This window comes from Canis lupus, chromosome 25 (assembly GCF_011100685.1).
Source record: "Canis lupus familiaris isolate Mischka breed German Shepherd chromosome 25, alternate assembly UU_Cfam_GSD_1.0, whole genome shotgun sequence".
In the NCBI taxonomy this organism is placed as follows: Eukaryota; Metazoa; Chordata; class Mammalia; order Carnivora; family Canidae; genus Canis; species Canis lupus.
This window is the reverse complement of record NC_049246.1, coordinates 37,446,518-37,589,981: the sequence shown is the minus strand read 5'-3', so window position 1 is coordinate 37,589,981 and position 143,464 is coordinate 37,446,518. Positions and strand designations below refer to the sequence as shown.

General features: G+C 46.9%; 1 protein-coding gene, 3 long non-coding RNA genes and 1 pseudogene across 21 annotated transcripts; 3 read left to right on the top strand and 2 right to left on the bottom strand.

Annotated features, from left to right (window-relative positions):
- The first annotated feature begins 41,295 nt into the window (after window positions 1–41,295).
- On the top strand, window positions 41,296–41,463 carry LOC119865999 (annotated as a pseudogene).
- A 15,375-nt stretch (window positions 41,464–56,838) lies between these two features.
- LOC111092380 lies at window positions 56,839–65,534 on the bottom strand. Of its 2 annotated transcripts, none has more exons than XR_005378716.1 (3): window positions 65,142–65,534; window positions 58,005–58,876; window positions 56,839–57,859 (listed from the first exon to the last, which is right to left on the bottom strand). It is a non-coding gene; the product is annotated as an uncharacterized LOC111092380 (long non-coding RNA). The 2 variants fall into 2 exon arrangements; XR_005378715.1 differs by having other exon boundaries at window positions 65,206–65,533.
- A 13,146-nt stretch (window positions 65,535–78,680) lies between these two features.
- On the top strand, window positions 78,681–83,288 carry LOC111092430. 5 transcript variants are annotated; one of them, XR_005378262.1, is made up of 4 exons: window positions 78,681–79,681; window positions 81,023–81,095; window positions 82,241–82,378; window positions 82,626–83,288. It is a non-coding gene; the product is annotated as an uncharacterized LOC111092430 (long non-coding RNA). The 5 variants fall into 5 exon arrangements; XR_005378265.1 differs by having other exon boundaries at window positions 81,017–81,095; XR_005378264.1 differs by having other exon boundaries at window positions 78,681–81,095; window positions 82,241–82,374.
- A 9,309-nt stretch (window positions 83,289–92,597) lies between these two features.
- On the top strand, window positions 92,598–116,964 carry LOC477391 (zinc finger protein 596-like). 6 transcript variants are annotated; one of them, XM_038573940.1, is made up of 7 exons: window positions 92,598–92,753; window positions 104,484–104,572; window positions 105,515–105,680; window positions 106,740–106,866; window positions 107,530–107,625; window positions 108,170–108,255; window positions 113,916–116,964. In XM_038573940.1, the coding sequence occupies exons 3-7, from the start codon at window positions 105,567–105,569 to the stop codon at window positions 115,248–115,250; spliced, it is 1,758 nt and encodes a 585-aa protein (XP_038429868.1). In that variant the 5' UTR covers window positions 92,598–92,753; window positions 104,484–104,572; window positions 105,515–105,566; the 3' UTR covers window positions 115,251–116,964. The 6 variants fall into 6 exon arrangements, with proteins under 6 accessions (XP_038429868.1, XP_038429867.1, XP_038429866.1 ...); XM_038573939.1 differs by having other exon boundaries at window positions 113,913–116,964; XM_038573938.1 differs by having other exon boundaries at window positions 108,161–108,255.
- Window positions 103,465–135,081, bottom strand: LOC106557784. 8 transcript variants are annotated; one of them, XR_005378712.1, is made up of 5 exons: window positions 134,812–135,081; window positions 133,420–133,543; window positions 130,699–130,753; window positions 109,663–109,912; window positions 103,465–105,000 (listed from the first exon to the last, which is right to left on the bottom strand). It is a non-coding gene; the product is annotated as an uncharacterized LOC106557784 (long non-coding RNA). The 8 variants fall into 8 exon arrangements; XR_005378708.1 differs by lacking the exon at window positions 103,465–105,000 and having other exon boundaries at window positions 109,416–109,912; window positions 134,812–135,072; XR_005378709.1 differs by lacking the exons at window positions 103,465–105,000; window positions 109,663–109,912; window positions 130,699–130,753 and adding exons at window positions 123,468–123,747; window positions 127,519–127,663 and having other exon boundaries at window positions 134,812–135,076.
- Window positions 135,082–143,464: the final 8,383 nt, after the last annotated feature.

The following is a 143,464-nucleotide window of genomic DNA, read 5'->3' as shown; positions in this document are numbered from 1 at the left end:
CTACTTCTTGTGACTTGATGGGTGATTACAAGTCACATAATTACACTTAGAAACTGGACATCATTACTTAATGTTTTCAAAACTTGATCCCTAATGATATTCCGGGTGTCAGAAGGCATGCTGGATACTTATTATGCTTACTTTCAAGCAAGATTAACCCTCAAAGTTGACCATCATACAGAGTAAACTGCTATCCTTGAAAGCAAGTTTTTTTTCTCTGAATGAGTGGTTTTGATTGTACATTTTTCCAATATATATTTTTTTCATGTCTGAGATGGTACATAAAGCATATAAGTCAGTAATGTACTTTTTGGATTGCCAATTCCCATTTACTGATGTGTAATAAATCACAATTACTATAATTAAGACAATGAAAAACAGCTTAGTTTGATCTAATTTTTGGTTGTAAAAATCTAATTTCATCAAATTTATGTGAATAAAGGTAACAAGGGAAATTTAGTTTGTTTTTTTTTTTTTTTTTTTAGTTTGTTTTTCAAGTTTTAATTGCTGGTGTGGCTGATGAATGATATTATATGAATCAAGTATGGCATGGTCTGCAAACGTTTTCCTTTGCAGGCCATATATTCTGTGTTCATGAATCAACGCTGTCATTGTAGCAGGAAAGCAGCCACATATAATCCGTGGATGATTGGGCATAATTGTTTTTCATTAAAGCTTTATTTACAAAAAGAGATATTGGCTGGATTTGGCTGGAGCATAATTTGTTGACTCTTGGTCTAAAGATCTGAAATATTTACTTAAATCTGTTCAACAGAATAGACACTATGCTAAATAATAGGAGAGAATAATAAAAAAGATGGAATTTAGAGTTTTTCAGGAGACAATAGTTTCTTTTTTTTTAAGATTTTATTTTTAAGTAATCTCTATGCTCAACATGGGGCTTAAACTCACAACCCTGAGATTAAGAGTCACATGGTCTATTGGCTGAGCCAGTCAGGTGCCTCTGGGGACAATAGTTTCAATTATTTACATTTTAATTAGGTTATTTGAAACAAAATATTTGACTACAAAATACACCTTCAGAAGTCAAAAATGAATCATACAATCAAAATATTTCTTTCACTGGTCTGGCATGGTACCTACATTTTCAGAAATATAGTTCCTATTCCTAGTGAGGTTCAATACACCTATAAAATCCAAGTATGTCTGGAGTTTGGGGCTACTATCTGTAGGTTTGTTACATTTTCATGAATTTACCTACAGTTAGAGGTTTGAACTACATTTGGGTAAAAATGGGTTGTCTGTTGGCTGCAAAAGTTCTATAGACACTTTTTTCCTAGCTGATTAATGTTGTAAGATTAGAATATTTTTGGATTTTAGTTAAAGATGACAACATAGGAAGATCTTGAACTCACCTCTTACCACAGACACAAAATCTACAACTACATATGGACAGTTTCCTCTGAAATAAACCTAAAACCTAGCAGATTGAACCTGCCCATTGGCCAAATGCTCACTGAACACGCCGAAGCAGGTTAGGGAGACTGAGTAAACCCAACCCTGGTACAGTGACCCACAATCAGAAAGGGACTCAAAACCTGGAGCTTCTTCTGAGGAGTGAAAGGTTTGAACCTCACATTGGGAACTCCAACTTTTAGGCCTTGCACCTAAGAGATGAGCACCCAAAACTTCTAGCTTTGAAACCCAATGGGACTCATTTCCGTAATAGCCATAAAGCTAGAGAGAACTAAGAAATAGCTCTTTTAAAAAAAATTTTTTAATTTATTTTTTGAGAGATAGAGAGAGAGAGAATGAGCAGGGGAAGGCAGAGGGAGAATAGGCTCCCCGCTGAGCAAGGAGCCAGATATGGGACTTGATCCTAGGACTCTGGGATCACAACACACAGAGTTCAGACTCACACAGTGCAGAGCAGCCAACTATACCTAGACTTTATGTGAAACATGATTTTTTTTTAAGATTTTATTAATTTATTCATGAAAGACACACAGAGATAGGCAGAGACATAGGCAGAGGGAGAAGCAGGCTTCCTATGAGGAGTCCAATGTGGGACTCAGTCCCAGGACCCGGGATGACAACCCAAGCCAAAGGCCAATGCTTAACCAACTGAGCACCAGGCGCCCAGAAATGGCTCTTAAAAGGTTTATATGCTTAGACCCACCCAGGGCAGAACAACCAACTGTGCCTAGACTTTATGTGAAGCATGAGTTTTGCTTATATTAAAGTGTAAGCCATTGGGCAGGTATCTAATATATATATATATACCTGCTGGGATAGTTTCCAGGGATAGAGATCAGTGAGCACCATCTTCATGCTCTCCCTCTGTCTTCTGTCTTGCTCCAGCTGGTGGGCACAATCCTTTCTCTCCCAGTGGGCACTATTTGCATGCTCCCACTATGCCTTGATGGAGCTGGCAGGTACCATTTTTGTGCCCCCAATCTACCTGCTGCATTTCAGAGTGCCAATATCTCCTGGATGGAAGTCTTTACATGCATCTGGTGCCCTGGTTTTTGTGGCTGCCTCTCAGGGCACTCCCCTTGATTGCCTAGTTCTGAAGACCAGGAGGCCATGCATTACTGGGTCCCATGGGACTGTAACAATCAGAGAGACAATTCTTGGCAGGCTACCACTCTCAGGTCACTAAACAGATAGTATAGTGCAACACATGCTGTCTTTCTGTGAAAGAGGCCTATTTGCTTGGCCTGGAACTTTAGCCTGAGACACAAGATTCAGGTCTGGCACACATCAAGGACCCTATACAGCTACTCTCAGGGAATGTAGGCTGGTGTTTACCATCTTTGCACTCTCCCTTTGCTTCGTGACAGCCCACTGGTATCTCCCAGAAAGGACTTAATACACTCATCTGGAACTCTGAGTTTTGCAGCTGCCACCTGGGAACACCTCCAGATAGCCTGGCTCTAGAGCTCCATGGGGCTCATGCTTTCACTCCCACATACCTGCATACTTTGAAAGCTGCTTCCTGAAGATTTGGCTTCCAGTCAACCTGCATTTAAGGGCTGACTGAGATCCTTCCCTTTGGGACATTAATAAGTCTTAGACATCCCCACATACTCAGAGTTGTTAAGAATTAAATAGGCTGCTTGGACAAAGATGAAGGTTTGAGAGACAACCAAGAGCAAAGATAGGGTTAAATGAAAAGGTTTCTTCCTGCAGGAGGCCACTCCAAGACTGAGAGAGCTGGCTATTTCATCTAACGCAGAGAAACCAACAGAGAGTCGATCAAAATGAATAAACAAAGGGATATATTCCAAATAAAAGAACAAGATAAAAATCTCAGAAAAAAAACCTTAATAAAATAGTAACAAATAATTTAGCTGATAAAGAGTCTAAAGTAATGGTCATAAAAAAAACTCACCAAACACAGGAGAAACATAGATGAACACAGTAAGAACTGCAACAAAGAGATACAAATATAAGGAAGTACCAAATAGATGTCAAAGAAGTGAAGAATTCCAATAACTGAACTGGAAAAATACAATATACAGGTTCAAGAGCAAACTGGATGAAGCAGAATAGATCAGTACCTTGAAGACAAGGAAGTGGAACTCATCCAATCACAAGAGCAAAAAGGAAAAAAAAGAATGAAAAATAAATGAAGATAGCCTAAGGGACTTATGAGACAACATCAAGTAAGTCAATATTTGCAGCATGGGGTCCCAGAAGGAGAAGAGAGAGAGAAGGGGCAACATACTCACTTGAAGAAATAATAGGTGAAAACATCCCTAACCTGGGGAAGAAAACAGAATCCAGATCCAAGAAGCCCAGGGTGTCCAACTAAGAGGGACACAAAGAACCCCACATCAACATACATCCCAAATAAAAGTATAGACTCTTGGTTTCAGCTCAGGTCATGATCTCATGGTCGTGGGATTGAGCCCCTTATTGGGTTCTGCACCTAGTGCAGAGTCTGCTTCAGATTCTCTCTCTCTCTTCCTCTGTCTTCCTGCTCACACTTTCTCTCAAATTAATTAATTAATTAAAATCTTTGAAAATACAAAATAAGAAGTATTCAAACTTAAGTTGTAATCAAATTAAATTAAAATACACTGTTATAAATATGTTGTTTTATATGAGCCTTGGGATAACCACAAAGCAAAAACCCACTGTGGAAACACAGAAGAGAAAGGAATCTAAGCACACCACTCAAGAAAATCTTCAAACCAGAAAGGAAGAGAGCAGAGAAGGAACAGAGAACAAATATGAAACAGCCAGAAAACAAGTAACAAGATGGCAATAAGCATAAGTCTATCAGTAGGTACTTCAAATGTAAATGACTACATTATCCTAACAAGAGATAGAGCTTCTGAATGGATGAAAAGAACAGGACCTATCTCCCTGCAGCCTGCAAGAGACTCACATCACATCTAAAGAAACACACAGAAACTCAAAGGACAGGAAAGATATTTCATGCAAAAGGTAACCAAAAGATGTTGGGAAAACTTGACAGTTACATGCAGAAGAATGAAACTGGACCACTTTCTTACATCATACACAAAAATTAGCTCCAAATGAATTTGAATGTAATATCTGAATCCATAAAATTGCTAGAAGAAACATAGGTGGTAAGCTCACTGACATTGGTCTTGGCCATGATTTCTTATTTTTATTTTTTTTTTATGATAGTCACAGAGAGAGAGGCAGAGACATAGGCAGAGGGAGAAGCAGGCTCCATGCACCGGGAGCCCGATGTGGGACTCGATCCCGGTCTCCAGGATCACGCCCTAGGCCAAAGGCAGGCGCGGAACCGCTGCGCTACCCAAGGATCCCAGCAATGATTTTTAATCTGGCACTGAAAACAACGGCAACAAAAGCATAAATAAACAAGTAGGTTTAAATCAAACTGAAAAGCTTCCACACAGCAGGGGAAACCATCAATAAAATAAGAGGGCAGCCTACTGAGTGGGAGAAAATATTTACAAATCATATACCTGGGCAGCCCCAGTGGCTCAGCAGTTTAGCGCCACCTTCAGCCCAGGGCGTGATCCTGGAGACCAGGAATCGAGTCCCATGTCAGGCTCCCTGACTGTTTCTCCCTCTGCCTCTGTCTCTGCCTCTTTCTCTGTGTCTCTCATGAATAAATAAATAAATCTTAAAAAAGAAAAGATTTTACAAATCATATCCCTGATATAGAGTTAATATCCCAAATATATGAAGAACTCCTGCAACCCAAGAGCAAAAAGCAAACAGTTTGATTAAAAAATGGGCAGAGAAAAAAAAAAAAAAAACGGGCAGAGGATCTGAAAAGATATTTTTCCAAAGAAGACATACAAATGGCTAATAGGTACATGAAATGATGCTCAAAATCACTTAACACCAAGAAAATCCAAATCAAAACCACTGTGAGAGATCACCTCACACCCATCACAATGGCTAAATCAAAAGACAACAAATAACAAATGTTGGCAAGGATATGGATAAAGAGGAACTCTCTTTCAGTGTTGGTGGGAATGCAAACTGGTACAGCCACTCTGGAAACAGTAGGGAGGTTCCTCAAGAAGTTAAAAATAGAGCTACCATGTGATCCAGAAATTCCACTAATGAGTATTGACTTGAAGAAATGAAAACACTAGCTCCAAAAGATGCTGCATCCTCAGTTCAATGCAATATTATTTATAACCCCAAGATATGGAAACAACCTAAGCATCCATCAGCAGATGGTTTTTAAAATGTGATTAGACACACACACACACACACACACACACAGTGAAATATACTTAGCCCCAGAAAGAATGAAATCTTGCCATTTGCAACCATATGGATGGACTCTGAGGGCCTCATGCTGAATGACATAAGTCAGTCATTATATAAAATATTTCAAATCTTCCAGAAGAATGACCTATTTTTCTTCATAATACAAGACAGAGGCTAAAGGTTTCTTTTTTTTTTTTTAAGATTTTATTTATTTATTTGAGAGAGAGAGCACAAACAGGGGGAATGGCAGAGGGAGAAGCAGACTCCCCGCTGAGCAGGGAGCCCCACTCAGGACTCAATTCCAGGACCCTGAGATCATGACCTGAGCTAAAGGCAGCTGCACAACTAACTGAGCCACCCAGGTACCCCTAAAGTTTTCTTTCAGCAAGTTAACAGATTCTTAATGTCAGATCTAAAGCATTCCTTTTTTTTTTTTTTTGCATTCCTATTTTTGAGCAAGTTATTTTCCATAGAAAATACATATTTACCTCTTATTGCCATTATTAAGCTTGAAATTTTGGTTTTCTGTGATGCGCTAAAAGCCTATGAGCAGACATCACCAACATTCTCTGTATTAAATATGACTCGAGACTATTTTGAAGTGTTATACTCTAAAGTGTACGTAACAGCTGTGCCCTCTCAATAGGCTTCATTTCCACCTGCTCTTCTGCTCGTGCTTTCCCAATTACAAACATACTAAGCTGTTTTCAGACACTCAGAATAGTGAAATCTTTACATGTTTTCAGGAGAACTCGAAGTAGAAAACTGTGCTTCATTTGCATGTTTGAAACAATCAGTTCTTACAATCTGTCTGAGGCTCTTTGACTCAAGATGCAAACTTACGTATAACGATATTTTAAGAATGACCAACCCATTGTGGTCCCCTTTGAAATCCAGGGACAACATGCACTTAGTGTTTTGGATGCTTTCCAGCTGTTGTACATTCTAGCACAATAAGATTTTCAGATGCTGTATTCATCAATGTGGCATGAATTTCAATGCTCGTGGAACCTGCTTAAATATGTGACAAACCCATAGTCGGTGTGACATGCAACACAAGTGCTCATGTGTAACAAGCCTGTAGGGCTGAGTAGATGAGAGCTCTGCATTTTGTAGGCTCTGTTAGAACCACCACTCGGGGCTCCTTCTAACGCTTTATTATATTGGAGGCCAGCTGGCAAGACCCTCAAGGAGGAACTGCATCTTATTCATTTCACCTCTTCAGTGCTTGGAACTTAGTACACACTTAAAATATTTCACGAGTGAAATTTAATATTGTATTTCCATAGAGACCAACACAATGCTTTTGCTCGCCCCTGACCTCTTCTTTATTTTTTTTTATATTTATTTGTGTACTTATTTATGAGAGACACAGAGAGAGGCAGAGACATAGGCAGAGGGAGAAGCAGGCCCCTTGCAGGGAGCCCGACTCAGGACTGGATCCCAGGACCCTGGGACCACGCCCTGAGCCGAACGCAGACGTGCTCAACCACTGAGCCACCTAGGTGTCCCTCTTACCTCTTCTTTAAGCCTATTTCTCTACTAGCTGATTCACTCACTGTTTACAAGACTTCAGCAGATGCTTACTTCTGACTACATGTGCAATTGAAGGACATTTCCTTTTTCAAATCAAAAATATATAAATAAAAAAAAAAAAAAATATATATATATATATATATATATATATATATATATATATATATATAAAATCGTGAAAACATTTTTGTGGTTAAATGCACATCAGATTTACCATCTTGGGCAGCCCGGGTGGCTTAGCGGTTTAGCGCCGCCTTCAGCCCAGGGCCTGATCCTAGGTCCCGGGATTGAGTCCCACTTCGGGCTCCCTGCATGGAGCCTGCTTCTCCCTCTGCCTGTGTCTTTGCCTCTCTCTCTCTCTGTGTTTCTCATGAATAAATAAATAAAATCTTTAAAAAAATTTTTAATTTAGAACGTTTCAGTAAAGAACCTCCACTTATACATAATGTCATCCAGTGTCTGAAGCCACAGTAGTGAGGATGCTAGCAATGTTCCCTCGCAGATCACCTTATCCTCTACAAAGTTCTATCAAATTACATCTCACCAAACAACCCTGCAAATGCCCTCAGCGGTGGACCTGACAGGTTCCTATTTCTCCCAGGAAACTGAGAGGACTGACTGACCCATGAGCATTGCATTAGGAAATGATGGGACGAGGATTTGCACCAGCATCTTCTGACTCTTGCCCTGTTGCCCCTTCTAGGAGTCCACCACTAAGGAGCAGGCCTGGAGGAGGGGCAGGATGGCGGAGGAGTAGGGACCCCAAGTCACCTGTCCCCACCAAGTTACCTAGATAACCTTCAAATTATCCTGAAAATCTACGAATTCGGCCTGAGATTTAAAGAGAGAACAGCTGGAACGCTACACTGAGAAGAGTTCCCGCTTCTATCAAGGTAGGAAGACGGGGAAAAAGAAATAAAGGAACAAAGGCCTCCAAGGGGGAGGGGCCCGCGAGGAGCCGGGCTGAGGACGGGGCGAGTGTCCCCGGGACAGGAGAGCCCCGTCCCGGAGACACAGGAGCTGGACCGACCTTCCCGGGCGGAAAGGGGCTCGCAGGGAGTTGGAGCAGGACCCAGGAGGGAGCGGATGCCCTCGGGCTCCCTGGGACAGTAACAGAGCAACTGCGCGCCCAGGAGAGTGCGCCGAGCTCCCTAAGGGCTGCAGCGCGCACGGCGGGACCGGCGGGACCCGGAGCAGCTCGGAGGGGCTCGGGGGCGGCTCCGCGGAGGGGGCTGCGGGGCGGGAGCAGCTCGGGGGGGCTCGGGCAGAGGAAGAGGCTCCGTGCGGAGGGGGCTGCGCGGTTCCAGGAGCAGCTCGGGGGGGCTCGGGGGCGGCTCCGCGGAGGGGGCTGCGGGGCGGGAGCGCGAATCCAACAGCGCAGGCCCCAGCCCAGGGCGCCGGGACACAGCCCAGGATCCCGCCTCCCCCGGGACAGGCAGAGGCCGGGAGGGCCCAGGACAGCCAGGACGCTCCTGCCCGGAGCTGAGCAGATCAGCGGCCCCGCCCCGGAGCCTCCAGGCCCTGCAGACCGAGAGCTCCGGAGTTCCTGCGGGGGCTGACTCCAGGGCTGCAGAGCTGGCCCCGCCACTGGGGCTGTTCCTCCTGCGGCCTCACGGGGTAAACAACCCCCACTGAGCCCTGCACCAGGCAGGGGCACAGCAGCTCCCCCAACTGCTAACACCTGAAAATCAGCACAGCAGGCCCCTCCCCCAGAAGACCAGCTAGACGGACAAGTTCCAGGGGAAGTCAAGGGACTTAAAGTACACAGAATCAGATACTCCCCCATGGTTTTCTTTTTCTTTTTTTCTTTTTTTTTTTTTTTTTGGTGGGTTTTTTTTTTTTTTTTTTTTTTTTTTTTGCTTTTTGATTTGTTTCCTTCCCCCACCCTTTCTTTTCCTTTCTTTCTTTTTTCTTCTATTTTTTCTGTTTTTCTTCCTTTTTTCTTTTTTCTTTTTCTCTTTTCTTTCCTTCTTTCTCTCCTCTCTTTTTCTCCTTTTCCCAATACAACTTGCTTTTGGCCACTCTGCACTGTGCAAAATGACTAGAAGGAAAACCTCACCTCAACAGAAAGAATCAGAAACAGTCCTCTCTCCCACAGAGTTACAAAATCTGGATTACAATTCAATGTCAGAAAGCCAATTCAGAAGCACTGTTATACAGCTACTGGTGGCTCTAGAAAAAAGCATAAAGGACTCAAGAGACTTCATGACTGCAGAATTTAGAGCTACTCAGGCAGAAATTAAAAATCAATTGAATGAGATGCAATCCAAACTAGAAGTCCTAACGACGAGGGTTAACGAGGTGGAAGAACGAGTGAGTGACATAGAAGACAAGTTGATAGCAGAGAGGGAAACTGAGGAAAAAAGAGACAAACAATTAAAAGACCATGAAGATAGATTAAGGGAAATAAATGACAGCCTGAGAAAGAAAAACCTACGTTTAATTGGGGTTCCCGAGGGCGCCGAAAGGGACAGAGGGCCAGAATATGTATTTGAACAAATTCTAGCTGAAAACTTTCCTAATCTGGGAAGGGAAACAGGCATTCAGGTCCAGGAAATAGAGAGATCCCCCCCTAAAATCAATAAAAACCGTTCAACACCTCGACATTTAATAGTGAAGCTTGCAAATTCCAAAGACAAGGAGAAGATCCTTAAAGCAGCAAGAGACAAGAAATCCCTGACTTTTATGGGGAGGAGAATTAGGGTAACAACAGACCTCTCCGCAGAGACCTGGCAGGCCAGAAAGGGCTGGCAGGATATATTCAGGGTCCTAAATGAGAAGAACATGCAACCAAGAATACTTTATCCAGCAAGGCTCTCATTCAAAATGGAAGGAGAGATAAAGAGCTTCCAAGACAGGCAGCAACTAAAAGAATATGTGACCTCCAAACCAGCTCTGCAAGAAATTTTAAGGGGGACTCTTAAAATTCCCCTTTAAGAAGAAGTTCAGTGGAACAGTCCACAAAAACAAAGACTGAATAGATATCATGATGACACTAAACTCATATCTCTCAATAGTAACTCTGAATGTGAACGGGCTTAATGACCCCATCAAAAGGCGCAGGGTTTCAGACTGGATAAAAAAGCAGGACCCATCTATTTGCTGTCTACAAGAGACTCATTTTAGACAGAAGGACACCTACAGCCTGAAAATAAAAGGTTGGAGAACCATTTACCATTCGAATGGTCCTCAAAAGAAAGCAGGGGTAGCCATCCTTATATCAGATAAACTAAAATTTACCCCAAAGAGTGTAGTGAGAGATGAAGAGGGACGCTATATCATACTTAAAGGATCTATTCAACAAGAGGACTTAACAATCCTCAATATATATGCTCCGAATGTGGGAGCTGCCAAATATATAAATCAATTATTAACCAAAGTGAAGAAATACTTAGATAATAATACACTTATACTTGGTGACTTCAACCTAGCTCTTTCTATACTCGATAGGTCTTCTAAGCACAACATCTCCAAAGAAACTAGAGCTTTAAATGATACACTGGACCAGATGGATTTCACAGATATCTACAGAACTTTACATCCAAACTCAACTGAATACACATTCTTCTCAAGCGCACATGGAACTTTCTCCAGAATAGACCACATATTGGGTCACAAATCGGGTCTGAACCGATACCAAAAGATTGGGATTGTCCCCTGCATATTCTCAGACCATAATGCCTTGAAATTAGAACTAAATCACAACAAGAAGTTTGGAAGGACCTCAAACACGTGGAGGTTAAGGACCATCCTGCTAAAAGATAAAAGGGTCAACCAGGAAATTAAGGAAGAATTAAAAAGATTCATGGAAACTAATGAGAATGAAGATACAACCGTTCAAAATCTTTGGGATGCAGCAAAAGCAGTCCTAAGGGGGAAATACATCGCAATACAAGCATCCATTCAAAAACTGGAAAGAACTCAAATACAAAAGCTAACCTTACACATAAAGGAGCTAGAGAAAAAACAGCAAATAGATCCTACACCCAAGAGAAGAAGGGAGTTAATAAAGATTCGAGCAGAACTCAACAAAATCGAGACTAGAAGAACTGTGGAACAGATCAACAGAACCAGGAGTTGGTTCTTTGAAAGAATTAATAAGATAGATAAACCATTAGCCAGCCTTATTAAAAAGAAGAGAGAGAAGACTCAAATTAATAAAATTATGAATGAGAAAGGAGAGATCACTACCAACACCAAGGAAATACAAACGATTTTAAAAACATATTATGAACAGCTATACGCCAATAAATTAGGCAATCTAGAAGAAATGGACGCATTCCTGGAAAGCCACAAACTACCAAAACTGGAACAGGAAGAAATAGAAAACCTGAACAGGCCAATAACCAGGGAGGAAATTGAAGCAGTCATCAAAAACCTCCCAAGACACAAGAGTCCAGGGCCAGATGGCTTCCCAGGGGAATTTTATCAAACGTTTAAAGAAGAAACCATACCTATTCTCCTAAAGCTGTTTGGAAAGATAGAAAGAGATGGAGTACTTCCAAATTCGTTCTATGAGGCCAGCATCACCTTAATTCCAAAACCAGACAAAGACCCCACCAAAAAGGAGAATTACAGACCAATATCCCTGATGAACATGGATGCAAAAATTCTCAACAAGATACTGGCCAATAGGATCCAACAGTACATTAAGAAAATTATTCACCATGACCAAGTAGGATTTATCCCTGGGACACAAGGCTGGTTCAACACCCGTAAAACAATCAATGTGATTCATCATATCAGCAAGAGAAAAACCAAGAACCATACGATCCTCTCATTGGATGCAGAGAAAGCATTTGACAAAATACAGCATCCATTCCTGATCAAAACTCTTCAAAGTGTAGGGATAGAGGGAACATTCCTCGACATCTTAAAAGCCATCTATGAAAAGCCCACAGCAAATATCATTCTCAATGGGGAAGCACTGGGAGCCTTTCCCCTAAGATCAGGAACAAGACAGGGATGTCCACTCTCACCACTGCTGTTCAACATAGTACTGGAAGTCCTAGCCTCAGCAATCAGACAACAAAAAGACATTAAAGGCATTCAAATTGGCAAAGAAGAAGTCAAACTCTCCCTCTTCGCCGATGACATGATGCCCTACATAGAAAACCCAAAAGCCTCCACCCCAAGTTTGCTAGAACTCCTACAGCAATTTGGTAGCGTGGCAGGATACAAAATCAATGCCCAGAAGTCAGTGGCATTTCTATACACTAACAATGAGACTGAAGAAAGAGAAATTAAGGAGTCAATCCCATTTACAATTGCACCCAAAAGCATAAGATACCTAGGAATAAACCTAACCAAAGAGGTAAAGGATCTATACCCTCAAAACTATAGAACACTTCTGAAAGAAATTGAGGAAGACACAAAGAGATGGAAAAATATTCCATGCTCATGGATTGGCAGAATTAATATTGTGAAAATGTCAATGTTACCCAGGGCAATTTGCACGTTTAATGCGATCCCTATCAAAATACCATGGACTTTCTTCAGAGAGTTAGAACAAATTATTTTAAGATTTGTGTGGAATCAGAAAAGACCCCGAATAGCCAGGGGAATTTTAAAAAAGAAAACCATAGCTGGGAGCATCACAATGTCCCAGAGACACAGGCAGAGGGAGAAGCAGGCAACCCTCTTCAGGAGCTCAATGCAGGACTCCATCCCATGACCCCTGGATCATGACTTGAGTCAAAGGCAGCTACTCAACCGCTGAGCCACCCAGGTGTCCCTACACTAACAATTTAAACGATTTAATTTAACAATTTAAAAGAAAACCCCCACCAACAATAAACATGACTTCTGCTTAGAAATCGCACCTTTGTGGATTGTGTTAGCTGTCCCTTTGCTCAGCCAAGGTATCCTACCCCACATCCGTGCAGAACCCACCTCACACCAGCTGTTTGAGTGCGCAACACACACGCCTTGAAATTCACCACACTCAGTTGCCAACATCTTCCTGGGTCATGTTCCAAAGACTTATTGACAACAAATTCACAGAGTAAATAGGAGTCAAGAACAATCCCAAGAAACATACTTTAGCAAATATTATGTGTGTGGTATGTGGTATTCGATTGTGCTCTTTTTCCTAGATATTATGTCAATATCACCTTTATCCTTACCTGGAATACTTAAATACACAGTTGTGGCTCCTCATCCTTTACTTGACAAAGTACCTACTATGGTTTAGGTACAAACAGAAACAGGCAATATAAATTGGCCTCTGGGCATTCTTATGTTTTCATACACATAAACATGTAAATGAAAAATAGTAAAAACATTAGTGAAAATTCTAATGTCTACATGAAAATCTTGATAAAGACAATTGAACAATCACCATAAACACCTTGACCTTTATGTGCCCATTACCATCGTATTTATATGTGACTCTCATGAGCTTCTCAATGGTTTTATGAGAGTAGATGGCATATAAATTGCAAATCAACTATTAATTAGCTGTGGAATTTACTACATTCAATTAATTCTGAGAAATGCTTTCTCAAATTGCCTGAGTCAATCCAATATTCAACTCCAAAGCATCGCTATCCTGTCAGAATGAATGTCATGCCATGCTAAATGTCCTCTCCAAAACAAAGTGCATCCTTTTATTCCCCATTAGTAGAGCTGAAAAATCATCCTATAATTTTCTGTTAAGTTGATTTTTTAATTGTGGTAAAATACACATAACTCGACATTTATCATGTAAGCATTTTAAAGTGTACCATTGAGTGCATTCGTGATGTTGTGCAGGCGGCGCCATGTCTGGTTCCAGAACACTTTCATTTCCCTCTATATCACCCACCTACCTCTAAATCATCCACCTAACTATCTACCTGTAAGAGACTGAATTGTGTATCCTAAATCCATGTGTTGAAACCCTAACCTCCAAGGTGACCATATTTGCAGATAGAGCCTGTGAGGAGGTAATAAAAGTGAAATAAGGCACAAGGTAGGTGCCTTTTTAAGAAGAGGATGAGACCTCAGAACTCTCTTCTGCCCTGTAAGGACACAGAGGGAAGACAGCATGTGCCAGCCAGGAAGAGACCCCTCACCAGCAAACAAATCAGCCACTACTTTTACCTTGGACTTCCCAATTTCTAGAACTATGAGAAAAGAAATTTCTGTTTTTCAAGCCACCCAGCCTGTGGTCTTTTATTATTATGGTGGCCCAAACTGACTAACACACTATCTCTATGTGCCCCAAGTATTGGGAGTAATATTTAACATGTTAATAATGGGCTCTGACCAATCAGAGTGTATGTGACCAATGAGAATAAACATTGGCTATTTCCCAGTGTTTTTGAGGTATAATTGACATATAAAAAAAAACCCTGCATGTGATTTATGTATGCAATTTAGTGAGTTTGGATGTATATATACACTCATGTTACTATCACCACAATCCATGTAATAAACTTATTCATCACCTCCAAAATTTTTCTTTGTTCTTTTTTTCCTTCATAGTAAGAATAATTATCAAGAGATCTATCCTCTTTTTTTTTTAAAGATTTTATTTATTTATTCATGACAGACACTGAGAGAGAGAGAGAGGCAGAGACACAGGCAGAGGGAGAAGCAGGCTCCATGCAGGGAGCCTGATGTGGGACTCGATCCCGGGTCTCCCAGATCATACCCCAGGCCGAAAGCGGCACTAAACTGCAGGGCCACCGGGTCTTCCCGAGATCTACCCTCTTAACAAATGTTTAAGTACATAATAATTAATTATTAGCTGCAGCCACTATGTTGTACAGCAGATTGCTGGAAGTTACTCCTCCTGTATAACTGCTAACCTACTGAACACCTCCCATCATCCCCTGGTGGCCTCTATACTAGTCTCTGCTTCTATATCTTTGACTAGTTTAGATGTCTCGTTGAAGAGGAAAAAAGCCGCAAACCGGGTGGCTTATGACCAGCAAAAATATTTCTCTCTCTGTTGGTATTTTGATAGGGACACATTGAATGTATAGATTGCTTTGAGGAGAATAGACAATTTGACAATGTTTGTTCTTCCAATCCATGAACATGGAATGTTTTCCCATTTCTTTGTATCTTACTCAATTTCTTTCATGAGAGTTCTATAGTTTTCAGAGTATAGAATTTTTACCTTTTTAGTTAGGTTTATTCCTAGGTACCTTATCATTTTTGATGCAATTGTAAATGGGATCAATTCCTTGATTTCTCTTTCTGCTGTTTCATTATTGGTGTACAGAAATGCAACAGATTCCTATAATTGATTTTTATAACCTGTGACTTTGCTGAAATCATGTATTCCAGCTATTTTGGGTGGGATCTTTCAGGTTTTCTACCTAGAGTATCATATCATCTGTGAAGAGTGAGAGTTTGACTTCTTCCTTGCCATCATGGATGCCTTCTATCTCTTATTGTTATCTTACTTCTGAGGCTAAGACTTCCAGTACTATGCTGAACAGCAGTGGTGAGAGTGAGCATCCCTGTCATTTTCCTGACCTTAGAGGGAAAGCTCTCAGTTTTTCCTTGTTAAAAATGATATTAGCTGTGGGTCTTTCATAATATGATAATATGATGTTGTGTGTTCCATCTATCCCTACTTTATCAAGAGTTTTTAATCAAGAATGGATGTTGGGATCCCTGGGTGGCGCAGCGGTTTGGTGCCTGCCTTTGGCCCAGGGCGTGATCCTGGAGACCCGGGATCGAATCCCACATCGGGCTCTCGGTGCATGGAGCCTGCTTCTCCCTCTGCCTATGTCTCTGCCTCTCTCTCTCTCTCTCTGTGACTATCATGAATAAATAAATAAAATCTTTAAAAAAAAAAAAAAAAAGAATGGATGCTGTATTTTGTCAAATGTCTTTTCTGCATCTATCAAGAGGATCATATGGTTCTTAACTTTTCTTGTATTAATGTGGTATAGCACATCGATTCATTAATGAATATTGAAAGAGGTTATTTTTCTATGACTTTAGTTGTATATTTTATTGAATATCTAATTTTTTATTTTATTCCATTTTTTAAAAAGATTTTGTTTATTTATTCATGAGAGACACAGAGAGAGAAGCAGAGACACAGGCAGAGGGAGAAGCAGGATCCCTGCCGGGAGGGAGCCCAATGGGGGACTCAATCCCAGGACCCCAGATCACAACCCAAGCCAAAGGCAGATGCTCATCCACTGAGCCACCCAGGTGCCCCCATTTCATTCCATTTTTTATTACCATTTAAATATTATCTTTTCATATGCTTGCTGATCATTTGATTTTTTTCAGTGAATTTACTTTTCTTATCCTTCGACCATCTTGATTTGCTTTTCCTTTTCCTTGTTGATTTATAAAAATTCCTTTGCAAATTAATGTAATTGGTCATTTTTCTGTCATGTCTTGAAAACAGTTTTTGTTTCATGATACCCTAGCTTTGCATATGGTATTTTTAAAAATAATACATAAGTTTAAAGTTTTTATATGGTCGAATTTTCATATTATTCTTTGTAGTTTTCACAGTTGAATTGTTTATAAGTAATTTTTCTACTTCATGATTATAAAACCAATTCTGTCATGTTTTCTCGATGTACTTTTACTATTTCACTTGCTTTCTTAAATCATTTATCAACCCGGAATTAATTTTGCTATAAAGGGGCACCTGGGTAGCTCAGCAGCTTAGCGTCTGCCTTTGGCTCAGGGCATGATCCCGGAGTTCCGGGATCGAATCCACACATCGGGCTTCCCACATGGAGCCTGCTTCTCCTTCTGCCTGTCTCTGCCACTCTCTCTCTGTGTCTCTCATGAATAAATAAATAAATAAATAAAAATATTTTTTAAAAAGGTAAAAAAATAATAATTTTGCTATAAATAGTGAAATGGAATTCAGCTTACATTGTTTCCAAATGACTATCAAAGTCTACAAACTATTGAACAATCCACTTCTTCCCAGTGATGTGATGTTTTATGTATGTTACGTCCCACATGTACTTAGATATTTGTCAATGAAACCCTTTGGTGGTACATCATTTCTAAAATAACATGGAAAATCTTCCTGAGGGTACTTCCTTGCTTGCACAACTTAGCAGCTCCTCCCACTATCTCACCCGCCCATTGTCCCTCTTCTGATTCATGTAAATCATAAAATAACCACTCATGCTAATCTGACATGGCCCCTAAAGGACTCTGTGTGCACTTCCCTCTCTCAGTGAAGGGCACTGCTTAGCCCACCTTCCCACGTGCCTCTCAGGTCACGAGGTTTAGAGTGTAAAGGGCAGACAGCCTCCCAAGTGGGAATATATGGCTGGTGATGAGGCACATCTGTGCCCCTGGAGCCGTCAGCTACAAGGTGATGCTCCCTAAGCCTCCTCCACCCAGTTACATTGAAGAGCAGCAAAGGGACACCTCAGGCTCCCAGATGCAGCTACTATGTCCTCCTCTCCTTCCTTAGCCTCTCCTAATGATGTCTGTCTCAAGGATGTTGTCACACCCACTCCTGATCACAGGGCACCTCCTCCAGGGACATCACCTCCTGACATGCCTGAAGCTGCTAAAATGGTCTTCTTCAGCTTGGCTCTGTCTTATCCTTGAAGTTGGCATCTTTGGTCCCTTGTGTGGTACTGTTCTACCTGCGTGAATGGATACCCTGCAGGTCACATCCTCCAGGCACCCCAACCTTCTGGTTATCCTGCTCTTTTTTGGGACTGAATGGGGGAGAAGGCAGGTCCTCTTAAAACCCCTTCCCAAAGATGATTCATCACTCCAAGCCTACTTTGGTTCCTTATGCAAGAAGACTTTGGACAAACCCAGAAACATCTTAAATTCTCAGCACATTTCCAGTTCAAGCAGGAATTCCCTCTTTCTACACTCCCAGCATGAACATATTATGAAATGCACAATTTCACAGACAATATAACATAAATACATTCGGACACAACTGAATCCTTCAAAGTAGTACTGAAAGTTTCATGATATAAATCTGGCACCATGATTACTGGCAATGTTCAAAATGAATGCTTCATTTTCATAATTGTGCCATTCAGATGGGTGACTGAAAGTGTTCCATTCAATGCAGCAGTAGGAATGAGCTAAAACAAGTGATATTTACCATGCAACATGTATTGAAATTGGAACTATTATACAGATTGAATGTGATATGTCCTAGTTCAAGAACAATGGAGAAATTGGAAATGCAACATGCACGGCTCTTTTACTAAAGTTACATTTAAATTATTACCGAATTATTAAATTAATAAATTCTTAAAACATTGTTTCGATTGTATTAAAATATTTTAAATTTCTCATGGCCAGAATAGGACTGTAATTCACATTTCCTGAATTCTGCTCAGTGTTTTTTTGTGGAACTATTCTCTTGAACTTGCCTCCCATTCATCTAGTAATAATAATAACAGGAATTATTTCATGAAAGATTAGGGTGTAGGAGTCTAATAAATTAATGAGAATATCACTAATAAATTTAAAATAATGATTTTGTTCTTGGGAAGTCATACTGGGAAAATGTTTACTGTGGCATTTCTTTTTTTTTAAGATTTTATTTATTCACAAGAGACACAGAGAGAGAGGCAGAGACATAGGCAGAGGGAGAAGCAGGCTCCCCACGGGGAGACTGATGTGGAACTCAATCCCCAGGACCCTGGGGTCACTCCCTGAGCCGAAAGCAGATGCTCAACCACTGAGCCACCCAGGCATCCCTACTGTGGCATTTCTGCAGAATATCAGCCCCATGAAACACTTGAAGGGAAAACAGGCTTCTTGGTCATGGACACCAGGTAATGCCTACGATTATGTGTTACAATGCACACAAGCATAGTAGATGTTTCCAAAAATATAACACTGGCTTATCCAAATCGAAGAACTATACAAGATTTGCGTTAATCCCTATTAAGAGCCCATGAATCAATATTTCACAAAAATCCTTATTTATAAACTCTGCTTTAAATTAACCCATAATCTTAGACAAGAACTACATAGTTCTGACTTTACCTACTCAATCTGCAAGAATGAAAGCTATGTACCAGCTCAAAGACACAGAAGAAGGACATTTCATTGGAATCTTCCATCCTAGAGCCGGAAGAAAATGAAGAGCTCACCCAACTGTACTAAATATTTTGAGTAGCATCTCAATCCTATTCTCCTTTTAAGATCAAATTCCAAGTGACCTTCAGGTTTATGTGACTAGTCAGTGGTAGTCCTGAGATCGGGCCCTCAATGTGGTTTCTCTGAATGTCATGGACAGATACAAAGCTGACTTTTTCAAACAGGATTTTATATGTGGGCATTGTTTTAGACATTTAATTGGGGTTATTATTTTTCATGTTTAAAATATTGGTGTTTCAAGATGCCTGTGTGGCTCATCGGTTGAGCATCTGCCTTTGGTGCAGGTCATGACCCTGGGATCCTAAGATTGAGTCCCACATCGGGCTCCCTGTAGGGAACCTACTTCTCCCTCTGCCTATGTCTCTGCCTCTCTCTCTCTCTGTGTCTCATGAATAAATAAATAAAATCTTTTTTAAAAGAAGAAGAAAGGAAGAAGCAAAACTGTCACTATTTGCATATGACATGTTATATACAGAAAATCCAAAGACTCTACCAAAGACATTATAACTAATAAATTCAGTAAAGTTGCAAGGTACAAAATCAATATACAAAAATCAGCTGTGTTTTGACACACTAAAAACGAACTATCAGAAAGAAGAATGAAGGAACAATCGCATTTTAAATTGCACCAAAAAGAATAAAATACATAGGAATAAACTGAGTGAAAGAGAGAAACACTTATAGCTGAAAACTATGACAGTCATGAAAGAAACCGAAGAAGGTACCAATAAGTGGGAAGATAAACTGTGCTCAAGCATTGGAAGACTTAATATTGTTAAAATGCCTGTACTACCCAAAACTATCCACAGGGTCAGTGCAATCCCTATCAAAATTCCATGGCTTTTCTCAGAGAAATAGGACAATCCTAACATTTATATGGAAGCACAAAGACCCTGAACAGCCAAAGCAATCTTAAAAAGGAGCAGCACCACAGTCCCGGATTTCAGACTGTATTACAAAATAAAGGGGAAAGGAGAAAAAATGAGTGGGAAATATCAGAAAGGGAGACAGAACATGAAAGACTCCTAACTCTGGGAAACGAACTAGGGGTGGTGGAAGGGGAGGTGGGTGGGGGGATGGGGGTGACTGGGTGATAGGCACTGAGGGGGGCACTTGACGGGATGAGCACTGAGTGTTATTCTATATGTTGGCAAATTGAACACCGATAAAAAGTAAATTTATAAAAATAAAAAAATTTTAAAAATAAAAAAATAAAAACAAAACTCTCCCAACAAACAAAAGTCCTGGGCCAGGTGGCTTCCCATGAGAATTCTACCAATCATTTAAAGAATTAAACATATTCTTATCAAATTGTTCCAAAAAATAGAAATGGAAGGAAAAAAAAAAAAGCTGTAGCTATCAGAACAATAGGATATTTGTATAAACACAGACACATAGATCAATGGAACAGAATAGAGAGCCCAGAAATAAACCCACATCTATAAGGTCAATTAATTTATAACAAAGTAGCCTAGAATATGCAATGGGGAAAGGACGGTCTCGGGGCAGCCCAGGTGGCTCGGCAGTTTAGTGCCGCTTTTGGCCCAGGGCATGATCCTGGAGACCTGGGATCGAGTCCTACCTCAGGCTCCCAGAATGAAGCCTGCTTCTCCCTCTGCCTGTGTCTCTGCCTCTCTCTCTGTGTGTCTCTCATGAATAAATAAATAAAATCTTTAAAAAAAAAAAAAAGAAAGAAAGAAACGACAGTCTCTTCAATAAATGGTTCTGGGAAAAACTGGATCACTACCTTCCACCATATACAAAAATTAACTAAAGACAAATTAAGGTCCTAAACATAAGACCTGAAACCATAAAATTCCTTGAAGAAAACATAAGCACTAAGCTCCTTAACTGTGGTCTTGGTGATGATTTCTGGGCTTGACACCAAAATTATAGGCAACAAAGGCAAAAATAAAAAAGTAGGACACATCAAAATAAAAAGCTTTGCACAGCAAATTAAATCATTGCAAAATAAGGGACGCCTGAGTGGCTCAGCAGTTAAATATCTGCCTTTGGCCCAGGGCGTGATCCTGGGGATCCCAGATCGAGTCCCACATCAGGGTCCCTGCATGGAGCCTGCTTCTCCCTCTGCCTGTGTCTCTGCCTCTCTCTGTGTATCTCTCATGAATAAATAAATAAAATCTTTAAAAAAAAATCATTGCAAAATAAGAAGGCAACCTACTGAATGGAAAAAAATATCCAAAATATCTTAAGAACTCATGCAACTCACTAGCAAAGAATCCAAACAATCTGATTTAAAAACAGCAGAGCACAGGCCATAGTCGGTAACGTAATAGTGCTTTATGCTGACAGAGGGTAACTACATGTATTGTGGTGAGCACCACATATGTACAGAACTGTTCTACATCCGAAGCTAATATACTATTGTATGGCAACTATGCTTTAATAAAATTTATTTAAAAGGGCAGAAGGTCTAAATAGACATTTTCCAAAGAATACATACAGGTGGACAATAGGTACATCAAAAGATGCTCAACATCACTCATCATCAGGAAAATATAAATAAAAATATAAATATAAAATATAAATCAAAGCCACACCTGTAGAATGGCTACTGATATTAGAATGGCTAATATCAAAAAGACAAGAAATAAATGTTGGCGAGGACATGGAGAAAAAAGAACTTTTGTGCACTGCTGGTAGGATTTTTGTTTTTAAAGATTGTATTCATTCATTCATGAGAGACACAGGAAGAGAGGCAGAGACACAGGCAGAGGGAGAAGCAGGCTCCCTGCAGGGAGCCCAATGTGGGACTCGATCCCAGGACCCCAGGATCACAACCTGAGCCAAAGGCAGACACTCAGCCACTGAGCTACTCAGGCATCCTTCAAAGTCCATTTTATTTTTTTTTAAGATTTTATTTATTTATTCATGAGAGACACAGAGAGAGAGAGAGAGGCAGAGACACAGGCAGAGGGAGAAGCAGGCTCCATGTAGGGAGCCCAACATAGGACTCGACCCTGGGTCTCCAGAATCAGGCCCTGGGCCGAAGACGGCACTAAACCGCTGAGCCACCAGAGCTGCCCCAAAGTCCATTTTAAACACAGTCCCCTCTGGAAAGTTCTACTCAGTGCTGCCCACCTCCCACATTGGAATGGGGGATCTTTTCGAACTCATGCACTTTGTTTTTATGGTCAAGCTTGCTTTGACAAGCCTTGCATTATGTAGTCTCTATGCTGACCTGTAAGGGTCCCTCAAAAGGGATTAGGACCTACTCATCATTTACATTGCACAGAGATAGTGTTTAAAAGTCTGGGGAATTGGATTCCATTTCACCAGGAGGCAGGCTTCCTCACTCAAGCCCAGGGCATTCCCTGCACGAACACTCCTGGAAATGCTGCAGCATGAAACTCATCATTTTTCATATTCTATGCAGCACTTTTTATCGCATTGCACACATTTCCAATCTGCAACATATAATAGGAAACAGGATGATTTTCTTACATTCTGCAAAATAACTAGTTTCGTTTTCAGTTGCTCTGTTGAAGGTAACACCATGAGACGCTGACATATTAACTTGTAATGAAGCTATTTCCTTGTTATTCGAAATGTTCTCCTGAGACAGGTTTAACATCAACAAAGCACATTTTCACATTTGCCTGGGTAAATTGTACTTCCTGGGTGAGCAAGTGCCAGCATGGATGGGAGCAAGCTGTAGGTCCTCCAGCTGGCACCTGCAAGGGAAACAGCCTCAGCTCGAGGGGGCCGGCTGCGTTACAATGACATGGAACCTGTAGCACTGCTTGGTGTGTTTGTTTAACACACGTGCTGCGCCACAGCCTACTGCTTCGAGACTGCTATGAATCCTCTCCGGAAGACCAGCTAGCTGGGGAGGATACTCAATTAAGAATTTTCCGGGCAGCCCTGGTGGCCCAGTGTTTAGCACCACCTTCAGTCTAGGGTGTGATCCTGGAGACCCGGGATCGAGTCCCACATCGGGCTCCCAGCATGGAGCCTGCTTCTCCCTCTGCCTATGTCTCTGCCTCTCTCTCTCTCTGTGTCTCTCATGAATAAATAAAATCTTAAAAAAAAAAAAAAAAAGAATTTTCTGTCACCATTATTAGGACTTGGATGGGGAACAATGTTTCCAATTTCAAAAACTCAAACTACCTTTCAAGTAAGAATTATCAAAATAATAAAAAGAATTAAAGAAATAAAAATAAAAAGAATAAAATTTAGTCATTTTTTTTAAAAATTGTTTGGAATGAAACCAAATCTATATAGACCTGCCTAGCTAACAACGGCTACGTTTCTATTATGGCAAATACATTTTTATGGAACTGAAGAAAAGTCATCTAAAACTAATTTGAATATGTCTGAGTGAAAATATCTGTTTACAAATACGCAGCACTATTTCTTAGTCAGTGTATGCACACTTCCGAGCGTCTGGGAGCACTGGAACCCGCTGCACCCCACTGTGAAGTCACTGTGAAGTCACGGACGCTCGTGTGCTCCGAGCTGCCAGTTGGTGGTGGTGTGACAACAGCTGAGGATGTGTCTGGTCATCTGCAAGGATAAAGGGACAACTCTTCCAGAGGTATCGCAGAGGAATGGGAAGGCCCTGGAGTTGCTGAGAACCCTGCACATCCCACTGTCCTCACTGTGGTGTTTCTTAACTATATGTGACTTCACATAATCCACTCACGTGTCCTTCTGCTCTCCTGCCTTCTCCTTCATCTGTCTCTCTTGGTATAACTGACACACGATAAACTATGCATATCTGGTGTGTAAATGAGTCTTGACACACGTATACACCTGCGAAATTGTTGCCACAATCAGATAACGAACACATCTATGTCCCCATAGTGTGTGTGCTCCTTGGCCATCCCTCACTGCCCACAGTCCCCGGATGACACAGTATGTGGAATTTTCTAGAATGTCGAAGAAACTGAAATCATAAAACAGAAGCACAGTTACTGTGAGGCTCATCCACATTGTTGAGTGTGGCGACCGTCCATGCCAAGTGTCCAGCAAGGTCCCAACAGGGTGGTGTACAACAAAAGCCCTTTCACAAACCCCTCTGGCTTCCAGAATCCTGATGCTGATGGTAGGATGTTAGCTCCTAATGTGTCATACCCTGAGGCGGGTTTTACAGGGGGCCCACATGTTCTAAACATGCCCATCAAAATATAAATAATAGTGAAAGGGAATAGAAGGGAAGGGAGAAGAAATGGGTAGGAAATATCAGAAAGGGAGACAAAACATGAAGACTCCTAACTCTGGGAAGCGAACTAGGGGTGGTGGAAGGGGAGGAGGGCGGGGGGTGGGGGTGACTGGATGACAGGCACTGAGGGGGGCACTTGACGGGATGAGCACTGGGTGTTATTCTGTATTTTGTAAATTGAACACCAATAAAAAATAAATTTATTATTAAAAAAAAAGCCATGCCCATCAGATGCCGCGTTAGCACGGCTTCCTGTGATTCTCTACAGCTCTGCTTTGCTAAGTGACTGGAATCTGCAACTTTGGGATGCCTGGGTGGCTCAGCAGTGGAGTGTCTGCCCGGAGTCCCAGGATCGAGTCCCGCATTGGGCTTCCTGCATAGGGCCTGCTTCTCCCTCTGTCTATGTCTCTGCCTCTCTCTCTCTCTGTCTCTGTGTGTGTGTCTCTCATGAATAAATAAATAAATAATAACCTTAAAAAAAAGAAAAAAGAATCTGTAACTTTGAGAACATTACTCTTGCACAGTCTCCACGACATCCTGGTGCGGGTGACACCCTCCCGTTTCCCAGCAGGAGTACCCCTCTTCAAAGCAGGCCGTTGACGTGCCCAGCTCAGACTGGGCCTCCTGACGACCAGCTGCAGTTGCAGCTTTTTCTCTGGGCCCCGCAGACTCACGCCTGTGTAGTGTACGGAGTAGCAAGGATTTCGGAAAACGTTATATGCAATCTGTGTGGCTCCTCCCCACACACCCAGCAGCTTCCTCCTCCCAGGATTCTCTCTGAACATGGGCCCCTCTGCCAGCTTCTCTGGACTCCTGCCTCCTTCAGACAGACCGAGTGCCTCCCGACAAAAGCCTGTGCGTATCAAGTACCACCAAGGCCTTTCCTGCCTTTCCAGGTAACACCTTGCTGTCTGCTCACTCTTGCTTGTTGCCAGTGCCTTGGATCTTTCTAATATCCTGCACAGATCTTCTCGTGGGCACCTGCAGGAGGGCTGGTCCTAGCAGCTCTGTTGCCATAACTTTGGTATTGTTTTACTTTTAGATTTCTGTCCACTTAGAGTTTATTTTTGTATATGATGTGAGGTGTGGACTGTTTTCCATTCTTATTCTTTCATTTGTCTTTTTCTAAATGGTTACCCTGCTGCCTATGATCATTCACTAATCTTCCAGTTTGTCTCGGTTGTTGAGAAGCCACCTTCTCAGGCAGCCCCGGTGGCTCAGTGGTTTAGCGCCGCATTCGGCCCAGGACGTGATCCTGGAGATCTGGGATCGAGTCCCACGTCAGGCTCCCTGCATGGAGCCTGCTTCTCCCTCTGCCTGTGTCTATGCCTCTCTCTGTGTCTCTCATGAATAAATGAATAAAATATTCAAAAAAGAGAGAGAGAGAAGCCACCCTCTCTATAGACTAACCTCCTGTGTGTACTTGGGGCGTTTTCTTGACTCTATTTCTGTCCATCTGCGTGCCTGTCAACAGGGCCAGAACCAACTTGTTATAATTACAGAGGCTTTGGGGTATGTTTTCAGGAACTGAAATGGCTAGTGTCCTGTGTGCTCTCTTGGTGTTTCCTTTTTTGGGTTGTTTTTGTTTTTTTTTTTTCCTGTGTGCATTTCTTGGGCTCCCAGGCTGTGTCCTAAAGGATCTCAACACAACTACCGAAGGCACAGAATCATAGCCCTTGCAGCGGCTCCTTCCCTGAGTAACTAGAAGAAATTTGCGTTTCCTAAAGGAGTCTGCCTTTTTTTTTTTTTTTAAGATTTTATTTATTTATTCATGAGAGACACAGAGAGAGAGAGAGAGAGAGGCAGAGGGAGAAGCAGGCTCCATGCAGGGAACCCGACGTGGGACTCGATCCCGGGTCTCCAGGATCAGGCCCTGGACCAAAGGCAGGTGCTAAACCACCGAACCACCCGGGCTGCCCGAGTCTGCCCTTTTTACTCTAAACCTTTAATAATAGAACATGGTTAAGAAAATTTATAAATGGTGACACCTGAGTAGCTAAATCGGTGAAGCATCTGCCTTTGGCTCAGGTCATGATCTCAGGGTCCTGGGATCAAGTCCCACATCGGGCTCCCTGCCCAGCAGAGAGTCTGTTTCTTCCTCTGCCTCCCTCTGCTCATGCTCTCTCTCTCTCTTTCTCAGTTACTCTCTGTCTCTCAAATAAATAAATCTCTCAAAAAAAAAAAAAAAAAAAAAAAACAATGCATACAGGAGGACAGGACACAGCTCAGTAAGCCAGCCAGCTGTCTGGGGCAGGGTTCATGTCTCAGATCTCTCAGGCCCTCAGAGAGCAAGTTCACTCTGAGGATCCGGGACCGAGCACGGGCCGCCTCCTGTCTTCCTCACCGGCTGCTCGGGGGAAGAGCCTTCACACCTGGATGCACCTGAGGGCTTCTCGTGGCAAGCGCTGGAACGATCTCCACAGACAGGTGGGGGTGTGGGGGCTCCTCCAGGGCCAGCCCTCCCTTCTTCACCCCTCCTGTGGTTATAAGCAGCAGCAGCAGCAGCAAAAACAGAGCCTGTCCTCAGTAGCAGCCCATCCGGGGCGGGCTGAGCTGCTCTCAGGGGGCCCGGACGGTCATCACCCTCTGTTTGGGCTCATCTCCAAGCCCCGTGGAAGCCTCGGCCACGGCCGCATCTCATTCCCATCGACACATCAGGGGTCCATCCATGGCCGACGACCCGTCCTCAAACTCCACGGCCAAGTTCCACAAGGAACATCACACAGCACTTCAATAACCTTGTCATCAGCCATGAAGGACGTTTAGGCTAATGTCACCACGAGCTTCCACGAGCTGTGGCCGGCCCCACACACGATGACGGCGTTTCCCTCGTTAAACAGCCTAGAATGTTCCTCTGACATTAAAAAAAGATCCTAAATAAATAAATAAATAAATAAATAAATAAATAAATAAATAAAGATTCTAGGGGCAGCCCCGGTGGCTCAGCGGTTCAGTACCTGCCTTCAGCCCAGGGCCTGATCCTGGAGACCCAGGATCGAGTCCCACGTCGGGCTCCCTGCGTGGAGCCTGCTTCTTCCTCTGCCTGTGTCTCTGCCTCTCTCTCTCTCTCTCTCTCTGAATAAATAAATAAAATCTTTAAAAAATAAAAATAAAAAGATAAAAGATCCGGGGCGCCTGGGTGGCTCAGGTGGTTAGGCATCTGCCTTCGGCTCAGGCTGTGATCCCAGGGTCCTGGGATCAAGCCCCGCATCAGCTCCCTGCTCAGAGGGGAGTCTGTTTCTCCCTCTCCCTCTGCCCATCCCCACCACCACCTTGTTCATGCTCGCTCTGTCACTCTCTCAAATAAATAAATAAAATCTTTTAAAAAAATAAAAATAAAAAATAAATTAATTAATTAAAAAAAATAAAAGATCCTGTGAAAAGGTTCTAAAGCTCTCCCACAGCAGAGGATTTTACCACATGACATTGGCACGATGGCTATGACGATATACTACACATGGATGAGCGTCACGGTAACTGTGCTGATGCTTTATGATTTATAACCAATAACACCCTGCAGCAAAGTGACAGAGTGACATAGTGCGCGTGCACAGGTCCTCCCAAGAAGTGCAGCATCCAGGGCCTGGGTGGGAGGGGAGCAGGCCCAGGTTGCAAACATGGCCACAGGACTTGCGCTAAAAGGCTATGGGTAGAAGTCCGGCCCTCCAGCTTCTCAGCTGTGGAAAATCCCCCACATCCTCCACCCTGGCTTTTCTGTTCACTAATTGCTACTCTATTCATTTCCTGGGACTTCCACCATAATGGCCATAGGTTGGGAGCCAAAACCAACTCAAGTGTGTTCTCTCAGGGTTCACGAGCCAGGGTGTCTAAGACCCAGTGCGGGCAGGCTGCTGTGCTCCCTCCAGGGCTCTCGAGGAGGACCCTTTCTGCCTCTCCCTGGGCTCCAGTCCCTGCCTCTGCCTCCACTTCTCCCTACATCCCTCTTCTGCGTCTCCCTTACAAGGACATTTGCTGTTGGATTTAGGGCCTAACCAGGTAATCCAGCAGAATGTCATCTTGAGATCCTTAACTGTAAAGACCCTTTTCCAACTGAGACCACACGCACAGATTCTGGGGATGAGTACGTGGGCATAACTTGTTCAGAGCCAAGATTCAACTACACCGACTCCCTACATAACGTCTACCATTGTACCCGGCACTTAATAGACACTCATACATGGAAAGGACTTAAGATCTTTGAAAACGTTCAGTTGCCATGTGGCAAACGAAGAGCAAAGGGCCCTTGTCACAAGGTGCAGCTGGAGGAGTCTGAGCAGACAGCGTGCTCACGTGGTCAGCGCCAGCTTGTAACTGGCTTTCCCCTAATATCTGGACAGAACAGTCTTGTGTTGCATTCGGCCTTATTAGAAGGAAGCACTGCAGTGTGACTGAAATGTCAGGAAGTGGCGAGAGGCTCAGAGAGGGGTCCCACAGTAAGGAAAAGCAGCATGGGACATCTGAGCCCTTTGCAGCATTGACACTGGCCCTCCCCTGCCTCCCCTGCCTCCCCCCACCCCAGCCGGTGCCCAGGTTGGGTGGCCTCTCTGCCCCAGCCCCACCACTAGCTTCTCTGGAGATGCCCCAAGAAACCACCCTCACCGTCTCCCACTTGTGGTCAGCGAGGCCCCTGCAGCCCTGGTAAGGCCTGTGCAAGGGCCTTACCTGTTGTCAGCGACAAGCTGGGGTCAGGGTAGGGGGAGAGGTATGCCCCTCCCCCGTGGAACTAAAGTGTGTCGAGCAGAGAACAGACTTACTAGGTGCTTTCTGGTGGACTGTAAGTTTGTAAATTATTTATCTTAAAGAAATGGTTCGTTTCTCTCTGCATCATATAAAGAAATGTCATGGGCACCTGGGTGGCTCAGTGGTTGAGCAACTGCCTTCAGCTCAGGTCATGGTCCCAGGGTCCTGGGATCAGGTCCCACATCAGGCTCTTCACGGGGAGCCTGCTTCTCCCTCTGCCTATGCCTCTGCCTCTCTCTGAGTGTCTCTCATGGATAAATAAATAAAATATTATTTAAAATTTTAAAAAATACGGCAGCCCGGATGGCTTAGCAGTTTAGCGCTGCCTTCAGCCCAGGGCGTGATCCTGGAGACCCGGGATTGAGTCCCACGTCGAGCCTGCTTCTCCCTCTGCCTGTGTCTCTGCCTCTCTCTGTCTCTGTGTCTCTCATGAATAAATAAATAAAATCTTTTAAAATAAATTAATTAATTTAATTTAATTTAAAAATAATAATAAAATAAAATGAAAAATTTTTAAATAAAGAAATGTCACAAGAGGTTGTGAGCAAACAATTTCTATTTGCATGAGAAATGCCTTGAATTGCAGCAAAAATAACAGATCATATAAATGGAGAGCTGAGTTTTTGAACTGAGGACGAGTCTAGAATCCACTCCTCCATCCTCCATCGACAGAGGGAACACTGCACAGCAGGGGAGGAGTCAGAAATACTTGTCAACGATGTCAGAGCATCGTTGGCCACGCAGATTGCCTGGGGTTTCCTGGGCCAGCATGCGGTCAGGACCCTGCCCTGCTCAGGCACTGGGCGGGCGGGGGGGGGGGGGGGGGGGGGGTGAGCTATAAGGGCTGCTTGGATTCAGCAGGTGGCTGTGGTCCTGTTAGATCACATGATCGCTCTAGCGCTTCCTCATCTGCCACTTGGACTCACAGCAGCTCTCAGCTCATTAGGACGGAAGATTTGAGTTAACCCAGCATGTGGTTCTTCCCCCAATCCCTGAAATCTCAGCTACTTCCTCAGTTTCCCTGTTCCCAAGAATTAGTTATGCACATAACTGACTCCATCATGCTTTAAAATTTTGTATTAATTTTGTAGTTATATATTATGCAGTCCAGGAAGTGAAATCCATCTGTAAGGGTTTTGTAACAACGAGCCCACGGTGCACACCGCTGCCTGCTGCCATTGCCCCGGAGACCAACACTTCTACTTCCAGCTGTGTTGGGAGTTTCTTCCAAATTCAGAAACATGCCTCCACTACTGGTTTTTGGGTTTTTTGGTTTTTTTGGGGGGGGGGGGTTTGGATATTATCTATGGTTTTCTGAGCTGTAAGGATTTTTCTTATTCTTTCTCCCTTCTGACTACACACACCCCTCCCCATTCTCCCAATGTAAATGCAGTATAATTTTTAGATCAATATTGATTGTAACTATTTCATAGCTGAGTCACAAATTCAGGCCCAGGGGCTCCTGGGCGGCTCAGTCAGTTAAGCGTCTACTTTTCATTTTGGCTCAGGGCAGGATCTCGTAGTCTTAGGATCGAGCCCCGTGTCAGGCTCAGCACAAAGTCGGCTTCGATTCTTTCTCTCTCTCCCCGTCCCTGCCACTCACTCTCTCTCTCAAATAAACAAACACAATCTTTAAAAAAACAAATTCAGGCTCATCTTGGTGTCCTCTCTTGGAGGACAACTCATGTTACTACAGCCAACAGGTACCTGCTTTGCAGCTGCTGTGGCCAGGTGACCTGCATCTGTCACCTGCTAACCCCTGAACCTTTTGGGCCTGTCTTCACCTCTGGGCTAGCTCTTCCCATTTGGAAACTGGTTTTTCATTTAGAGAAACTTTCTTTCTTTTTATTTTTTTAAGATTTTATTTATTTATTTATTTACTCATGAGAGACACAGAGACAGAGGCAGAGGGAGAAGCAGGCTCCATGCAGGGAGCCTGATGTGGGACTCGATCCCAGATCCTGGGATCACACCCCGAGCCAAAGGCAGACGCTCAACTGCTGAGCCACCCAGGTATTCCTGGGAAAATTTTTTGAATTATTAGGTAGCTTGATCCTCCCATTTTCTTCCTTGAACTCACTGACGTTGAAACTTCTGAGCAGATCCTCCAGTGTCCTCATCGTTTCTTCCACATCAAGAGTCCCTTTCTCATTGCTTCCTTTTCTGTGAGGTGTGTCGACTTTTATGGATTTTGAGGATCTGTATCAGAGTCTAAGTTCCTGGCTCTTTTGGTTAGCAGCAAGTTCACTCTCTACAGCCTCCTGTGCCCTTGGAGCGTCTGCCCATCTCCATCTCTCTGTCCTGCTTGGGGCAGGAGGGTCATACACACTGCACACACCCGAGTGACCACAATTGTGCAGCTGGTTGTAGACAGTTCTTGTGCAAGCTGAATCCAGATCATGATTAGAAAACAATGTTCTTTATTCACAAGTTTATTTGCTGTGGGGAAGAGCTTGTCTTTCTTGAATAAAAAAACAGGCCTAGAAAAAAAATAAAATAAATAAATAAATAATAAAAAATAAAAAATAAAAAAAAACAGGCCTAGGACTTTCCTGCTCCCTTTAAAGTTAAAGAATGTTCTTCTGTCACTTTAAGTCACAAGCATAGGATCAGTTCAGTAATGGGAATTATCCACTTCTTTATAAAAATGCAAGTCTGATTTTGACTTGAACTGAGAACTTCTCAGTGTCCCTGAGCCCCGCGGCAGTGGGGCAGGAGGTTCAGGGCAGCATCTTCTTTCTCTGGCAACGGCACCGCCACATGGTCACCCAGGCTGTGAGAGCGAGGACAGAAGGGGAGCAAACCTTTCCCTGAGCTGAGCTGGTGTTCCAGCCTCTGGGCGCTCTGGAGCAGACAGGCCCTTAGAGCCCACCGTCCAAAAGGCTGAGCTCCACTCTGCTGTCCTCCCCAGGGCGTCCTGTCCCGATTCTGCTGCTCCAGGGTTCCTTGGCCTGTTCTGTGTGTTGCTGCTTGGGTGCCAGCTCTTGCCCAGCTGCTAATAATTCCTGTACTCTTGAGCAAGGGACAGGCAGGGCTGGGTAGGGAGAGATACAGGTAAGGCGCCATGAAATCAGGCTCACAAAACAAAATCCCAAAAACTCTGAGATGTAGGGAAACCAGAGATAAGGCAACAAACCAGACCACCCTGCCCTAGGTATGGGTGGAAAAGATATTTTTTTTATGACAATTGCCTGTGACCAACAAAGAATAACCAGACCCCAAAAGGAAACCATTAAAAATGGTATCACCAGTCTTCACTCAAAGCAAGTCATCACAAGAATGATAAGGCCACAGGCTCCCTGGTCAGTTCTAAATAAAAGACTGGGGACATCTTGGTGGCTCAGCGGTTGAGCAACTGCCTTTGGCTCAGGGAGTGATCCTGGAGTCCCAGGATCGAGTCCCACATCGGGCTCCCTGCATAGAGCCTGCTTCTCCTCCCTCTGCCTATGTTTCTGCCTCACTCGCTCTATCTCTATCTCTCATGAATAAATAAATAAAATATTTAAATAAATAAATAAATAAATAAATAAATAAATAAATAAATAAATAAATAACTGACTATCTGTGGAGGCTCATGTTGGCAGCCCTGTCAGGACCCCTCTCACTCCTGAGAGACCCTCTGTATCCTCACTTAATAAACTTCCATCGTTTTACTCTCTTTTATCCGCGAGATTCGTTCTTCGACTCTGTGAGACAAGAACCAAGCTCTCCCCCTTCGCTATTGCCCGCCTGCTTGCCAGCTTCCAAAACTCTGCCACTGGTGCTAAGTTTTATTTATTTATTTTTTTAAGTTTTATTTTTATCAGGCTACATTTTTCAGAAATTGTGCTTTAATTTTAGAGAGATTTTGGAGGCAATGTGTAAATGCTTGTGTTCAATCTACAGAGTTTAACAGGAAATCTGATCGCTCTTCCTCAACATCTCAGCATCTACCAGTTTCATATATATATTACATATTCACAATAGGTTTTTTAAATAATGAGACTACATGCTCTGGTTTCTCTGTGTACTTGCCTTTCTCTTATTTAGGGGTGCAACTTCTATCATTACTAATTTTATTTTTAGTGTAGAATGTTCAGCCTTGAAATTTCATTACTTTGTTTTTTGCTTTATTTTTTTAAAAGAGATTTTATTTATTGATGAGAGACACAGAGAGAGGGGGAGAGACATAGGCAGAGAGAGAAGCAGGCTGCTGCAGGGAGCCGGATGTGGGACTTGATCCCGGGACTCCAAGGTCATGCCCTGGGCTGAAGGCAGGTGCTCAACCACTGACCCATCCAGGCCTCCCTGTTTTATTACTTTATAAAAATACCTGCTGGGGCACCTGGTGGCTCAGCAGTTGAGTGTAGGCCTTCTGCTCAGGGCGTGATCCCAGGGTCCTGGGATCGTGTCCCACATCGGGCTCCCTACAGGAACCTGTTTCTCCTTCTGCCTATGTCTCTGCCTTTCTTTGTGTGTCTCTCATGAATAAATAAATAAAGCCTTAAAAAAAAAATACCTGCTACTATGACTTCAGCTAAAATATTTGTAACTAGAACTTTCTCCTGTCTTTCTGGTCAATCCCGCTTTTTCAACTTTTCTTAACCCCTCAACTGTATCTCCACTTACAAATTATTTAAAAATCCACTTACAGGGACACCTGGGTGGCTCAGTGGTTGAGCGTCTGCCTTTGGCTAGGGTCCTGGAGTCGAGTCCTACATCGGGCTCCCTGAGGGGAGCCTGCTTCTTCTTCTGTCTGTTTCTCTGCCTCTCTCTGTGTCTCTCATGAATAAATACATAAAATCCTTAAAATAAAATAAAAAAGAAAACCGTATGCTCAGAGCGGGCAGCATTGCTCACGTCTCTCACCTACACCATCATCTCAAGACAAAAATGCTCTGCACCTTTGGGTCATTCAGATGTCTAAGTCTTTTACCTGCAAGATTCGTCTCCAAGTCCCTAAGTTGCTGTCCTGTGACAGGTCAGAAGAGTCACCCCAGCCTCTGTCTGAGCCCAGACCTCAGCTTTACGCACGCATCAGATGCTCATTTCCAGCCACCGGTTTAGAAATCTATTCTCTCTCCCTGCTTTATCCCTGGGTCCCCAACTCCCCCGACCCTAATACCCACTGGGCGCTCAGGCCAGCACCGCAGGCCTCCTCCCTGTGCTGAGGATGTGTCCAGGTACAACCCACCTGCTGGCATATCCATTACCAGACTGTCAGCAGCTTCCTTGACAGAAAGTGTACCTACTATAGAAACGTGACTCGGACGTCTGCACATCATGAAGAGGTACTTTTGTCAATTTGGGGAGGAAGCCCCGGGTGGGACACGGGGTGGGGATGCTCTTCTGGAAGCCGGTGCCTGTTTCCGACATAAGCTGCAGGCTCTGCTGAGGTGAGTCCATCTCTGGAGGCGACTGTCGCTTGCCCTTAGATGGTGGTGTGCGGTCCCCCATCTGTGCTGTCCATTGCAGCCGCTGCCACCCCACGTGACAAAGTGGCCTGCGTGCAGGAGAAACAAATCCCATTCTGTTAACTCCAAGGTGGCTTCTAAGCAGCCACAGCGGCCATGGGGACAACACGGTCCTACCCAGCTGGTGACTTGCTCTGGTAACGAGAGATCCTATAAGAGAAAAGCTGTTCTGTGTTCTGGAGGTTTCCATCTTCCTCCTTTGATCATGACACAACTGGAGCTGATTTTGATGGAAATAATTCTGGGTTGGTTTTTTTTTAATACTCTTGGCTTTATGAAATCCTACTCTTCAGACGGTAGCCTCTTGGTTAAAGCTGGTGGCCTCTTCCAACAGTAACAGAGATCACAGGCATGACCAACACACCCACTGGTCTTCCCGCCTCCCTAGCACAGAGCACAGACCTCGCGCTCAGCTCATGCCACCCTTCACCCCAACCTCCCTTGCCATACCTGATGGCGCTTGCTAAACCCACCTTCCAGCTGTTCACCCGATCCCACAGGATCCCACAGGTCTTGTGGCTCCCCAAAACTCTTCCCCTCACATTCAGGGTTGCACAAAACCATGCCTCAACCTGGGTTCCCCAGCTGCCAACCAGGAAATGCTATTTTAGTCAGAATTAGTGTATTTTGAGAGTCTAGTTGTAATGGAATCGACCTTCTCTTATTTAAGCAGAAAGCCTGCATAAAAGCATATTAATTGGGCAGCCCGGGTGGCTCAGCAGTTTAGTGCCGCCTTCAGCCCAGGGCCTGATCCTGGAGACCCCGGATCGAGTCCCACGTTGTCAGGTCCCTGCATGGGGCCTGCTTCTCCCTCTACTTCTGTCTCTACCTTTCTCTCTGTGTCTCATAAATAAATAAAATCTTTAAAAAAGAAAAAGCATATTAATTAGCTAATAAACCTGTGGAGAAGACTGAAGATTAATGAGCCTCCTGGGTGAATTCTCAAAGCCACAAGACCAGGCTGCTAGTGGAGGGCTTGCTCCCAATGCGATTAGGCTCCGGCCCCTGGGACGGGGAAGGTGCCTCTTCCTCCATCTGCAGAAGCACATGTGCCTTACAAGGCCCACGCTCACCACGAGGGCCTCCCTCACTTGGTTCCCAGTGAAGACTCGCATGGGCCCATCTGCTTGGTTGACCCTAAGTCAGCTCAGGGGCCGTGGGAAGAGAGCCGGGGAAATGCAACCTGAAGCAGATAAGGCTCTTTCGCAGGTGCCTACTTAATGCTCTTCCGCAGGCTCTGCTTACCTCTGAGCTTGCCTAGCACCTTCAGTTCCAGGAACATGCATTCCCTCTCCCAAAGTCTACCACCCTCAGGAGCACGCTCATCTCACAACCTGATACGTTTTGTTAAAACTTGAGCCCCTGACCTCACAGGCATAGGGTGGATGGGTAACAGCCAGGAGGATGCGAAATCCATAGGACACATGGGAAAAGTGTTCCCCACCAGACACGGCCCCTGGAGAGCACTCGCTTCTCAGTTTTATGGGCCAGTTCCAATCTGCATGTATAGGTAATAGGTGCATAAAACATCCCCATCATATACGTAGTACGTATAACATATGCATGATTTATGTGTAGATTGCCCACCCAGATGTCGATCTCTGGGGAAAACACTTTAATTTGCATTCTCTACAAACCTAGTTCTTGAGACATATGTGTAAAACCCAGGTTTGACAGAAAACTTTGTGTGGATTTTATTGGGAAAACAACCAAAGTTAGGAAGATGGATCAGAGGGCTGTAACATGACTGGCTTGTCCTTTGACTGGGCTCCACATTCTTTCAAAGATCTCCATCTCTAAAATTCTCAGCTTCCTAACAAAAGGCATCTCAGAGACTTGGGATCTGAAACATTCAGAGACATGGCACAAGGCTGAAAAGCACACCTGGCCCAGCAGACACAGGACAAGTGATGGTCTTGAGAAAGTCATGGACACCAGAAGGCCGGTGAATCTACGTGGAAATGAGTCCTCCTGTTTGGATGAGAACCTCCTCCCCAGGCCCCTGTCCCTGCTGCAGCCGGCGCCCAGCCCCTGGCAGATGCTCAGCATTGCTGGTCCGGGCCAAAAGAGCCAGGAGGGCAGTGGGTCCTCCAGCTGTGAGCGTGTTGGGAAACCCCAGCTGGTGATGGGCCAGAGGCCAGGTAGGCTATTTTCTGCTTCATTACATCTGACAAGGGCTCCAGAGCTTTCTTCAAATGGAAGCTCCATCTGAAGCCACAAGTTCCTAAACGTTGCTTACTAGGGAGACAGCCAGCCAGGAGAGATGGAAAATCCTCCAGGTGCCCAAGAGTGTCCGGTTCTGACATGAAGCTGGGACACCATGTTTCACAAGAGGTAAAGCTTTCTGGAGGTTGATCAGGAAGGTAGAGGAGGTGAGACACTCAACTTCACAGGTTGAGTTCATTTAACAAGGGGCAGAAACACGGTTTCCCGTGATGCTTCTCTCCATCTGGCCTGGCCTGAGGCCCATTCTGTTAATGCAGCAAGAACAGAGTGGATGCAGCAGGTGGTGGGACTCTGTCTGTTGGCCAGCTGTCATGTGGGCCACATGCTAACCCTTGCTGGAGACGGCGGCACGTGTGCCAGGGAGTCAGGCTGGAATCTCCAAGGGCCCCACTAGACTGTGAGTCAGCCTTTCTGACCGAGTCTCACATGGATGACACTACCTGACACAATTTCCTCATAACTTTCTTCCTAAATAAGATGCTTTTCTGGGGTCTCTGGGGGGCTCAGTCAGTTGAGCATCCAACTCAGCGTTGGATTTTCACCTGAGCGTTTCAGCTCAGGTGGCGATCTTGGTCATGAGATCGAGCCCCACATCGCTTCCTCGCTCAGCCTCATTCAGAGAGATTCTCTCTCTGCTTCACCCTCTGCCTCTCCCCTGCCTCATACACACTCTCTCTCTCTCAAATAAATAAATGTATAAATCTTTTTTTTAAAAGAGATACTTTTCTGATTTTGAACAGTACCATCCATAACATTTTTCTTTCTTTTTCTTTAAACATTTTATTCATTTGAGAGAGAGAGAAAGCATGAGCAGGGGGAGCAGTAGAGAGAGAAGCTGACTCCCCACTGAGCAGATGGGGCTTGATCCCAGGCTCCTGAGATCATGACCTGAGCCAAAGGCAGACGCTTCACTGACCAAGCCACCCAGGCCCCCCATTTTTCTTTCTTTTTGTGGATAAGGTTGTTTTTGAAGTACTTATTTTCAAATTTTATGCTAGTATAAACCATCAATATTCAACCCTCACTTCCATTGGGAAGCACACAGTGGGGATCCCTGGGTGGCGCAGCGGTTTAGCGCCTGCCTTTGGCCCAGGGTGTGATCCTGGAGACCCGGGATCGAATCCCACGTCGGGCTCCCGGTGCATGGAGCCTGCTTCTCTCTCTGCCTGTGTCTCTGCCCCTCTCTCTCTCTCTGTGACTATCATAAATTAAAAAAAAAAAAAAAAGGAAGCACACAGTGGCCAAGGGCACACATTCAAGCAGTGCAGACATGGACATGTCACCAGGCTGTGACCTACCTCTTTCCTATTGGGGTACAACGGTGTGAGAGGGACATCCTGAATGGTATTCTCCGTTCAGTTCTTGTTAAAATAATTGTTTACCACTTAAAATTACTGAGTCACAAACTAAAGACCATTAGCTTTTGTAATGAATGGCCCAGGATGCACCTAGGCTGGATTGCTACACAATCACGCATCCAGATGCTGTGCTTGAGATGGGAAAGTGCTGAAGGGTGGGTGGGGAGGCAGGTCCCAGTTCCCGGGTGGCCTCCCACCAGCTGAATGCCTTCCTCCAGACACTAACCTCTATTGTTTTTCTCATCTGTAACATGCCGGAGGTTGGGATTTAACACAGATGATCTCTAGGTCTTGCAAATTCTAAAATTAGCAGAATTTTAATTTATGGGGAGGCACTGTGCTGGACTATGCCCCGGATTATGCAGGTTTTCCTGGCAGCACTGTCACGGGCTCGCCACCTTTCCTGGGCTTGCTCACTGCCACCTGGTGGTTCTTCAGTGTCCACACAGCTCACCTCACCCCTTCCTTTCTCCTGACCTGTTCCTAACCCCTCATGCAAGAACTCAAGAGAATCTGGTGGTCAGCGATAAAAAGCAATTTAAGACTAAATGAAGTGTGATTTTTTCCAAGCTTAATAAATCGAAGATTTATCCATTGTACTTAGAGAGTGGATTCCCAGAAGCGGACATTTGCAATTTAAACTATTATGTGCACGTTTAAGAAATAGGTAATTGCAAATAATTGTCGCCGATTCTGCATTAGAAATCAAACAGCAAAGCAGAAAGAAGGTAGAAAGTCAGCAGGACATCAGCATTGTCGAAGTGCCCTCCGTAGACTGGACAGTAAGCCACGCACCGTGCTCACGGGGCCTTGCTCAGACCAGCATGTCCAGACACACTCCCACCTGTCCCTGAGCCAGAAGGCAGCGCTTCCACTACAGCAGCAAACTTTCACCAGATCAGGAACCCCAATTGGACCCTTCCTTTGCTTCACTTAGAAAATGCATTTATTTTATTTATTTATTTATTTATTTATTTATTTATTTATTTATTTATTTTTAGATTATTTATTTATTCATGAGAGACACAGAGAGAGGCAGAGACATAGGCAGAGGGAGAAGCCGGCTCCCTGCAGGCAGCCCGATGTGGGACTTGATCCCAGGACCCCGGGATCTCAACCTGAGCTAAAGGCAGACGCTCAACCACTAAGCCCCCACCAGGTGCCCTGAAAATACACCCTTTTATAATGAGGGTGAGAGATTATGAGTGCTCTGGGGCCAGAGCCGTGTCTCACTGGTCTGTCTGATAGACACACACACTTTACTCAAACTTCAAATATGCAACCACAATTAGCCAGATGTGTGCTGTAATGATTGTAACTGTGATCATCATACCTGCAGGCTGGGATAAAGCCACCAGACAAGGAACTCTGGCAGGAACACCTAGAATGATGCTGCATGAACAGACACCAAGTAGCCTTTTGTCAATGGAAAGAAGCTGAACGTTTGCATGCGTTATCTGGCTGATTACAGAACTGCATTTCCTGCCGGCCCCATAAAGAACAAACTTAGATTTGACACCAAAGCAAAGGAAACAAAAGCAAAAGTAAACTGTTGGGACTACACCAAAATAAAAAGCTGCTACACAGCAAAGGAAACCATCAACAAACTGAAACGTCAACCTACCCGATGGGAGAAAACATTTCCAAATGACATATCCAGTGAGGGGCTAGTTTGCAAGAACACAAATAACTCCTACAACTCAAGAGCAATAAACAATCCAATCTACACAGGGCAGACGGACAGAGGATCTGAACAGACATTTCTCCAAAAGAGACATACACATGGCCTACAGACACAAGAAAAGATGCTCAACATCCCTCAACATCAGGGAAATACAAATCAAAACTACAATGAGATACCACCTCACACCTGTTGGAACGGCTAAAATCAGTAAGTCAGGAAACAACAGATGTTGGCGAGGTTGTGGAGAAAGGGGAACCCTCTTAAACTGTTGGTGGGAATGCAAACTGGTACAGCCGCCATGGCAAACAGTGTGGAGGTTCCTCAAATTACTTAAAAATAAAATTACTCTATGATGCAGCAATTCCACCAGTAGACATTTACCCAAAGAAAACCAAAGCACTAATTTGAGAAGATAAGTGCACCCCTATTTTTTTAAGATTGTATTTATTTCTTCATGAGAGACACAGAGAGAGAGGCAGAGACACAGGCAGAGGGAGAAGCAGGCTCCATGCAGGGAGCCCGACGTGGGACTCAATTCCCAGAGCCAGGATCATGCCCTGAGCCAAAGGCAGATGCCCAACTGCTGAGCTATCTGGCGTCCTCACCCCTTTGTTTATAGCAGCGTTATCTACAATAAGCAAGATTCGGAAGCAGCCCCATCTATCGACAGACAAAGGGAAAAGGATGTGGTATATGTACATATGGAATATTACTCAGCCATAAGAGAGGATGAAATCATGCTAGATGCAATATGTCAGAGACAGACAAATGCCCTGCGATCTCACTGACACGTGAATCTAAACATACAGCAGGGCAGCCCCGGTGGCGCAGCGGTTTAGCACCGCCTTCAGCCTGGGGTGTGATCCTGGAGACCCAGGATCGAGTCCCACATCAGGCTCCCTGCATGGAGCCTGCTTCTCCCTCTGCCTGTGTCTCTGCCTCTCTCTTCGCTCTCTCTGAATGAATAAATAAATAAATCTTTTAAAAAAAATAAACATACAGCAAACCTGAGCTCATGGGTAGAGAACAGACTGGTGGCTGCCAAAGGTAATGGTGGCAGGGGGGTATGGGGTGTGACACAGGTGAGGGGTGAAAGTGCAAACTGTCAGTTCCCTGGGGACGCAATGGTGGCTAGAGTCAGTATTTGTGTTTTGTTTTGTTTTTTTTAAGATTTTGTTTATTTATTCGTGAGAGACACACGGAGAGAGAGACAGGCAGAGACACAGGCATGGGGAGGAGCAGGCTCCATGCAGGGAGCCTGACGTGGGACTTGATCCCGGGTCTCCAGGATCACACCCTGGGCTGAAGATGGCACTAAACTGCCCAGCCACCGGGGCTGCCCAGTATTTGTGTTTGATCACTCCTTGGCCTTTTGGCTAAGATCAAGGGTAGTATTTGTGTTTGAAAGTTGCTAAGAAAGATCTTTTTTGTTCTCACGGCTGGAAAGAATGTCTTCTGTATGGTGATGCTAACGAGACCAGTGGTGCCACATTATACACAAATATGGGATCACACTGTACCCCCGAAACTGTTGTCAATATATATACCAACAATATATATTGTTGACAATATTGACAATATATATATTGTTGTCAATTATACCTCAGTAAAAACTCCTGCTGTATGACACAAAAGGCTGTACATAGTCAATGTATATAGTTTGACAAGTTTTCCTTGTTTTAAAATTTTTGTGTGTACAGACCCATGAGTCGTGAAGATCTGCTGTCCTTCTGCTTGTCCTGCATTTCCGTGGCAGTTCCCATGTGGTTTCTGACGCCTCCAACGAGAATATTAAGGTCACACCCTGGAAGTGTGGCACAGGGGGAGAGTCTGTAACCCCCGCGGTGCAGGCTGCCCGGGCAAGAGTCCGCAGGTGCTACAGCGGGGAGCCGATGAGGGGCTTCCAATGGCATGTCGGTGGTCAGACTTCTCCGCACAGTAATACACACATTTTATTCTGCAAGGCACGATGGCTGAGCTGCCCCAGACATGTTCCCTATGAGGATAAACCCCTCTTGTAGGCAAGTCATTTGCCGCAGGAGCAGGAAACCCTGGAGCTCAACCCACAATCCACAGCCACACTGCACGCCGGGATGGATGGAGCTGGGGGCTCGGCCTCCTGGGCCTTCGTTTCCCCAGCTGCAGGATGTGAGCATTAGACGGGAAGATCCCCACCTGACACGTGTTCTCCCTCCAGGACCTTCCAGTCCACACGCCAGGGAGGCCCCTGGATGAGTGGCTATGGAGCGATGTACGCAGCTCAGGATTTTGCAAAGTCCCACAGAACTTTCTCTGGATGTCCTGGGCTGGAATCTGGTTGGCGGACCGTATGCCACTGAATCTGTGGCTCAATAGATGGCGGGTGTTCCAAGGAGCCCCCAGGGCATGCCAAGGTCAGGAAGGCTGGCCTCGGTTATCCACGTCCGTCCTCACACATGTGGACCATCTCCACCCATGTCCCAGGAGGGTCAGGGAGCCTCTGGAGTACCAGGTGTGGGTGGCCGATGCAGAGGGTCGAGGGCACACTTACCTCCACTGCACGAAGGACCGTCCTGAGAGCTTTCCCTTCCCTTCCCAAATAGCTATCAAAGGCAGCTCTTGGACAGCGAAAGGGGAGCGCATGTGTCAGGCAGTCCAGTGATAAACCGCAACCCCAGAAGGGTCGTTGAGGCCCCAGTGACATATCCAAACCAAGTGCACTGTGAAGCCATTCGGTTAAAGACTTTTTCTGCACAGCAACTGTGATATGTCACTTGATCCGTGGCGCTCCTGAGGACTTGAGTGTGTGTGGAAGCAGCAATTCAGGAGAGACCCCACTGATCACTGTCAGCTGGGAGGCGTGAATGTGGGGAGGGGGTGGGGAGGCAGGCTCCCAGTCGTGCAAGGGCCTAGAAGGGTCACAGAGCCATCAGCTGTGCTGGGTCTGGGGACAGCTGTCCATGCGATCAGAGGACTCACCTTTAACAATATTCTTCTGGGATGTGTTCCTCGTAAATACGAAGGGATCTCCATGAACATTCACACAAAACTGACACACGGGGTACAGAGAACAGGTTCTGCAGGTGGAGGGAGGTGAACAGGCGGCTGGACACAGGTGTTTTCCCTGTGCCTGGCTGACCCCAGGACCTCCCCGTCCATCTCCCTCCTCAGCTGCCAACCCTAAATCCATCCCCATCCCAGAGCTGAGTAAGGGAGTGATGGTAAAACTGTGTTGGGGTGCTGGGGTGGCTCAGCGGTCTAGTGCCACCTGCGGCCCGGGGCATGACCCTGATCCTGGAGACCCAGGATAGAGTCCCACGTCGGGCTCCCTGCATGGAGCCTGCTTCTCCCTCTGTCTGTGTCTCTGCCTCTCTCTCTGTGTCTCTCATGAATAAATAAATAAAATCTTAAAAAAAATAAAAGTAAAGCTGACTGTGTTGTAAGGCTTTCCCCAGCTTTCTTGAGGTCTGATCGGCAAATATAGAGTATATTTCAGGCACCCACTGTGAGGGTTTAGAATATGTCACACGAGTCGCACCCGGCAAGTGCAGTGACACACGGTTACCTGGGTCCTGGCACGTCCACGCTCAGTGCTCCATTCGAGTACACAGCCAAGGACTGCCCACTAATCCCAGAGCTGGAAGTCTGCGATCCCATCCCCTGGCACGCTCCACACCCCGTCTGCTCCCGGGAGCTGGCCCCTTCTCAGCCTTGACGCCCTGCAGACTGTGAGCCATGAAGCTAGGTGTGATGGTAGCCCCACCAGCCCGTGGAAGTGCATGCCCAGGAGGGTGTGCATGGCGCTCTCGGGGGTCATCAGAGCCGTAGACCAGGTATCCAGGCCTACGTAAGGGAACACAGAATTGGGGGACCCGGTCGGTGATTCCTGAGCCCGCGCACTCCTACCTCACACGAGCGTGTGCCCACCACTCACCTGATATGGAGGTGCAGAGACAGCACTGCTCACGGCTCTGCGTGGACGTGCACCCAGGTAGAATCCACGGCACAGCTGAGGGCTTTCTGCTCCTGCTAAGTTATAAAGCCGGGTATTTACATATAACTTGTAGGCAATGTATCCGTTCTACCATTCGAATTTCTTTTGGGAGATGTTATGGGTCAAAATCCAAACAAAGTGGGACACCTGGGTGGCTCAGTGGTTGAGCATCTGCCTTTGGCTCAGGGTATGATCCCGGGGTCCCAGAATCGAGCTCCACATCGGGCTCCTTGCAGGAGCCTGCTTCTCCCTCTCCCTGTGTCTCTGCCTCTCCCTGTGTGTCTCTCGTGAATAAATAAATAAAATCTTTAGAAAAAAATGGTTTGCTTTCTGCCCATACCTGTCCCTCCTCCCTCCACCCCGCCCCTCCATCCACCCTCTCCTCCCTCTTCTTGTCCTAGGTCTCTGTGGATGTCAGCCTCACTGTTCTCTGCTGCACACGGCTTCCCGCCAACAGCTTCTGCTCATTCCTTAGAGCAGGACCCCAGAAGAACGGGCACCATGGACCTTGTGCTCATAGGCTTGCAGGGAGAGTGTCACTTGAGGAGAAACCAGCCAATGTCCCAACCAGACAGAGGCCCCTGTGGAGGAATCTCCGACGACTCTGACCACCGACCCTGGCCCGGCCAAGGGGAGTGCGTCCCCCCCGGGGGGAGATGCAAGCATCACACAGCTGTGGCTGTGCAGTCAGCCTGCAAACTTCACAACCAGGACCCGGCATCGGTGTGAGCCACACAGTATGACGGGGGAAAGAGCAAGATCGGTCGACACAGAGAGAGGGCAAGGGCTGCCAGTGCAGTGTGAGAGCATTGGGGACAGGCTCCCCAAGGCAGGTGGCATCTGAGCGACCCTTGAGGAGTTCCTAGGAACACCTGGGATGGACTTGAGGACGTCCTCCCCAGGCCTGGGAAGGGAGTCCGAGTGCTTCCTTCATTCTGAGGGCCCGAAGAGAGGCCCTTCCACCTTGGATGTCTGGCTGCTAAAATGACCACGGGGAGATACTTTATCTTTTTTCAAGGGAAAATTCATCAATATGTCACAAATGTAGAGCTCTATGCTTTGGTCTAATCCATGGTTAAGGTAGGAATTAGATACCCGTGAGCATGCTTCACCCACGTCCTCCATTTCTGCCCAGCCACTGTGTGCATGGCTCCCAGAAGGAGGGTTTCCAGCTGTTTGCACCATTTAGGCAGAGAGTTGGGCCCAACGCCCTCTCAGTCCTCGTGAGTGAGGTAGGGGCTTCCTCACTGAGTGGACACCAGGAAACATGGGTCTGCACCAAGGTGTGAAACCGATATTTAAGCAAGTGGGAAATCCTGTAAGTTTAGAAATTTTTAAATGATTAAATCGAAATAGAATCAACTTATAATCTACATATTTTACAGAGATGTGGAGACTAGATTTACTGGGCTAGCAGCTCGGGCCTGGAGAGTGATGTCAGTTCCCTTTTGTTCGGCGCACCCCGTGCCTTCCCCCTGGAGGGTTGTGCCGACACACATTAGTGGTGTGGATTCCACTGTACCTGGACCATCCATCCTGACATAAAGAAAGCTGGAAAGGGCTACAGCATCTCTTCTTAGAGGGGCATGGGGCCGGTCACCATCCAGGCGCCGGGTCCCCAGCATCTGTTGAAGACCAGCGATGTCCACGGAAACCATCTAGGTGGCGGGAATATTTTGTGACTGTGCTGTCCAGGCTGGTGGCCATGTGTGAAATGCAACCTAGATGACCAAGGAACTGATTCTTTACTCTTATTCCACTTCAGTGATTTTGGTTTGTTTTTTGTTGTTGTTGTTTTATTTTTAATTTATTTAACAAAGAGAGCAAGCACAAGTAGGCAGAGTGGCAGGCAGAGGGAGAGGGAGAAGCAGGCTCCCCGCTGTGCAAAGTGCCCGATGTGGGACTCGATCCCAGGACCCCAAGACCATGACCTGAGCCAAAGGCAGACGCTCAAACAACCGAACCATCCAGGCACCCCAACTTTAATAAATTTGAATTCCACTTTCGGTGGCTGCGCGTGGCAGATGGCTTCCACGTTGGATGGTGCCGGTCTAGGCCACGGGGATGCAGTGATGGACAGAATACCCAGGTCCCACGTCACGGAGCTCGTATTCAAGACAGCAAGTGGGCCGCTCGGGAGGCCTGGCCACTAGGATAGGGTCAGATCATATTCTGAAGCCGCCTGGGGACCAGTAGTCATTTACTGAGCACCTGTCTAGGTGACAGGATAGAAATAAACACATAAATGCTGCTCCTGGCCAGAAGCTGACGGGCCATCGGCGCTCCCAGACGAGATGGACAGGTGGACGGGGACCTATCATGGGATGCACGCTTCGAGAAACGTTGTGAGTGTGGGGCCAGGGACCTGCATGTCACGGCCGTGGTGGCAGCAGCACGGCCTCACGTGCAGAGTGTGGTTTGGGCAGCAGTGGCCTCCAGCGGGGCCCAGGTGTCCTCACAGCCACCACGTGCATTGGGAGGAAGGAGCATCTTCATGAGCCCCACAGATGCAGAGGAGTCGGGGGTGCCTCAGAGATGGAGCAGGAGGCCACAGGATAGTCCTGCAACATGATCCCGTTTCCCTGGAAGCACTCCGGGTTCGTCTCTCTGTTGGGCCCCCAGGGGCCTCCCATTTTTCACCCGGTGCAGGAGCAAAGCGGGTCCTGGAGAGGCAACGGCAACCCTTCCCCCGGGAAGCTGCCGCTCAGCACGCAGTCGGGGTCTTCCCAGACAGGTGCAAGCACAGGTCTCTAGCCCGAAGCAGCTCAGTTAGGGACAGGCTCCGCTGCGGGTTCCGAGTGGCCTACGGGGCAGCAGCCGCCCCCGACGCCGACGCCACCTCCTCAGAGCAGCGCAGCCACCTTGGAAGCAGCAGCCCCTCTGCTGACCGTCAGCTGCTCCCCACGGATAAAGCAGAACAAACGTGAACCGTGTTCTTCGAGCCAGAAAATTCACTCATCCCCAGGAAAGTTTGTATGTCGGAGAGTTGCTTAAAGAAACACACAAACCACCCTTCCTCTTCCTACGCTCCGAGTATGTGTGGCGAGATTCCACGCATTAGAGCAAAATGTGATTTCCCATCTCTGTCTCCATTCACATCACTTTACCTCCGTACAACCCAAGAGTGACCCTGTGGTGAAGTGTGGCTCTGGGTGAGGATGGCGTGTGCGTGTGGGTTCCTGGGTTGGCACAAACATTCCATCTGGTGGGAGGTTGACCATGGGCGTGAAGAGGGTGGGCAGGGGGTACACAAGAAAGCTCTGCATCCTCCCCTCAATTTTGCTGTGAACCTAAAACTACTTTAAAAAAATAAAGTTTAGGGCAGCCCAGGTGGCTCAGTGGTTTAGCACCTGCCTTCAGCCCAGGGCGTGATCCTAGAGACCTGGGATCGGGTCCCACATCAGGTTCCCTGCACGGATCCTGCTTCTCCCTCTGCCTGTGTCTCTGCCTCTGTGTGTGTGTGTGTGTGTGTGTGTGTGTGTGTGTCTCATGAATAGATAAATAAAATCTTAAAAAAAATAAAGTCTGTTTTATTTTTTTAAGACTTTATTTCTTTATTCATGAGAGACAGAGATCTATAAGAGGAGTCAGTGGACTTTGGGGCCAGCTCCTTGAGCTCTCCCTGTACCTGCCAGCGGCGTCCCTCTGGCTGTCAAATGCCCTGTGCTGCACCAGTAGGATCTTCTACCTCAGTTTTTAAAAAGAAGACACGAGGAGATGCTGGCTATAAATGACCATCTGTGAAATAGCGTCTTCTCTCATGTGTGTCCTTCTGCTTTTCCTTTTGGTTCTAGAATACTCCAGAATCATGGAGGATACAGGAAGGCTCAGAGTCACAGGCAACAGGGGCGCCCTGCTGCTCTTGTCACCTCGTGAACAACGAGTGAGTCAGACTGTGAGCTATTCTGAGTCCGCACGTCTTGGATGGTAGGTGGTGCTAAATCTATCCCACGTTCTCATCCCAGCCTTGGAAATCCACCCTTAAGGAGGCAAGATAGGCGGCCACACGTCTGTGCAAGGAGGCAGTCCCGTCCTTGACTCCTAGAGACTGAAATCCTATGAGATCTGGTGTCTAGTATTTTCATTTCACTGTCGAAGATGCTGAGAAGTGCTTTGTTCAGAGACTACACAGATGGAGATGACTACACACATCTCATCTCCATCTGTGTCGTCACTGAACAAAGCACTTCTCAACACTTAGAATAGTTTATCCACTGAGAAATTCCTTGAATGAGACAAAGTAAAGTATCCAACAAGATCATGTACCAAAAGATTTTCTCAGAGGGGCACCTGGGTGCTCAGTGGGTGAAGCATCTGCCTTCAGCTCAGGTCAGGATCCTGGGGTCCTGGGATGGAGTCCCTGCTGAGCAGGGAACCTGCTTCTCCTTCTCCCTCTCCCCAGTCCTGCTTACTCTCTCATGCTCTTTCTCAAATAAATAAATTTTTTAGGAATGCCTGGGTGGCTCAGCGGTTGAGCATCTGCCTTTGGGTCAGGGTGTGATCCTGGAGTCCTGGGATCGAGTCCTGCATCGGGCCTCCTGCTGGAGCCTGCTTCTGCCTCTGCCTGTGCCTCTTCCTCTCTCTGTGTGTCTCTCATGAATAAATAAATAAAATCTTTTTTTTAAAAAAAGGATTTTTTTGTATATTTTTTTATTGGAGTTCGGAATGAAGAGAGACAGAGACCACTATCTATGTCCTAATGGGGATTTTAACCTAGTTTGGAAATGAAGATGTGTGGACAAGATTATATATACTGAGAATCAATAACATAACAAGAAACCCCAGGAACTGTAAAATGAGGTAGCCGAGAAAAATGGGCACACAATCTGGAAAATAAACTGTGGGCACGTGATAAACGTTTCCATTCATTCATTCATTACAACTCAGCCCTTGAAATCTTACTGTCTTTCACGTTATTCAGTGATTTGGTGCATGTTTCTCTTCCTACCATTCTCGAAAATATTTAATGTGGGATACGGCATCTTATTGAAAATCACATTAATTTCATGAACCAAAAGTGTTGTGTAACGCCGACATGCAACAGTAAGTGGGCAGATTGCATAGAAAGACGGAGGGTTTCTGAGTCACCTGGGGTGTACAGCTTGGTCCCCTGGCTCTCCACGATCCGGATCGTGGCTGGTGCCGTGAGATGGTGAAGCTTCCAGCACATGCGGGCTCCCTGCCTTCTTGGAGCCAGCACCCTCGGCCAATGCTGCTCCACGCCTGGGTCTTGTGCATCCGCCTCGGTGGCCGTGCTGTCAGGACCAGAACTGGCAGTGCCAGGTGGCAGCAAGTCAGCAACATGGCTGTGGGTGGGGGTCACTGACGATCACTGAGGTGTGGAGGGCAGAGCATGCCACCCCATTAGCTGTGCAAGTCCCTCAGAAGAATGGAGGATTTGATGGGTAAGAATGTATTGGACCCGAGGCCAACTCTGACACCTGTGTGTGTGCACTTGTATGTATGTGTTAATGTGTGTACTTATGTGTGTGTGTGTGGCTTGTGCATGTGTTTGTGTGTAGCTTTGAGCATGTGTGGGGATCTGTACACACGTGTGTTCCCTGTGTGTCTGTCTGTATGCACATGTGCACCTGGGCATATGTAGACATGGGTGTTGTTTGTGGGGGTATGTGTGTGTTACGTGTACATGTGTTTGCATGTGTGCATGCCCTGGTGGGATGAGGGGAGGTAGAGGCCACTAAGCTGCCCACAGAGTCATATCAAGGGAGAACGAGACTGAGTCCAGACAGGAGATGTGGAGCACAGCTACGGCCTGCTTTGACCTTGAGGACAGACTTCCTTCCACTCAACCTGCAACCAAAGCTCTGTCCCAACACACAGTGGGGCAGGTCACATTCTACAAGCCATTCCTGCTCCAGTCTGCTCCACTCACACCCCTGTGAGCCTCCGAGGCTTCTGTGTAAAGGACACAAAGCCAACGGTATACCCCCACCCATCTGGGTGGACTAACCTTCCGTACCAGTGGTGAGAGACGAGGGCCGGTAGAGGAAGCGGTCCTCTGGCACCCCATCCTGGCACCTCAACCCTTCTCCAGGGGCCCCGATCCCCTTCCCACAGCAAGGTCATCAGGAGGACAAGTAGGGTGGTGTGGATCCCAAACGCTGGGCATCTGTGCTGGCCACCACCACACCACCAGGAGAACGGGAGGGCATGTGTGTGCATGTTCTCCAGCTCACTGAGCCCACCCTAGAGCACGACTTAGACCCTCAATGCGATGCTGTCCACCCTCCAAACCCACACTCTCTGGTGCTTGCAGAAACGTTACAGCTTAAAGACAATTTCCTTCCTTGGGCCTCATTCTGGCTGAACAAGAGGAATTATTTTCAACTGACCATGTCACATTTGCTTGATTTGGGCTCACATATTTCTTATCTACCAATAACACTTAAAATAAAATTTTCCCCAAACGTGCGTTTCCCCACACCGTCTTCCAAGTACACTCCCACAGGGACATGTGGGTGGCTCAGTGGTTTAGCGCCTGCCTTTGGTCCCAGGATCAAGTCCCACGTCGGGCTCCCTGGATGGAGCCTGCTTCTCCCTCAGCCTACGTCTCTGCCTCTCTCTCTCTGTGTCTCTCATGAATAAATAAATAAAATCTTAAAAAAAAAAAAAAACTTACCAAGCACACTCCCCGCAGTATCAACAATAACATATCTCGCATCAGATCTACACAACAGTGACAGCTCCCCTGGTGGAGACACGCGCTGGACACGCATGGGCATGAGGCTCAGAAGAGTGGCCCAGCCGGTCAGCGCAGAGGCCGGGGCTGGAACTTCGCATAGGCCAGGGGCAAAGTAAGCACTTGGGAGCCCCGAGATCTGCTCATGGTTTCTCATCACAAAGGAGGTGGAGCAAAAGCGGACAACTGTGAAGAACAGGAGATAATAAATGGAACTCTCTGGGCTGATGAGAATAATCACCAGGGTAAAACCCACGCTGCAAAGATTAGTACAGAGCACGCTAACGATGCGCACATTTGGGTTCAGAAGGCTGGACCAGCGAGCAGCAGGAATGGGGTCTCGAGTGCGGATGTGCAAGAGGCTGACTTGACTGGGAGACCAGCTCCCTCCTGCCTCTTGTCTTTCCTCCACCACCACCACCACCCTTCTCTCCTCCTCTCCCTTTCCCCCTCCTCCCCCTCCTCCCTGTCTTCCTCCTCCCTCCTCCACTTCCTTCCCCTGTCCTCCTCACCAGCACCAAACTTTCAATGCGAAAATCTCTGGCTGCCTGGTTTGTGCCAAACAGTGATGAGAACTCATGTTAGTTTAACTTTGAAATAAATAAATAAATAAATAAATAACTTTGAAGCCCTGTTTCCTGAAAGTTGATTATCTTTTTTTAAGATTTTTTTTTGGGGGGGGGATCCCTGGGTGGCGCAGCGGTTTGGCGCCTGCCTTTGGCCCAGGGCGGGATCCTGGAGACCCGGGATCGAGTCCCACGTCGGGTTCCCGGTGCATGGAGCCTGCTTCTCCCTCTGCCTGTGTCTCTGCCTCTCTCTCTCTCTCTGTGACTATCATAAATAAATAAAAGTTAAAAAATTTTTAAAAAAAAAGATTTTTTTTTTAAACTTATGATAGTCACACAGAGAAAGAGAAAGGCAGAGACACAGGCAGAGGGAGAAGCAGGCTCCATGCAGGGAGCCCAATGCAGGACTCGATCCCGGGTCTCCAGGATCACACCCTGGGCCGAAGGTGGCGCTAAACCGCTGAGCCACCCAGGCTGCCCTTTGAAAGTTAATTATCAAGGAGAGGGCACTCACATGTGATCCTGTAGAGCAAGGCGTGCTCCCCAAGGGGCCAAGGCCTTCCTGTCTCCCACCTGTGGACGACTGCTCTGTGTCATTTGTAACTCCTGGCAATTAGATTTTTTTGAGATCTTCCCTTAACAGGCTGCTTTCAAAATTAAGGAATAAGTAGGTAAGATGGGACATTACAGTAAAGTCTGATCTTTTAAAAAATATAGGAATATCTATATCCAAGTGATAACTTTGAAAATAGACCCAGGTACTAGTTCCAAGGAACCACCTATCGTGTGACTTGTTCTTAAATTCCTAACTGCCTCCCCAGCCCCTTGTGTGTTACTAAGATCTTCTTTCTGGTAGCAAACCTTAGTCATTCCAGGGTAAATTTTATTTTGAGGAAGGTTAAGTCTTTTTAAAGGTAAGTGTGGTGAATAAGGAGAGTGATCAAAAATAAGAATTTGTGGGCTTAAAAAAAAATAAAACGGGCTAAAAACTGAGGTTTGCTTTCTTACATTGTTCAGAAATGGGGGATCCCTGGGTGGCTCAGCGGTTTAGCGCCTGCCTTTGGCCCAGGGCACAATCCTGGAGTCCCGGGATCGAATCTCACGTCAGGCTCCCAGCATGGAGCCTGCTTCTCCCTCTGCCTGTGTCTCTGCCTCTCTCTCTCTCTCTCTCTCTCTTTCTCTATGTCTATCATAAATTAATTAATTAATTAATCTTAAAAAAGAAAAAAGAAATGGATGCAAACTGCGATTTATTTAAAATATGTATTGGAAAAAAAATAAAAAAAAAAAAAATAAATAAATAAAATATGTATTGGGGTAGGGGATCCCAGGGTGGCTCAGCGGATTGGTGCCTGCCTTTGGCCCAGAGTCCTGGGATCGGGTCCTACGTCCGGCTCCCTGAATGGAGCCTGCTTCTCCCTCTGCCTATGTCTCTGCCTCCCTCTCTTTCTCTCTCCCTCTCTCTCTCATGAATAAATAAATAAAATATTTAAAAAATATATATATATATGTATTGGGTATCCACTAAGTGCAAAGACTATAAGGCTGAGGGGGAGATAAAAGTGATGAACACATGGTTTCTCACTAAAATTCCTTGTGGCCTAGTATCTGTTGGGTGATGAGGGTCAGGACACCCGAGAGACAGAGCTGTGGGGACGAGCCCGGGACACATGCCGGCCTGGCTGGCAGGGAGGGAGGGTCCTGTGGAGAAGCAGACGTGTGAAGATCTGAAAGCAATGACGAGCAGCAAAGAAACAACAGAAGGAAAAGGCAACAGAGAAATAGAAACAAAGCAAACCATCTTTGTAATAAGGGCTAACATCCAAAATATGTAAGGAACTTATACAACTTACAGCTAAAACCCAATCTGGGGGCACCTGGGTGGCTCAGTGGTTGAACGTCTGCCTTTGGCTCAGGGTGTGATCCCGGGATCCTGGGTTCAAGTCCCACATCAGGCTCCCCACAGGGAGTTTGCTTCTGTCTCTGCCTCTCTCTGTGTCTCTCATGAATAAATAAATAAAATCTTTAAAATAAATAAATAAATAAAATAAATAAAAAATAAGATAAAAAATAAAACCCAATCTGATTAAAAAATGAGCGGGGGTGGCAACTGAGTTGTTTAGTCTATTAAGACCTTTGGTTCAAGGGACACCTGGATTGCTCAGTGGTTAAATGTCTACCTTTGGCTCAGGGTGTGATCCTTGAGTCCCGGGATGGAGTCCTGCCTCGGGCTCCCTGCATGGAGCCTGCTTCTCCCTCTGCCTGTGTTTCTGCCTCTCTCTCTCTCTCTTTCTCTCTGTCTCTCATGAATAATAAACAAAATCTTAAAAAAAAAAAAAAAGACCTTCAGCCCCCAGGTCATGATCCTGGGGTCCTGGGATAGAGTCCTGCATGGGGCTCCCTACTCCACAGGGAGTCTGCTTCTCCCTCTGCCCCTCGCCCCTGCTCATGTTTTCTCTCTCTCTCTCTCTCTCAAATAAAGAAATAAAATCTTTTCAAAAAAAAGGGGAAAAAAGACATTGCCTTTCATAGAGACAGAGACAGAGGTAGAGAGATATAGACAGAGATAGAGAGACATGGAGATAGACAGATGGAGACACAGAGACACAGAAACTTGAATACATATGATTACACACACAGTAATGTACATGCACATGTACACACCTACGCATGTACATGAGTGTGAGTTGGGGATGGCGTCCCAGCTTCACAGAACAGTACCAGTTGGGTTCGAGTTCTAGTGACTTCAGTGGATTGAATTTCAGCCAGCTACGAGGAGCAGGAGACAAACCAGCTGCCATTCTAGAAACCACACCTTGTGCATGTTCACAGCTGGAACAGGGTCAGTGTGTGGGCAAAACCAAAGGAGGAATGGAACCCTCAGGCCCAGAGGTCCCTGAGCCCAGGGGGCACAACCACGGCCAGCTCCTCTGCCATTCCCACCCCTGATCCAAGGACTACACTCTCTCCTCCCTGCATATCGTCTGCTATTACCACATGACTATTGAATTGACTCTGTGCTGACAGGGAGATCCATCAGGCAACGGTCAGGATATTTTATCTTGCGATGGGCTGAAGCCAAATTCAAAATGGCTTGGGTGGGACGCCTGGGTGGCTCAGTGGTTGAGCGTCTGCCTTCGGCTCAGAGCATGATCCCGGGGTCCTGGGATCGAGGCCTGCATTGGGCTTCCCTAGCGGGAGCCTGCTTCCTCCCTCTACCTGTGTCTCTGTCTCTCTCTCTCTGTGTCTCTCATGAATAAATAAAATCTTTAATAAATGGCTTAGGCTATGTAATCCCAAAGTCCAGATGTGAACATCAGGCATGGCTTGATCCAGGTGCTCAGTATCTTCTGGAAATTTGTCTATCCCCTTCTTTGCTGTCTCTATGTAGGCCGTGTTTCTAAGCTGGCTTTCTTCACATGGCAGCAACAATGACCCCTCGAAGCTTGGGGCTCTCATGATGCTTTGTGAGTAGTACATCAGAAAAAGAGGGGATTTCCCTTGATAACTCCTAGCAGATTGGCCTGAAGTGGAAAAAGGAGCTCAGGGACCAGGTGTTCATCCTGTAAGCAGAGGGAAGTAGAATCTGAGAACATGGAGAGTCAGCCACGCATGTGTCCCAAGCACATGACATCCTGCACCCAGAACAATCCTCTAAGCATAGGCCCTCACCGATGCTGGACAGTAATCTTGGTGAATGAGTTTGAAGAACACTCTTGTAACACAGGATGTGTTTGGCGGGGTGGGAGTGGAGGAGTGATCTGAGGTGGGTCTCTGCCTCCCCTGGAGAAGGTGAGGGACCCTGCACCCACTTGTCCTACATATGGAGGCACCCCAGAAAGCACCGGTAAGTCACTGTCACTGCCTTCCCTGGCAACTGGAGTTTCATTTCCAGTAGGTGCACCCAGACTCTGGCCCAGCACCCCACTGCTGACCCCATTTGGGTAAAGGGACCAAAGCCGACCCCGTTGGCCACTGGGGTTCAGCTGGCAGGGAAAGTCTTCCCCAAGGAGGAGTAGATTCCACAAGGAGACCACTGTCGCAGATTCTCCCCAAGCTGAGGGCTGCGATCATAGTTTATGTCCTAGGGCCTCAGTGTCCTCACCCGTATAGTGGGATTCTGGGCTAGCCCGGGGGTCCCACGGAAGGAGAGCAGCCCTCACCTCCCTCAGCTCATGCCCAGGACACACAGAGCTCGCCAGCGACCCCACCCAAGGATGGGCCGCCCTCAGCGGAGGCTCTCAGAAAGGCGAGGATTGGTCTAGAAGCTGCAGAGTTGGTACCTTTTACCCAGGTGAGAGGCCCATCTCTTAGAATGCTCATTCTGGGATCACAAGGTCTAAGATGTCCCCCGTGCATTGTGTTATACAGAGAACACGCTTGTGTGGCTGAGAACACGTGCACCCCTCACGCCCTAGAACACCTCCCTCCCTACACAGTCTGGATCTCTCGCTCGAGCACCCTGCACCAAAGAAAGACACTCAGGGCTGTGCATGCCGTTCTATTTCTTTAAGCTTTAAGAATGAGGGTTTGTGGGATCCCTGGGTGGCGCAGCAGTTTGACGCCTGCCTTTGGCCCAGGGTGCGATCCTGGAGACCCGGGATCGAATCCCACATCGGGCTCCCGGTGCATGGAGCCTGCTTCTCCCTCTGCCTGTGTCTCTGCCTCTCTCTCTCTCTCTCTCTCTGTGGCTATCATAAATAAATTTAAAAATTTTTTTAAAAAAGAATGAGGGTTTGTAATGGATGATTGTACTACTCTGGCGTTCATTCTGCATATACCACCTGACATGCCGATGTTTGCATTGTACACAAGCTTCTCTCCGCAGAACGTAACCCCGGCGCTTTCTGTGCCCAGTTGGCCCTAAAATCGCCATCCCTATTCAGGCAATGTATCCTCCTCCCACAAACATCACAACTCTCATCAGCACAGAAGAGACTTTTAAATGCAGAAGCGGGGCGAGGGGAACAAAGCTTCCTTTAAAAAATCCACAGTGGTTGGGACCCCTGGGTGGCTCAATGGTTGAGCATCTGGCTTTGGCTCAGGGCATGATCCTGGAGTCCCAGGATCGAGTCCCACATCAGGCTGCCTGCATGGAGCCTGCTTCTCCCTCTGCCTGTGTCTCTGCCTCTCTCTCTGTATCTCTCGTGAATAAATAATCTTTAAAAAATCCACAGTGGCAATGATGACATTAGAACTATTTTGTCTTTTCACCTAAGACCCCTTCAATTACCTGACACCTGCATAATTGCTAAGAAACCTTTTTTTTTAAGATTTTATTTATTTCTTCATGAGAGACACACACACAGAGATAGAGAGAGAGAGAAAGAGAGATTGAGAGAGAGAGAGAGAGAGAGGCAGAGACACAGGCAGAGGGAGAAGTCAGGCTCCATGCAGGGAGCCTGATGTGGGACTCGATCTCGATCCCAGGTCTCCAGGATCAGGCCCCAGGCTGAAGGCGGCACTAAACCACTGAGCCACATGGGCTGCCCGCTAAGAAACCTTTTAAAAATGAACCTCGGGGATCCCTGGGTGGCTCAGTGGTTTAGCGCCTGCCTTTGGCCCAGGGCATGATCCTGAAGTCCCAGGATCGAGTCCCGCATCGGGCTCCCTGCATGGAGCCTGCTTCTCCCTCTGCCTGTGTCTCTGCCTCTCTCTTTCTCTCTATGCCTATTGTGAATAAATGAATAAAATCTTTAAAAAAAATAATATAAAATAAAAAATAAAAATGAACCTCATGCCATTGCACGTTTCCTGTGGCTCAGAGCATGGATTGTTCTAGTTCTTCTTCCTCCAACTGGGCTCCCACCACATCTTGGGACCTCCTGACAGACACCACCGCTGTCCTGACCACCCATCCGCTCTGGGTTCCTCTCTTCATGCATGTCTACCACTCAGGGCCTTGTTTGACTCCCTGTTGTTCCTACAGAACCAGGCTCCAAAGCCTCAGCACACTCCCAGCCTCTTCCACACAGGCCTCTGATGGAGCCTTTTGCCAGCACCTGGTGACAGCATACATCTATCTTCTCTGGGAAGGCCCTCCTACTCCCATCTGTGTGTCTTGTCTGTGAAGACCAGACCAGCTGCTTGCTTGTCCTGGCTGGAACATGTGTGACATGTGCTCTCTCTGCTAGGCCAAGAGTGAGAATTGGCCTGGTGCCTGGCACAGCGATGTGTGGGTTTGTCTCTATTTCCTGTGTGACTTTGCCTCGGCCTCCTCGAGGCAGTTTCCACACCTGTGAAATGGAAAGGATGATGCCAGGATGATGAGATACCCATTTCTCAGTTTGAGGACGAACCCCTCCGAGGTCACAGGTCCAGGTGAAACATGGGCAGCGTGGAATGAACGCTCTGGTTACCCACAGTTTCTCAAGACTGTGACAATGTCTCCCTTTCAAGCACCCTTTGGAGTCATGACGACTGTGTACAAAGGAAGGTGACCAACGTGCTTGCTAAGTGACAGATGGCCTTATCTTTAGGCTCCAAGAACTCCACGTTGAACCTCCAAAGGAAGCAAAGCTCTGCAAGCCCCCACGGGTCACAGGGCACAGTGCACTGGGTGCAGGGCCTTCCAACGGAGCACGCACGCTGCCTTTCCACCTTCGACAAGAGGACTTGGCCCTGCCTTGCTGCAGGTCTTCTCTGAGGGTGGAGAGGAGTCCAGGGTGGCGGAGGAAGCACCTGAGGACAGAAGAGGAGTCAAGGACTTTCTGTAAAGGCCGAACCGACTCCACAGCAGAGACAGAGCGGCTTAACCAGGACCCAGGAAGCTGGAGATGTGGGCAGAGCCCCCCACCCCACCCTGGGGCCTCTCCTGGATCCTTACCTCCTCTTCTTACCAGAAAGCCCAACCCCTGAGCACCCCTGTCACGGTCCTCCTTCCAAACGTAGTTGCCTTCTGTTGGCGGGTTAGGTCTCAGCCTATGAACTCAGTCCACAACTGTGTCCAAAAGTCTCAGCCTCTCAAAGATGAGTGTGGACGTCCATCAGCACGTGCTGACATAACAAGATGATCTTCGGTGCCCACCTGTTGATGCGCATTATCGGTAAGGTTTACAACCTGGGGTCGTCAGGTTCAGGCTGATGCTGAGTGCGGGCTGACCCATCACCCCAGGAGGGACGGACAGCTTGGCACCTGGGGGGACACCCTAGGAGCTTCCAGGTGCACCTGTGTCCTGTGCGTGTGTGTGCACGTGCATGTGTGCATATGCATACGTTTGTGTGCCCTGGATGCAGCAGTGGTGTCTGGGGAGATGCCCTAGGAGCTTCTGGGTGCACCTGCATCCTGCGCATATGTGTGCATGTGCATGCATGTGTCTGTGCCCTGGGTGCAGCAGCGGTGCCTCAGGAGACACCCTAGGAGCTTCTGGGTGCACCTGCATCCTGTGAGAGTGCATGTGCACATGTGTGTGTGAACGCATGCACTGGGCAGGTGTGTGGGCGTGTGCATGTGTGTCTGTGAGTGTGTGCACTGGTGGCGCCCCAGATCAAGAAGCAGAGAGGAAGAGAGAAGCCCCAGGGGTGGATGCTGGAATCCCTCCGTCGTTTCCGTGGATTCACCAATACACCATCACCCACACTTCCGGCTGGGGCCGTGGGCCTCACAGGCACGTCCACAGAGGACAGGGGGCCCCACAGCAGGTCGGAGCCAGGATGTGCTCAGACAACGTGCAGAAGACGGAGCCGTAGTTGGCGCACCTGTAGGAAAGGTCATGCCACCTTCAGAGCTCAGGTGTTCATTCTGCTTTCACTGCATCACATAGAGTCCCCATGTGCCACCTCCTCAGGTGTCTGCTCCTTCTTGATGCCCTGAGATCCGCCCTGAATCAGGGGCCCTGCAGCCCCTTCTGTGGGACCTGCTCCTCTGTCCGCGCTCTTCACCTGTCAGACTCTAACCTTAGGGCATCCTACTTCACCCTCGGAAGCACGGACACAGGAGCTATGTACCCTCCCGGGTACCCCCTCCTATGTACCCCTCCCGCTTCCCCCAGCATGTACCCCTCTTGTGTGCCCCCCTTCCGGGCTCCCCTCCCATGTCCCCCACCCAGGGGCCAGACTGGATCATTATGAGCTTCCAGTGTCCCCCCTTCTGTGTACCCCCACTGTGACCCCGCCTCCCGTGTCCCCTCTCCCATGTCCCCTCTCCCCCACGCAGGGCAGGGCTGGGATGGTGGCCTGGGTGGCGAGTGGGCCCTGAGGAGGGCCTGCTGCAGCCTCACACACGACGCTGTCTGGGCCTGTGGTCCTCTGCAGACCGTCCACTGGGAGAAAACACATCTGCTCAGACCACAAGCTCCTCTGAAGTTGAACCTGAATTTCTCTCCAGAGTTTGCTTTCCAAGCCACCCTTTTGGCACGAAGTGTCACAGCTGTGCTTTTCATGCAATCTGTGCAGCCAGGGAAGCATCTGGCTGAAACCAGCCACCGCACCACATCTCTCGGCAGGGGCGACACCGAGTGCGCTGGGAAGGCTGTCCTGGACCCGGCTCGGCTCTCCCCTGGAGCAGGGACTTCAGGATGGAGTTGATCTGGGTGCAAGACGGATCAACATTTTCCTCCACAGGCTCATCAGCTTAGGCTCACAGAACAGTCCTGGACACAGCTCTGTGCTAGCAAGGTGCGGGGCGCATGGGGCACGAGGGGGTAGGAGTACCTAAGGCCTGGCCCCCGTCACTAGGTGTGTGCACCTGCAGAAGCCCGAAGCCATCTGAGACAGTGGAACGGAACGGGGTGATAGTATTTGATAACAACCATAGTAGGTGGTTCCCCAGCAGTTCAAAGAGGGGCAAACCAGGGGCCCCAAGAACCGTGGCACAAGGTAGAAATAAGAGGATTCCCGCCCATTACTAAACCCCTAGCTGGGCAGCCCCTGTGGCTCAGTGGTTTAGCGCTGCCTTCAGCCCAGGGCATGATCCTGGAGACCCAGGATCGAGTCCCACGTCGGGCCCCCTGCCTGGGGCCTGCTTCTCCCTCTGCCTGTGTCTCTGCCTCTCTCTCTCTCTCTCTCTGTGACTATCATAAATTAAAAAAAAAAAAAAAAAAAAAGTAAAATCTTTTAAAAATAAATGAATAAATAAATTGAAATATGTGGCATTTACCTTCTTTCTCTAAAAAATTTCTACTTTCAAAAAGTGAACATGAAAAAAAAGTGAACATGATATAAAAAGAAATATATTTTTTTTAATTTAAAGATTTTGGGAAAAAATAAATAAATAAATAAATAAATAAAGATTTTGGGCAGCCTGAGCGGCTCAGCAGTTTAACGCTGCCTTCAGCCCAGGGCGTGATTCTGGAGTCCCAGGATCAAGGCCTTATAGGCTCCCTGCATGGAGCCTGCTTCTCCCTCTGCCTGTGTCTCTGCCTCTCTCTGTCTCTCTCTGTGTCTCTCATGAATCTTAATCATTTATTCATGAGAGACACAGAGAGAAGAGACATAGGCAGAGGGAAAAGCAGGCTCCTTGCAGGGAGCCCGATGCAGGACTTGATCCCTGGGCTGGGATCATGCCCTGAGCTGAAGGCAGATGCTCAATCACTGAGCCACCCAGCCGTCCTGAAAAGAAATAAATTCTTACTCAACATTCAATCAGCCTGGATCATTAGACCGTAGATTACACATGACACCAAAAATCTTTCCAAAACAGCATTTGACTTGAATTAAAACAGAGCGTTGAACCAGTTTGAACAAATTTGAGGGAGTAGTGTCCTTGCTTACACATAAACACACCCAAAATGTAAATAATAATAATTTTTTTTTTTTAAATAAAATAGGGATCCCTGGGTGGCACAGCGGTTTGGCGCCTGCCTTTGGCCCAGGGCGCGATCCTGGAGACCCGGGATTGAATCCCACATCGGGCTCCCGGTGCATGGAGCCTGCTTCTCCCTCTGCCTGTGTCTCTGCCTCTCTCTCTCTCTCTCTCTGTGACTATCATAAATAAATAAAAATAAAAAATAAAAATAAATAAATAAAGCACAGAGGAGAGAAAGAAGGGGGAAACCACCCACACATTTCTATTTATCGATAGAATGTTCTGTTAAAGGAAGGGAACATTTTACTCAAAACTTCCGTTCTTTATTATAATGGATAGTCTTTGCAGAAAGCTTCCTTTGCCTGTGGTTACAATCAAGATGCTCTACCTCTCTAACCTAAAGGAGCACCTCATCATTAGCTAAAGTCAAAATACTTAGAGCTTAAAATGTTCCATGTTATGTCTCCTTATGGAAACTCCTTCTCTGGATGTTTGTGGAGGCTTGTGTATCAATGTTCAAGAGGCACACCATCTGCCCTGTGAACAAATATGTGCTACCTCTTCAATTTGCCAGAAAACTTCAATAAAAAATCATCCCTTTAAAAAAAAAAATCATCCCTTTTTTCCCCCCTAGGAATGTTGGAAAATAATTAAAATTCATAAAGATGACAAGTAAGTATATATGAGAAGATGCTCCACATCACAGTTATCAGAGAAATGCACATCCCAACGCCCAATGGGAACGGCCAAAATTCCCAGCACTGACCATCAAGTACTGGCGAGGACGTGCAGCAGCGGGAGCTCCCACTCACCGCTGGTGGGAGGTGGACTGGGGTGGCCGCTTTGGAAGACGGTTCAGTGGTTTCTCAAAAACTAAACATACTCTTAACTTACAATCCAGCAATCATGCTCTCTCCTGTTTACCCAAAGGATTTGAGAATATATCTACACAAAACCTTCAGTGGATGTTTACAACAGCTTTCTTCATAACTGTCAAAATTCGGAAGTAGCCAAGATATCCTCCAGTAGGTGAATAGATAAGTCAATGGATTCATACAGAAAACAGAATTTATTCAGCTAAAAAGAAATGAGCTATCAGGCCTTGAAAGACATGAGGAAACTTGAATGTCTATCTCCAAGTGAAAAAAGCTAATCTGGGGACACCTGGGTGGCTCAGCAGTTGAGCGCCTGCCTTTGGCCCAGGACGTGATCCTGGAGTCCTGGGGTCGAGTCCCGCATCGGTCTCCCTGCGTGGAGCCTGCTTCTCTCTCTGCCTATGTCTCTGCCTCTCTCTCTCTGTGTCTTTCATGAATAAATAAAATCTTTAAAAAAAGAAAAAAGAAAAAGAGAAAAAAGCTAATCTGGCTTCTTTACATAATAAAACAACAGATTTCTTAATACTTGTTAGATGTATACGACAGGGATGCCTGGGTGGCTCAGTGGTTGGGCGCCTGCCTTCAGCCCAGGGCGTGATCCTGGAGTCCCAGGTTCGAGTCCCACATGGGGCTCCCTACATGGAGCCTGCTTCTCCCTCTGCCTGTGTCTCTGCCTCTCTCTGTGTGTCTCTCATGAATAAATAAATATAATCTTTAAGAAATAAAAAATAAATGTGTAAGACAATGTGGTTGAAAAAAAAAAAAAACAGAATTAAACAGAAATGACCTCAGGGGCAAATTCCAGTCAGCTGAGGGTGTGGGTGGCTCAGATTCAGCAGGACCAGCTGGGCAGGTCAGCCTTTCCCCAGGACCCAAAGAACCAGGTGCCCTAGTCCTGAATCCCTGCTGCCTCGTGATGTGGTTCCCCAGAGCACTCTCCTAAGCACCGGTCCCAGGAGAAGGGGCTCAGAGGCAGCACCCCTGCGGGACCGTCCTGCCTGTGCCCCTGGCTCCATCGGGACCACATGCCTGCCAGGCCCACACCAAGCCCTCTGAGTTCTGCCTCTACCCCAGAGCGTGATCCCACGTGGAAGCCCGTAATAGTCTCCTCAGCTGTAACTAGCTGGACTGAAACAGTGACTTCTCTTTCTCCTCGAGATGGGCATGTTCAAGTAAGATTCATGTTCAGGCCTCAGCACTGGCACAGATGCAGGGGTGGAGCTGGGGAAGTTCTGCTCTGACCCCTGTGCTCCTTCTGCAAGCCTTCCCATCTTGGCTGGAGTCCCAGGCCTCGGCCCTCTGGCCCCAGGCTCTTTCTCGGGGTGCCTGGGGGCTGAGGCCACAGCTTCTCCCAGGCCCAGCGCACCCACAGGGTCATTGTAAGGGGAGGCAGGAGGGTCTGAGTATAAGAAAGGAGATGCGTGGGGGCAGAGTCCAGAGAAAAGAGACAATACTGCGCAGCTAGCTGTGAAGAGGGAGTGACCACCAGCCAAGGAATCAGTCGACCCAGAAGCCCAACAACTGTCAGGAAACAGACTCTGCCCTGGAGCCTCTGATGGAATTGGCCCTCACTTTAGGTTTCTGATTTCTGGCAGTATAATAAAATCACGTTGTTTTAAGCCAGTAATATTTGTTAGGTTTTTGGGTTGTTGTTTTTTTTTAAGATTTTATTTATTTACTTGAGAAAGAGAGTGAGCCAAAGAGAGAGAAAGAGCACAAGCAGGGGGAGCAGCAGAGGGAGAGGGAGAAGCAGACTCCCCGCTGAGCAGCTGAGGCTGACCCCAGGACTCTGAGGTCTTGCCCTGAGCCTCCCAGGCTCTCCGGTTCAGTTATTTCTTTACAGCAACAACAGAAGCCTGATCCAGGGCACAAGTCATTCCACATTTTCTCACTTGGTGGGGTGTGCTGATCCCTGCGGCCCACTCTACTCTGCAGGAGGGCAGAGCTCCCACTGCAGCCCTGAAACGTTGGAGCTCAGACTTCTAGAGAACTCTGGGTACCAGAGAGTCACACTGAATCAGAATCCAGTGGGTGATGACCGTGTGCCCTAGCGTGAAGCCCGCTTCTCCACCTGACGCAGAGGAGCGCGCTCCGGGGGCGGGGGGACAGGTGGACAGGACGCGCGCTCGGCCTTTCCGGTGATGGACCTGGGCGCACGGTTCCCTAGGGAGGTCAGCGTCCCTTAAGGGAAGACTTGGGATTCCCGGGTGGCTCAGGGGTTGAGCACCTGCCTTCTGCCCATAGCGTGATCCTGGAGACCCGGGATCGAATCCCACGTCGGGCTCCCTGCATGGAGCCTGCTTCTCCCTCTGCCTGTGTCTCTGCCTCTCTCTCTCTCTTTCATGAATAAATAAATAAAATCTTTTAAAAGGGTGGGGGGGTTGCTCGGGGAGATGGTGGCAGGGGCTGTCGCTGTTAATCTCCCAGGAGGAGACACCAGCCTGGTGACCACCCCCACCGGGAGATCCGAGGCCCCAGGACGCGTGCACAGGTGCGCGCAGGGGCCGGGACTGCCTTCCGCCGGCCGCTTGGTGCCCGGGAGCCGCGGTGCGCCCACCCCCACCCCCACCCCCGGGAAATTCCGGGAGCCGAACCCACTGCTGGGGGCAGAGGGGGGGGGGCTTCACGGGCCCAGGGCCCTGACCCTCCTGTCCCCTCCTGTCCCCTCCTGCCCGTGTCAGAGACGCCCGAGCCAGCGGTCTTGGGGCAGTCTACACCCGCTCCGTCCAATCCCGGCCAGGAGGCTACAGACCCTCCCGCAAGCAGATGCTTCCTCCCCGCCTCCTCCCGTCCCCCCCTCCACGCACGAAGCCCCCCCCCCCCGCGGACCCTCCCCTGCAGCGAGCCCTTGAGTGGGCCCTTCCCCATGCACCGACCGTCCCACCAACCCTGTCCCATCCCCCAGCGAACCCGAGCCCCCTGCACGGATCCTACCCCTGCCCAGGTGCACGGACCCTGCCCCCCTCCAGCCGCCCAGCAGAACCCCCCCCCCCCCCCCCCCCCCCGCCACAGCGAGCCCTGCTGCGGACCCTACCCCCCAGCGAACCCTCCCCCGCGCAGGGACCCTACCTCCCCCTCCCAGCGAACTCTCTCCCCCTCCTCCATGCACGGACCCTAACCCCTCCTCCAGCCGCCTGCAGCGAGCCCTCCTGCAGACCCTCCCCCACAGCGAACTCCAACACCCCCCCCCCCCCCCCCCCCCCCCCCCGCCAGCCAACCCTCCCCTGAGCACTGACCCTCCTGCGGACTCTCTCAGGGACTTTCCCCACCACCAAGGAACTTCCCTCTCCCCTCCCCCCCACTTTCCTCCCCTTCCCTCCCCCACCCTCTCGCAGACCCTTACCTGCTCACCAAGCCCCCCCACCAACGATCGCCCCCCGCCAGTACCCTCAGGCAGGGGTGAGTACCCGCGATCACAGAGCGAGGCCACCTTCTAGCCAGCTCTCCAGCCTGTGTGCAAGGACACTGGCTTCATGCCGGGCTGACCTCAGGACCTCTTCTCCTCCCAAAGGACCCCCGCTGACACCGGCGCCTCCGTGGGAGTTAAGGTTTCAAGGAAGAACTTGGACACAAGGTTTCAGGTTTCCCTGGGCCTGGGAACAGCCCTGCCTGGGGTGGAGGTCACCATGGCCCTCCCCTCCCTGCTGGGAGGACCAGTGGGCCCGGCTGGGGGAGGGGGTAGGTCTCCGGAGTCCTCACATGGAGAGAAAGGAGCCTCCAGCCATCCTCCTCATTTGCCCAGAAGTCGGGCATAGGGTCAGATTTCCAGGTCTACACAGGAGGTGGTCAGCCCCTGAGATGACCCCCAGGAGCGCTGCCAGTGGGAAGGTAAAAGGCTGACCTTCAGGAGGGAGCAGGGCTCCCTGTGAAGGACGCATGTGTGACTTGCAGACTAGGAGACTCACCAAACACATCAACCCATCACACCCTCCCATCCAAACAAAGAAAAAGTGTCATTTGGGCTCTTTGGGGAACCCAGAACACTGAATTTTTTTTTTTTTTTTTTTTTTTTTTTTTGCTCCTCTGTTGGTGTGCAACAATGATACCTAGACTTACTGGGCTAAAACAACAAGCTTTCTTTGCTTACGTTTCTGGGCCAGGCTAGCACGGGATGGCTGGTTTTGAGGCGGTGGTGTCTGCAGGGGCTGACCTGCCCAGGTGGCCCCTCCAACCCGCTGTGAGACCCTCCCAATGCGGCTGGAAGCCTCCCCGGGGCGGGGGGGGGGGGGGGGGGGGGTGTCTGAGGACTGGGGCTGTTCCTTTCTTCTTTCCCAAATGGTCTCTCCCTCACTCTGCCCCGTCACAGGGGTGTCAGGCCTGACAAGGGGCAAAGGAGAGGCTGCTGTCCATGACTAAGGCTTAGCCCCCACGGGAGAACCGTCGCTTCTGGCGCACCTACTGGCTAAACAGGACTCAGCAACATCACGAGGACCACAGCTGGGAGCTTTATTTAGCTAAGCAATTACTGTTAACTCTTGCTTGAGGGCAGTGCTACAATCATACTTGTAAAGCATCCCCATCCTTTAGAGATCCTCAGGGTGGATGAAAAGATGCTCTGTCGGGAATTGCCCTGATCCCCCTGGGAGAGAGGGACACGGGGTGAGGACAGACCAGATTCACCAAGCTGTGTACCTGTCAAAACTGGCTGGTGGGCACATCTATGTTTGCATGTGTTTGTAAATTTCCATAGTACAAATTTTAAAACCAAATGCTCCCAAAGCCTCAGATTCATTTAAATGAGAGCATGAATGGCCTGGCCCCTCCAGGGCTTCTGTGCGCTGGAGCCACTGCAAGAGTGACCTAAGCCGGACAGGCGTCTGGCGGTGTCCGCTGTGCCGCCATCTGCGGCCTAAAGCACTCAGCGGGTAGGAGGTGGAGGGTGGGGAGGTGCTGGGTCTGGGGACAAAGCTGCAGTGGCGTGGGATGTGTGCCCTGAACTCGCGCTGCAGCCAGCCAGGCCCTGCACTGCCAGCCCTCTGCGCCTCCAACCCCCCCCCCCAGCTCCCCCTTGGTCACGTGGCACCAGCCTTCTGGGCTTCTCTCTGAACTGCAAAGGAGACAAACCCTCTCCCTCCACGGATCCTAGCTCTGGCTCTTTCCTCTGCCTGGAAGGTCGTGCTCACAGACCTGACGTGACTCCATTCTCTGTGTGGGGTCCGCTGATGAGACGCAGCCCCTCAGGACTCCTGGACCCCACACTCTTCATATGCTCTTCCCCTCCCCCTAAGGACTCACCGCCCTTCCCCTCCTCCTGTGTGCCCCCTGGGAACAGATGCGCCCCGCCTTCTGCTTGGGGGACAGAGCCGGGTGGGGGCAGTGCCGGTAGGAGGGTGGGGGAGCATATTCTGGAGTCAGCCCTGCTGCTGCTTCCTTAGGGCAATATTCAGTGAATTCCCCTCCTACAGGAGAGGAGAGAGTTTTCCTTTCTTTTTTTTTTTTTTTTCCTTTTTTTTTTCCTTTTTTTGGAGAACAAGTGTGCAAAGCCTCCATAAGCCAAGGACAGATTCTCCGGTGGATTTTTCGTGTGTGCAAGCCCTTAGAAAGTGCATCAGGGGCAGATACCAGGCAGCCTTCCCTGAGCCTCTGAGTCCATTTGTCAACAACATGAGAAAGGGGAGGTGTGCTGCTGTGGGACAGAGGCCCACTGAGTCACATCGGTGCAACAGGAGCTGAGAAGCAAACACCCCAAAAGCCCGTGGGTCACTCGCAGGCACCCCCTGGCACCTCCTAGCAGCCAGATCCGTGATCTAAGAGCATGCTCTCCCTCCTCCTGACTGTGGCTGGCTGGCAGGAGACAACCTCTCTTCTGAATCCTGGCAATATTGGATCCGAAGGGAGTCTTCACTTGGGAATATATTTAGTTTTCATGGATCAGTCACATGTGTGTTTGCTCACCAGACCCAGCTGCTTGCTGGAACTATCAAAACTGTAGAAAAACCAAGCCCAAAACTCCTGCAGTTATTTCAAGTTAACAACAACAAAAAAAATCACTGGTCTATGTGCATGCTGTTTGCTTTAAGGAAAAGCTTGCTGCCCTTGGCAGAAAAAGGTGGCTAGCTATAAATGGCAGGGTACAGCAGCCTGAGCAGCGTGGGGGGTGCGGGTCACCAGCTGCAGCTCCCCAAGACTGGAATGTGCACACCTGCAGGAGGAAGTTCTGTTGTCCTGACCTTGAGCCCAGGACGGTCAGGAGTCCCTTCTGACTGAATAATCCTTGAAACTGCTCACTGGCCTGGAAAGAATGATTTTTTTCAGGCATAATTTGCTATGATACATGACTCGAAAATGTAATTTGCTGTGTAAACAGCAGCAGATCTGCTTCCCTTGCTGGCCTGACCGCCATCTGGACTGACTGGCCTTCCAGACTCTCTTCCTGCCATGACCCCTTCTTATCCAAGGGCTGGAGAAAGATTTAAATGTTGGGGAAAGGCTGGAGTCTGCTTGCAGAATGAATCTAACCCTTATTTAACCTGGGGGGCACTTGCCTTGGGGACCCCCAGCTGACACCTAAGAAGCTCCTGCCTTTGAAAAGGAGCTGAGCATAGACATTTTCCCACAACTGAATTATCTCAAGCCCTCAGGTAGTCTGCACACTTCAGCTTACTAGTTCTGAGTCTGTCCTGCTTGTTTGGATTACATTGTTTCTGGGGCGAGCATCAGGGATGTACCTGTAGAGGAGCTGGGGGCTCCCACAGGCAGCCCTCCCTGTGCCGCCTCTGCCCCTGTGTGGCTCTCCGTGGGCTCTGGAGTATTTCTTCCTTCCCCTCAGCCAGGGGGGACCTGCCCTGGTCCTGGCCACAGGCTCAGCCCCAGGGAGGGATCTGAGGGAGTGGTGAGCATAGGAACACATGCTTTGGGGAGGGCCAAGCTCATCCCAGAAGGTACAAGGCTCTGTGCAGAGGGCCGGGGGTCCCATCAAGCGACCCCCACACCACATTCAGGATCCAGTCCCTGAGCTCTGTGGGGCAGAGGCAAAGGGATTTCAGGAGCAGGAAGAAACATGCACAGAGGTGGAAACTAGACCTGAGTTTGAATCCTGGGTCTGTCATCCAGCGCTCTGGGGAAGACTTACTCGGCCTTAACGACCAACAATTGTTTGTCACCATCAGATCTGTTTCCTTGAAGATTTGGGGATCTTTGATCATGGGTTCTTGTGTCCTTAACCCTCATCTGTGAGGATCAAGAGTTGCTCTACTGTGTTCACCACTGCTTGGGAGAGATTATAAGTAATAGTTTCATTTCCTATACTGCACTTCATACTATGACATTAAAGTTTTTTTTTAATTTATTTATTCAGACACAAAGAGAGAGAGAAAGAGAGAGAGGCAGAGACACAGGCAGAGGGAGAAGCAGGCTCCATGCAGGAAGCCCAATGTGGGACTTGATCCCCGGACTCCAGGATCACGCCCTGGGCCAAAGGCAGGCGCTGAACTGCTGAGCCACCCAGGGATCCCCTCATACTATGACATTAAAGAATAAAATGAATTAAACACAAGAGATTTACAAGAAAATATTTTGAAACCTTAGGGCTCCATCTCCTTAAGAAATTAGGTGAAGAAATACAGAGTAGGCAATATGAGGAATTTCATTGAAAACACACACACACACACACACACACTCACTCTGTCTCTGTAGCAAAGAGTTGCCCTGTCTTTCTATTTTTCTGTGGACTGGGCGGGGTGGGGTATTCATTCTTCACTAGCTGGGTTGTCCTCTTCAAGCAATTTTCACATCAGGTGCTCAGAATGGAAATGTTAACCATGGACATTAGGGAGCCCTGCCTTTTTCTACGGATTCCCCCAAAGCATTGGGCTCCTGTTACCAAGACCTAGGCAGACCTGGAGAGATCATTTGTGATCTCTGGACAGATGTGGTTAGAAAGCTTTTGTTGAGATTTGTCATGAAGGATATGGGGCTGCATTTGGTCTTTCTTTAGGGTTTTTTTTTTTTTTTAAGATTTTATTTGTTTATTCATGAGAAACACAGAGAGAGAGAGGCAGAGACACAGGCAGAGGGAGAAGCAGGCTCCCTGCAGGGAGCCTGATGTGGGACTTGGCCCCGGGGTGGGACTCTATCCTAGGTCTCCAGGATCATGCCCTGGGCCAAAGGCAGACGCTCAACCGCTGAGCCACCCAGGAATCCCTAGTGCTCCATTTGTAATAGAAACTCCAGGGATCCCTGGGTGGCACAGCGGTTTGGCGCCTGCCTTTGGCCCAGGGCGCGATCCTGGAGACCCGGGATCGAATCCCACATCAGGCTCCCGGTGCATGGAGCCTGCTTCTCCCTCTACCTGTTGTGTCTTTGCCTCTCTCTCTCTCTGTATGACTATCATAAATAAATAAATAAATAAATAAAAGTTTAAAAAAAAATTAAAAAAAAAAAAAAGAAAGAAAGAAACTCCAGGGCAGCCCCGATGGCTCAGCAGTCCTGGGATGGAGTCCCACATCAGGCTCCCTGCATGGAGCCTGCTTCTCCCTCTGCCTGTGTCTCTGCCTCTCTCTAAATAAATAAATAAATAAATAAATAAATAAATAAATCTTAAAAAAAAAAAAGACCTCCAAGGCTCCTCCAGTTCCCTGTTCTCTCCCTACTTGAGCTGTAGTCATGAATACTTCCCATGATTTTCAAAATTGATTCCCCTGAAAGTGCAAAGTAGACAACATCTAAAAGGTATATTAATAGTTATTAATGCTCCTATTCCCACCACAAATTTTAAAGTTTCTCCTGAGCCCATAATGTGCCTGTTAAACTGGTAAATGAGTGGAAATGAGTAAGGGACAGGCAGGCCATAGAATCAGGCTCACAAAAATCCCAAAAATGTGCAGATGAAAGTAAACCAGAGATAAATAAACCAGATCATCCAGTCCCAGGTGCCAGAGGCGGGGTCTTGTTTTAACAGCTACTTGTGACCAACAAAGACCCTGAAAAGGAAGTAAGCCATTGAGGATGTCATCACTAGTTCTTACTCAATGGTGATGTCAATAGAGATGGTAAAAGGATTTAGGTTCCTTGGTTGGCTTTCAATAAAGGACCAACCCTACAAAACCCCCATGGCATCCCTGTCAGGATCCCCTCACTCTTGATAGCTCTCTCTGTATCCTCATTTAATAAACTTCTATTGCTTTACTTACTCTCCTTTGTCCGTGAGATTCATTCTTTGACTCCATGAGACAAGAACCAAGGTCTCCTGCTTCAGAGAGAGGAGTTCACTTTTTAAGATCAGACTCCTTAACAAAAGCACCTTTGCTGGGATGCCCAGGTGGCTCAGTGGTTGAGCATCTGCCTTTGGCTCAGAGTGTGATCCTGGCGTCCTGGGATAAAGTCCCACATCATGCTCCCTGCAGGGAGCCTGCTTCTCCCTCTGCCTATGTCTCTGCCTTTCTCTGTGTGTCTCTCATGAATAAATTTTTAAAAATCTTTTTAAAAATTTTAAAAGAAAAATCTTTGGGACGCCTGGGTGGCTCAATGGTTGAGTGTCTGCCTTTAGCTCAGGTCATGATCCCGGAGTCCCAGGATCAAGTCCCACATCGGGCTCCTTGCATGGAGCCTGCTTCTCCCTCTGCCTGTGTCTCTGCCTCTCTCTGTGTGTCTCTCATGAATGGATATATAAAATCTTAAAAAAAAGAAAAAAAGAAAAATCTTTGGAGGGAAACAAAAGGAGCCTTTTTCTAAGGTATCAGGGCTTTTCTTCTCAGCTTCTGAATCAGGGGAAAGTATCTGGGATTCCCTCCCTGGGGTAAGGAGAAAGCTTGAGTATGATGCTGAGAGGGTAATCACTTCAAAACTTTCAAAATTGCCTGCATCTATGGTGAAAAGAGGAAGAGCTGTCATTGCTGAGGAAGTGCTGTCCCTGCCTAGGTAGTGGGGCTCATGATGTTGGTGCAGGGGGAACAGTGCACACAGGGCCCTCAGCAAGTGCTCAGCACGCCCAGTCCTGTGTGCAGGCATCACCCTGGTCCTGCTGATGGACCAGGCATCGGGCTCACCTGGGCTCAGTTATCACGAGCACATAGCAAGGACTGAAGAATTCCAGAAAAGCTCACTCCTCCACCCGCAATGGTGCCTCATCGCACTCTGTGCTCCAAACAAGACAAGGACAGATCTGACTTCCTACCAGTCTCGCTATGACATTTCCTCCTGTGCACAGAATGGGAAATCAGCTGCCCTCACACACACAGGGCAGGGGACCTGGGCACTTGGGTGATGTTTGCAGATATTCTGGTGGTCCTGTTGGAGAGAGGGGTGCTACTGGCATCTATTGGGTGGCTTGACCTAGTCTTCCCCAGAGAGAGGGCTGTCTGCCCAAGTGTCAAAAACGTAGAGCCAAATGCACTCTGCCCTGGATCAACATTGTCCGATAGAAATATATGCAATTTAAAATTTTCTGGAAGTACAGTAAAAAAGCAGAAAGAAAAGGGTGACCTGATTTTATGACATATTTTATATAAGGCATAGATCCAAAATATTATTCTTTCAACATCTACTCAATCTCAACATTACTTTTTAAAAGTTTTTCAGAGATTTTTATTTATTCATTTGAGAGAGAGCACACACAAGCAGGGGGAGGGTCAGAGAGAGAGGGAGAAGCAGACTCCCCACTAAGCAGGGAGCCCGACTGTGGGGTTCCATACCAGAACCCTGAGATTATGACCTGAGCTGAAGGCAGACACTTAACCAACTGAGCCACCCAAGCTCCCCAATCTCAACATTATTAGTAAGATGTTTTACATTCATTATTTTTTCTTTGTTTACCAAGTCTTTGGGTTCTACTGCATATTCTATGCTGACAGTTCTTCTGGGTTCAGACCAGCTGCATTTCCAGAGCTCGGTGGCCGCCCTCTTTTCTGGACTGCTGTAGACAGCGCAGCACGTAATAAGAGAACATCGACTGTACTCTGAATTTAGCCTTCTGCAGACATGGACAAGGACACCAGCCTCAGGGTTCAGTGACTGGGACAGGGTCTGGCATCAACCCACCCACTGAAGGCCAGAGTAGAAGGAAACAGCAGGGATGGGTGAATTTGTCTCTCTATGAGCCGGACGCCCATCGAGTGCCTTTAGACGTGGCCTCCCAGTTTGCCACATCTTTTTTAAAAATCTTTTTTTTTTAATTTTTTATTTATTTATGATAGTCACGGAGAGAGAGAGAGAGAGGCAGAGACATAGGCAGAGGGAGAAGCAGGCTCCATGCACCAGGAGCCTGATGTGGGATTCGATCCCAGGTCTCCAGGATCGCGCCCTGGGCCAAAGGCAGGCGCCAAACCGCTGCGCCACCCAGGGATCCCCCAGTTTGCCACATCTGGGAGTGGCCCTCCCACACCCCCGCACCCACTCCTGCCCCCTGGAAGTGCAGGCTGTGAACTAGTGCCAGCCTCTCTTCCTTCCCAGCCAGTGGCTTCAGGGAGCCCTTTAGGCTCTGCCGAGGGTCCTAGGGAGGCTGAGTGCTTGGCATCCCACAGCAGAGGCCAGCTCCATTTTTTCTTTGTCCTGCTTTTCTCTCCGGTCTTCCTCCCCACCCTCATCATGTGCCCAGGATCACAGGTCACAAGACCTGCAAGCAAGCTGTCATCTGGCACAGGAAGAGCGTGTGGGCCAGGCTGAGGTCAGGAGACACATCGTGGACAGACAAGTGTGCAGTGTATCAGGAGATGATAAATGCTCATAGCAAAGGGAAGGGGCGAGGGGGGCACCCTCAGGGGCCTGCACAGCCAGGGGAGTGGGCACAGAACCTGAGGGTCTCTGGGATTGCAGTTCTCCAGGCAGAGGGGAGGCATGGGAAGGTGTCCTGAATGCATTCCCTGTGCTGGAAGCATGGGAGGGCAGGGTAGGGGGTGGGGTTAGACCCCAGAGGTCATAGGGCTACAGGTCCTAGAGGGCCAGCCTGGCTCCCAGGGACTGTGCTTTTTGTTCTGAGATGGAAGCCATGGAGGGTTTTGAGAAAAGGGGAGACATGGTGGGACCTAGTGCTTGAAGGGCGGCACTGTACGGTCACACATGCTGGAAGGTGGAGCGGGAGATCAGGACAGGTGTGCACCCAGTGAGAGCCCATGTCCTGGGCTGGTGGAGGCAGGGCCAGGTGGACCGTGGAGTCCTTGCAATTCCTTCATGGACCAAAACTGGGAGAACAAGGCCTCTGGCCTGCACGCGACCACCCAGGCCTCCCAGGTTCTCAGACTGGCAGGTGGTGGGGCCCACAGATCCAGGGTCAGGAGGACATGGTCCTCTCTGGGCTGCCCCAGAGAGCCCTGCGGACACAAGGGTGTTCCCAAGACCAGGGAAACAAGGGGTTTCAGCACATGATGGAGAGCCGGCCCCGGTCAGATGCTGGCTGTCTTCGTGGTGAAGAAGGACGACCAGGTGCCCACGAGGTCCCATCTGGGTCAGAGGTGGTCACCGTGGCTTCGTCCACACCCATTCTACGGGACTGGGCAGCCTGATTCCGTGGATTCTGAAGGAACCAAGCGACAGAAAGGGAGACCAGGTACAGACGACCATTGTGGGGACCCAGGAGGACATGTGCTGTTCTCCCAGGGATTTGACCCTCGTGCGTGGACGCAGGAATGACCCAAGAACCAGGGAACAGTGAAGCCGTGTGAACAGCACTTCCAGGCCTGCGAAGGAGCAGATGGGGCAAGATGGGAAGCGACCCCCAAGCAGGAGGGGGGCCCTGTAAACAGTGTGGTGTTTAAAACAGAAGCTGGGTGTCGGCCCAGGAGGCCCTGGGAGCCCTGGGAATCATGGGGTCAGTGACAGGAGGGGTGATAGTGTCCCCAGTCAGAGAAAGGGGCAGCAGAGCACTGTAGGGTCACCACCAATGGCCTGTCAGCGAGGAGAGCCCCCTCCAGCCGCTGGGAAGCAGGAAGGGAGCTTGCAGGGTGGGCCTGAAATGTGTCCAGTCCTTGGCTACTAATGAGGTGGAAGGAAATCCATGAATTACATATAAGGGCAAGTAGCTTAGAGACCCGAGCTTTGTGGGAGAGGACAGAGGGTCCCAGAGGCCAGAAGAGCCCCTGGAGGGTGGGCAATGGGGGTCACAGGGCGTGGGCCAAAGAGTGGAGAGGCCAGGCTTTGACAGGACCCCTGGGGAGGGTGACACCCGAAGGGCGACGTTGGGAGGGTTGGTTGGGAGGGATGGCATGGCCCCTGGAGTCCTCTCTGCACACCTGCCTGACATGAGGAATTACAGCAGAAGCAACCAGAAACCTTTCCCCCAGAAGCTCAATGTTTGCTGGACATTGATATATCCATAGTGTTTTCTCCTTCATGTGCTGTCAGCCCAGAAGGACTGAGGCTCTACTGCAGGACAAGAGAAAGGAGCCCAGGGTGCATGGGTGGCTCAGTTAGTCAACTCAGGTCATGATCCTGGAGTTCCAGGATCGAGTCCCCTATCAGGCACCCTGCTCAGCAAGAGTCTGCTTCTCCCTCTACCCTCACCCTATTCGTGCTTGCTCTTTCTCTCTCTGTGTGTGTGTCTTTCAAATAAATAAATAAAATCTTTTTTAAAAAGAAAGAAAGAAAGGAGCCCAGAGGAAAGGGTCCCCGCCCAAAGGAAGGGGTCCAGAGCCCCAAGAATGGCAGCAACGGTGGGCAGACTGCGAGCTGAGTTTCTGTGCCTTAAAACCCCATGTGGGCTGCTTGTCATTGAATTACCACATGCATGGCACCCTGTAAAGGAGTCGCTGCTTCACCTCCCCTGCTAAGTCCAACACTGGCAAATCTCCAGGAGGGGGATGGAAATCACTGGCAAGCAAAATGAGATCCTGTGGAGTCAGGAATATAGTTGAGTTTGAGAAGTGCTGGGGAGAAAGGTAACTAGGCAGCCCGGGGCATCTTGCAGGTAAATCATGACTCAGCAGAGTTAAGTTCCCTTCCCAACAGATGTAATGTGTAGATGGTTCAGTAAATAACATCAGTCCAGAGGGCAGCCTCTGCATATTGTATTGGAGAGTAGTGAAAGATGAAAAAGCAAAAGATGAATTAAAGCAAAGACTTTACATTCATGTATGCAGGGCAGCCCTGGTGACTCAGCGGTTTAGCACTGCCTTCAGCCCAGGGTGTGATCCTGGAGACCCTGGATCAAGTCCCACATCGGGCTCCCTGCATGGAGCCTGCTTCTCCCTCTGCCTGTGTCTCTGCCTCTCTCTGTGTGTGTCTGTCATGAATAAATAAATAAACGTTTTTTTTTAAATAAACTCTTAAAAAAAAGATTCCTCAAATACTGCATTGTTTTCAAGTCACTCTGCATGTCAAAAAAAGAGCTATATCTTGTCTTTTGCATAACCTGACTTTATTGCACTAGTCTTTCAGAATGTTATTGATTGCATTTTTTTTTCCTTAGGGAAGATGCATAAGATGGCCTTTTCCAGCAAGTTCAGCCCAAGGTTGTACAGAAGAGTGCTTCCTGAGCAGTAATTTTGAGGCTATCGTCTTGCCAACCTTTTATTTGCTCTGTGGCAGATGCCATGTGATCACTGACCTTCTTAGCTCACATAGTGTATACAGCCCATGCCTGGGACCTCTCGTCTGGTAATATACCCAGGTGATATTGTCACCAGCACAGACTGCACCCACTGCAGGAACTGCTCCCAACACCTCTCTCCAGACCCTGACTCCCATACTGCTTCCAGTCCCTTCTAGCCCCATCCTGCCCCTCCCCTCCGAGAACGGTGTGAGATTTTCTGTACACCCCTTGCCCCACACAAACACAGCTTCTTCTGTTACCAATGGATCGTACATCTGTTGAAACTATGAACCTATGGTGACATAGTGTTATCGCCCAGAATCCATGTTATTACTATATGGTTCACTGTTGGCATTGTATAGTGTATGAGTTTCAACAAATTTATATTGACATGTACAGAGCACACATTTTTCATTTTTATATGGGAGAGCTTGATTTTCGTCTCATGGAGTCAAAGAATGAATCTCGCAAACAAAGGAGAGTGAGTAAAGGGATAGAAGTTTATTAAGTGAGGATACAGAGAAAGCTCTCAGAAGTGAGAGGGGTCCCTACTGGGTTGCTGCTGGGGACTTGTACGCTTGGTCCTTTATTGAAAGCCAAGCAGGGAACCTAAGTATTTTAACTATCTATTGATATCTCCATTGAGTAAGGACTAGATAATCTTTTTTTTAAAGATTTTATTTATTTATTCATGAGAGACACAGAGAGAGAGGCAGAGACAGTGAGGAGAGGTGTGAGACTCACCTTGCTGCAGATCACTCACTCCATTGCTGTAACTTTACTTTATTCACTGTATTTATGTAAGCCTTGCAATGTGGGTGTGTGAGGTTTCTAGCTTTTTTTTTTTTTTTTTTAAGATTTTATTTATTTATTCATGAGAGACACAGGCAGAGGGAGAAGCAGGCTCCATGCAAGGAGCCCGATGCGGGACTCGATCCCAGGACTCCAGGATCAGGCAGGCCCTGGGCTGAAGGCAGGCGCTAAACCACTGAGTCACCCGGGATCCCCAAGTTTTCTAGCTTTATTCCTCAGTCATATGTTGTGTATTCTAGGTTTAGCAAGTAGCTTTGCTTGCATGTTGGTTGGGGTTAAGCTGAATCTGCACATCAAATTAGGAAGAATTGTCAATTTAAGAATATGGAGTCTGTGGGTCATGAAAAACAAACATCTCTGTATTTTATCTTATATATTTTTTTAAGATTTTATTTTATTCATGTGACACACACACACACACACACACACACACACACACACACAGAGGCAGAGGGAGGAGCAGGCTCCATGCAGGGAGCCCGACGTGGGACTCGACCCTGGGACTCGACCCCAGGCCTCCAGGATCATGCCTTGGGCCGAAGGCAGGCGCTAAACCATTGGGCCACCCAGGCGTCCCCCTACTTGTCCGTGTTAATTCAGATTTTGTTTGCGATCTTTCAGCAGGTTTATGATGCTTCTGAATGCAGATTTTTACAGATGTTCTTAGGTTCATAACTAAGGACTTCAATTTGGGGGAGGTCAAGGGGACATCAAAAATGGCGTTTTTCAACGTTCAAATTCAATCGTTAATTACGAACGTGTGGGAAAGCAGCTGGCCCCTATAAATCGACTTTATACTTGGATTCTTGGTGTCCCCAGGCGCGGCGGTGGAGCACGGGGCGCTGGCGGCCCTTCACGCTCCCCGCGGCCAGGAGGGGGCGCCAGGCAACCCCGAGCGGGGGGGGGGGCTCCGAGCTCCTGCGCTGCGCCCCGCGCTCCCACCCCCACCCCCACCCCCACCCCCCGGGGCCGAGGGCAGCGCATGCGCCCTCCGCGGCGGCGCGGCGAAGGGGGGGGCGTGCGGGGCCCCCGGGGGCCGAGCTCGGGCGGGGAGCGCGCAGCCTCGCTCAGGGGCGTCCCCGCGGGGGTCACCGCCTGCGCTCCCACGGGCCGGGTAGGGGCTCCTCCCGCCCACCGCTCGGGGGGCCGGAGGCGCGGGGCGGGGCGACCCCGCGGGGGCTGGGAGGAGGGTCGGGCGGGAAGGGTTGGGGCGGGGTGGGGAGGGGAGGGAGGTCCGCGGCTGGAGGGTTAGGGGTCCCGGGGCTGGGGGCGGGCGGACACCCCGTGGCGGGGAGGGTTAGGGGGCGGGGGGGTCTGTGCAGGGGTGGGGGGACCGGGGGTGCAGGGAGGGGGGCTCCCTGCAGGGACTGGGAGGAGGGTCTAGCGGGAAGGGGTCGGGGTAGGGGGGATCCCTGCGGTCTGTGGCAGGAGGGTTAGGGGTCTGTGCAGGGGGTGGGGGGACAGGGACCGGGGGTGGGGGGCCCGGGGGTGCGAGGAGGGGGTTCCCTGCAGGGACCGGGAGGAGAGCCCGTCCCGGGAGGGCGGGAGGGCTACGGGGCGGGGGCCGGGGGAGGAGGGAGGAGGGAGGAGGGAGCGGGGCAGGGAGGAGGGGGGAGGCAGGAGGCCAGCGGAGCGGGACCTGCACCCGCGCGAGGAGAGGTCGGCGCCGTCCGAGTCCGCCGCGCTCAGGAATGTAACCTTTACCCGTGAAGGTGGAATTTCCGGGCCGGTCCTAGGAGGTCCCGACGGACCCCAGCCTCCCCTGGAGGCAACTTCGCCTAACAATGCATTCCTTGCTAATGAATTCCTTGTCTCTTTAATCCCTGGGCTCTGCCTTCTAAAACCTTTCTCTGGTTTAGCTCGGGAGAGCTCCCCTCTGCTTGCTGGGCTGGACGCTGCGCCAATCCACAAACCCGTTAATAAAGCCCATTTATCCTCGAATTTGCTGGATTGAAGGCTTTTTCAACATGTGAAAGAGAAATGGGGCGTCTGTGTATTTGCTTCTCCTGGTTCTTACGGATTCATGGTCTTACAGCTCCTAAAGTAGCTGAAAAAACGTGTACAAACATTTGAAATTCCAAAGTTGAATTTGTACCCAAAACAGAAGTATTTCCAATATCTTTTCTTTGTTGTTTCAGATTCAGAAAGAATATTCTTAAGTTTTGTAACAGTTTTAGGTGCATCTAGCCTGTTTTCAGAAGTCACTCTCTCTCCTTTGCTGTAAGGAGAGGGACAGGCCTAAACAGCACAGAACTTATTACCAGAATTTCTCCCTGGAGAATTGTAGTAACTATTTCCTCTTTGTTCAAAATAACATACCACGCTGGTAATTTGCGTTTTTTAAAAAGGCCAAAATGGTTTTGATTTCCGCAGTGTGCACTTCCTTTTTTGAGATTCACTACATTAGTACGTTTAATTTCTGTGAAAATTCTTCTGGTGGTGATGTGTAGCACAAAGCAGAAGGAAGGTAGATCCTGCAGCCCGCTGCCAAGTCTGAGAGGTGGGCTGAGAAGATCCTTCTCCAGGAAGCTCCCAGCTGTCTTACCGTTAATGCAGCGCTGGCGGGACCAACGGCCTCAGACTGACAATAACCAGGCCCCCAGGACCCTGTGAGTCGTCTTTTGCATACAAAAGCCCTTTTGGAAACTTCCCCTGTGTTTACCTTCCCCCCACTCCATGGTACATAATCAGTTTTTAATAAAACTGATGTGGTTTTGGGGTATTGGGGTCTGGAGCTGACAGCCAAGGAAATTCTTCAAAGGTCTTTGGTGCAAAAAGGTGGTTTTATTAAAGCCTGGTTGGGGCGGGGGGTGGAGCAGGACCCGTGGGCAGGAAGAGCTGCTGGCCCGAGGTTGTGAGGGTGGCTGATGATCTCCGTGGGAGCTGGAGGGTGGAGGGGGGGGAGCGGTGAGGACAAAGGGAGGTTTCCAGAAGGCTTTCATATGTTAAGGAGGACCTAGGAGACACCGGAGGCCTGCCTATTGTCAGGCTGAGGCTGTTTGTCCCTCCAGCGAGGCATCTAAGTGAAGGCAGTTGGGAGCTTCCTGGAGGAAGGTTCTACTCTGCCGGTCTCAAGTCTTTGTCAAGGAAGGAGCTGCAGGTTTTAAGGACATTTAATTTTATTTGCATTTCCTTCTGCTTCTGTCTCCCCCACATCTTCTGTGATCTTAGGGCTCCAGGACATTGAATCTATGGGTCTCTGGAAGTCAGGCTACTGATAAGAACACTTACTCCTTGTAAATCACTAAGACTGGTCCAGTAGAGGAGATTCCTGTCCTGCAGGACGGTGATCTCTAATCACTCAGCCATTTGTTTTTCCTTCCCTTAATTTTAGGGCAGCCAGGAATGCCTGAGGAATGTCACACACATCCCCCCTGGAGGGAGGGAGGGTTGAGGGTGTCAGCTTATACTCTGTCCTCAGCCTGCCTTCTCCTTCATGAAAACCACCTTTTTGGCACTGAAATCATCTCCATTCTTTCTTGACCCCTCGCTCCTGGATCCCACATCAAATCACATCAATTGTAAAGCAGGACATGAAACTCCACAGTACTTTGAAACTGTCTAATGGTTTACAAGAAAAACACAATCCTAATCATAACCAGACCTCCAAGAACCTATAGACTCAATTTCCTGCAGCCCTAACATCACCTTCATCTCCATAGGACAAAAGACCGTATATAATCAGTCACTCCTCACAGGTTCGAATGAAGCTCTTTGCCCTCAGGTCCTGTCCCTGGGCTTTCATAAAACCACCTCTTTGCACCAAAGACGTCTCAAGAAGTCTTTCTTGACCATAGCGCTCCACGATCCCACATCAAACTTCTTTATTAATATGTGCTAATTACATTTAGAAAGAATAATGGAGTTTGGGCAACAAAATGGAATTGCAGATCATAATTGTGATTTACTTTTTAAAATTTCATTTATTTATTTATTCATGAGAGACACAGAGAGGCAGAGAGAGAGGCGTCCCAAGATTCCTAATGTTTTTACAAGAATGTTCTTCCTCAGTCAACGCAAAATGTATGTATATTTAATTCACTTATACAGTCCTGAGATCGAGAAAATAATCAACCCTAATGAATTGCATTAACATTCAATTTTTCATTTATTGGGACCCCTGGGTGGCTCAGTGGTTGGGCATCTGCCTTTGTCTCAGGGCGTGATCCCATGTTGCTGGGATCAAGTCCCCCTTTGGGCTGTCCGCATGGAGCCTGCTTCTCCCTCTGTCTCTGCCTCTCTCTCTCTCTCCTCTCTCTCTCTCTCTCTCTCTCTGTCTGTCATGGATGAATAAATAAGATCTTTAAAAAAACAAAAACAAATTATCATTTATTAAAACACAACAGATATTATTTCCAATTTATTGATAGTTTTAATCTACTCAAAATAACTCGAATGTTTATATGCAACCCTTTCAGTTCCCACTCTTCTCCAGCAGCTGAAAGAGGGATGCAACTTTGCAAATAATGTTCACATTCAAATATGTGAGTCCTTAAATATGAGGTCTTCTTGAACTAGCTCCTGTATCTGTCTTATTCATTTAACCAACCAAAAAAGAAACATTCAATGAAAATATCCTTTGTACTAGTAGCTGCGTGTGCTCCCGGGGATGTGGAATAAGACATTTATAAAACAAAAACAAAAATACAAAAAACACATCTATCCTCCTTCAAAGACTTCAAAGATTAGTGGGGACACACAAAAAATTATAGTACCAGTGATAATTTCTGCAATAAAAATATATTTGCAATTCTATGGGAAAATACAAGAGGCAATGGGCCACTTTATAACAAAAACTGATAAAGGGGAGCCTAGGCGGCTCAGCCGGCATCTGTCTTGGATTTGGATTTGATTCCAGGGTCCTGGGATGAATCTCAAGTTAGGATCCTGCTCAGGGGGGTAGTCTGCTTCAACCTGTCCCCTCTGCTCATGCTCTCTCTTGCTATCTCTCTCTCTCAAATAAATTTTAAAAATCTTTAAAGAATAAAAAAAAAAAAATCTTTAAAGAATAATAAATAAAAATAAAAATTCCTTTTGGATTTTATTGCACAAATAAAACACAGGTCCCTTTTTATCATTAGCTACAATCTTAGCAATATCGACATTATGATGACATAGAAGTTCAACTAAATTTGGAAACACTCTAGGGTTTGTGCTTCCTTTCCTAGGTTTTGACTAATTGTGTTGCACAACTGATTCATTATCTAAATCTGAGTCTGAAGGCAAGAATACAGAAGTAAAGAAATCAGATGAGTAGAAACTGGAGGATTGGCAAGATCAATGTCAGGGCGGCTGGAAGCCTGTGGGTAACTTCACCAATGCTCCACTTAGACCGGTTGTATCTTCTTCTAAGTGTCATCTCCCTGGGGCCCGACCTGGATTTGTTGTTAAGTCTGGGTGTGTCCTCTCCCAGATGGGCACCAGGGATAGCATCTCAATGCCACTGAGCACTCCAAGTAGATACTCTGTGAATTCTGTCCCAATCAAGCGGTTATTCAACAACTGGGGGACACAACACAAATGCTAGGTGACTTTTTTTTTTTTTTTTTTAAGACAGAAAATAACAAGCGTTGGTGAGGATGTGGAGAAACTGGAATCTGTACAGTCTAGGGGGAAGGCAAAATGGTGCAGCTGATCGGGAAATAAGTTTGACAGTTCCTCAGAAACTTAACCATGGAGCTACCGTGGGGCCCAGCAATTCCACCCCCAAGTGCACACCCAGAACGAATGAAAACATAAGTCCACACAAACACGTATAAACAAATGTTTACAGCTGCATTCTTCCTGATGGTAGAAAAGTGGAAATAGCTCAAGGGTCCTTCGACTGATGAGCACAAAGGCTAAATGTGGTCTACTCGTAGACTGGAATGTTATTTGGCAATAAAATGGCTTGATGTACAGATACAAGCTACCACATGGGTAAGCCTTGAATATGTTATGCGATGTGAAAGAAGCCCGTCACAAAAGGCCAATATTGTATGGTTCTATTCCTATGAACTGTCCAGAATGGACAAATGTATGGAGGAAGAAAATGTTATGGGTCAATTGAGAGTGACCACTAATGGGTAAGGGGACTCCTTTTGAAGGTAATGAGAACATTCTGGAATTGGGTGGTGGTAACAACTGCATGACCTTGTGAGTAAACTAGAACAATTGAAATGTACACTTTTTTTTTTTAAGATTCTATTCATGAGACACACACACACACACACAGAGGCAGAGACACAGGCAGAAGGAGGAGCAGGCTCCATGCAGGGAGCCTGACATGGGACCTGATCCCAGAACTCCAGTATCATGCCCTGGACTGAAGGCAGGCGCTAAATACGCTGAGCCACCCTGGAATCCCAGAAATGTATACTTTAAAGGGGCATTTGGGGGACACCTGGGTGGCTCAGTGGTTGAGCATTTGCCTTCCACCAGGGCGTGATCCCAGTTCAGGGATCAAGTCCCGCACCGGACTCCCTGCGAGGAGTCTGCTTCTCCCTCTGCCTATATCTCTGCCTCTCTTTCTGTGCCTCTCATGAATAAATAAATAAGATATTAAAAGATAAATAAATAAATAAATAAATAAATAAATAAATAAATAAATAAGTATTTGGTATGTGCATTATATCTCAATGTAACAAAATACGAGAAAGGCCAAGTATTTTTTTTTTTTTTTTAAGGCCAAGTATTTTATCAATGCTGTCACAGCAGAAGATTCCTCAAATGACCTATATCCACCCATATACAACTGCTCAGGCCTGTCTGGTAGGATGGCTCCTCAAATATTGGGAGGTGCCATCAGGAGGCATGCCACCCCTGGTGCTGGCAGGGAAGACTCAGGAAGGATGCCTTTGGTTTGCCTGTGACTCTAGAAAAATTCGCCTGTTCCCTTGAGGGCCCTGCACCCTCTTCTGCTGACCTGGAATACCCAGAGACTACCCTTAGCCAAAAAGTCACCAAATACCTATCTAAGTCAACTAGGGGGCTCAGAAAACATCATGACTTCATGGAAAGGCTGGAGAAAACTTTAGTGCCTGCACGAGTGTCCTTAAAATTTTCTGGGTGTGCTCAGAGCCCAGCAACTATCGCTGTCAAAAATTGAGGCACAAGGGCAGCCCCGGTGGTGCAGCAGTTTAGCGCCGCCTGGAGCCCAGGGTTTGATCCTGGGGACCCTGGATCGAGTCCCATGTGAGGCTCCCTGCATGGACCCTGCTTCTCCCTCTGCCTGTGCCTCTGCCCCTGTGTGTGTGTGTGTGTGTGTGTGTGTGTGTCTCTATAAATAAATAAATAAAATCTTAAAAAAATTGAGGCACAAAACGGGATCATCAGCCCATCTGAGCTTCTGGAAACATTGAGTCCTCTTGTCCCAAGAAAGACCACAGCTGTGCTGGAAGGTGAGGGCAGCTTGCCCGCCCCTAGTTTTCTAAGTCCTTCTGGGCTCCCTGAGAGGGGTCTGCAGGCCTTTGTCACCCTCCACTGCGTCGGGTCCCCTGGAGCTCAGGGGAGTTCTCATTCCAACACTCCTGGGCCTTGGGCCTTGATATGTAATAGAGACCTCTGGGCTCCAGGAGTCTGAGTGGAATAGATGGCAGAAGGGCAAGCAGAATGGAAGGAAACATTAGATGGAAACAGAGAGGGTGACAAACCATGAGAGATGCTGAACTTTATTTTTTTTTAAAGATTTTATTTATTCATGAGAGACACAGGCAGAGGGAGAAGCTGACTCCATGCAGGGAGCCCGACATGGAACTCGATCCTGGGACTCCAGGATCATGCCCTGGGCCGGAGGCAGGCGCTAAACCACTGAGCCACCCAGGAATCCCAACACTGAACTTTAGAAACAAACTGAGGGTCGCTGCCGGGTGTGGGGGGATAACTGGGGGATGGGCATGAAGGAGAGCACATTATGGGATGAGCACTGGGTGTTATAGGCAACTGATGAATCACAGACCTCTACCCCTGGCACTAATAATACAGTATATGTTAACCAAATGGAATTTAAATTAAAAATAATAAGAAGGGGGATCCCTGGGTGGCGCAGCGGTTTGGCGCCTGCCTTTGGCCCAGGGCGCGATCCTGGAGACCCGGGATCGAATCCCACGTCAGGCTCCCGGTGCATGGAGCCTGCTTCTCCCTCTGCCTGTGTCTCTGCCTCTCTTTCTCTCTCTGTGTGACTATCATAAATAAAAAAAAAAAAAAAAAAAAAAATTAAAAATAATAAGAAGGGCAGCGGGATGCTAAGAGGGGAGTGTGCTCCTTTCTTTTTTTTTTTTTAATTTTTATTTATTTATGATAGTTACAGAGAGAGAGAGAGAGGCAGAGACACAGGCAGAGGGAGAAGCAGGCTCCATGTACCGGGAGCCCGATGTGGGACTCGATCCCGGGTCTCCAGGATCGCGCCCTGGGCCAAAGGCAGGCGCCAAACCGCTGCGCCACCCAGGGATCCCAGTGTGCTCCTTTCTTAACGTATGTCCCAGGCACGGCTTCTGCATGCCGTGCAGATCTGACTCCTGCCTTTCTCACAGGGCACCCAGCCCCTCCATCAGCCAAAGCTCTGCAATCTGCTGGTCGTCACATGATGGGCAGTCTGAGACCAGGGTTGGAGCATCTGCCTCCACCCATCAGGCCTGTCCTCTAGGGTTCTGTGCACTTGCCAAGCTCATTCATGCCCTCCTCTTGTTTGGGTTTCTATTCCATCCAGTCTGTCATTTTTGCCTAGGGGACAATTTTCTTTGTGTAACCCTAGGAGCCTAAATCTAAAATACACCCTGAGCCCAGACATTAGTAACTACACTTCAAGAAGTCTGTTCGTCGAATCTCACATCTCCTTAGATTTACAGTTATCATCAGTAATAGTATTAGTAGTGTGCAAACTAAGTAAAGGCAAAGTCTTTGCCCTAAGATACATTCCTTTCAATAACCAGGAAGGATCTTTGAACGCTTATCCAGAGTTGGCTATCTGCTGAATCAACACTTTTGATAAGCCAGGTCATATGATTTCCCCAGTGAATCAAAGACAAAAATCAGGACGCCTGGGTGGCTCAGTGGTTGAGCGTCTGCCTTAGGGTCAGGTCATGATCTCCGTCTGGGGATCAAGTCCCGCATCGGGCTCCCTCGCCGGGAGCCTGCTTCTCCCTCTGTCTGTGTCTCTGTGTCTCTCATGAATACATACATACATACATACATACATCTTTCGGGGAAAAAAAAGACAAAAATCATCAAGATAGAAAGGCGGCTGGGTGGCTCAGTCGGGTATGCCTCTGACTCGATTGCAGCTCAGGTCACAATCTCAGGGTCCTGAGTTCAAGCCTTGTGGCAGGCTCTGTGCTGAGCACTAAATGAGGAGCCTGGTTTTTTTTTTTTTTAATTTTTTTTTTTATTTATGATAGTCACACAGAGAGAGAGAGAGAGAGAGGCAGAGACATAGGCAGAGGGAGACGCAGGCTCCATTCCCTGGGAGCCCGACATGGGATTCGATCCTGGGTCTCCCGGATCGCGCCCTGGGCCAAAGGCAGGCACTAAACCACTGCGCCACCCAGGGTTCCCAGGAGCCTGGTTAAGATTCTCTCCTTCCCTCTCTGTTCCTCCCCATTGCACCCTGCCTGCAAGCACATTTGCTCTCTCTCTCTCTCAAAATAATAATAATAATAATAATAATAATAATAATAATAATAATAATTCATGCACTTTGTACAACAAACGTGGGTGGATGTGGCACAGTCACTCAAGTGCTGTTCCACTGATGTAAATCAGAGAAGTTTTAGTTGTGAGGGGACATAGGTAAGAGGTGCACAGGAATTCTTAACCCAACGAAAATCAAATACAGAACACTGCTAGGCAAAAGTTTCTAGAACTGCTGAGGTCTTCCTTCTGAAGTCAGCTCTGTTCTGAGCATAAGACACATGATGTCAAAATGAATACATCAATAAAAGACTTGAAAAACGTGTTGAGTGAGTAGAGGTAGAAGCTGGGTGGAGGCTACCTACAATAATGCTCTTAGTAATGAAAGACTTGGCTCTGGAAATAATGATGCAAGTCAGCATCCTAGTGTGCCAGATCTTGCCTTCTGGATGTCTTATGTTCTTCAATTTTGAAAAATGCCAGAAGAAGTCTATTTTGGATGTATAAAAATTATATATAAAAATCTCACATCCTTGGGCAGCCCGGGTGGCTCACCGGTTTAGCACCTGCCTTCATCCCAGGGTGTGACCCTGGAGACCCCGGATCGAGTCCCGCATCGGGCTTCCTGCATGGAGCCTGCTTCTCCCTCCGCCTGTGCCTCTGCCTCTCTCTGTCTCCTCTCTGTGTACTCTCATGAATAAATAATAAAATCTTTAAAAAAAAAAATCTGACATCCTTTTCTGACATCCCTGTGTGCCAGAATGTAGCCACATTCATTTGTTTGTGTAAGCTCCAAGAAGGCGGGAGGGACTTGGTCTGTTTTTCACACTGTAATCTGTACCAAGATGCCATGTTGGTGTGGAATTAGTGGATGACTTCCATGCAGGTTTTGGGATGGCCATTCGTTGGATGGAAGCTTCAAGCTATGGTATCACACTGTAATATTCTGTATGGATTTCAGGGACAGATAATACAGATTTCCCCACAGCAAACTGATGCAAGGTGAGTAGGGACATACAGGGTGGTGGGTAGGTGCTGGTGAAGGAAGATGTGAAGAGCAGAGGTTGCTCCTGGACAAAGATTGGCCCGTGTTCCCCCTCTGGCTTTGGATCACTGAGGTCAGTGCCCTCCCCAGTGTCTTTGGGTGGGCATTTGCAAGCAGGGATCAGGACCTCCTGGGCCTGAGTTGAGCAGATTGGGTAGCATGGTATTGAGGGATGACATACTGTTGGGGGTTTAAAGTTCATGGCAGACTAGCTGCTGCACTGCAGGGATGTGGGTGTGGGTCAGGAGTCCTGAGCCCAGTAGGGTAGCTGCTGCCCTATTGCCAGCTGGACAGCAGCTGGGTTCCCAGCATGCTCTCAGCCAGCGTCCTCCCAGGAACCCTCAGCTGCACACTTGCTATACTCCTGATTTGCTTTCCCTTTCTGCTCCTTTTCCTTCACTTTGGAGGTACCAGTGACATAGGAAAGACACTAGGGTTCAAAGTTGAAAGCCGAGAAAGATGCCTTTGGTTCAAAAAGGTGGTTTTATTATTATTATTATTATTTTAAATAATTAATTTATTTATTCACAAGAGACACACACAGAGAGGCAGAGACATAGGAAGAGGGAGGAGAAGCAGGCTCCATGCAGAGAGCCCAATGCAGGACTCTATCCTGGGAATCTGGGATCACGCCCTGAGCCAAAGGCAGATGCTCAACCTCTGAGCCAGCCAGGCATCCCAAAAAGGTGCTTTTGGTTTTGTTTTTTAACGATTTTATTTATTTATTCATGAGAGACACAGAAAGAGAGAGGCAGAGACACAGGCAAAGGGAGAAGCAGGCTCCCTGCTAGGACCTGATGCGGAACTCGATCCTGGATCCTTAGCGGAAGGCAGATGCTCAACCACTGAGCCATCCAGGTGTCCCAAAAAGATGGTTTTATTAAAGCACAGGGACAGAAACTGTGGGTAGAAAGACCTGCCCTGGGGTTGTGAGGGCTGGTGATTATGTGTCTTTAAGCTGGGTGGGGGGGTCAGGGAGAGCATGAGTCTCTAAGTAATTTTGGAAGCAATGTTTCCAGGACCTTGAGGGGGCTAGCTATTGTTGGGGAAGGTCATTTGTTACCATCTAATAAAACCTGAGTCATGAGACTCTTTGGATGTACATCAGTGGGCTATATCCTTGGGCGATGATTGCCAACTCGTATCTTGGAGGGTAGAGATAAAGGAAGTTTCCAAAGGGATTTTTATATGTTAAAATAGACTCACAAGAGCCTGGGGTCTGGCTAGGACTGCCTGTTGCCCTCAGCAGAGTATCCCCACCTAGGGAGTTGAGCTCCCAGAGAAGTCACTGCTTGTCTCATGGCTTTGTCGGTGGGTTGTAGGAAGTGAGGACATTTATTTTCTCTTCTGCCTCATTTCCCACATCACCAGGGATTCCTCAGAGATACTGCAGTTGGGCCCCAGACCACTGCAACAAAGCAAATACTGCAGTAAAGTGACTCTAATATAGTTTTTTTTGTTTTGTTTTCTGACATGTATAAGAGTTATATTCATACTATACTGTAGCCTATTAAGTGTACAATAGCATTATGTCTAAAAAAGCCAATGTGACTGCCTTTCATTAAAAAATACTTCAGGGGATCCCTGGGTGGCTCAGCGGTTTAGCACCTGCCTTGGGCCCGGGGTATGATCCTGGAATCCCAAGATCAAGTCCCGCTTCAGGCTCCCTGCATGGAGCCTGGTTCTCCCTCTGCCTGTGTCTCTTCTTCTCTCTCTCTCTCATGAATAAATAAATAAGATCTTTAAAAAAATACTTCATTACTAAAAAATGCTCACCCTCATGTGAGCCTTTGGTTAGCCCCTTTGCTGGTGGAGGGTCTTGCCTCCATGCTGACGGCCACCAAACCAGCAGAGTGGTGGTTGCTAAAGGTGCGGTGATTGAGGCAGTTTCTTAAGACAACAGGGAGGCCTTGCTGGCTCAGTCAGTGAAGCATCCGAGTAGGTTTCGGGGCTCCCCTCAGGTTGTGATCTCAGGGTCTTGAGATGGAGCCCCGCGCTGGACTCTGCACTCAACTCCTGATCCCACCCCTGCCAGCTCACTCTCTTTCTCTTCAAAATAAATCAATAAATCTTTAAAGTAAGACAACGGTAAAGTTTGCCACATCCATGGATTCTTCAAGATTTTCTCTGATGCTGTTTGAGAACACTTCACCCACAGTAGAACTTCTTTCAGAATCTGAGCCAATCCTCTCAAACCCCAGGGCTGCTGAATTTATATGAGGGTCTAAATCCTTTGTAGTCATCTCACCACCTTCACGGTGTCCTCCCCAGGAGCATATTCCACCTCAAGACGTCCTGATGTGGGCACTTTGTCATTCGCTCTGGGAGGCCTGTATTTTACTCTCCCATCTTCGGAGGACCCTTCTGATGGTTTTTATTATCGTCATCATCATAAAGAATGTCTTCAATATTACTGATGTTCATCAGCATTTTTTTTTTTTTTTTAGATTTTATTTATTTATTCATGAGAAACACACAGAGAGAGGCAGAGCCATGGGCAAAGGGGGAAGCAGGCTCCAGGGAAGGAGCTTGATGTGGGACTGGATCCCAGGACTCCAGGATCATGCCCTGGGCAGAAGGCAGACGCTCAACCACTGAGCCACCCCGGCGTCCCTCATCAGCATTATTGTAATTATTGCTGCGATTATCAAACACCGCTGTTGTCATAAAACATTAAATCATGTTTCTCCAGCCAATCAGGATCTGATTTACTGGATAGGGTGACCAAGTACTCTCAACACAAACACATAGGTGCTCCCTCACTGGAGGTCATTTCTCCTGGGGAGTGCCTGGAAATTTTCAATGCCCTGTCCAGATGCCCAGACTTAAAAGGGGGAATCTTGTCCTGTCTGAGCTCCTGGAAAATACTCTAAGGTACTTGGAGTCCAGTGGGGGCTCATGGCTGCCTAAAGGTACTGGGAGGGCATCCTCAGACCTCCAGTCACTTCAGATTTCCTAAGACCCTTGGGGCACAAAATCCACGGGGGCAGGTTGGGGTCTTGAGAGAAGTATCCACCTACTGGCACCTGTACAAAATTTCCTAAGTACATCTCAGAACCTGGGAGCCATTCACGCCACCCCCAAGTCACCCGCCTCTGGCTGTGGACACTGAGGAGGATGCCTAGGCACTGGTCTCATGGTCCGTCAACAGCCCCAAACATGAGGGTGGCTAGCAGAAAGTGCAAGGCAAGTCGGCACTGAGACAGGGCTGCGGCCTCCTGTTTGCTGTAGGCAGGGCTCTGGACAGAGGCAAAGATGGATCCCAAGTCCAGCTTCCCTGGGAAACACACACACACACACACACACACACACACCCCTATAGGAACCAAAGAACTGCCTGACAGGTTGTTTTCCAGATGAGTGCCCTCTCATATTATGCTAATTTCTATTTTCAGCATTTTGGAACAATAGATACATATAAATAATAACAAAATATTGCTCCTAGGACAGGAGTTGGATTATACAAGAAATACATATGAACATGTATTCTAGGACGTCCTCCTTTTTTTTATTATTTTTTTTTTAGGATGTCCTTGATGTAAACAAGATGCATACTAAACATATAACGTGTCACCTGGAAACCATATCTCAGGTAAACAAAATCCATGCAAGTAGTTTTTTATGTTAAATTCGATTCTTTCCATGCCTCACTTGACCTCCTTGACAAAAATCATGAGCCCTATCAAAGTGAGTTCCTGCTCCCCTGAATATGTTTCTGATGCATGATGCTACATAAGATATGAATGTTTCCATGACTCATTACACATCATGAACATGAAAACTTTGTCCTGTTGGGATGCTCAGCGGTTGAGTGTCTACCTTCGGCTCAGGGCCTGATCTCTGGGTGCTGGGATCAAGTTCCACATCCAGCTCCCTGTGAGGAGCCTGCTTCTCCCTCTGCCTATGTCCCTGCCTCTCATGAATAAATAAAATCTTTAAAAACAAAAATAACAACAACAACAAAAACCTTTGTCCCGTTGGTCTTTCATGTATCATATACATCATTATGATATATATATCATATATGAATCACTTCACAGGTTACTTCTTGAAAAGAAGCCTTATCTATTTCATCTTTTTATTTCCATTCTAAAAGTACTGAAAGCTCACTGAAGTTGCACTCTGTGAAGGAATATTTGGAGAGGAAACACGGATATTGTGCTGTAGGTACTATGGTAAAGGCTGAATACCAAAATAGGACACTTGCTCATTGCCCTTCACTCTCACTTTGTCTTTCCAGGTCCATTAGAGCACCTGCATCCTCTATTTTAGCTCCTTTTCCTAGTGGGAAATGGGAAACGTGTGAAAACGACAGCCGGGCATTTTGGCCCATCGAAGCCAGGAAAAAAAAAAAAAGTTTAAATCGAGCAGGAAGCACTTTCGTTACCACGGACCACCAGGGACCACCAGTGAACTCCATCCGAGCTCGGACACTCACACTCGGAGGGCCCCAGGGCCAGAGCGTCGTCCCGGGCAGGCTGGAGGGGTCTGTGCCACTCCGTCCCCCCTGCCCCAACGGGAATCTTCTGGGAAGGTTTCTGGGCCGGCCTGGGTGGGATGCCCATCTGCGTGAGGTACACACCGACAAACCACTCCTGTCCTAAGTCCTCGGGAGGGAGACCAGGCAGGAAACCCGACGGCTGAACAGTGCGGCCCACCCCACGCCTGCAGGTCACGGGGGCGAAGCAGGGGCGCGGACAAGGCCTCGGGGTGCCCGGTCCACCAGCACGCGGCTGCCGAGTAGCACAGGGCTTCCGGCACGGGGGGCCTCGGGACAGCGCTCACGGCGGGCAGTGCCTGGGGAGCTGCCCCCCGCCCCCCCCGCGGTCCGGCCCAGCCCGGGCGCTCGCTGACCCCGCCGCCGCCGAGCCCACTCCGTAGGACCTCCCACTTCGCATCCTCCGAGCTGCTCCTCTCACTCCCTCCCGGGCTCCGCTCCCCTCTCCCCGCCCACTCCGCTCGCAGACCAGCGCAGATGCCGGCTGCCTGCAGAGCTGCCCAGAGCCCGCGGAGCCTCCCCGCCACCGCAGGTACGGCCGGGGGCGCCGGGGCGCGGACAGGGGAGCACGACGTGTCCGGGACCCGCGGGGGCGAGGGCGGCGGCGGGGAGGCCCGGGAGCCGCTGCGGGGGGGCGGGAGGCCGGGCCGGGGCAGCGGGGAGCCGGCGACGACCCGGGCCGGCAGAGCCCCGGGGGGGCGGGGGGCGCCGGGGAGGGGGCGCCGAGGGGCTGTGCGTGCGGGGCCAGGACCTCCGTCCCGAATGAGGACACGGGGAGGGCGGAACGCGGGCGGCCGAGCGTGCAGGCCTCGGAGCCGCCCCGAGCGGGCGGACGCCGGTTCGGGCCCAGCGCGCGGCCTCGGGCGTGTAAGGGCGACGCGGAGCCCCACGCGGGCGGGACGGGCGGGGACCGGGCTGCGGAGGGCGGCCTGGAACCACAAACACCAACGCCCACCCGCCACCGCAGGGGGACCTTCGCGCCAACAGAAGTTCTGGCGCCAGGAAATTGCGCGTGGGGGCGGAGCCGCCGGGGGCGGGGCCTGCAGAAGCCCGGGCCGCGGAGTGGGGCCGCGCCGGAGCCGCCGCGGTCGGCGTGGGGCGGGGCCAGAGCGCGGCGCGGTCGGGGTGGGCGGGGCCAGTGCGCCGGCGCGTTCGGGGTGGGCGGGGCCAGTGCGCCGGCGCGGTCGGCGTGGAGCGGGGCCAGAGCGCGGCGCAGTCGGGGTGGGCGGGGCCAGTGCGTCGGCGTGGGGCGGGGCCAGAGCGCGGAGCCGTCGAGGTGGGCGGGGCCAGTGCGCCGCCGCGGTCGGCGTGGGGCGGGGCCAGAGCGCGGCGCAGTCGGGGTGGGCGGGGCCAAAGCGCGGCGCAGTCGGCGTGGGCGGAGCCAGTGCGCCGGCGAGGTCGGCGTGGGGCGGGGCCAGAGCGCGGCGCAGTCGGGGTGGGCGGGGCCAGAGCGCCGGCGAGGTCGGCGTGGGGCGGGGCCAGAGCGCGGCGCGGTCGGCGTGGGGCGGGGCCAGTGCGGGAGCGCGCTCGGCGTGGGGTGGAGTTGGGCCAGTGCGCGGGCGCGGTCCGGCCGGGGCGGGGCCAGTGCAGCCAGCGTGGGGCGCGGTCTGGGGGGTGGGGAGTGAGCAGAAGCCGGAGATAGGCCGTCAGCAGAGGGGCGGGGCGTGAGGAGGGAACTCGGAGCCCTGACGGGACGTCGGCGGAGGGGCGGGGCCCGGGGAGGCGACCTCGGAGCGGGGACTGGGATGTCAGCGGGGGGCGGGGGGGCGGGTCTGGGGCGCGGTCGGCGGGGGGCGGGGCCTGGGGAGGGCGAGCTTGAGCCGGGCCGGGACGCCGGCGGAGGGGCGGGGCGGGGCGGGGCCGGGGCGAGTGCGCGCGCAGCCGCGCCGGGACGTCGGCGCAGGGGCAGGGCGGGGCCGGGGCGCGGTCGGCGAGGGGCGGGGCCGGGGCCGGGGCGCGGCCGGCGCGGGGCGGGGCGTGGGCAGAGTGCGGACGGAGGCAGGAAGAGGCGGCCGCAGACTTTCCGGGTCGGCCCCTCGGTGTGTCCCGCGTCGGCAGGCTGGCGGCTCGCGTCGGTCCGCCGGGACTGGGCGTCCAGGGGAGCCGGCCGCTGCCGCCTGCCAGCGGGGGGCTGCGCCGGGCGGTTCCAGGTGAGACGTGGAGCCCCGAGGCCTCCCGCGCGCGCGCCGAGGTCCACCCGCCGGGGATCCGGCCGCGTCGGGCCGGCGGGGGCAGCCGGGCCGGCCGGGGCTTGGGCACCGCGCCGGTCGGGTCGGGTCGCGAAGTCTCCGGTTGCTGCAAGTTGGCGCGTGGGCGGCCGCGGCCGGGGCCGTCGGAGAAGTGCGCCGTGTTCCGATCAGTGGTTTTGTTTTGTTTCTTAGTGTTTCTTGTCGAGTTAGGGCGATGAGGCTTGCAGAGCGGATCCTGCTTGGGAAACGTGTGGATTTCGGTTTTAGTTAATGAAAAATTAATTTTTCAGTCTCCGGGGACACGCGATACGGGTGCTTATTGTTTCCCATTGTTGACCTTAAGAGTAAGACCAGTGCAGCGGACGAGGTAACTGGGTTATGTGGACGGAGACGAGTGCGGCCCGGGACGAACGGGCTGCGGAGGGACGGCGGGCGAGGAGGGGAACAAAGGACAGGCGTGTTTTTTAAGGAGAAAAGGGGTAAGTTGGGAAGGGTTCTGTGAACTTCCAGTCCATTGGAGGAAACGGGGCGTTTGAAGTGTGCCGGCGCCTCATTGGCGGAGCTGCGGTCCCGAGCGGGGGTGGGGGTGGGGGTGGGGGTGGTTGGGAGAGGGACCTGCGGTGCCCCGGGGGCGCGGGCCGCCTGCTCCCTGCCGGGGCCCGGGGCGGGGGAAGGGGAGCCTGCTCCGGCCGCCCGGCCGGGGTCCCGCCCACGTGGGGGCCTGGCTGGGACCTGTTCGCAGCCTGAGCGTGAGAAACAATAACCAGATATTGGGTATTCAAATTTTAGGAGCTTCGTCTATGCCCTTAATAAAGTTTTTTGCATGGAGACGTAAGTTCATATTTTCGGTTTCCTTTGGAAAGTGTGACGTTTATGCCGGTTGGAATTTGTCAATACCAGAACTGCAACTGTTGATGCCAAGGAGATACCCTTCTGGCTTTCTCAGAATTTTTAAGTTATTTTTATTTAAGATCTTATTTATTTATTTATTTATTTATTTTATTTTTTTTTTTAATTTTTATTTATTTATGATAGTCACAGAGAGAGAGAGAGAGGCAGAGACACAGGCAGAGGGAGAAGCAGGCTCCATGCACCGGGAGCCCGACGTGGGATTCGATCCCGGGTCTCCAGGATCGCGCCCTGAGCCAAAGGCAGGCGCCAAACCGCTGCGCCACCCAGGGATCCCTATTTATTTATTTATTTATTCATGAGAGACACAGGCAGAGGGAGAAGCAGGCCCCATGCCGGGAGCCCGACGTGGGACTCGATCCCGGGTCTCTAGGATCACGCCCCGCCCAAAGGCAGGCGCTAAACCGCTGAGCCACCCGGGCTGCCCTCAAAATTTCTAAGTTAATTTAATGTTAACGTTTGAACTGAGATCAATTGAGAATTTGGAAAATACTTGTTAGGCAGTGGAACGGTCAGCACTCGAGTGCCTGTGCACAAGGGAGCGGGGGCACCTCCCAGTGTCCAGATCTTCCTCTCGCTCTCAGACCTGCGGGAACGGGGACTCCCCAGGAGGAGCCCGGACTCACACCGTTGGTGGTCAGGTGGCCCTGACGTTTGCAGTCTCTGTTTTACTTTTTCTTCATCCTGTCTCTGCTTACACAGCAGTGACGTGATCGTAGCCTGTGTAACCCATCCAGCCACTTCCTCCACTTTGAGTTTTTTTTTTTAAATAAAGCTTTGATTTTTTTTTTTTAATTTTTACTTATTTATGATAGAGAGAGAGAGAGAGGCCTCTGACCTCTGAGCCACCCAGGCTGCCCCTCCACTTTGAGTTTTATATAGAATATGGACAGGGGAGGGATCCCTGAGTGGCTCAGCGGTTTAGCACCTGCATTCGGCCTGGGCATGATCCTGGAGTCCCGGGATCGAGTCCCACGTCAGGCTCCCTGCATGGAGCCTGCTTCTCCCTCTGCCTGTGTCTCTGCCTCTCTTGCTCTCTCTTTGTGTCTCTCGTGAATAAATAAATACAATCTTTAAAAAAAACTTAAAAAAAAAAAAGAATATGTACAGGGGAGTCTCCATCACATGGAGTGAGACCTCTTGGGTCTGTATTGGGTGCCTATCTCCCTGTGACAAACTTGAGCCCATAAGGTGGGTGTCTGAGTAAAGCACACTCTGTGTACCGTGTCTCTGAGTCTGTTTCCTTGGATCCCTTTTTCAAGAGAAAATCCATCCCTACATAAGCAGTGTTTGTTATGTGGAAATTACTCTTTGAGGTTATAAATTACTTCATATAATCATGGGAATTTTGCCTTATGCATGGGCTTTCTCGTGGGTGTCAACAGGGGACAGTGTAGGGACTTGTTATTCTCTTACTGTTTTCTGAAATGAACACTGCTTATGTTCTATCAGATAAACACCCAGTTTCCCTGGACTGCTAACTTTAAGGACAGAAGGAACCAGCAGTAGGAAGCCAACTGTCTCACACTCAATTTAAATATCTTTAATTTTTTTCCTTTAATAACTGAGAGGGGTAAATATAAGGAGCCCAGTCTCAGCAGTTTTATCTTAACACTTCCATCCATTTTCCTTTCACAAAGAAACTTCCCTATGGTCTTTTGTTTGCCAAAAAAATAAACAAACGGATTTTAATACTTGTTTGCCAGAGCTGAACAATGAACAAAAATGAGATTTAATAAATATTAAAACCTGGGTGGTTAATTGTCACCAGAGGGATGTTAACTGGGACTCTCACTGCTGCAGTACACAGACCACCTGCTAATTCCTGACAGGCTTGCCTCACCCCAGGGCATTTGCACTGGTCTCCCCAGGCCTCTTCATGAATAACTGCCAGCAGCACTTTTCAGACTACACAAATGTTGCTTTATCAGCCCTGCATTCTCTGAACACTTTTTAAAGAAATTTTTATTATTTATTTATTTTATATTTAAAGATTTTTACTTATCCATTCATAAGAAGAGAGAAAGGGATAGAGACATAGGCAGACAGAGGAGCAGGCTCCCTGTGGGGAGCCCCAGGTGGGATGTGGTACTCTAGGATCACGCTCTGAGCCAAAGGCGGACTCTCAACCGCTGAGCACCCAGCCATCCCTCGGAACACATTTTTAAAACACTTTTTCTTCCCTAACAACAAATATTTATTCAGCTCTTTGTATTTACAATTTACTTAGCTCTTTGTGCCTACAATTTATTTTTTAAATCTGTATTTTTAAAGATTTTACTTATTTATTCATTTATTACTTATTTTATTCATTTATTCATTTAAGATTCTATTTATTTATTCATGAGAGACACAAAGAGGGAGGCAGAGACACAAGCAGAGGGAGAAGCAGGCTCCATGCAGGGAGCCCGATGCTGGACTCAATCCCAGAACTCCAGGATCCACACCCTGAGCCAGAGGCAGATGCTCAACTGATGAGCCACCCAGGTCTCCCAAGTTCTGGGTCTTGAATCCATATGTCTGTGGCCTATTGCCCCTGCCATTCTACAGAGTGGATGCCATATTAGCAGGCATGAAAACAACATTCATCTCATTGTCCCATCTCCGTCAGAGCTCTTGGGTGACCAGGCACATTGTCAAGGAGTAGTAATATTTTGAAATGAATCTTCTTTTGAGCAAAATGTCTCAACACTGAACTTAAAATATTCAGTAAACCATGTCGTAGGCAGATGTACTGTCACCCAGGCTGTATTGTTCCATTTATATATAGGGCGCAGGCAGAGTAGATATAGCATTCTTCTGAAGGGCTCTAGGATTTTCAGAATGGTAGGTGGGCATTGGCTTCCACTTAAGAGTCACCAGCTGCATTAGCTCCTAACAGGAGAGTCAGCCTGTCCTTTGAAGCTTTGAAGGTAGGCGTTGACATATCTGAAAGTCCTAGATGGCATCTTCTTTGTTTGGTCTACACTAATGATCTGTTAGTTGAGTGTAGCTACCTTCCTGAATTCTCTGAGCTAGATCTTCTGGAGGACCTGCTGCAGCTTCTCCATCAGCATCTGCTGCTTCACCTTGTGCTTTCATTTTTTTTTTTTTAAGATTTTATTTATTTATTCATGAAAGACAGAGAGAGTGAGGCAGAGACATAGGCAGAGGGAGAAGCAGGCTCCATGCAGGGAGCCTGACATGGGACTCGATCCTGGGTCTTCAGGTTCAGGTCCTGGGCTGAAGGCAGTGCTAAACCACTGTGATACCAGGGCTGCCCTACCTTGTGCTTTCATGTGATGGAGGTGGCTTCTTTCCTCAGTCCTCACCAGTCACCCTCTGCTGGCTTCAGACTTTTCTTCTATAGCCTCCTCACCTCTGTCAGCCTTCACAGAACTGAATTCAGATGGGGCTTTGCTCTGGGTGAGGTTTTGACTTGGGGAATGTTGTGTTCCATCCAGACTCTTCAGACTTTCTCCATATCAACAATAAATCTGTTTCCCTTTCTTAGCATCCACCTGTTCACTGGACTAGCGCTTCTAATTTCCTCTAAAAACTCTTCCTTTGAATTCATAGCCTGGCCAGCTGTTTGGCACAAGAGGCCTAGCTTTTAGCCTGCTTTTTAATATATCTTCACTATTTTTTTTAAAAAGATTTTATTTACTTATTCAGAGAGAGAGAGAGGCAGAGACACAGGCAGAGGGAGAAGCAGTCTCCATGCAGGGAGCCCAGTCTGGGACTCGATCCCTGGTCTGCAGGATCACACCCTGGGCTGCAGGCGGCGCTAAACTACTGCGCCACCGGGGCTGCCCTTCTCCACTAAATTTAATCATTTCTAGCTTTTGCTTTAAAGTGACACACATAGGGCAGCCCAGGTGGCGCAGCGGTTTAGCGCCGCCTGCAGCCCAGGGTGTGATCCTGGAGTCCCGGGATCAGGTCCCACATCAGGCTCCCTGCATGGTGCCTGTTTCTCCCTCTGCCTGTCTCTGCCTCTCTCTTTGTGTGTGTCTCTATGAATAAATAAATAAAATCTTAAAAAAAAAAAATAAAGAGACACATAGGACTCTTCACTTGAACACTTAAGAGGCCAGTGTAGGGTTATTAATTAGCCTGATGTCAATATTGTTGTGTCTCCTGGAATAGAGGCCCAAGGAGAGGGCAAGAGACGGGAGAGCAGCAGGTAGTGGAGTGGTCAGAACACATTTATTGGTCAAGTTAGCCATCTTATATGGGCACAGCTCATGGCACCCCAAAACAATGGCAGTAGTAACATCAAGGATCATGATAACAAATGTAATAATAACAAAAACATTCGAAATATTGTGAGAATTACCAGCATGTGACATATAGATGACAAAGTGAGTTAATGGTATTGGAAAATGGCAGCTGTCAACATGGCACTGCCACACACCTACGTAAAGATAACTGTGTCCAAAGTGCACTAAGTTGAGGTGTGCCTGTAGTTAGGACCTGGAGGGGAAGGAGTTCTCTGTCCTTCCAGGCCCAGGACATTGCCCTCAGTATGCCCTCCTGCTCATCTCCAGGCAGATGAAACTTATATGCAGACTCTTCTCTTCTTCCATTAGCCCTGGGCAAAGAGAAAGCCCATCCAACACAGATGTCTTTAGGTCAGATTGATTGAAATCCTAATGACTAATACTTGACATGCATCAAAATACTACACGTTCGAAGTGTAAATTATACTGTTAGTGTTATTTTTCCCATAAATAGAGTGTTTCAACTATCTTTTAATAATACAAAAATGTTTATAAGTCTCAGGACCTATCAATAAAAGAACAAATTACTTCTGAAGAAAATGATCAGGCAATATGTTTTCATTATAGGCAGAAGCAGTTGATTCCAGAAAGAAGTTTGTCTTTTTTTTTTTTTTTCAGTGTATTTGTATCGAATATAAAAGCAAGCCTATAATAACTGTGAGTATTGCTTTTATAGCAAGCATTTAAGGTAATGGAGGACTACTCAGTTTCCATGGTTCTCTCATATCCTCCTGTCTTGGCCAGCCTGCTCACTCTGCAGTGTTCTTGAGGCAACAGTGACCTCTCTTCGTCAGAGAGGCGTGTGTGCTGTGGGAGACTCTGAACAAGGCTTGTGCCAGACACCTAGTTATGCTAGAGGAAAAAAAGGATAAATTGTCAAGCTCCGTGTTGTTTAAAGGCTAATTTAGCAGATACAATTTAAAGAAATTAAAAAGAAAAACCTGTGTATATAATCCTAAAGGATATCCATCCTATTCTTTAAGAGAACTCTTGTGTAAAATACAGATATTTTAGTTAATTTTTTGAAAATTTATTTGAGCAAAGTCTTAATATATACTCATGGAGGGATGCCTGGGTGGCTCAGCGGTTGAGTGCCTCCCTTAAGCCCAGGGTGTGATCCTGGAGCCCTGGGATGGAGTCCCACATCAGGCTCCCTGTATGGAGCCTGCTTCTCCCTCTCTCTCTCTCTCTGTGTTTCTCATGAATACATAAATAACCCCCCCCCCCCCCAAAAAAAAAAGAATACATACCCATGAAGGTATGAATAAGTTTGGAGATTTTGTTTCCCCCACCCTGGTAACAACTTGTGTAAATTGCTGAGACCAGCAAAACCTTCTGTGGCCCAGGAGCTGGGAGCAGAGCACAGTCCGGTAAGCCACATGGACGAGCTAGGGCAGCATCTAGAGGATTTCGGGGCCTGAAGATTGTGGCAGGTCTCAAGGTCCTACTTCAAGGTCACTGAGAAAGCATGGAAGAAATTAGACCTGGAGAGTGTTGGAATCAATTTGTGTTTGTAAGTGAAATCAGTCCCACCCAGTCCCACTGGGGATGGGAGAGGTCGCTGCAGGTAGAGCTCTGTAAACTCTTCAACAACCAGGTTTAGAGGGTCATGCACCCCACTTCCAAGGGGACCCTACTGGACCTTACCCCATGTATCTCTTCATCTGACTGTTCATTTTTGTCCTTTTTTTTTTTTTTTTTTTAAAGATTTTATTTATTTATTCATGAGAGACACAGAGAGAGAAAGAGGCAGAGACGTAGGCAGAGGGAAAAGCAGGCTCAACGCAGGAAGCCCGATGCAGGGCTCGGTCCTATGTCCCCAGGATCACACTCTGACCCAAAGGCAGACGCTTAACTACTGAGCCACCCAGGCGTCCCCATTTTTGTCCTTTATACTGAGCTAGTAAACCTAAGGAAAGCTTTTCCTAAATTCTGTGAGCCATTCTAGAAAATTACCAAACCTAATGTGAGGGGTTATGGGAAGCCCTGGACTTGCAGTGTGCTCAGCAGAAGTGTGGGTAGCTGGGGCATTACCTTTGTGGCTGGTTTGTGGCTATTTCATCACCCTGAAATAGAGGAAAGCTTGTGGGATCTGATGCTGACTCCAGGAAGACACTATCAGAGTTGGACGCAACCCTAGGACACCCAGTTGCTGTCAGAGAATTCGTTACTGGTGTGAAAGAAAAAGGACTACTTATTCGAATTTTGGATTTTGAGAACTGTGACTGCTGTGTGTTACAGGGTATTGATCATTAAATGGGTGGAAGAAATGGATGTATTAGGGAGATAAGGCAAAACAAAATAGGATCTTTGTTACCTGATTTTTTTTAAAGATTTTATTTATTTATTTATTTATTTATTTATTTATTTATTTATTTATTTAAGAGAGAAAGAGAACATGAGTGCAGAGGTGGGGGGGAGAGGGAGAAGCAGGCTTCTTGCTGAGCAAGGAGTCTGATGTGTGGCTTGATTCCAGGACCCCAGGGTCATGACCTGAAACAGAGGCAGACACTTCACTGATGTAGCCACTCAGGCACCCCGACCTCAGATATCTTTGAGTATAAGCCATATAACCAGGCATTAGGACAGTTGGGACACAATTGCATTTTCTTGTCCTAGATACATGGGAAAAGGAGTAAATGGGGATTGGAATGGACAGTAACAGTGATGGATGGCATGGGGGTGGAAGACTGCAGGTGGACTCAGCTGTGGGAGGAGTGACTCTGGTGGGAGGAGTGACTCTGAACTCAGGCTGAGAGGAGGGAAAGCAGGTATTGCTAGATGGTCTATGTGTCTTGATGTGACAGGGGCACTCCTATTCTACCTAGGAGTCATTTATACCCCTGAAGAGGACCATGTTTACAGATCGGAGCTTGGGAAGCAGACCAAAAATCAAGCACTAGCTGTATCATTCTTTAGCCATGTAATTTCATCATATTACTGAAGCTTTCTGAAACTGCATTTAATGCCATTTGTTAAATAAGTAAATGTTTTAGTTATCTTAGGCTTCTGTAACAAAATACCACAGACTTACTTGGTGGCTTAGACAACACATTAAATTTTCACAGTTCTGAATCCTGGAAAGTCCCCAGACCTAGGTGTCAGCAGATGGAGGACTTGGGGATGGGCCATTTCTAGGCTTGCAGAAGCCTGGCCCTCAGTGCCAGTGTGGCAGAGAGAGAGCTGTGCTCTGTTGCCCTGATAGTGACACCAGTTTCTTCATAGGAGCCCTGCTCCATGACCTCATCTAAACCAAATTAGCTCCCAAAGGCCTCACCTCTCCACCTACCATCATCCCGAGAATTAGGGTTTTGACAGATGGATTTGCTTGGGGCTGGAGGGGACAAGGGGGTTTAGTCCATAACAGTAAATATACCAAAATGAGCAGGGTCTAAGTATTAAGTAAGTGAATGTGCTTAAATTTTCAAGCAGAGAGTCCTATTTCTTAAACTTTAATTTTGTCTTACTAATTTCCTGGACTCTAGGTATAAAGAGGGGAGTTAAATCTACTTTTGTTTGTGATATAATGTCATTTTCCCGTTTTTATACAATTAAGTACTAGCAAATTTGGTAAGAATTCAAGTTTGCCAAACTTTTATTTTATTTTATTTTATTTTATTTTATTTTATTTTATTTTATTTTATTTTATAAGATTTTACCCACTTATTCATAGACACACAGAGAGAGAGGCAGAGACACAGGCAGAGGGAGAAGCAGGCTCCATGCAAGGAGCCCAATGTGGGACTCGATTCGGGGTCTCCAGGATCACACCCCAGGCTGCAGGTGGCGCCAAACCGCTGCGCCACCAGGGCTGCCCTTTTTATTTTTTAAAAAGTTTTACTTATTTATTCATGAGAGACAGAGAGAGGCAGAGACATAGGTAGAGGGAGAAGCAGGCTCCCCGTGGGGAGCCCCATGCAGGACTCGGTCTTAGGACCCCCGCTGGATCACAACCTGAGCCAAAGGCAGATGCTCAACCACTGAACCACCAGGTGCCCCCCAAGAAACTGTTTTAAAGAGACTAAATCACTTGTCCAGGGTCCCCCTGTAGTAAATGACAGTGACCGTCTGTGAAGAACCCAAGCGTGTCTGCCTCCTGAGGGTGCCGATGGGCCAGGGCTTCATTAGCAAACAGATGGCCTTCCAAGTGGGTGACTTGCAGTGAAATTAATAAAGGGACTATTTTATCCCAGGACCCCAGGATCATGCCCTGAGCCAAAGGCAGACGCTTAACTGCTGAGCCACACAGGCATCCTTATTTATTTATTTTAAAGATTATATTTTTTTGGAAGAGAGTGCAGATGGAGGTGGGTGAGGAAGAGGAAAAGAGAGAAACAGACTCTGCTGAACCCCACGCAGGGCTGGACTCAGGAGATCATGACCTGAGCCAAAATCAGAAACTTTACGGACTGAGCCACCAAGGCACCCCCATAAAGTTTACCAGAACTTTAAAATACAGATTTATGAAATGCTGGGGTGTTGTTTGTGCTGATGATTAGTGTAGGATGGTATTCTAGTTATAACTTTACTAAATGTTAGATTGAACAAATATATTTCCCTGTGAGTCCCCTGCATTCTACATTTTCTAAGCAGGGACTTTTAGGTTTGCAGTTCAGGGAAGGAATTAAATAACCCTACAAAAAAGTTTCTGGGTAACTTATAAATTCAATGATTTTCATTTCCTTGTGTGAAAATAGAAAGGAATGTTCGTATTTTATTTACTAGCATTGGTAGTCAAAGCCTTCTCACTTGAGATCCATGCAGATGTGAGAGTTTTCCCACTTGTCTGAGGGCCATGGCGTGTTCCTGAAAGGGGGTTGGGGGGTTGCATGCAGGTGCATCGGGATTTTGTGGTCAGGGTCTCTGGTAAGACTGGAGTCTCTTGGCTTCTCTCTCCTTGCCCAGCTTTTCCTCCTAACTTCTTGGACTGTCCGTGAGTGGGGAGATCCAGAGGAGGCGAGGTGGTGGCTGAATTCCTGAGAATGCAACTGCAGGTGAGTAGAGATGTGATCTTTCTGTGGATATAATACCTCTGTTGCCAGTGGACGGGAAGGCTTCTCTTGGCCTGAGACTTCTCCGTGTATCCAGGCAATGTTAGGATCTAGGCTCTACTTAATTCTCAGGACTCAGGGATACTTCTGTGTAGTCCGGGATTGATCAGGAAATCCTTTCCCTTCCAACAGTGACACTAGTATATCTCATTCTCTATTAAGAGTGTCCTTGCAGAAAAGAAATTTGCATAGTTTTTCTCTCCATTGTATAGACTTAGTTGAGAAATAGTTTACTCATTCATCATCGTCGCACATAGGCATGTGGTGGTGGGGTGACAGATGAGCAGGGGCAGGGGTTTACGGTCCGCCCACGAGGGGACAGCTGTACCTGCAGGGGAGCTGTGCCGTGGCCCAGAGAACTTGAGAAACATCTGCGGAAGAGAAGATAGAAGAAATCATTATTTCCTCTCAATACTTACTAAAGTTTTAATAATACATACTTGAATTAGTTTGGAAACTAACGGAGATGACTGTAATCTTCTCTACTACCTTATCCCTCTTACCTATGTTCCCTCTTTGTGATTAAACTTTGTTAAAATTATAAACCCAAGAACAGTGCCCAGGGAGTAATTTTTTTTTTAAATTTTATTTATTTATTCATGAGAGACACTGAGAGAGGCAGGCAGAGACATAAGCAGAGGGGGAAGCAGGCTCTATGTCAGGGAGCCCGATGTGGGACTCGATCCTGGGACCGCGGGACCATGCCCTGAGCTGAAGGCAGACGCTCCGCTGCTAAGCCACCCAGGCGTCCCTAATTTTTAAAAATTAACTGCGCGTTTGGCAGAATGTGTGTAGAAATTGTGGTAAAATTTAGATCCTGAAACGATTTTTGAAGGACCAAGAGAGGTCAGAACTAATCAAGAGGATTTTATTGCCTTTGAATAGAAAAACAGGATTAACATCCAGAGAACTGCTACCACGAGAATTGGTGTTAAGAATGGAGAGCTCGCTGCCAGAGGGATCACTCTGGGGCTGTCCTTCAGAAGAGCCATCTCAGGAGTCCCACGCTCTCCTGCAGGACCTGTCTGCCTTCATAGACTCTAAAGAACAAGTGAGTTCTGTAAGATGACAGATCCTCACCCTGCTGACCGTAGGTTCTTTGTCATTGTTGTCATCCTGGAGAGTGCTGGGCATTGCTTCATGATTCTCTACCTGTTAATATGAACGGACCTATCACGAGTATGTGTTCAGTGTTTGCTGTAAAAAAAGTGTCTGCACATTAGTTCTTTGAAAATCTCAACATCACTATTGATAAATTTTTTTAAGTTGTTTTTTTCCCCATTAACTTCTACAAATGTGGGGCTCAAACTCCTGACGCTGAGATCAGGAGTCACATGCTCTTCCAACTGAGCCAGCTAGGTGCCCATTGCTACTGTTTAATCTAGGTTATAATCACTAACCACTAACTAGGAATTCAAAATTTCCAGTTTATTGGGAAATTGCCAGGTTCTTTCACATTGAGATTACTGTATAATGAAGTAATTGTGTGCTTACTGTGTATTTCTGTTTGAATGTGTCTGAAAGACACAGGGCAGACCAGCATGGGAGTTTGAACCACAAATGGAGTTTGACCTTTCTTTTCTTCTTTTTTTTTTATTTATTTTTTATTTTTTAATTTTTATTTATTTATGATAGTCACACACAGAGAGAGAGAGAGGCAGAGACACAGGCAGAGGGAGAAGCAGGCTCCATGCACCGGGAGTCCGACGTGGGACTCGATCCCAGGTCTCCAGGATCGCGCCCTGGGCCAAAGGAAGGCGCACAACCGCTGCGCCACCCAGGGATCCCCTTCTTTTTTTTTTTTTAATTTTTTTTTTTTTTAATTTATTCATGATAGTCACACAGAGAGAGAGAGAGAGAGGCAGAGACACAGGCAGAGGGAGAAGCAGGCTCCACGCACCGGGAGCCCGATGTGGGATTCTATCCCGGGTCTCCAGGATCGCGCCCTGGGCCAAAGGCAGGCGCCAAACCGCTGCGCCACCCAGGGATCCCGAGTTTGAACTTTCTATACATAGCTCCCCCTTTGCCATAATGACTATCATGGTGACAGTTCTCCCCCAGGGATTACTAAATATGGCCCTGTTGAAACCCAGTATCTGTGATATTTTAGGACTCTGTGACCTTCAAAGATGTAGCTGTAGACTTAACCCAGGAAGAGTGGACCCTGATGGATAGGTCCCAGAGAAAGCTGTACATTGATGTAATGCTGGAGAATATCACTCATCTGGTCTCCGTAGGTGAGTCTGTCACCGTGTCTGTTTCTTAGTTTATCAACCCTGTGTCCAGGACAGCTTTCCTGCATTCTAATGGCTCTCTACTCTAACTTGTTCTTCTGTAGCACTTCTGACTAGATGGAATATGTCATTTTCTTCATTTTCATCCAGTATGTTTTTTTTTAATTCGTCAAGTATGTTAATAATATGAATTTAGGCTTCTTGGCTATAATTGTGTATCTTTCTACTGTACTTTATCCAAGACCCAGAACAGTCTTGGGAATACAATGAATATTTTTTGAATGAATAAATAAATATCTGAAATATTTTCCGCTCTGGGAATTATGGTGAAGCCTGAGCACAGGAGAAAATCTAACATCTTGTATCACCTTCCATGTAAAACTACAGAATATTCTCGTGGAGCTTATGTTTATTGTATTCCTTTGAAAATACTGTTAACCCCCTTATGAGGACGTTTCCTTCTGGATGCACACTCCGAGCCTTCTGCTGCCTTCTGGCTTAGGTGGGAGTATGAGCCGCCAGAGGTCTTTGCTGATGTGACCTGATGCTTCCACAGCACTTCTACGTGCTCCTGGTGTTTGTCCACAGTAGCTTGTACTGTCGAATGCTATGCACCGTTCTCCACGCAGAAGTACAAACTCACGTATTGTTCTCCCACTGATACAGGCTGTCAGTTCTTCCAGTCAGATATGATTGCCCAGTGGGAGCAAGGAGGGGAGCTGTGGAAGGAAGAGAGAGGACTGGCCCAAGGCTGGGGTCCAGGTGAGCTTTGGACACTCATGCTCAGTGCAAGATGGCTCGTGAATGTGTGAGTGGGATCTCACGGATGTCAGTGCACGGGTCCCTGAGTGAGTGGTAGCTTCAGAAAACCGAGCGGCCAGTGGGACTGCATTCCTCAGATTGTGTCATTATGTGTCACATGTCAGTTTCTCTTCATGTATCTACACTTACATTTGACTTCAGGGAAGCAATGATCCTGTCCTTAATGGAAGTAAAATTTCACATTGTGGTCTTTGTCATGAGTTCTGGTCTCTCTTTTTCTAATGCTTTATATTCATATTCTCTACAATAGCCCATCATTATTTTTTTTTCTTTAAATTAAACATTGACTTTTTTTCTCTAATTGATATTATTCTAAAATGTATGTCTATTCACCAGTATATTCCTCAATTTGACATTATTTGGTCATGCAGTGGTCAGTGTTTGGAACACATTTATATGGGTCTTGTGTGCTTTTCAACACATTAATTCCCCTAATCTATTTAAGATATTTCTTAGTTTTATTTATTATCTTCAGTTATTTCAGGCTTGGAAAACAGCTATCAAAAGCAAGAAATAATATCTATGGAAGACATCTGCAGGGAGGATGCATCTAACTACAAGACAATAATAGTAAGTTTCACAAGGACACGCCTCCTATCTATATGTTAAAGGCTTGGGGGTGAGATAAGTTAACAATTCAGAATAGTTACATATTGTCACAGAATGTGGTTTCAAATTTAAATCTGGGGACAAAATTAGCTTGGATTTGAACTTCAAGTGGCTCTGCTAAAAGAATAATTGTATAACTTTGGTATATTTGCATTCATGATATCTTTAAAATACTTAGCTCTCTGTTAAAGATGCTGCCAAGGTGTTCTAAACAAAAGATTCATGGCAGCCTGTTTCAAAGGGAAAAAACACTTCCTTGATACTATAAAAATCTGATAGAAACAGAAAGAAGAGAGGGGAAATCTGTGCATAGACAAGGGTAGTAGTGAGCAGTAAAGGAGAATAGGACAGAGTTTGGTCAGATGGGGTGCTTACAGCATCCAACCCCATGAGCTGGGGAAGCCCCCTGCACACACCTGGGCTGGAGTCTCCATGGAGAGACCTGGGTGGAGCATCCTCCTCCTCAGGTGAGACTTTACCCCTGACCATCCCCACTGTGGCCATATTTATGGGGCCAGTGATGGGGTCTGAGGTTAAACAAGTGTTCCTGCAGTGCTTAGTGAGCTGCATTTGTGTTGTCATGTCTTCACATCTTCAAGAAGCCCATTGCCTCCCCTCCTGGATTCTATTCTGGGCATCCAGACCAGAAGGACCAGTTCTGACCGGGTGGCCAGCTGATGGCCACTAAGCAGGTCCCCGAGGTCACTTATGTAGCATGAGTCTCACACATAACACGCTTTAGCCTGCCTGTGTCCATGGAGGTCGGGATGGTGGGTTATGCAGGACACATCACAGAAACCTCCGTTGATATGATCTATTTGTTCTTTGAGTTGTCATGCATAATAAGACACCAAATGTACCCACAAGGCACTGTTTACACATCTGCAAATCCAACAATGTATTATAAGTACGATGAAGTTCATTATAAGTAAAGCATCCTTTAGATCCCTCCCTAATGGGGTAACTAGTCAAATAAACTATAGGAAGTATTGATTTGATTAATTCACAGTTGGTAGTGAAAATTGGCATTGTCACAAGCAGAGATTCCTTTTTTTTTTAAGCTTTTTTTTTTTTTTTAAGATTTAATTTATTTACTCATGAGAGACACCAAGAGAGGCAGAGACACAGGCAGAGGGAGAAACGGGCTCCGTGCAGGGAGCCTGACCTGGGACTCGATCCTGGGTCTCCAGGATCATGCCCTGGGCTGAAGGCGGCGTTAAACTGCTGAGCCACCTGGGCTGCCCGCAAGCAGAAATTCTTGTTTAAAACTGACATCAGTGGGAGTTTGTTTTCTCAGTTTTACACACATATGTTCACTGTCATCATTCAAGGTGATGGCCATTAATCCTACAGTGAAATTACAGTTACCTCGACAAATTTGGTCATTGTGGTTATGAAAATGTCTGATACATGTTTTGGAAGTAAATCTCATCTTCATCGTGATACCAGCATATTGGTACTACATGTAAAGAACAGTTGGTCCAACAGGACAGGATCAGTGGTTGTCCTGCTTCAGTAGAGAAGCCTCGGGTTGAGTCTTCAGGGTCCAAGGGATAGCGTGTCCAGGCAATGGGAAAGCATGGGATCCAAATTTACATCCAGAGTCACAGAGGGAAACCTATTAAAGGAATACAATACTGTTATTGTAGCATCTCCTCCTTGAACAGTTACCTTAGCGGGAGAGGGGATGTAGTTATGTGGCTTTGTAAGGTCGTCAAGCACCTGAATGAATATTCTATCATATTAATGGTGCTGGAAGGGTTTTGCATATTGCTTACTTGGAAATTAAGGGTCTTCATCTACCCTAATGGAGTTTCATTTTGACCAATATGTCTCTTGTGTAACATTTTAGCCTCAGTTAAATAACTTCCATTTTGATGAAGAGACCTCTTCTAATTTTTTAAGTTGTTATATAAGCAGTCCATTTATCTGTTTCATCAAGTCAGCCACCTGGGGTCAATAGGGAATATGATAAGTCCATTCAGTATTAGAAGAGGCAGCAAAAGCTTTTAAACTACCTATCAAGTGGGAGCTATTATCATTCTGGATCTGAATATGGACGTCATAATATAATAGTCTCTTAAGATTTTGATAGTATTTTTTGGGGGGATGTGGGACAAATGGGCAAGCTATTAAATACCCGAAAAAGTGTTCACTGCCATACAAATATATTGACAACCTCGGAAGGGGGTACTGGCCCCATATGATCTATTTGCCAAATTTGGACAGGGAGTCTTCCTTTCTGTATCTGTCCTTTTTACTGTTGTGGAAATTTTTTTTTTTTCTTAAAGATTTTATTTCATGAGACACAGAGAGAGGCAGAGACATAGGCAGAGGGAGAAGCAGGCTCCATGCAGGAAGCCTGATGTGGGACTCGATCCCAGGACCCTGGGGTCACGCCCTGAGCCAAAGGCAGATGCTCAACTGCTGAGCCACCCAGGCATCCATCCCACCGTTGTGGAATTTCTTGCTTGGCCAAATCTGACAAGTTGGATGTTTTACTGTGGTTTCTTTTATGGCATCCCGAGTGATGAGTATGCCAGAGTCCTGGGCCCACCTGTATAGCCTGCTTTACCTAAGTGTCTGCTTTTCTCCTGCGTCCATTGTGCCAGTCTGGTGTCAGTCACAGGTTCAATTCTATTTGCTGTGATTTGGGCTAGTGGGTCAGCTACTTTGTTGGAGATCTGCTCTGTGGAGGTGAGCACACTGAGGATCTACGTGGAAAACAGTAATTTTATTTATTTATTTATTTTGAAAACAGTAATTTTAGTATTTGGGGTCCATTGCCAGGTATCTTCCCATAGGAGTCTTCAGTAAAAACTAGTAACTAAATTGTGGACTCTTATACCAGAATTCTTTGGATGGCAAATTTATGAGTCAATTAAGCACAAAGCATATTTAAAAAAAGAGTCAAATATTCTTAGTTTCTCTGCAACAAGAAGTTAAAAGTGCAACCTTTATGTTCAGTAATCAATACTTTAGCACTTTATCCTGTTTGGAAAAGACCTAGATTTCCAACGAATTCAATCCCATTTTATCATCCAAGCAAAACCTGGAAGTTTCAGGTTATCAGAGACTTTGAAAGCTATCTTAACAATTATCCATGAAAACTTTGGGACAGAAAATTAACCATTATTTTAAGTCATCTTTTTGCCAACAAATTGCAACAGAGATAACATGGGCTTATTTGTCCTTTGTTAAAACTTTATTACAAAAGATCTCTAGAATAGTTAGAGCATTTACCCAGACAGCATGACCTGAGGCTTATTTTTTGTTTGACCGTGTTTTTCAAGTAACATACAAAATAAAAGGCCTCCTTGGTTAAAAAGATTTCATTTACAATTGAAATCTTGGAAAGTTTCTTAAAACCCTACAAAGTTTTAAAAGTACATGTCTAAGTTGGATTATAGATCTTTAAAGACCTGATAAAGCCAAAACATAGAAACTGGTTTTTCTGAGCAGACAGAGAAGACATCTGTTTATAAAGTACAGACCAATAATTCAAGAAACTTTGTTTTTGAACAGAGGGAAAAACAGAATTTTAATTTTATACTTTTAAAATCCACTCATTTCTATCTTAATCTGTCCTACCACACATAAATTCATTTCCAAGGATTTCCCTTCACAAACCATCTACAAATTTACTTAGCTTTCAGAGTTTGTCCCAAGCCATTTCTCCCCAAGCAACTAGTCTCATCCAGGACAAAATTACCATCTTTTACCTTCAACAAAAATACATTCCCATTCCTTATGTCTATTTTATATATCCCCTACTTTTCTTCTTCTTCTTCTTCTTCTTCTTCTTCTTCTTCTTCTTCTTCTTTCTTCTTTCTTCTTTCTTCTTTCTTCTTTCTTCTTTCTTCTTCTTTCTTCTCTTTCTTCTCTCTTTCTCTTTTTTTTTTTTTTTTTTTTTTTAATTTATTATGGTAGTCACACAGAGAGAGAGAGGCAGAGACATAGGCAGAGGGAAAAGCAGGCTCCATGCACCGGGAGCCCAATGTGGGATTCGATCCCAGGTCTCCAGGATCGCGCCCTGGGCCAAAGGCAGGCGCTAAACCGCTGCGCCACCCAGGGATCCCCTATCCCCTACTTTTCTACATACAGAATCATTTTCATTATTTCTACCAATCTTAAGGTCTGTAATGTTTTGTGAGCTTTGGGTAAAATCTCTTTTGAAATTGCCAGAGAGGGACACCTGGGTGGCTCAGCAGTTGAGCATCTGCCTTTGGCTCAAGCGTGATCCTGGGATCTGGGATCGAGTTCTGAATCAGGCTTCCTGATGGAGCCTGCTTCTCCCTCTGCCTGTGTCTCTGCTTCTCTCTCTGTGTGTCTCTCATGAGTAAATAAATAAAATCTTAAGAAAAGAAAAAAAAAAAAAGAAACTGCCACAGAGTATAGCAATGGATTTAGATGTATTCCAATGTATTCCACCTTTTTCTTAAACTTCATTTAGCACAATATCTTGTATTTGACATTTCTTCATGAGGAATTCTTTTCTCAAAGTTCTCAGAAAAACTCTTATATTCTGCCTGGTGATGCTGTAGGTGCCACCATCAGAGAGGCTGAGGCTCTCTGGGGCAAGCTTCTTTGCCATCATTGCTCCAGTCTGTACTGGTCTCATCATCATCCTAGATGTTGCCATCCACGTGTCAGTGTCCCACTTTAGGCCCAGCAGAAGCAGTAGCTGCGTGCACTTGTGTAGTGTTCCATCTTCCCTCTCCTCTTTTACTTAGACTTGGCCACCTCTGTGGTTGCTTTTTGTGCCATGTACTGGTGGGTGTGAACTTGGTCAGGATGAACATAAGTCTGACATTGAAGGATGGCCATCCTAGATTATAAATCAGATATTTTCTTTTCTAACTGTAGTTTTTCCTCCTGCACTGAGCACAGGGTTTTAGTATTATTCTCCTGTAGACTGTTAAACAGCATCCCCAGTGTGCTAGGAATGACATCATGTTTCCCAGTTACCGTCCACAAAGCATCTATGAGCTGGAGAGGCCTGGGTGGAATGTCCTCTTTTCAGGTGTAACTTTACCCCCTGACCATCCCCACGAGGGCCGTATTTATGGGGCCAGTGATGGGGTCTGAGGTTAAACATGTGTTCCTGCAGTATGGAATGAGCTGCATTTCCATGTTGTCATGTCTTCACATCTTTAAGGAACCTGGATCATGTGTGCTTGCCTCCCTTCCCAGATTCCATTCTGGGGGGCCAGCCCAGCGTGGAGCAGGAGGGAATGCAAGACAGACTTATAGTCCTGGGTGTCCAGACCAGAAGGGCCAATTTTAACCGGGAAGCCAGCTGATGTCCACTAAGCAGGCTCCCGAGGTCAGTCATGTAGCACAAGTCTCACAACCTGCTTTAGCCTGCCTGTATCCATGCAGGTGGGGCTGGTGGGTTATGCAGAACACATCACAGAAACCTCCATCCATAAAATACACAAAGGCAAAAATGTTTGTGAATGCAGGAGGTGAATATCCCATGTGCATATATGTAACCTGGTGAAGGTTTTAATTAGAGATGATGACTGAATGGTCAGCTTGAAATTCATATGTAGAGTGTTGAATGGATGAATGTTTGGGAGAAGTCCTATAACAGTCTGTCATCTCTTTCCCAACAGCAGAAATGTCACTCAGGAGAAGACCCCTTTGCACATATTGGGTATGATGGAGTTTTCACTCACCCCTACACATTGACTCAGCATGTTTTAACTCACACTGGACAGAGACCCTATAAATGGAGTGAATGTGGAAAACCTTTCAGTCATAGAAATGACCTATATAGACACCAGAAACCTTATATGGAAGGCAAACTTTATAAATGTAACGAATGTGAGAAATATTTCCATAATAGAAGAAAGCTTTGCATACACCAGAGAATTCACACGGGAGAGAAACCCTATAAATGTGATGAATGTGGAAAACATTTCAGTCGAAACTCCCACCTTCGTTCCCATAAAATAACTCACACGGGAGAGAATCCATTTGTCTGTAATCAGTGTGGGAGTCATTTCAGGTATTTTTCATCTTTAACTAGACATAAGCATATTCATTCTGGAGAGAAGCCTTATGAATGTCATCTGTGTGGAAAAGCCTTTGTTCAAAGCTCTTATCTTAAACAACACGAGAGAACTCATACTGGAGAGAAACCATATAAATGTCTCCTATGTGGAAAAGCCTTTGTTACAAGCTCCAATCTTAGAGAACATGAGAGAACCCATACGGGAGAGAAACCATATAAATGTCATCTATGTGGGAAAGCTTTTGTTCAAAGCTCTTGTTTTAGACAACATGAGAGAACCCACACTGGAGAGAAACCATATAAATGTCATCTGTGTGGGAAAGCCTTTATTACAAGCTCTTGTCTTAAAAAACACGAGAGAACCCACACTGGAGAGAAACCATATAAATGTCTCCTATGTGGAAAAGCCTTTGTTACAAGCTCCAATCTTAGAGAACATGAGAGAACCCACACTGGAGAGAAACCATATAAATGTCCTCTATGTGAAAAAGCTTTTGTTACAAGTTCTAATCTTCGAGAACATGAGAGAACTCACACTGGAGAGAAACCATATAAATGTCATCTATGTGGAAAAGCCTTTGTTACAAGCTCTTGTCTTCGAGAACATGAGAGAACTCACACTGGAGAGAAACCATATAAATGTCCTTTATGTGGAAAAGGCTTTGTTACAAGCTCTTGTCTTAGAAAACATGAGAGAACCCACACTGGAGAGAAACCATATAAATGTCCTCTATGTGGGAAAGCCTTTGTTACAAGTTCTAACCTTAGAGAACATGAGAGAACTCATACTGGAGAGAACCCATATAAATGTCCTCTATGTGGAAAAGCCTTTGTTGAGAGCCCTAATCTTAGAGAACTTGAGAGAACTCATGCTGGGGAGAACCCATATAAATGTCCTCTATGTGGAAAAGCCTTTGTTACAAGCTCTTGCCTTTGAAGACACGAAAGAACTCAACTCTAAATGCAGTAAATGAACACAGAAGAGCCTTCAGCCACAGCTCAAACCAATCCCAGAACTCCTAAATGGGGGAAATTCTATGGCCATATTCATTATGGAAGTGCTTTCATTTCTAATTTATCATTACAGAACATGAGTGAACTCCATTTGGAGGAACCTTATATTTATAATAAAGGAGGAAGAGACATTAGATGATCTCCGGATGTAGGATGCAGAAGAAAATTCACTATGAATAATCTAACCTCCCTAAAATGGGAAATTACACAATTACAGATGGAGGTCACTCTAGTAGAATAGCAAAAATTAATGCTGGAGAGCTTATTCATTGTAATATGCATGGAAAAAATCTTTATTAGTAGAAAAACTTGTAGGCATGTGAAGTTTCACACTCTGTAGAATAGAGAATGAATGGAAGTCTTCAGTGATTTTTAATTCTTTAGTCAACATGCAATTTTCTCACACTGTATATATGCCATTGCTAAAATCAGATGAAAGGTTAGAGTTTGCATCAGAAATTCCCAACTAGGAAAAACATATCAAGAATGAACAACATAAACAACAGTTTAGACGTTATAGTTTTGCCTAATGGCTTATTATAAAAGTGTAAGAAACGTGGGATTATTACATCTGGGAATTCTAAATGCAGGATTTTGTGACAATAATGTTTTTTTTTTTTTTTTTTTTTTTTAACTAGTACTTAGAAATGCATATGAAGCAAAGTTGTTGCTAGAAAATCCATTACGTTGGTCAGGTCCTATTTTCCATACAGCAATAATTATGATTGGGTTCAACTAGAAATAACTTTGAATATTAACTGTAAAACAACACAGAATGATGTGTCATTACAACATATTGTTAACCCTGTATGTAGATCTTGATGAATTAAATATTGATACATGGATAGTTTGTGACTGATTTTCGCTTAAATTTTCATTTTAAAACGCTATTATTGGGATGAAGGGTATAACAGAACAATAAGGAGGGCCAGTTCAACAGCAGGACATAACATCTGTAAATATTTGCATCCAACATAGGAACACCAATATATAGTAGCACCTGGGTGACTTAGTGAGTTAAGCGCCTGGCTTTGGCTTTGGTCATGGTCTTGGGGTCCTGGGATGGAGCCCTGTATTAGGCTTTCTGCTCAGTGGGGAGCCTCCTTCCTCTCTCTCTGACCCTCCTGCACTCTTGCTCTCGCTTTTTCTCAAAATCTTTTAAATATATAAAAAAGGAACACCTATATATATGAAATATATAAATAGCTAAAGAGAGAAACAGCAATACAGTGATAGAACGGGGAATTTATTATTTATTTTTTTAGAAGGGGGACTTTAATACACGTTTTCATCAATGGATAAATCATTTAGGCAGAAAATCTGTAAGAAAACAGACTTCAGTGACACATTAGATCAGATGGACTTCACAGATGGATCCTCAAGACTCCAACAGCAGCGGAATGCATCCTTTTGTCAGGTGCACATGAGACATTCTCCAGGATTGAGCATATGTTAGGACCTGTCAGGACCATTGGAAAGTTGCTTTCTCTCTTAACCAAGCCACGTAGCTGCCCTATTTCTCATAAAAACCCATGGTTTTCACTCTTTAGGTGGGACACTTCTGGTTATTGCTTGAGTCTGTGCTCCCCAAACTGTAATCATTAATCCCAAATAAATGCGCATCTGTCTGCCTCTCATTGCAGTGCTTGTTTTCAGGGTGGCAGAGTGGACAAGAATATTTGCCTTCCTCTCTTGGCCAGGCACTACAGTGTGAGTTCTGGAGGAGCTGACCTGGGTGCTGGAATCTCCAGCAGTTTCAGGGACTTGTTTGTAGCTCCAGAGAGTCTGCTCATGCTGTGCATGCCACAGAAGGCCCATCAACATACCACCCACGAAACTTGTGGAGATCATCTCTGTACCCTTCTAGATTCTTGGCTCTGACCACCACCACCCCTCTTCCCTTGCCCATGGGGTCAAGGCCACAGAGGGACAAAATGATGGTCAGGGATTTGAGGCGGGGAAGGAGAGGATCCCCGGACAATAACAGCTGAAAGGGGGCTCTAGGGACCAAGTGCAGACCTCATGGGTACTGGGACCTGATGGTTGGGGGGAGGAAGGATATCAGGAACTGCTGCCCTGCGGAGAACAGGTGCTGGTGTTGAGTTTAGGGGAGGGTGGAGGGGTGGGGATGGGTGAAGGAAGGCTGATGTTTGTTACCAGCAGGACCAGTTGAGGAAATGAAGGTGAGAGCATGGAAATAAAGAGGCCAAGAGAAAAGGGCCAAGGCAGGGTGAGGCAAGTAAACCAGGAAGAGCACACTCCCAGGAAACCTCAACAGTAGGATTCTGAGAGGCAGAAAAGTCACCAGATCTACCTCCTTGGGTGCCAGGTTGGGGAAGAGTGATGTGAGCAGAAAGGAGAGGACTTCCCTAGGTGAGAGTTTAGGCCAGAGGCTGTTGCTTTGTGAAGAGGCAACAAGGACTTTGGGGTCCATTATAGTAAAATTGAGCAGCAAGAAGACCCATGATCTCACATTTCTGAGGTGCTAGCGCCCAGTAGAGGAGAAAGTGGCCCAAGTCCATAGAAGCTCAAACAACTTAATTACAGTCATCTTCAGATTTTATACCTTTATGCTTTTGTAAATGCTTATATTTTAATTACATTGACTAATTGCTAACAAGTATAATTGAGTTACATGACCTTGAATTCTCTGAATGCGATACATTTAATAGCTATTTATCAGCTTTTTTTTCTGTTTATTTTTTAAAGATTTTATTCATGAGAGAGGCAGAGACCTAAGCAGAGAGAAGCAGGTTCCTTGCAGGGAGCCTGATGTGGTACTCGATCCCAGGACCCCGGGATCACAACCTGAGCCACCCAGACATCCCTCTAAGCATCCCTCTATATTTGTGTAAATATAGTTGGGCTTTCTGCATACATAGTCACTTCATTTACAAACCGTCATATTTCCCAATTTTTCTAAACTTTTTTAGAGTCCTTGCAGAGTGTAGCTACTCCACTATATGTTAGTAGACATAGAGCAGACCATTCCAAATGGCAAGAAGGGTCCTAGGGAGAGTAGACACTTGTTCTGGCCCTGATCAAACTTGGAAAGCTGTTTTTGTTTTTTAAGATTTTATTTATTCATGAGAGACAGAGAAAGAGCAAGGGAGGCAGAGACACGGGCAGAGGGAGAAGCAGGCTCCCTGCATGGAGCCTGACGTGGGACTCGATCCCAGGCCTCCAGGATCACACCCTGGGCTACAGGCGGCGCTAAACCGCTGTGCCACCGGGGCTGCCTGGAAAATTGTTTTTCAATAGGATCTATGATGTAAATGGAACGTTTTCACATGTATTTCCTAAATGACGATTTTCTAAAATTCATGTCCTTAGTTGTTGGTCAGGTCTCTTAGGCTGGCAGTGATGACGGGTCTTTTAAATTTTGGGAGATTATTACCTTTTTTTTTCTTTTTAAGATTTTACTGATTTTAGAGAGAGATCATGTGAGCAGGTGGAGGGGCAGGGAGAGGCACAGGCGGACTTCCCACTGAGTGCAGAGTCCGATGCAGGGGCTGAGTCCCACGACCCTGAGATGATGACCTGAACCAAAACCAAGAACCAGACATTTAACTGATAGTGGCACCCACACACTCCTATAGCAAATTTTGATTCCTGCAGGGATTTTGCCTGGTGCTCTCTATGAGCAGTGACTGTTGAGTGCACGGCACTCTCCCATCGGAGGAATGTGGTGTTCACTGGGGTAAACGGTGCTCCTGAAACCAAACCATGTAAGGATGTTTGTTTTTATCCCTTACCTGTTTGGTGACTGACCTTGAGGGACACCCATTGCTGATCCCTTAGAGGTATTCAAACTGCTGTCCCCATGATCATTTACCTTAGAAGACCTTCAAGACATAACCCCCAAACTTACAGGATTTCCACTGCATATTTCAGTATCTCAGCCCCCCAGTGTTCTCTCCAAACTCTGATGCCCACAGCTCCCACCTCTCTGGGCTGTTTAGACCCTGGATCGTAGTTTCTCGCTGGTCAGGATCTGGCCTTCCCTTCTCCAGAGTCCCTGCAAGTCTCAAATGGCTGACTCCACCATGTTGGCTTCACTTTTCCTAGGCTCCCCAGCGGGAGTGCTCTGTGGACCTTGACTGCAGTGGTGCCAGGGATAACTTGCTTTTCACCTGCTGCACCCTCTGAAACATGTCATCACACACACTCATCCACAGCAAACACGGCACACTGACCATGCATTCTCTCGGGTGACATACGAGTTCTAATGATCACACGTTGACCTTCTGCCCTGACTATATAATGGCCAACACCCTCAAAGTCAGAAAAACCAAGGAAGGGTGACTGGGTGATGGGCACTGAGGGGGGCACTTGATGGGATGAGCACTGGGTGTTAGACTATATGTTGGCAAATCAAACTCCAATAAAAAAAAAATTATACAAAAGAACCCAGAAAAAACAGGGAAACAACTATGCAGATCATATGACTGTATACTCTGCAGCCGCATAGAATTGGTGATGCAGACATGTGGTCCTTGTATGGAGGGACTCTGGCTGTGCATGTGTGTTTGGATCATGAGGCATTTCCCAGTTTGACATCAACATGAAAACTCCATGCATAGAGGGGAGAGGCTTGTGGCACAGGGATAGGATGTGTGTGGACCTCCCATCAGTGCTTGGCAGTGCTTATTCTTGGCAGATGGTGTAGGATACAGGGAGCTAAGGATCTGCACACTAGGTGTTTGATACAAGCATATCAGCAAAAAGATTCATAGAAAAAATCCAGAAAATGTAACCAGGGTCCCCTGAGAATGCACTAAGGATTCAGTATGACTCCAAATTGTCAGGAGGATTTGTTGTCAGAGCAGTCCTGTTTCTCTTAAAACTTGGATATAAATGTTTCATACATAAAAAATATTAAAGTATTCTTTGCTTGAAGATATGTGAAGTAAAAGAATTGAAGTTCCTGCCATGAGTGAGTAGATTTTGTTGATCCAACCCATAAAAAGCAACAGCAAAACCTGGTTAAGTACACAAATCTTTGAAGTAAAAGATGTCTTTGAAGACATCAGTATGTAGGCTATTTTTTAAAATATATATATATATTTAAAAAAAAAAGATTTTATTTATTCATGAGCAACCCAAAGAGCAGAACCAGCAAAGAGCAGAACCAGCGGCAGAGACATAGGCAGAGGGAGAAGCAGGCTCCCTGCGGGGAGCTCAATGCGGGGGGTGGGGGGAGTGGGGGGGGTGGATTTGATCCTAGGAGCTCAGGATCACACCCTGAGCTGAAGGCAGATGCTCAATTACTGAGCACTCAGGCGCCCCTGTAGGCTGTTTATTTTTTATTTTTTATTTTTTTTTAATTTTTTTTTAAATTTTTATTTATTTATGATAGTCACAGAGAGAGAGAGAGAGAGAGAGAGAGAGGCAGAGACACAGGCAGAGGGAGAAGCAGGCTCCATGCACCAGGAGGCCGATGTGGGATTCGATCCCGGATCTCCAGGATCGCGCCCTGGGCCAAAGGCAGGCGCCAAACCGCTGCACCACCCAGGGATCCCCTGTAGGCTATTTAAACAGGAATTTTTAAGGCACAATGGATGGGTCTAGGGGAGTCCACAGGAAGATGATTGCCTCATCCACACTAGATTTTCTCCTGGGGCAATTGAACATTAGTAGGGAGGGAGATTGAGACCCAGAAGAAAAGTGAAGCCTTTCTGGGCTTAGGAGAAATAAGATGGAACTTTGTGCAAGCAAAATATTGGGGCTTTGCTTCCTGGTAAGTCATGGTGAGTAGAGGTGAGATAATAGTAGGAAATAAATATTCACTTCAAAGGTGTATTTGTGAAAGTTTAGGGGATTGCGGGACCAGAAGAGAATATAAGCACTAGGATTCCACATGGGTAAAAGCCCTTACTGTGAACGGTGAGGTCCCCAGGCATTTCCACACCTGAAGCACCTGTTTAGTGTGGACACTGATGATCTTGGGGAGAGACATCACTAGGGAGTGAAAACAAGTTGATGGGGTGTTGGCCGACAGAATTCCCAAACTTGGCTGCTTTTTTTTTTACAGGCAAGAAAGCTATTATAATACAGTCCCATGGTTTGGGAGGATTACTTCCAACTGCAGGAAGACATCTGCACTGACTTTTTTTTTTTTTTTTTTTTTTTAAGATTTTTTTTTGGGGGGGTGCTGAAACCTGAGAACGAACTTTTTAAAGGATTTTATTTATTGGAGAGAGCGAGAGAGCGAGCATGCACAAGTGGAGAGCAGCAGGAGAGGAGAAGCAGATCCCCTACTGAGCAGGGAGCCAGATGTGGGGCTCAATCCCAGGACCCTGAGATCATGGTCTGAGCTGAAAGCAGATGCTTCACTGACAGCCACCCAGGTGTCCCTTACTACTTTTGAAATTTTGGTAGCAATACTACATGTCCTTTTAAAGGAGGACAATTGACATACCAGCAGACCTTACTTGATCTATTAAGAATTTCTGATGATTTTCCATAAAATAGCTTCTCCATTATGAATTCTCTTATTTTCATAGATTTTTATCTTCCTGGTGATTTCTTTTTTCACTTATTTCCTGTTTTAGCAGTTACCCTACATTAAATTTTCTTGTGCACACAGCAAGGTGGTGTTTAGCTGAATGAGCATGCAGATTGGGTACAGACATAGTTTCTGTTCTGTGGAGTTTACTTATTTCTTTGACTAGAACAAGTTTCTGGGGAACCAGGGTGACTCAGTCAGTTAAACATCTGCCTTTGGGAAAAAAAAATAAACATCTGCCTTTGGCTCAGGCCATGATCCCAGGGTCCTGGGATGGAGTCCCGCATCGGGTTTCCTGCTTAGCGGGGAGTCTGCTTCTCCCTTTCCCTATGCCTGCTGCTTTACTTGTGTGCTGTCAATTAAATAATTAAAATGTTTTTTACAGCCCCCAAGTTTCTTTTTTCTTTTCTTTTTTTTTTAGTCCCCAAGTTTCTGTAGAATTCTTCCAATATAGTTTTTGCATCTATGAACATGAACACATAATTTTCACATTTCTATTGATACGATTGTCTTAATGGATATCCTCAATCTGAATCACACTTGCATCCTGACATAAAGGTCACTTGATCATGGTATGATATTTCTTAAGTTGATGAATATTTACTTATATTTTGTGCAATACTTTAACATTTCTTTGCATATGTCCAATTTGTCTGACAGGTATTATATGGGCCAATCTATGGGAAGATCTATTATCAGCCTTATATTCAGTGTTTATAAAACCACTGGGAAAGATCGACTAAAGCAATACTATGAAATAATTCATTAATGGAGCTTCTCTCTTGGACTGTATGAACCTAGCTTTTGTGTGTGTGTTTCCTTTTGTTAATTCCTCCGCCCCCTTTACATATATTTGGCTTACAAGAACACAGATTCATTCTCTTTCTGTTCTGGAATAAGAACGGTAAAACCAACATGAATGTTAATGGACTAAAATCACACTCTCAGTGGGGCTGCGTTCTTTCTGAAGGCTCCAGGAGACGATCTGTTTTCTTTCCTGGCTTCTGGAGGTTGCCTACATCTCTGGCTCACATATCCCTTCCAGGAGTCACACCACTCCAACCTCTGCCTCCATCATCACATCTGTGCCTGTGACTCTCCTGCTTCCCTGTTTCCTGTGTAAGGATCTACCTGAATAAAATTCCCTACAGTCTCCCATCTCAAAATATTAACTCAATCACATCTGTAATCTCTTCAGTCAAGTCAGGTAACATACTCAGCTTCAAGGAATTAGGATGTATCATTAGTAAAAACTAGGATGTTCTTCTGTGTAAATGGGTATAAGCATCAAACTCAGCGCATTCCCGGTGCTGGGTTAGCACCTTCTACTCCTCAGGCCCTCTTCAGGTGTGGTCAGCCGTCCCAGTCTTGTTCTGCACGGTCACCGAATCTGACCCTAAGGGTCAAGTCTCCTCCGACATCTTTAACTTGAAATAGGTCCACAGCCTTTTCTTGACTTTTACAACCTCAGCAGTTGTGAAGATTGCGGGCCAGTCACTTTCTAGATTGTTCTGCATTATAAATTTGTCCAGTGTTTATTTTTTAAAAAAGATTTTATTTATTTATTCATGAGACACACACACACACACACACACACACACAGAGGCAGAGGCAGAGGCAGAGACGCAGGCTCCATGCAGGGAGCCCAACATGGGACTCGATCCCGGGTCTCCAGGATCAGGCCCCGGACTGAAGGTGGCGCTAATCCTCTGAGCCATCCAGGCTGCCCTATTTCCGCATTTTTTAAAAGTCAGTAATAATGTAGAAGTGATGAAGTGATGCTGTGCTTTCTTGTTCCATGGCTGATGGTTTCCATGTGGATCACTCCAATTAAGGTAGACTCTGAAAGACTTGGCTGTCGAGCCTCTCTTTTACTTGTTTCTCTTACATTGTTCAATTTAGAATCTCATCTCTGTGGAGGTAAGTGATAAGCTATATGTATACCTGTATCAAGTATAGATATTTATCCCTACTATGGATACACACAGACACATATATATTCTACATTTATATATTAAGTAACACTGAATTGCAAAGATCTGTCTCTATTTCTCTTTTTTTTTTGGTCTCTATTTCTGATGCCAATATTTGACATTATGTTCTTGTGCCCATTCTGAACTGTTTTTTTTTTTTTTTTTCATTTTGAACTGTTGACAAATGCTCCTAACATTCCTGTGGAATCCCATTTCTCCATTCATAATAAAATGATGGTGCCACTCAGGAATTGGAGGCTTAGCAGCCAATTGGATTTCAGCATAAGAAACCTCAGGGAAGGACAACATTTCCTGAAACACACGCTTATCTTCATCTGAATCTTGAGATGAGGTCCTCCGCAGATGCTTCTGCTGAGACCCCCTTATAGGAAGAGAAGGGAAAACCTGGAAGACACTTTTCCAACTCTGACATGGTACTGAGTACTGTGCCCCTAGTGCTTCTCAGTCTCTCTCCAGCCCAGGGATCTCTGAAAATGCTTCTCCCTTTGCCTGTGTCTCTGCCACTTTCTATCTCCTATGAATAAATAAATGAAGCCATAACCTTTGTTTGGGGTTTCCTAAACAGTGAGACCAATGCCATGCTTGTGTTCACCTGATCTGTGATCTGTACGACACTGCCTGGGATGGGGAGTCGAACAGGGGGAGCCAGGACTTCTGTGGCAAAGGCTCTTGCTTGTGCCATCATATGAGTGATTATAGGATCAAAGCTTTCATTTGTGATTTGATGCTTTGTCTGCTGCTCTGACACCTGGCACCTGAGTCTCTCTCCACAAGGCCAGTGAGCTCCTGGCAGCAGAAACTGCATGGGGTGTGCACATGGGGAGATGGCGAAATGAGGTCCATGATGTGTTTGTCGGAAGGGATGAAGAGCCCTGTGCTGGCATAGGATGTAGGCAGAAAGAACGTAGACTTCTGAGACCTGGTGAGAACTGGCAGAGTGATTGGAAACACATGACAACAGACATGGGTTGTGGGCACAGGCATTGGAAATATACAGAGGAAAACATGGCATGGTGATGCTGGAGACAGACATGGTTGGGGGGCACAGGGTTTGAGAAGACAAGAGAGAACCATGGGACCCAACTAAATCAATGTCTTGTGTAAAATTATAGACTTCTGTGGACACATTAGAGTAGAAGAAAGATGAAATCCGTCACCTTTGTTTCCTTCAGGAAGCATACAGAAGTAAGGAAATAGCAAAGACAAGAGTATAAGAGAATGACTTAGAAAAAAAACAATATAAAAATAAAGAAGGGTAAAAGTTGATAGTAATACCAGCAATGAACAAGCTGAGGAACAGAAATGGAGAGCAGACCAAAGCAGTGACGTTGGAGATGCTCTGTGAGCCTGCAGACACTGATCGGATGCTGCCAGGGCTTTGGAACCGTGAGGGACACAGTCGGCCCATAACCAGCCCCCCCGCCTGCTCACAGCCTCTGCTCATGGCCCCAAGCTCATGGGCTCATGGCCCCCACTCATAGCCTGCTGATTCTTCCCAGGCCCGAGCCCAGGGTGCCCTGAAATGTGTGGTGAGAAGGTACATCCTTGACAAGTTCCAGATCTTGGATGGAAAGCATTTTTTTTTTTTTTTTTCCTTTTCACCACTAAGTATCCTGTTAGCTCTAGGGTTTTTGTTTGTTTGTTTGTTTTGTTTTGTTTGTTTTGTAGATGCATTTTACCAGATTAAAGGAATTCCCTTCCCTTACTGGTATCTTTGGAGTGTGCAAGATGACTGGATATTGAAATTTGTTGTTTCCCTGCATCTCTTGAGTTTTCACTGTTGTGATAATATGGTGAATTATATTCACTTAAAAAGTATTGATTCAGAAAAGAAGTACTGATTTAGCCTTTCACTCCTAAGATGATCTCTGCATTGTCTTAATGTTGCTTGTAGGTCTGTGGGTATATATGTATATTAATGTATTTATGTATACATAATATTCATATAGATTTTAACACTTTAAATAAACTTTTTACTTTTTTCAGCTTTGTTGTGTTATAATTAATAAATTGCAGTGGAGGGATCCCTGGGTGGCACAGCGGTTTGGCGCCTGCCTTTGACCCAGGGCGCGATCCTGGAGACCCGGGATCGAATCCCACGTCGGGCTCCCGGTGCATGGAGCCTGCTTCTCCCTCTGCCTGTGTCTCTGCCTCTCTCTCTCTGTGTCTATCATGAATAAATAAATAAAATCTTTAAAAAAAATAAAATGAGTCTCTTGTAGACAGCAAATAGATGGGTCTTGCTTTAAAAAAAAATTGCAGTGGAATATATTTAAATTATACAAAATGATTTTTTTTTTTAAGATTCTATTTATTTATTCATGAGAAACACACAGAGAGAGGGAGAGACGTAGGTGGAGGGAGAAGAAGGCTCCTCCCAAGGAGCCTGTTTTCGGGACTTGATCCCTGGACCAGGATCACACCCTGAGCTGAAGGCAGACGCTCAACCACTAGCCACCCAGGCATCCCCATACATGATGATTTGATGTACATATATGTACATATACATTGTGGAGAATTCTCAGTCAAGTTAATTAACACTTATATCACCAGCTGGAAATCCAAGTATAACTTTTGACTCCCCCCAAAACTGAACTACTAATGGCCTTGTGTTGTTTGGATACCTTACTGATAACATAATCAATATCACATTTTTGTACTGTATTTTTACAATGAAATAAGCTAGAGAAAAGAGTTGATATTAAGAAAACATAAGGGGGAGGAACTGCCTGGTATAGCTCAGTGGTTGAGCATATGCCTTCGCCTCAGGTCCTGATCCCATGGTCCTGGGATTAAGTCCTGCATAGGGCTCCCTGCAGGGAGCCTCCTTCTCCCTTTGCTTGTGTCTCTGCCTCTTTCTCTCTATCTCCCATGAATAAATAAATAAAATCTTAAAATTTTACTGTATCCTACTGTATTGAAAAAAAGGCATGCAGAAGTGGGCACACACAATTTAAAGTTGTGTTGTTCAAGGGTCAGCTATATGTGTATATACATACGTGTGTATGGTGTGTGTGTGTGTGTGTGTGTGTGGTGTGGCCTCCCACAGCATTCAGACAGACCTATGCTTATCTACAGAACCAAGAAGACATCTACCCTGAACCCTATTCTCACAAGTCAGCTGCTGGGAAAGAAACCTATGAGAACCATCTGCTCTATAGGGTCTCCCATTGAAAGACCTGAAGTGAGCTTTACCTCACTTCATGGACTGGAGAGAAGATAGGAAATAGCTGTCACTGACACAATGACACTGTCCAGGCACTGTGGCCCAGACCCTGCCCTCATTATCACTTTGGCAGACAACGGGCCTGAAGTCTGTTCCCATGATGTTCCCTGGGCTGCCTCTAAAACATGTGGACTGGGCCATGTCCTAATCCATCAGGCACAAATCTAGTGTCATGATGTAAACTCAAACCTGAACTCATGGCCTGCTGCGTGGACACTGGGCCAGGATTCTAAGCTCAGCCTCAAGGTATCAGGCAAAAGATCTGACCAGATGTCCATCTGGACTCCCCATAAGCCCCCAAATAAACTGAGACTCCTTCCCTTCTAGATCACCCAGGAGAGCCTCAGAGACCTGATTTGGACACTGTTCAAACTCTCCACTTTCTATCCATTACAACTGGACTTGGACCAAAGGAAAACCCCACATGACCAGGAAGATGGCAGCTGAGGTTCTGAGCACAGACTTCATCTGAATGCCGTCTCCACCTGCACTGGTCCTCATTCTTCACCATCCAGCCATGTTCTAGGCCAATCCTTCAGAATGGTCTTCAGCACAGTAGACGGCGATTGATGAAGCTCCAGATTCATAGCAGCTCTCATTCCATCCACCTGAGAAGCATACACCTCAATTTCAGACGCCTCAGTTTTTCCAGATGCTGTCCCTATGTCCCCTTTAGTGTCCTCTGTGAAGACCTCTGGTGTCCCCCTGAGAAGAATGACTGGGAGGGAGACCCCTTGCAGGATGTGAATGCATCCTTGTCTCATGTGACTTGGAGGTTATTGCTGCATCGACAAGGACAAAGATGTAAGAGGCAGCTGTTTCTGGTTCTGCAGTGCTTCTCCAGCTTGGCATGTGTGCAGATGCTGGAATCCCAGACAGCACTTCGGGGACACATGCAGACACCACATATTTAGTTATATAAACTGAAATTGTATTTTTTTTTAAAGATTTTATTTATTTATTCATGAGAATACACAGAGAGGAGAGAGAGAAGCAGAGACACAGGCAGAGGGAGAAGCAGGCTCCATGCAGGGAGCCTGATGTGGGACTTGACCCTGGGTCTCCAGGATCACACCCTGGGCTGAAGGCGGTGCTAAACCGCTGAGCCACCGGGGCTGCCCCTGAAATTGTATTTTTAAAAAGATTTTATTTATTTAATCATGAATGACACAGAGAGAGAGAGAGAGGGGCAGAGACATAGGCAGATGGAGAAGCAGGCTCCCTGCAGGGAGTCCATCTGGAACTGGATCACAGGTCTCCAGATCACGACCTGAGCTGAAGGCAGACACTCAACCACCAAGCCACCCGGGTGCTCCTGAAATTGTATTTATAATTAAAGTTTTTTTTTTTTTAATTTTATTTATTTATTCATGAGAGACACAGAGAGAGAGAGGCAGAGACACAGGCAGAGAGAGAAGCAGGCTCCATGCAGGGAGCCCCACGTGGGACTCGATCCCGCGGCTCCAGGATCAGGCCCTGGGCTAAAGGCGGCGCTAAACCGCTGAGCCATCCGGGCTGCCCCTGAAATTGTATTTAAAATGGAACTTATTGGGACACTTGTGTGGCTCGGTAGTTGAGCATCTGCCTTCGGCTCAGTGTAATCCTGGTCCGGGGATCACATCCCGCATCAGGCTTCCTGGGAGGACCCTGCTTCTTCCTCTGCCTATGTCTCTCATGAATAAATAAATAAAATCTTAAAAAAAAGAAAGGAACTTATTAAACTGGAATATGAACTATTTTTAATTAGTTTTGTTAAAAATGAGTCAAGTTGTGTGAGTAGGTTTTAAACTATAATCTAAATAGAATACTATTAATCTGCATTTGGTCTGCAAATGATTACATTTTGATAAAATCCGTGAAAGGACCCACCTATGTGGTGTGTAGTTTTTATTTATTTTTATTTTTAATTTATTTAATTAATTTATTTAAAAAAAGATTTTATTAATTTATTTATTCATGAGAGACAGAGAGATAGAGAGGCAGGGACACAGGCAGAGGAAGAAGCAGGTTCCACGCAGGAAGCCCGATGTGGGACTCGATCCTGGGGGCTCTGGGATCACACCCTGAGCCAAAGGTGGACGCTCAACCACTGAGCCATCCAGGCATCCCTGGTGTGTAGTTTTTAAAGTGTCCTCTCCAGAGATAAGAGTTTTTGGCTCTGTTGAAGTGTTTCAGTGAAAATCATCATGGGGAATAGTCTATCGTCCTGTATATTTTGGCTTTTTTTTTTTCTTAAGATTTTATTTATTTATTTATTTGAGAGAGAGAGAGAGAGAGAGCTTGAGCAGGGAGGAGAGGCAGAGAGAGAAGCAGACTCTCCAATGAGCCGGGAGCCCCACATGGGGCTTGATCCCAGGACCCAGGGATCATGACCTGAGCTGAAGGCAGATGCTTCGCCAACTAAGCCAGCCAGATGCTGTTGTAAGTATGTCTTTTTAAAAAATTATTTCATTATTAATAAAATTCTTCCAAATTTGACATATTATGCAGGTATCTTAACTTTTAAGCATTGAAGACATTTTGTAAATTATTTTTATTCATCAAAGTTTATCTGGGAATAAAAAGGAGGTTGGTATGATCTGTACCTTATTTATTTAATTTTTTAAAAAAGATTTTATTTATTTATTCATGAGAGACACACAGAGAGAGGCAGAGATACAGGCAGAGGGAGAAGCAGGCTCCCTCCAGGGAAGCCTGATAAGGGACTTGATCCCAGGACTCCAGGATCATGCCCTGAGCCAAAGGCAGATGCTCAACCGCTGAGCCAGCCAGGGGTCCCAGGACCTGTATCTTATTAAAAACCCGAATCTTGGGCAGCCCGGGTGGCTCAGCGGTTTAGAGCCACCTTTGGCCCAGGACGTGATCCTGGAGACCCGGGATTGATCCCACATCAGGCTCCCTGCATGGAGCCTGCTTCTCCCTCTGCCTGTGTCTCTGCCTCTCTGTGGGTTTCTCATGAATAAACAAAATCTTTAAAAAAAAAAAAAAAAACCAGAAACAACACAAATCTTAGGCACAACTCAGCCCCAGCGCATCAAGATATGCATATAAACGCTGTTCCTTTTTTTTTTTTTAAGATTTTATTTATTCATTCGTGACAGATACAGAGAGAGAGAGAGAGGCAAAGACATAGGCAGAGGGAGAGAGCCTGCTTCATGCCGGGAGCCTGACATGGGACCCGACCCGGGGTCTCCAGGAGCACACCCTGGGCCAAAGGCGGCGCTAAGCTGCTGGGCCACTGGGGCTGCCCATAGATGCTGTTCCTAAGTGGATCTTATGTATATTAAATTGTGGAAAGTACTGCAAACAGACTGATCCTCTGTTTTTCTCACATTGGAATCAGTTGTTGAGATTTACACAGTTTTTATTATCTAGGCCCTACCTTAAAGATACCAATTACCTGCTGTTCTTTGTTTTGAGGCCTGTGCCTTGAGCCACACCGTGTCCAGGTGGTGGTAATGGGCAGCAGAACTTGAGAACCTCGGAGTTGTTGGTGAAGAGATCACAGCATGCTCATGCGGTCCACATTTTCTAACTTTGGAAAAACTGTCACTAGCATCCACAAAAGTTGTATGGCTCCATAAGGGAAGGATTTCCTTCTGAAGAGCAAATAAGGTCTCCTTCCTCCCTGTCTAGTACTCACCTCATTGGTGCTTCTTTCTTTCGACAGGATTTTGTCCCTAAGTGCAGGGCATCTCCTGTAGAGCAAGAAAAGGTCCATGAAAAACACCGGGAAAGGAAAGGAACCCAAGGTTGGACCAGTCCTCCGATCCTCCATAGCCCATGAAATGATCTGGTCTCTGTGTCACTTGGGTCACAGGCTGGTTTTGTGTAGGACAAGGCCTGGGCTCCTGTTCTGCATCTTGCCTCATTATTCTAGCATAGCTCTTCATTTCTGGGAATATTGAAACAGTCTGGAGAAGCACAGAAAATTGCTCTCCTTTCTGGAATCTTTCAACAACCAAAGGAGTTAAAGACTCTTAGGGTCATACATAAATAGCAATTTGAGTTCTGGGGTGGAAAGCGAGCAGCAAGCTACATGTTTGAAATGCAAACAGGGATCAGAGGGTTAGGAGGCAGGAAGGCATTGTTAGAACAGTATGATGCACAGCTCCACTCCAAACACTTGAAATGATGTCCAGGATGACTGTGTTTCTTACAAAGCTCCAGGTGACCCCAGTAGGAAATCAGTATTGAGAACCATTTAGCTAAATACTGCTCTTAAACCCTTCCCTGCTTACAGATGTTTTGGAGATCCAGGGCTTGACACGAGATTTTGTTTCAAGCTGTTTGGGATGGAACCATGAATGTTCACATTCAAAGTCACTGGTGGTGGGATCCCTGGGTGGCGCAGCGGTTTAGCGCCCGCCTTTGGCCCAGGGCGCGATCCTAGAGACCCGGGATCGAATCCCACGTCGGGCTCCCGGTGCATGGAGCCTGCTTCTCCCTCTGCCTCTCTGTGTGTGTGTGTGTGTGTGTGTGTGACTATCATAAATAAATAAAAATTAAAAAAAAAAAGTCACTGGTGGTGCTCACATGGGCGCCCCCAGATGCCCCTCACATGCCCTATGGGGGTGAGCACAGCACACACTAGTGCCTCACAGCCATCAGTTCTCAGTACAACTGGTATCCCCTTTGACTCCCCCTGTGGTTACCTCTTTCGCTGGCTCTTATTAAACGGAGAGGTCAATAGTGTCTGAGCAAGGCAGTATTTGAGAAACACATGTGCATTCATTGGAGCAAGCTTGTTTGGGCATGTACTGTGTGCTCTCAGGTTTGCCAGGATGTGCTGTGTGCCAGGTGCTGTGCTGTGGACCCCCGCACACCCTGGCTGTCTGTGCTGCAGCCTGGTGGACCCCGTGCACAGCCACAGCGTCTGGGTTCAGGGGTGACTCTGTGCTGCCTGGGGCATGGAGGTCTGCCCGTAGATAGGACTGAGGTCTCCCGTGAGGCCAGGGCCTCTAAGGGTGTATCTACGTCTGGATGTGAGGGCCATTGGCCAATGGATTTTGCTCACATATTCACCAAGGATTGCTGTGTTTTCTTCACTTCCCATGCAGTGATTTTGGAGGACCTGTGCACGTGCTCAAGACACAGCTTGGAGAGATGAGTTTAATACTGAAAAGTAACATGGGTGCTACCCCAGGGCCTTCTACGCCATGTGCTCCTGTCCTCACAACGGGGAATGGGGGCTTCCTTTCTGTACCATCCTAACCAAACCTATGAACTGACGTGCAGCAAGTTCTCAACAGATTTCTCCTCTCAAGCTGGAGATGAGAGGTTCCCTAAGATGAGAGGACACCAGAGTCCTAACAAGGAGGAATTCTTATCCCTCACGGAATGAAGTGGACATAGGGTCCCTTCTGTGTACTGCATTGTTTTTCATTTTTGTGTCTGCATTGCATTTTAGAGAGGCCACCTCTTCATCGAGGCCATCTGAGCATTACTGTGCTTAGGTAGGGCTGAATTTTTCCTGAAAATAGGAATACTTATTTATCAGGGGGCTCTTCAAACGAATGCCTGGAAATCCTTTTTTAATTGTAATAGCAGCAAAGAAAAGCAAATAAGTTATGCTTCAGTGCCCTGTCATTTCCTTTTACTGGCCTATTTCTATTGGCTCTAACTCCAGTGAGGTAAACAGACACTCAGAGCCGAGGGGACGTCCCTTCTACCTCAGACACACACTATGTATAAATACAAACACAGGAGATGTGAGGGAGGTGGCTGGAGGCTGGAGAGTTTACACCGACAGAAGTCTTATCGCTGGACTCCAATGAAAAGAGGGAAGGAAACTTAAATTGGAGGTTTTGGAAACCTAGATTCCTTGACCATCAAGTAATGCGCAGACCTCACTCCTTTATCTGCACCTACTTTACTGCTAGTCTGAGCAGAAGGGAACTCAGTCCTGGAGCAGCAGTGGAGATGATTTCTCCTCCACTTTTTCAGTCCTACTAGTTTCTGTTCCTTTGCTTAAGAGAGAGTTATTTTCTACAATTTAAACCCAATATATTTAAAAATATAAAAAATACTCAAAAGTTGGGAGAAACTGGTATTACTTATGGAAATGTCAGAATACTGCTCAGATTTAGAGACACTCTATGAAATTGAAGCATGATGGGCACCTGAGTGGAAGAGTTAGTGAAGCATTCAACTCTTGGTTGAGGTGGGGCTCTAGTGCTCAGTGGGGATTCTCAGTCCTCCTCTTCCCTCTGGACCCCCACCCCTGCACAACTGCACTCTCTCAAGTAAGTAAATAAGTAAATCTTAAAAAAAAAAAAATAAGCAGCATGAATGACTGGGATTTGATCTTGCCAAAATCCAGGCAGCAAAAACTTAAGAATTTTTAAAGTAAATAGGGGAGTACCTGGTGGCTCAACCGGTGAAGCATCTGTCTTTGTGAGCTCCTGGGGTCCTGGGATGGGCTCCCCGCTCAGTGGAGAGCCTGCTTCTCCCTCTCTTTTTGCTCCTCTCACTGTGCTGCTAGAGCTCTGTCAAATAATTAATAAAATATATATTTTTAAAGATTTTATTTATTTATTCATGGGGGACACAGAGACAGAGACAGAGACACAAGTAGAGGGAGAAGCAGGCTCCATGCAGAGAGCCTGATGTGGGACTCGATCCCAAGTCTCCAGGATCAGGCCCTTGGCTGAAGGAGGGGCTAAACCGCTGAGCCACCCAGGCTGCCCTAATTAATAAAATCTTAAAAAAAAAACCTGCTAAAGGTATTACTGAGGCCTCTGAAATTCGAAAATGGAGTTTTATTATTTTTCAAATATTCATGTAAAATAACAGACATCCATAACAAATATGCCTGGAAATATTGAAAAACTAATTATGGAATGCCACCCTCATTTAACCCAAAGACATCAGAATTTATTAATCATCTCTACACCTTCTGAACAGAATGAACTAAATGGAAAGAGGACTATAGGTGCAGAGCCCGGGACGGCGTCTCTAACCCCTGCGTAGTCGCGGGCCAGAAACCAGTCAGGCTCTGCGGAGTCCCCGCCCTGGCCTAGTGTGGCGACTGCCAGGCCCTGGTCCCCGGCCTCTGCAGCCCACCTGCTCCCCCGGCTCCCTGGTCCCCGGCCTCTGCAGCCCACCTGCTCCCCCGGCTCCCTGACCCTGGTGCGCCCACCGCCCTCCCCGGCCTCGCGGTCGTCGGCCACCTAAGCCGAAACCAAGAAAAAGCTTTTCTTTCTTTCTTTCTTTCTTCTTTCTTTCTTTCTTTCTTTCTTTCTTCTTTCTTTTCTTTCTTTCTTTCCTTTCTTTTCTTTCTTTTCTTTCCTTCCTTCCTTCCTTCCTTCCTTCCTTTCTTTCTTTATGAATGATAGTCACAGAGAGAGAAGGAGGGAGAGGCAGAGACATAGGCAGAGGGAGAAGCAGGCTCCATGCACCGGGAGCCCAATGTGGGACTCGATCCCGGGTCTCCAGGATCGCGCCCTGGGCCAAAGGCAGGCACCAAACCGCTGCGCCACCCAGGGATCCCAAGAAAAAGCTTTTCTTAAAAAAAATGTTTTAACTTATTTAAGAGAGAGCATGAGTCAGCGAGAGTGACCACCAGGCGGGGTGTAGGGGGAGGCGGCAGAGAGAGAAGCAGGCTCCCCGCCAACAAGGGACCCCCCCACCCATGTGGGGCTCGACCCCAGGATCCCAGGATCCTGACCTGACTCGACCCCAGGATCCAGGACCCCAGGACCCGGGGATCCTGACCTGACTCGACCCCAGGACCCCAGGGCCCCGGGATCCTGACCTGAGCGGAAGGCAGCCCTTCACCCTGACTTCCCAGGCGCCCCTGAAAAAGCTTTTTGTGACAGAAGAAGCCCTTCCAAGGCTGGGAAGGAAACATCTCGGCGCTGACGACGCTTATTCCTCTCGGCGGTAACCTGCAAGGCGCCGAAGGACCCGCAGAACGCACGCCGCCCGGCGCACCTGCGCGGACTCTTCGAGGACTAGGACAGACCGGAAGCGCCGCGGCCTGGCGGAAGGACGTGCTGCGTCCGCTCGCACTGGCCCCGCCCTCCTCAGGTCCCGCCTCCCCGCGACCTGTGACCCGGAAGCGCTCTCCGGGGGCGCCCTTCCCGCCTGTGAGCGCGGGCTTCGGTCTCGTAGCGCAGGACGGCGCTCGCGGTGGGGGTGCGGCCCGGTCCTCCCCCTGAGCCCGGCGCTGGGAGGGTACGACCAGCGCTTCCCCGGACGCCTCCTGCCCTGCGTCCCGGATGCCATGCGGCTGGCTGTCCCTGCCGGGGTGTGCTTACGGTCCCGCCGGCAACTTCCTCCGGGACCATCTGGATTCCGTCCGTGGGAACCTGGAGGTGGCCGCGGGGCGGGGAAGGGTCGGGTGTGTGCGTGCGAAGAGGGGGTGACGGGCCGTGTGCACGTGGGGGAGGGGCGAGGAGGGGGTGACGGGCCGTGTGCACGTGGGGAGGGGCGAAGAGGGGGTGACGGGCCGTGTGCACGTGGGGAGGAGGTGGGGGCGGGGGAGCACGCTCCGACTGTGAAGGACGCAGACCCCGGAGGGAGGCCGGAGCGCAGCGGAGCAGGAGGGCGGTGACCGAAGGGCAGCTATCAGAGTCGTCATAGTTTGTTCTCATAATCTTCTGTGTTTATTGTGTCGTGCTTAGATTATGAAGCTTTCTGCTCCTTATTGTAGAAGATCTTTGGAAGTTCATCATTTTGCACTGTTTCAATGTGCATTTGTTAAGGATAGTGACCTTTATTTTTTATTTTGGGATTAACAGTCACAATTTTGTTTAACCGGTTTGTCTAATAATAGATTAATTTTTTAAAATTTTTATTTATTTTTTAATATTTTATTTATTTATTCATGAGAAACACAGAGAGACAGAGACAGAGGCAGAGGGAGAAGCAGGCTCCATGCAAGGAGCCCGACGCGGGATTCGATCCTGGGACTCGAGGATCACACCCTGGGCCGAAGGTGGCGCTAAACCGCTGAGCCACCCGGGCTGCCCTAGATTTTTTTTTTTTTAAGGTGATACTTTACCGTTGTGGGCTGTGAACTAACAGTTTCCCACTAAGGACTTGCTCCCTTTATGCCTTCGCAGCCAGGGTTGAAGGGTGAGGTGTTGTAACAAACCTGTCTGCTCAGGAGTGGGTCACGAGGAGCCGTTTACTTAGGTGGCCGTCCTTCATGATTTCCAGGGCCAGTAATGAATTCTTCCTAATTTCTGATAGTTCACTGTGATGTTTTAGAAGAGTGAGATACTTGTGATCATTATGATTAAAACCATGACAGATAAGTTGCTCTTGCTGAGGAGTCTGCAGTGTGGTCTGTCATCTTTGGACATAGGGGAGGGAAGAGAAGGGCTGACCCTAGGGCATTCAGATCACAGTGTCCCTGCAGGGGTACCAGTGGCTGCGTCCTGCTGGCTTCCGCTGGCTTTCTTGCCTGGCCCAATATATGGGAGCAGGGTTTGCAGGCAGTAGGAGAGGACAAGACGGAACACAGATGTGTCTCCCAAGAACAGGGGCTCTTGGTGAAGTGGTGACAAATCAGGAGTGGGACCCTGGGAAGATCAGGAACAGGAAAAACAAGTGTCTCTGCCCATCTTCACCCGGAGATCCTTTGCTCAGCAGGAACTACAAGTGTTTTCACTGTCTGATTTCAAGTGAAGGCCAGTCCCCTAATCACAAACCACTGCTGCCAAGTGACATGTGGCTTTAACTAGGATACAAAAACTTTCTGAAGAAATGAGCAGAAAAACCAAACTCTGGGTCTTCATGTTGGAGTTTATCATCCATGTATCTTCTGAAGAAGAGATTCAAGCAGCCAAACACTTGCAAAGATGAGAAACCACTTCCTTGATCTTATAAAAATCTAACAGAAGAGAAACAAAGAATAGAAGGGAGATCTGCACCTAGATGAGGGCAGTAGTGAGCAGTAAAGGAGAATATGACATAGTTGCATTAAGTGCTTACAGAGTCCAACCTCATCAGCTGGGGAAGCCCCCTGGACACACACCCAGGCATAACATCCTCCCCTCAGGTGAGACCTCTCCCTCAACCATCCCCACCAGGGCTGTATTATGGGGCCAGTGATGGGGTCTGAGGTTAAACATGTATGTGTTCCTGCAGTATGGAATGAGCTGCATTTCCACATTTTCATGTCTTCACATCTTCAAGGAGCCCAGGCCATGTGTGCTTGCCTCCCCTCCTGCATTCCATTCTGGGGGGCCAACCCAGCCTGGAGCAGGAGGGGATGCGAGACAAGATCTACAGTCCTGGGTGTGCAGACCAGAGCGCCAGTTCTGACTAGGAGGCCAGCTAATGTCCACTAAGCGGGCCCCCGAGGTCAGTCATGCAGCACGAGTATTACAAACCTGCTTTAGCCTGCCTATGTCCCTGCAGTTTGGGGTGGTGGGTTATGCAGGACGCATCACAGAAACTTCCATCCATACAATCCAGTGTAGGAGTCTCTGTGGGAGGTGTCCCACTATTTCAGTAGAACGCAGAGGACTCATCTCCACATGTTGAATTCCTTCCAGCGTGTATGGTTTTGACACAAGAAGGGGTATATTGATTTCCAGCCCTGAAAGGCATAGTCTCAGCACTCACAAGGGAGTTGAGAGTGATCTTGCCTTGTAAGGAAGCTCAGACAAGAAGGAAGGTGAGCAGGAGTCAGGAATGCCTTTTTCTTAGAAAAAAAAGTTATTCTCTTGGTTGTTATGTCCTCTCCCTCCTGAAATGCCTTTTTAGAGCCTGCTAATCTTCAGCTCAAGTATCCTAACACATTGTTCACAGTCACTCATGGTGTTTCCTGAACCATGATCCATCTCTCTATGAACTACTGATGTGAGAGTTGTGAAGTATTTCCATTTGGGGCTGAATCATTGGAAGGACGTCATATTCACACATGTATTGGAGCCTGGGGGGTGAGTACTGTGGTTTCAACTGGGTAAGGTAGCAGGGATTTCCTAGGGTATCAGGATGTCCTGCCAATTCTCTATGAGTAAGAGTTAAAGAAACTGAACAGGGGGAAAAAAAACTGCACAGGGAAGTTGTTGATTGGTGTGTAGGAATCTCTGGAAAATCCTGGAAGAGAAGATTGGTAATAGAAAACTTGATCCTACCTGACTTTGTAGCACATTCTGACCTTGGCAAAGTGCGCCTGTGTGGATCTGACCTCAAAATAATCATTACTTGGAATATAGTGGGAGAATGCAGAAACTGATCATGAAGATCAAGGTTGCATTTAATCCATGTGATAGGGTGGGTTTTATTCCACAATTGCTTTGTAAAAATGAGATCAACCTAAATGACTAAGAGCATTTTAAAAATAGCTTGCAGCACATACAAGAGACCTTGACATTACTGGATTTGTAAAGAATCTCAGTGGTTGCCTCTGAGCACAGTGGCTTCTCTGAAGATGTCTATGTGTTCCTATGCTTTGGGCAGGTTGGAGTCTGAGTGCTGGTTTGAAGTATGGTGCGTGTGTTCATGTTTAGTAGATTCTGGCAAGACAGTCCCTGCCTAGAGTTGCAGTGATATTGTCAACTCCAAAATGTGGGCTTTTCACTCAGATATAGACAAGACTTACATTCTTTCTTTTGTATATAATAAAAAATGGCTATTGTTTTCATTTATAATTCACTGATTACTGAATAAATGTTATTAACACAGTTGTATTTATAGAAATGTCAATTTTCCTACTTGGTTCATTTTTCATGTAATTTTATATAATATTTTATATTACATAGTTTTATCATGCACACACACAGTCATATACACATACATGTGTGCACTTTGATCTGTTTTAGTTATGATTTTTATATAGTGAAATGTAAATGTTTAATTCCTGCTGTTACCTTTTGTATGTTATTTTGGAAGTCTTCCTTATTCTGTCGGTATAAAATGCTCTATTCATTTTAGTCTGAGTATTACGTTGTTTAATACACTTAAACACGATGAGCTCATCTCTGTGTCCATATAGTGGTCTTGTTACTTGTTATAGCTTCTGAGTTACAGTCTGTCTTGTCTGATGTTAGTAGAGCTACCTCTGCTCTCTTAGGATTTCCACTGACCTGGAATATGTTTTCCTGTCCCACCACTTTGAGTCCATATGTGTCCTTAAAGCTGAAGCAAATCTTGTGTTGGTGGTGTATATTTGGGTATTGTTTTTTATTCAGTCAGCCACTATGCAGTCTTTTTTATTGTAGAATTTACTCACATTTGAAATAATGATTAGAGACGAGGACTTACTAATGCCATCTTATTAGTTCTTTTCTGGATGTTTTGCAGTTGTCTTGATCCTTCACTCATGTCTGTGCCTTTGTATTGATGCTTGTTGATTCCTGCCTTTTTATCTTCTCTGTATCTACAGTTGGTTTGTGGCTACTGTATGACTTCTGTAAAACATCTAGATAGAACCGTCTGAGCTGATAAGCAACTTAACCTTACTCCTCTCATGCATTATGTTTTTGATGTCATGATTTATTTCTTTTCATATTGTGTGTCCTTTAAAAATTATGGTCGCTGTAGTTATTCTCTGTTCTTTTTTCCTTTGACCTTTCTGCTGGAAGTAATCACCATACAGTAGGACTGCAGTATTCTGATTTTGGCTATATTACTACATTATATGCTTTTTTTTGGTTATTATTTGTGTTCTTTCATTTCAACTTAGAGAACTCCCCTCAGCATTTCTTATAAGGAAGTTTATTGGTGATGAATTACCTCATCTTTTGTTTATCTGGGGATGTCTTTGTCTCTCCATTTAGGAAAGAACATTGCTAGGTGAAGTATTGTTGGGGAGGTTTCTAAAAATTTTTTTTTAAGTTTGATTTATTTATTTGAAAGAGAACATGAGTGGGAGAAGGGCAGAGAGAGAGAGAGAGAGAATTGCAAGCAGACTGTCTGCTAAGCATGGAGCCCAGTGTTGGGCTTGATCTCACAGCCCTGAGATCAGGACCTGAGCCAAAATTGAGAGTGGGGTGCTTAACTGAATGAGCCACCCAAGTGCACTTATGTTCTTTTAAGTTTTGTGTTTGCTGTGTCTTTTCCCATACATTTTCTGTGTATAGTCCTGTTCTGCAGTTCTTGTCTCCTCCTGTGGACATGTATGCCTTCTCTTGCTACTGCAAAGTTAGGTGCTGACAGCCTTAGTCCTGCATTCTCTCTTGTGCTGCTAAATGTTCCTGGTTTGTGTTGACTCACGGTCCTACAGGTTGGGGCAGTGTTGTTGGCATTCTCACTATCCATCTGTCAGAGTTCCCTCTGAACACAGTTGCGAGTGTATGCAGGAAGCTGGCCACAAGGTTTAGAGATGTGTGGGTGATGTGCACTGAGCATTGAGGGGTTGCCCGTGGGCCAGCTGGGGTGGGTTTCAGAGGTGCGGTGTTCCTGGCAGCTTGTGGACAGGCTTACTCCTGGAGTGGTGGTAGTGGAGTCAGTAGGATCCACATCTCTTTGATGCCCTGTAAGACCCTTCTGCTCTTCTCACAGGTGCTTCCCAGCCCCGAATCACACAGCACACCCCAGTGTTGTAGATCATGCAGGAAAGAACAGGGTTTCTCTGGCAGCCTCTCACACAGCTAGAGGAGCAGGTCACTCACTTGGATGTTCTCCCTTTCCCCATGGGAGAAAATGGGCCAGGATGGTCTCTCCTGGCACAGAGCTGTGCCATCGTGGGGGAATTGTGATACAGTTAAAGTCACGCTGTCACTCTTACCCTTTTAATGCACCCAATCTTTGATTTTTTTTTTTTTTTCTTTCTTGCTCCAGTAGTGTGCTGGAACTTCTCTGCGGGATTCCTGAATTTCCACAAAGGCCCTCTCATCCTGGATCTAATCAGTGTTCTTAGAGAGGAAGACAGGAAAAAATCCTTCTGGCATGTTGATGAAGTCAGTTTTCTCAGTAATATTTTATAATAACAAAATAGGGAGTCCTTTCACAGGAGGGCAAAAAAGAGGGCATGAAGGCAAGGTTTTATGTTTGATTGCATGAAAATTATGAGTAAAAGATACAGGAAAGCCTGACCTTCCTCTTCTCTTCTCTTCTCTTCTCTTCTCTTCTCTTCTCTTCTCTTCTCTTCTCTTCTCTTCTCTTAGCATTAAAGTGAGGAGGGGGTGGTAGTTCGTGATGTTCGGGAGGGCGTTGCTTGTAGGGCTCTTTTCTTTCTTTCTTTCTTCTTTCTTTCTTTCTTTCTTTCTTTCTTTCTTTCTTTCTTTCTTTCTTTCTTTCTTTCTTTCCTTTTCTTTTCTTTCTTTCTCTCTCTCTCCTTCCTTCCTTCCTTTTCTTCCTTTTCTTCCTTTCTTCCTTCCTTTTTTTTCCTTTCTTCTCTTAATTTCTTTTCTTTTCTTTTTTTTTTTTTGCCTGACATTCTTCTTTAGAAATGGCTCTATGCAGTTTATGAATCTTGTTGAGCTCACTGCTCAATAAGTCAGAAGATCACATATAGCAGAGATACTGCTGGATATTAGACTAACTGGTTATACAAGGTTTTATTAATATAAAAAATCTAATATTCTTATAAAGTACATATTGGGGGATCCCTGGGTGGCTCAGCGATTGAGCGCCTGCCTTCGGCCCAGGGCGTGATCCTGGAGTCCCAGGATCGAGTCCCGCATCGGGTTCCCTGCATGGAGCCTGCTTCTCCCTCTGCCTGTGTCTCTGCCCCACCCCCTCTCTGTGTCTCTCATGAATAAATAAAATCTTAAAAAAAAAATACATATTATGTAAAATTATTTAACATAGATTGAGGAATATTTTCAGGTCTTGTGACAATAAATTTTGAGTGGGAAGTAATTTAGAAAAATTTTAAAATGTAATAATTATGACATTTGCCCTTCCTTTATGCCCTATGCTGTTCTTAAGGCCTACTTCTGTTCTGTCCTTCATCTCTCATGGTCCAACATTTTTTTTCCAACTTCTGTTTTCATTTATCCCACTGAATCTTGTTTAGATCACTCGTAATTTGCTGCTATTTGGTCTTTATGAGCCCATTGGACCCACTCCCCCATCCTTTATTGTACTCTTTCATTCTACCTCACTTTCTCTGCTTCATTCTGTCTTTTTCTTCCTCTGAATTGTTCTTTCCTCCATATGCCCACATCCAACATCCACATCCATATGGATGTGCTAACGGTGCTGTCCTCCTAGGAAGAGCTGACTTTCCAGCAAAACACTGGGAATGTAAACACCATGCCAGACACAGCAAGGAAGGTAAAATTTGGAATAAGAGGAGAGGTTGTTGACCCCCCCCATCTCCACCCCACCTCCCGACTTCCCTGAGGTTAGATGGAAGCAAAAGCATGAGAAACAGTAGGTGCAGTTCCCAGGAGAACAGAAATAGTGTCTCAGGAGAGGCCTGGGGTCTGCAGAATGCTAGGACCAGGAATGGCATGGTGCCTGGGGGATGGTCTTAAGGGCCAACTTGGTTGATGATGGCGAAGGGCAGTAATCCACTTCCTAATTATGATTTGTCATGATGTTGAGACAAGAGACCGTGAAGAACCCAAAGGCAGAAAGTCCAGACAAGGATAGCTTTCCAACCAGAAACAAAATAAGTTAGACGTGGCAGGAGAATGACCAGTGTCCTGAGCCACTCAGGGTGATGAGGGTCTCTTTGCTGACAGTATGGGCAGGTGTGGAGAACGGGTGGGGCAGGAGGTACCAATGAATGTAGGATTTGAGTCTCAAAGAAAGCAGCACCTGGTCCACTTAGGTGGTACCTTTACTCCAGGAAATTTGCTTCTAGCTCAACAGACTATAGGGCATGTAGTGTTGGTCAAAGAGGAGTGTGATCAGAGGGGCCTCCTGGGAAGGGGCAGGGGCAGTGAGGCTTGGTTCAGATGTGCTGGGCCTTGAGAGACATGTAGCCAGTGTGAGCAGTCTATGCCTCACCTACCCAGGTGCTTGTGCACCTGCCCCTCCTTCCTCCAACAGTATGCATCACCCCACATTTTGGAGTTGCCTCAAAGTACCTTTGGTCCTTTCCCTTGGTGGAGAATTTAGGATCCTTGATCCCCCAACCTACAGACTTTCCACCACATAGCTCTGTAACTCACTCCCCAACATTCTGTCCAAACTTAACAGCTCTCCCACTCAGAGCCCCCATCACTGGTGCCCACAGTTCCCATTTCTCTGAGTCATTCAGACCCTGGATCATAGTTTCCCACTGGTCAGCATCTGGCTTTCCCTTCTCCAGAGCCCCAGCAAGTCCCACAGGCCTGACTCCACCACGTTGGCTTCACTTTTCCCAGTCTCCCCCATGGGAGTGCTCTGTGAGCCTTGACTGGTGAACTGGTACCAGGGAGACCTTACTTTCCACCTGCTGCACCCTCTGAAGCATGTCATCATACACACTCATGCCATAGGAACCTGGGAACCTGGTTTAATTATCTGCACTTTAATTTTTTTTAAAGACAAATTATTTATTCATGAGAGACAGA

What these genes read in the sequence shown, in the direction of transcription:
- LOC477391 (XM_038573935.1), top strand. Translation starts at nt 105,567, where the DNA reads ATGGAGAGCTCGCTGCCAGAGGGATCACTCTGGGGCTGTCCTTCAGAA. An exon ending in CACTCATCTGGTCTCCGTAG is followed by an intron (nt 106,867 to 107,529) that starts GTGAGTCTGTCA and finishes CCACTGATACAG; the next exon opens with GCTGTCAGTTCTTCCAGTCA. An exon ending in CTAACTACAAGACAATAATA is followed by an intron (nt 108,256 to 113,912) that starts GTAAGTTTCACA and finishes CTTTCCCAACAG; the next exon opens with CAGAAATGTCACTCAGGAGA.